The sequence below is a fragment of the Podarcis gaigeae genome, assembly GCF_964106915.1.
Source record: "Podarcis gaigeae genome assembly, chromosome: W".
NCBI classification, from domain to species: domain Eukaryota; kingdom Metazoa; phylum Chordata; class Lepidosauria; order Squamata; family Lacertidae; genus Podarcis; species Podarcis gaigeae.
This window is the reverse complement of record NC_139695.1, coordinates 5,867,003-6,011,181: the sequence shown is the minus strand read 5'-3', so window position 1 is coordinate 6,011,181 and position 144,179 is coordinate 5,867,003.

The following is a 144,179-nucleotide window of genomic DNA, read 5'->3' as shown; positions in this document are numbered from 1 at the left end:
CACCGTTCCTTTACTTATTTTCCTGACTTCCTCTCACCTCTCTCTTTGTATTCCATTTAAATTTTTTTTAGCAAATTCATCTTATTATTCAAACCACTTCATTTTTTGCATTAATATCATTAATTTTCACTTGTCCTCAAATCTCTAAAATTTCTAAATTCAAACCATATTTAACCTTTCTGCTTAAGCCAATTACTTCCTTTCCAACATCACTTAATATTTCATTAGTATTACACTAATTCCATAAATATAGGTTTATTACAAAAAACATTTCTCATTTTAGATTTATCCAACGTCCCTTTTCCTGGTTCCGGGTAATGTCAGTCCTTATGTCATTATATCCTCATCAGTCCGGTGTTCTAATATCTGAGGCTCTCAGGTCACTTCCAGGCCCCCTCTGCGAGTTTCCTTGTTTCTGTTTGTAGTTGCATACATCCTTGTTCCCTGTTGGGTTCTTTCGCATTCTCTTCTCTTTCTCTTTGGAGAGCCAATCACCGGGGAGTTCCGTACAGTAGTATTTTTCATTTCCTTTTATCCAATTGTCCCATTCCCCGGTGTTGCACTCCCCAGTGTTTAGTTTGTAATCCAAAAAGTGATTGTTCCAAGGATGATCTTCCACTTGTTTCACAGTCCCACCAGAGATAAGAATTTTCTTAAGTCCAAAATTTAGCCAGTATCCTCCAAGTTCCATCTCCCAGTGTTGCAGCTTTTGGTCATGTAGGACTTGAAGTCTCTGTGTCTTTTGAGGTGCATTCACAACCTCTTCTATCTTTCTCTGCCCTTGCACTTGCCCTGTTAAACCAGTTTCATAAGTAGATTGTTGTGCAGTTTCTGTAACTGCATTTCCAATTGGCATCTCTTTGTTAACTGCAGCTGTTATATAGTCCATCTTTTGATTCATCAGAGACACTTTCTCATCCAGCTGTCGCAGCACAACATATATTTTGTCCAGGGCAGATAAAACTTCCTCTCTAATCATTTCTGTCAAGGTCAGGGAACTGGTCCCACGGTCTGATTTTCACAGTTACTATATTCTCTTTTTAAATTGAAGCAGACACACTGGCAGGCTTCCTCTAGGGGGTGTAGTTACTTTTTAGCATCCATTTTCAAAATGTATCCAACAAGGAAAGAAAAAGTTACAGGCAGAAAGCGGCGTTGGAATTATTTTTTTTCCTTTTCCAATTCTGTCTGTCAATTTTTCTATATTCAAATTGTAAGCATCACCGACAGTTTCTTTCCTGTCATTCCGTCCCTAGGTTAGGGACAATGGAGACTTATTTTCTTAACTCACTCTCTGCAGGATTAGAAAGTCAAGTTTTCCCCCCTTTCCTCCTGCTGTCTAGGGGGATTTGGTAGTTAAAGGTGCAGGAAATTTCAAGCTGTCAATTTTTTCTGGCTTTCAGCTTGTAAAATCTTTGCCTTGATCTTTATACAAAGAACGGGAGGCGGACTTCCTGTTTGCGCCTTCCCGTCTCGGGTCAAATTCAAAGGTATATTTTTAATCCAAAAGTTTCAATTGTCCTACTCACGGGATGTTGTTTAGAATCCGAATTGTCACAGGAAAAAGGACAGCGCTCTCCGACATCAGCTGTGCAGCTTCGCTCCACAGAAGTAGCGATTGACTCTCAGCACCGCGCCAACCCCCGTCTCACTCCGGACCCTTTTGTGGGGTTCCTTTGCCAAACGGGGGGGGGGGGGGGCGCAAACGGTGCCCGCCGAGTCCCACGGTCGCAGGCTAGCCCCAAATGTTTTAGCTTCTCATCTGGGAGTTGCTCCAGCCCCTTGATAATTTTGGTTGCCCTCTGCTGAACATTCCTGCCCCCCCCCAAGCTCTGCCTTCAACTGCAAACGTGGCAGACAAAGCCTTCCCTGCTGTTGCACTGCCAAAAAAGTTCAGTTTTACTTTTAAGGACAGGAAATTCTCCTGCAGGCCATCTGTGCTAAAGAAAGGGTGCAGATATAAGTCTCCTTCTTTTGGACCACCCAATTTGCATAAAATAAGACAAGATTAAAAGTGTTGAGTTTTCCCCACCCCATGGAAAAGGAGCAAATGAAAAATCCTCTCCAGAGCTGTGGCTGCTACTTGCTGAGCATGAGAGATGAAAAGGGCCTGTATGGATTTGGCAAAGTCAGCATTCAGAGTTTGAGAATCACACTTGGGCCATGACCAAGGGTGTCAAAAAATAGCAAAAGCCAAACTTTTGGCTCAGAGTTGAAATGCTGACGTTCCTCTTCTCTATGGCCTGCTGGTCAGCGGATGCCTTGACCAAGACCTGGTTGTCTAACTTTAGAGCTTTTGCCTACACCTGCTGTTCTGGGCTATGAAACAACAGCAGCAATTCAGCCCTTGGCTCACTGCAAATCATGTGTGCAAACACAGAACCTGGCTTTCGGCTGCTTTGCCTCTGACTTACTTTGCAACATCCTCTCCCTCCAGAGGAATCTTGCTTTGAACAAAAGTAACCCACAGTGGAAGATCAACTTCACTTTATAAGCCCTGCCTCCCCCCACTCCACCCCACATATGGGGAAAATAATACTGTTATAACTGACCTCTCCTGAGGAGCCCTTGCTGTTATTCTGTGAGGTCCAAAGCTTTTAGTGACTCCACCATGCCCCAAACAATGTGGTCCTTAAAAATATATATGCCTGCACCCACTTTTACACTTCAGTGGCACTTACTTTGAGATGTTGACCATAAATCAGTGTGGCCCTCAGCCTGAAATGGGATTAGCTATCGCTGGTCTGCCCCTTAACTCAGAAGTTGCTGGATCCACATTTCAAAGCCTGCCTTAAGATAGTAAAGCTTATTTTTCTACAGCTGAAGTGGGGGATGTGTGTCCCTCCAGATTTTGCTGGTCTCCAATGCCCATCACCATCATGACCAATGGTCTGGGATTATAGGATCTGGAGTCCAGAAACACCTGGAGGGCCTGAGCTTGAAATTAGGAGTGTCAGTTTTTCACTGTGGGCCTGTGACATTCTGAACAAAGGGACAGTCTCTGCAAGAGCGCTCCAATTCTGAAATGAAAAATATGGCATGTCAAACAATAGCTTGGGATCAAACATCCTCTCTGGAAGTCCTAAACCCAGATGTGTGGGAGCTGCTTGGGCTTACTCACTGATCAGAGAAAGGAGTTCTGGGCACATCCTTATTTTAAAAAAGCATTCCCTTCTTTTCCTTTTTAAATTTATGCAAGTGGGGTCTGAAACAAAACGTTGCAACTTGGCAAGTACTTATGCCCAAGGCCAGCCTAAGACATTTTGCTGCCTGAGGGGGCAAGGCACATGACAGCTCTCTTCTCCCACAGAAGCAGCCTAGTCAGGAGGAAGAGCTGAGGGGAATACTTTGCTGATAAATCTCATGGTAGTAATGTGCCTAGATAATTAACATTTTCTGTACAAGTATGAAATTGGTATTGTTTAAACAGTTGAACAAAAATATGTATTTCCTAATAACATCAACTCCGATTTGGACCTATTTATAGTATATCCTGAGATTTTGCCAAGACATCTATATTTTGTATTATCCTCCAGACATGCCTGGAGTTGTTCAGTGACCACCCGCCCAGGAATGGAAAGTTTGAGACTGGACAATAATTGGACATAATGGCCAGGTCCAAATATGTCTTTTTAATAAGCAGTTTAGCATTCACTTCTTAAAGGGGGTCCGAGAAGACTCCCTCACAGAGGGAAGCATTCACTAGCCCACTGAGCCTATTTCTCAGCCATGTCTGGTTCCCTTTTATAGCTAGGATGGGCGAGAATCAAGGAGACAGGTGGTAGGTTTCACTCATTCAAGTCTGTTCACATCCTCAGAGGCAACAGGTTGTAATGGATCCCATCCAACTTAGAATCATAGAATCATAGAATCATAGAGTTGGAAGAGACCACAAGGGCCATCGAGTCCAACCCCCTGCCAAGCAGGAAACACCATCAGAGCACTCCTGACATATGGTTGTCAAGCCTCTGCTTAAAGACCTCCAAAGAAGGAGACTCCACCACACTCCTTGGCAGAGTTGACTAGACCCAGTGGCGTAGTGGGCTGTGGGGGCACAGGGGCAGTTGCCCCAGGCACAAAATTGTTAGGAGGTGCACAATTTCAGCACCTGGTGCTGCCTCAATACAGCTGCACGCTTCCATCACTTGGGTCCGATGACAACGGCTTGTCCATGCGAACAGGTAAGTGACCTCTCCAGACAATGGGATGGCTCTTCTTTTCTTATCTCTGTGGCTGTGATCCCCTGGGTGATGTGGATGCCATTAGGCAGTCGAATACGCATGCATACTCCGTCTGTTTTCCTCCCTCCTACCCCCGCCCCTCCACATGGCCACGAGAACTGGCAAGCCATACTATGTCTCTGACTAGGCAGAGCTCTGGCACCCTCCTACCTTGGTGGAGTCTACCTCTTTCCAAACCTGAGCAATTTTATTTGCAAAAAAACTAATGACAGGAGTCATTATAGGAGATCTTGGACTCTGTATCAGACCCTGATGGCAAAGGTGGTTCTGTTAGACTATGAACCACCTGAAAGAGTCTCCTGGTACTGTTTTCACCAACAGATCCAGCAACAATGGTCATCCTCACCGTCGCTATCGCCACTTGGTAGGCTTGACGTTGAGCTCTAACCCGTGTTTGGTCTCATTGAAATGGGTTTTTCACCACCAGCACTTTAGCTGTCTCAGTAATTGTTTCATCACCCTCAGCTCCAGGGCTAGAACCACAGGGTCATCCAAGTGCCATGCAATTGGAGAGGGTGCTTTTTAAGGTTTGTGGAGCAGCACACTCTTATTGCCCACCAGCAAATGTGCTTTCCATGTGTTTGGCCACCATCTATCAGGTCTCTCCAGATGAATTTGCTATTAGAAGGAGGCATGTGAAGCCATATTCCTGGAAAGAGATTCTGGAGAGAAGCACTCGACCCAATTTTAGTGTTTGATTCTGTGAGAGGCGCCCAGTGCTTGGTCTTACTAGCTGCAGCTCAACTTTAACTATGTTTACAGCAGAGGAGCAAGTCCTGGAGGGTTGGCTTCCTATTCTGCCTCTATGATTGAGTTGGCATTGATGAGGAAAATTCCGGGGTGTGAGGCTACTCAACAGCCCAGCTCGTCGGGCAGAGCCCACAGGTACTTGTGGTCAGAAATGAAGGAGATTCCAGCCACAAATTGGAGCAAAACAGCGGTCAGTAGACCAAGATCTTTTATTGTTGCGCAACAGGTTCCCACAGGAGTAAGAACCCCAAACATGGGGTGACATTGACTTTTAAAACTTCCCACGGTCACCCAGAATACATTGCGTACAGAGTCAGTGACACATCACTACTACCTCAATAAAGCGTCGCAAAAGGGGAGGGTTACACAGGGATTAACAAGATTAACATAGGCCAGCGGTAGGCAACCTAAGGCCCGGGGGCCGGATGTGGCCCAATCGCCTTCTCAGTCCAGCCAGCGGACAGTCCAGGAATCAGTGTGTTTTAACATGAGTAGAATGTGTCCTCTTACTCAAAACGCATCTCTGGGTTATTTGTGGGGCATAGGAATCCGTTCATTATTTTTTTCAAAATATAGTCCGGCCCACCACATGCTCTTGTGGGATGTGAAACACAAGAGCAGTCAAGTACAACATTCCTAGAGTGAACATGTTTACACATGGGGAGGAATGTTTGTCCAGCCAGCAGGTAAACTTCCTGTTTCCTTCTGGGCTGGGAAAACTTCCTCTACATGTGACTAAAGGTGGGTGTGGCCTCACCTGTGCAGGTAATGTAGCACCCTGCTTGTGGTTAACGCTTAGCTGGAATGAAATATTCAACGCAGCAATAGAGAAATTAAAATAGTAATTTATTTGTCAGACAAATAAATGAGAGGCACAGTGGTATATGGTTACCAAGCTCTGGCCTCCTGCCATTTTGGTCAGCACTTATATTTCCTTAATCCAGCCCCCTTGCTCCTCCTGTGGCTGCCTCTGTCCAATCAGCCTGGTTGAAATTCCTATTGGCTGTTTGCTAGAACCAATCACAAAAGATACACCCATTTCCCTTCCCTTTTATGGGAAACAAAAAGCTATATATTCTTCTATCTATAAATGACAAATAAGTAGTAATATATCTTACATTTGTCTCAACAAGGAACCTTAATTACCAGCTCACCTCTTGCCCTCCTTGCCTTATTGTCCTCCAAAACAGATGGTTAATCTTAAATTTTTATCTTAAACAGATGTCAAGGATCTTGAGTTCACATCATCATTGAAAGATCTCCTTCTTTTGGAGGTCTTTAAAAAAAGGCCTGACAACCATATGTGTGCTCTAATGATGTTTCCTGCTTGGCAGGGGGGCTGGGCTGATGGCCCCTGTGATCTCTTCCAACTATATGAAATAAGAATCTATCATTTCTTAAATCCTTTGCATAATTACATTTAAGCCAATATATTTAATACATAACATAAATAACCTTTTAAAAGAATAAACCTTCTCAAAGTAAAAAAGGAAGGAACAGTTTCCAGCCTCAAAATAAGATAGGAAGAAACCTATCTTCTCCAGCCAAGCCAGTTGCTTTTCCATTGCTCTTGACCTTTTAACCTTAGGAAAATATGGCTCAAGTTTAATGGGAGGCACATGGTTTTATTTTACTATTTACCAACTCTTAATTTAACCACTCTTACAGCTTAATTGTACTTTGCAACATGCAAGGTCAGTGTCCTCGCTCTCAGCCTGTAATTCCCTTTTTACAACTTTGAGAATTGTTTTCTGCTATAAATCAGGGGGCCCCCTTGTCCAGGAGGATAAACATTGCCAAGGTTCTTAGGCAACTGGTCTTCTGCATGGCATAAACATTTGAAAATCTTTAAGCTCTTTTTAAGATACAGGCCCTGATCAAAAATATAAGCTTTGATAAAAATGCAGGCTTATGATTAGATGCCTCAGTAACAGCCCCCTCTCTCTCTTTCACCACATGCATGGAAGAAGCAACATCTGCTTAGCCAAAGATGCCCTCTTGGCTTCCAGCCAAGAGAGGACAAAGGGACTGTCTTCATATGGAATACTTTCCAAGTGTATGTTACTTTTCTAAGCTAAGTCTGCCTTCTGGCATCCGATTGTGAGCAGAATGTGAGTAAACTCTTTTTAGACTTTTGTAGAAGACTGTGTTGTGTCTTACCTTTTATGAAGGAATAAGGGGAAAATACCAGAACAGTTATTATAGAGGCTTTAGCGAGCCTGAGCAAATGCATCCACTGCAAATTTTAGAAGAGGGGAATGTTACTTTGCTAAATTGTGGAACTTGTTAACACAAGTTGGATAAGGATATAATCAGACAATATATCCTCTCCTGCATCCCTGAACATTCCCACAGGTCTGAGGGACGGTGGACCAGCCCACAGCTGGAAAAGGTTGCTGACCCCTGACATAGGCAAACATGTCCAGACTTTTCACTCAGTACAAGCTTAACACAGGCAAACATGTCCAAGCACCTCTTAAGTAAAGTTAAAGGGACCCCTGACCATTAGGTCCAGTTGTGACCGACTCTGGGGTTGCGACGCTCATCTCACTTTATTGGCCGAGGGAGCCGGCATGCAGCTTCCGGGTCATGTGGCCAGCATGACTAAACCGCTTCTGGCGAACCAGAGCTGCGCACGGAAACGCCGTTTACCTTCCTGCCGGAGCAGTACCTATTTATCTACTTGCACTTTGACGTGCTTTCGAACTGCTAGGTTGGCAAGAGCAGGGACCGAGCAACAGGAGCTCCGCCCGTCGCGGGGATTCCAACCGCCGACTTTCTGATCTGCAAGCCCTAGGTTCTGTGGTTTAGACCACAGCACCACCCGCGTCCCTCCTGCACATCCATACCCTGGGGCAAGTCTGGGGATGGGCTCTTGGTTTCTTTGGCCAGCTAACTGCTCAGTAATTGTCACCTTTGAGCACTTCCCTGGGTGTACACGTGTCCTCACGCTTGAGGGATTATGGCGGGAGATAGAGGGGGAAAGAGTCCTTTCCTTAAGGGCAAGAATGGTGTTGGAATGGAGGAAATTGATGCAGGGGGTTGATTTTCTAAGATTTTCTGAAGTTAGGGGCTTTTCCTAAGCTGGCAGTCCATAAGGGAAGTGGTTTGACATATTTCTTGCAACAAAGGATCAATTTTTGCAATAGAAACTAGTTAATGGGGTTTTAATGGGCCGAGTCCATTGTTCTCTCAGCAGGCAGCCATTCAGGAGCTCAGTCAAGCTTGCAAAGCTCTGCTGCTCTGCAGAACGGAAACAGGCAGTTGTACAAGGAAGATTCTGTCCACTAGAGGCCGCTATCCGCTAACCGCTATTGGCTAGCTGTCAAAATCTGATCTTTTGATTGGTCTATACGCAGTAGTATGTAAATACAGAGTTCATTCCCAAGTCCCCGTTCATATTGATATGGTTTTATACCAGAAAGAGGGAAGCAGGGTCTTTTATTAATTTTAAAAAATGTGGTGCTTGGTGTGACAGGGGAAGAAAAGGGCTTTCCCGAGCTCATTGTCTCGCGCCCTAGGTATGTGGAGGGGTTTCTGGGGAAGGCGAGATCCCTAGCGAATTTTCCCCTCGGAAATTCCGTATAGCATATTCTTTAAAAAGAAAAAAAAAAGGAAAAAGGAGGGGGGGAGAAAAGACTGAAAGGGAAGAAAGGTTTCCTGTGTTCCCCTCCACTCTTCCAAAATAATTCTGAGCTGAGGTGCAGAGCTCTTTCCTCCCTTGTGACCTCCCCACCCTCCTCCTCCTCCCTTCCACATAACTGACTGTGTCACCTTGCCTGCAAATCATACCTCCCTTTGAACTGAAGCAGATTTCCATCCCTGTTTGTGCCAATTCTGGAGTCTAAAAGCCGAGGACATAAATCAGCCCAAGGAAAATGACACCCTTCCTACCCACGCAAAAATGCAACTTTAATTGGTCTGTTTGCTACTGGATGTGGTTGCCAAGTTTGGCAAAAGGGGTTTCTTTTTTTCTTTTGTTTTAAGAAGTGAAGCAATAACTCATTTGCTTGCTAGTGTGGGAGTCTGCAAATCTTGGTGTTCCAGGGCTTTTTGCAAGTTGGAGTTGCCTCCAGTCCACCCCGGATGTAAGAACAGTCCTTCTGGATTAGACCAATGGATGATCTAGTCCAGCACCTTGTTCCCCATAGTCGCCCAGCAGAGGCTCACAACAAGCCCATAAGCAGGACCTGAGTGCAGTGGCCCTCTCCCACTCATATTCCCAAGCAGGGCCGGACCTCTGATGAGCCAGAGTGAGGCAGCTGCCTCAGGCGGCGATGCTGAGGTGAGGGGATTGAGCTGGGAGTGCCCTGTGGCCTGGCCTGTACCCCTACGTCAGCTGACTGCTCTCAAGTGCAGGGAAAGCTCCTGTCCTTTCCAAAGTACTTGGAAGAAGATTCAACAGTCAATCCAATTGGCTTCGGTACAGGGAAGATTTTGGGGTGTTTTACTGTTTTTGACATTTTAATTTGCTGGGAGCGCCTAGAATGGCTGGGGCAACCCAGTCCGATGGACAGCATATAAATATCAACATTGAATTTGTCTTATTTCCTTTCAAAGCCATTAAAGTTGTTCCTTTTTGTTGGCTATTTGCCATTTAGTTGCACTGCAGAAAGCTTGTTGGGGAGACCACGCATTACAAGGAACTCAAAAATAACTTTAACAAGGTTTTAATAACAAAAACAAAAACTCCTTTTACACTAAAAATAACAACAAGCATGACCCAACCACCAACCCATCCCCCAGGGTACTGAGAGCGCTAGGTGCTGCTCTTTGTATACTATACCCAATATATCTTTCTGGTATAATTCCTCTGTGTATTCTTGCCACCTCTTCTTGATGTCTTCTGCTTCTGTTAGGTCCTTTCCATTTTTGTCTTTTATTATGGTAATCTTTGTATGAAATGTTGCTTTCATATCTCCAATTTTCTTGAACAGATCTCTGGTTTTTCCCATTCTATTGTTTTCCTATATTTCTTTGCATTGCTCGTTTAAGAAGGCCTTCTTGTCTCTCTTTGCTATTTTTTTTTCGAAATCTGCATTCAATTTCATGTATCTTTCACTATCTCCCTCGCATTTTGCTTGCCTTCTCTCCCCTGCTATTTGTAAGGCCTTGTTGGACAGCCACTTTGCTTTCTTGCATTTCCTTTTCATTGGGATGGCTTTCGTTGCTGCCTCCTGTATAATGTTACGAGCCTCCATCCATAGTTCTTCAGGCACTCTGTCCACCAAATCTAAATCCTTAAACCTGTTTCTCACTTCCACTGTGATTCATAAGGGATTTGATTTAGATTGTATCTTACCGGCCCAGTGGTTTTTCCTACTTTCTTCAGTTTAAGCTTGAATTTTGCTATAAGAAGCTGATGATCTGAGCCACAGTCAGCTCCAGGTCTTGTTTTTGCTGACTGTATAGAGCTTCTCCATCTTTGGCTGCAGAAAATATAATCAATCTGATTTTGATGCTGCCCATCTGGTGATGTCCATGTGTAGAGTCGTCTCTTGTGTTGTTGGAGAAGTGTGTTTGTGATGACCAGCTTGTTCTCTTGACAGTCTTCATAGAATTGGTCAATTTCAGTTTCTTCAGCACCAGTGGTTGGTGCATAAACTTGGATTACTGTGATGTTAAAAGGTCTGCCTTGGATTCGTATCGAGATCATTCTATCATTTTTGAGATTGCATCCCAGTACAGCTTTCGCCACTCTTTTGTTGACTATGAGGGCCATTCCATTTCTTTTACAGGATTCTTCCCCACAGGAGTAGATATGATGGTCATCCAAATTGAATTCGCCCATTCCCGTCCATTTTATTTATTTTTTTAAAAAAGATATTTATTGAGGTTTTACAAACAAAGAAAATTACAATATAAGAAAAGAAAAAGAAAAAGAAAAAGAAAAAAGATACAAAAATACAAAGAAAGGTACAAAATATGTGAAAAATAAAAAAACAATTAAAAACAGATCAATCTTTTCGTGTCTTATATTTCAATTACTCGTTTCCTGACCTCCTCACACCTCCCTTTTTTGTATTCCAGTTCACATAGTTAATTCAGCAAATCCTTTCCCTCTTTGTTTTTATCTTAATTATAAATCTTAACATATTGAACTTCATATTTTCATCTAATTATCAATCCTTTTTTGCATATTCTTTTAACTTTGTTACTAAAACCATCTCATTTCAATCCTGCATCATTTTAACATTCATTAATTTTACAGTGTTTCTGCAGATAGTCTTTAAATTTCTTCCAATTTTCTTCCACCAACTCTTCTCCCTGGTCACGGATTCTGCCAGTCATTTCCGCCAATTCCATATAGTCTATCACTTGCATCTGCCATTCTTCCAAGGTGGGTAGATCTTGTGTCTTCCAATACGTTGCGATGAGTATTCTTGCTGCTGTTGTAGCATACATAAAAAAAGTTCTTTCCTTCTTTGGCACCAATTGGCCGACCATGCCCAGGAGAAAGGCCTCTGGTTTCTTCAGGAAGGTATATTTAAATAGCTTTTTCATTTCATTATAGATCATTTCCCAGAAAGCCTTAATCTTTGGGCACGTCCACCAAAGGTGAAAGAATGTACCTTCATTTTCCTTACATTTCCAACACTTATTATTGGGCAAGTGATATATTTTTGCAAGCTTGACTGGTGTCATGTACCACCTGTATATCATTTTCATAATATTCTCTCTTAAGGCATTACATGCTGTAAATTTCATACCTGTGGTCCACAACTGCTCCCAGTCAGCAAACATTATGCTATGTCCATATCTTGTGCCCATTTAGTCATAGCACAAGATGTGCTAGTCATCCTGTGTATTCCATTTCAACAGCAAGTTATACATTCTTGATAGTATCTTAGTTTTGGGATCTAACAGTTCTGTTTCCAATTTTGATTTTTCCACCTGGAAGCCAATTTTTTTATCCATATTGTCAGGGAACTGCCATCAGAGCCAAGAGTGGAGGTGAGGCTCCCTAGCGATGCAGGAGAAGGGCCCAGACGGGACAGAGGGAACACTTCATCGGAGGAAGGAGATCAGTGTGACACCAGGAAGAAAAGAGAACCGGAAGGGACGTCGGAGAGATGGCTCCAAGACTCTTCCACAGAGACCAGCGGGGAGAGCCCAGGACCTCCGCTGGCCACACCCACTCTGCGCAGAAAACGTCCGCGCAGGGAGGCTAGGCGGAGACTTGGTGTCAAACAGCTTTTATGTTGGAAGAAGTTCAGGAAACGCCCACTGACGGATTCTGCCAGTGACTGACACAGCCACGGAGAAAGGGCTGTTCTGCCAGGGAAAAGTTTAGCCAGGGAACGTTGCCAAAAGCAGCGGCCACTTACGCACAAGCAACCCCAATTCCCTTTACAGCAATCCGTCAGTCCTTGACGTTGCTTGTGCACAACGACAGGACAGGCAGCATCATGAGTCAAACAGGAGGAGCAGGCGCCGGAGAGGGAGCAGCGGCAGCGCCAAATCTGGAGGAGAGAAACCGAGATTTGGAACGGCAGGTGGCTCTGTTAGCGGCGCGGCTAGATGAAAGGCGGACTCAAGATGCCCAGGGGAAGCCCATCCCCATCGCAAGGAAGGTACCGGGACTGGTGCACAAGTTTGGGGGAAAACCCAGAGATTATAATGCATTCAGGACGGAGGTACAGTACGCGCTGGAACTGCAGTATGATGATTTTGCTGATGACGGGGAGAGGGTGGCTTATGTTATCAGACACCTTCAGGATGCGGCCAGAGAATGGATCCGGCCGTTAATGGCAACGCAGAATGCTGCCCTAAAGGACCTTAGGAAACTTTTTGGCGCCATGGATACCATGTTCTCAAGTGAAGTGGAACAGAGTGTGACGCGCAGGGAACTGATGGCGTGCAAGCAGGGGGGCCAGTCAGTTAGAGAGTACTGGTCGCGTTTTGCGATGCTGATCCACAGACTTGGGTGGGAACTGGGTTCGGAACCCGTGCAAATGCTTTTTGAGGAAGGCTTATCCCCCTCGGTGAAGGATGAACTTTCCCGCGCGCCCCGCCCTCAATCGATGGATCAGCTGACTAAAGCTGTGCTTGCGATAGGAGTACGGCAAGAAGTGCGCGCTCTAGAGAAGCGGGAAGGGAGGGGAGAGCGCTGGCATGACAACCGCATTCCTGAAATACCGGAGCAGCCTTCCCAGCCAGTGGAACCAATGGAGATTGGAGGAGCGCGGGGTTTCAAACTCCGGCGAAGTTCGAAAGAAGGAGGGAAAGGAGGGGAAAACAGCCAAGAAGTGTTTCCTCTGCCAACAGCCGGGACATTTTGCCAGGGTCTGCCTGCAGAGGAAGGCATGGCAAGGAATGGTGGGGGCTGCTGGCTGTGAGAAGGAAGGGGTACTGTATTACAGGGGAGCACTGTACGTACCAGGGAATGACTTGAGGAGAAGGGTACTCAAACAACTACATGATAACCCGACGGCGGGGCATTTCGGTCAACACAAAACCATGTTGCTGGTCACCAGGCAGTTCTGGTGGCCAAGAGTGAGGGAAGATGTACGGGAGTACGTACGGGGTTGCGACTGCTGCCAACGAGCGAAAGGGGAAAGGGCAGCGCCCGCAGGGTTACTGGAACCCTTACCCACACCGGGAAGACCATGGGAGGTGGTATCCATAGATTTTATGACCGATTTGCCCAAGTCAAGGGGGAAAACAGCTGTCATGGTTGTTGTAGACCTGTTAACAAAAATGTGCCATTTTATCGCTTACTCGCATGCGGTGGCGGCAGAGGAAACTGCCAGGCTGTTTGTGGATCACATCTTCAGGCTGCATGGCGCCCCCTTGAAGGTTTTGTCTGACTGAGGAAGGCAATTTACTTCCAGGTTCTGGAGGAAGCTCATGAACTTGCTGCAAGTCGAGGTGAGCTTCTCGACAGCCAGACACCCGGAGACCAACGGGCAAGCGGAAAGAGCGAACAGTATACTCCAACAATACCTACGCTGCTATGTCAGCGAGAGGCAGAACGATTGGGTGGAGAAACTAGCGCTGGCCGAATTTGCGTACAATAACGCTGAACATGTGTCCACGGGAATGAGCCCGTTCATGGCCAATTATGGGTGTCACCCCAGGGCCTTCCCAGGGGAGGGGGAGGAGAGATGGAGTGTACCGGCGGCCGAGCAGTTTGTGGAGGAAATGGAGGCCTTACACCAACAACTTAAGATGAACTTGGAACAGGCCAAGGAAGTGTACAAGAGGCAGGCAGACAAGCACCGTAGGGAAGGGGAAACCATACGGGTTGGGGACCGGGTGTGGTTGTCGACCCAATGGTTACCGTTCAAGGGAGGTTGCAAGAAGTTGCGGCCAAGGCGGCTGGGACCTTTCGAGGTAACACAGCAGGTTAATCCCGTGGCATTTAGGCTCAAGTTGCCAACCAGCATGAAACTATACCCGGTGTTCCATAGGTCTTTACTCTCACCATACAGGGAGGGATTGGAATTTCCAGGGAGAGAGAGAGAGGTCCCCACACATCCACAGGTAGAGGAGAGGGAACTCAGTAGTCAAGCCACGGAAATACTCGATTCAAGATGGCGAGGGAGACAAGTGGAGTATTTGGCTTGGGAGGGGGAGCCCAAGTCAGAAAACATGTGGGTTCCTGCGGAGACCATCAGGGATGAGTATCTCCGGGGGGAGTTTCACAGCAGGTTCCCAAGGAAGCCCAAACCAATAGCGAGGTTCTGGGAGGAGCAATTTGGCACCACAGATGATGAAGAAGAGTTTATGGGATTTCCGGCCTCCGAAGAGGAGGGGGGAGAGGTATCAGAAGGAGAGGAATTGGATTGGGAAGATTACCCCGTAAGCAGAGATAGCAGCAGGTGGAGAGCAATGTTTGAATCTTCAGAGGATGGGGATAGCTCCTTCCGGGGATTCCCCGCATCACCGTCAGAGGGGAGGAAGGAACGGGCCGGAGGTGAGGGGGGTCCTGGGGGGGAGGTGGATGTCAGGGAACTGCCATCGGAGCCAAGAGTGGAGGTAAGGCTCCCTAGCGATGCAGGAGAAGGGCCCAGCCGGGACAGAGGGAACACTTCATCGGAGGAAGGAGATCAGCGTGACACCAGGAAGAAAAGAGAACCGGAAGGGACGTCGGAGAGATGGCTCCAAGACTCTTCCACAGAGACCAGCGGGGAGAGCCCAGGACCTCCGCTGGCCACACCCACTCTGCGCAGAAAACGTCCGCGCAGGGAGGCTAGGAGGAGACTTGGTGTCAAACAGCTTTTATGTTGGAAGAAGTTCAGGAAACGCCCACTGACGGATTCTGCCAGTGACTGACACAGCCACGGAGAAAGTGCTGTTCAGCCAAGGAAAAGTTTAGCCAGGGAACGTTGCCAAAAGCAGCGGCCACTTACGCACAAGCAACCCCAATTCCCTTTACACATATTATAAGCCTCCCTTATTTGATAATAATGAAGCCAGTCTCGCACTTTATCTTTTAGTTTCTCGAAACTCTGCAATTTCAATTTGTCACCTTCTTGTTCCAAAATCTCCCAATATTTTGGCCATTTGGCCTCCATATTGAGCTTTTTCTGAGCCTTCGCTTCCATCGGTGATAACCACCTTGGGGTTTTATTTTCAAGTAAATCTTTATATCTTGTCCAGACATTAAACAATGCTCTCCTGACAATATGGTTTTTAAATGCTTTGTGAGCTTTAACCTTGTCATACCACAGATATGCATGCCACCCAAAAACATTGTTGAAACCTTCTAGATCCAAAATGTCTGTGTTCTCAAGAAGCAGCCATTCTTTCAACCAGCAAAATGCTGCTGATTCATAGTAAAGTTTAAGGTCTGGCAGGGCAAATCCACCTCTATCCTTTGCATCAGTTAATATTTTAAATTTTATTCTGGGCTTCTTGCCCTGCCAGACAAATCTAGAAATCTCTTTCTGCCACTTCTTGAAACAATCCATTTTGTCCAGAATTTGCAATGATTGAAATAAAAATAACATTCTTGGCAATGCATTCATCTTTATTTATTTTTTATAATATTTTTATTAAGTTTATGAAATACAGAAAAAAAGAATAGAAGACAGATATAAGAAATAAAATAAAAAAGTTACAAATTTCCATGTTCTTTTTTTCCAGCAAGTCTAGTGGACTTCCCCGCATCCTCCAAACCCTGCATTCTCTGTGATACAGAACATCAGCAATTTGTTAACTTGTTTCAATACTTATTGTATCCTTCATTTTATCATGTTACCTAATTTCAAAGATGTTATAACCCAAATCTTGTACATTTTCGTTTAAACACAATAAAGTTATTTCATTATTCTACCTCTGACTTCTTGTACCTTAATTTCCATTTCATTAATTTACAATTGCTGAAGCTAGAGTTTCCTAGAGGGTGCATTTTTTAACATTCGTACAGCTTATAATGTTTTTTCAAATAGTCCTTAAATTTTTGCCAGTCCTCCTCAACTGTTTCTTCTCCCAAGTCTCGGATTCTGCCAGTCATTTCGGCCAGTTCCATGTAGTCCATCAACTGCGTGTGCCATTCCCCCAGCGTGGGTAGATCTTGTGTCTTCCAATGCTTTGCAATCAGGATCCTTGCTGCTGTAGTGGCATACATAAAAAAAGTTCTATCTTTCTTAAACACTCTCTGGTCCACCATGCCCAGAAGAAAGGCCTCCGGTTTCTTAGGTAAGGTAAATCTAAGTACCTTTTTTAGTTCATTATGAATCATCTCCCAAAAGGCCTTCACTTTCGGGCAAGTCCACCAGAGGTGAAAGAATGTCCCTTCCGCCTCTTTACATTTCCAACATTTATTGTCAGACAGGTGATATATCTTAGCAAGCTTGACTGGGGTCATGTACCACCGGTATATCATTTTCATAATGTTTTCCTTCAAGGCACTACATGCCGTAAATTTCATTCCGGTGTTCCATAACCTTTCCCAGTCTTCAAACATAATGTTATGCCCCAAATCCTGCGCCCATTTTATCATGGCGGATTTGACTGTCTCATCCTGAGTATTCCATTTAAGCAGCAAGTTATACATTCTCGAAAGTAGTTTATTTTTTGGCTCTAACAGTTCTGTCTCTAGTTTCGATTTTTCCACCTGGAATCCAACCTTCTTGTCCACTTTAAAAACCTCCTGAATTTGTGCATAGTGCAACCAATCTCGCACCTTGTTTTTTAGTTTTTCCAAGCTCTGCAACCTCCAATTGTCTCCAATTTTTTCAATTATTTCCCAATATTTAGGCCAGTAGGCCTCCATGTTAAGTCTCTTACGAGCCACCTCGGAGTCTTACTCTCCAATAAGTCTTTATATTTTGTCCAGACCATCAAAATTGCTCTTCTGACAATGTGGTTTTTAAACAATTTGTGCACTTTAACCTTGTCATACCACAAATATGCATGCCACCCAAAAGCATTGTCAAACCCTTCCAGATCTAGGACATCAGTGTTCTCCAATAAGATCCAATCTTTCAACCAGCAGAAGGCTGCAGATTCATAATATAACCTCAAGTCTGGCAGGGCAAATCCCCCTCTTTCTTTCGCATCAGTTAATATTTTAAACTTTATTCGGGGCTTTTTGCCCTGCCAAACAAACTTGGAAATATCCTTCTGCCACTTTCCAAAACATTCCACCTTGTCCACGATCTGTAGGGCCTGAAACAAAAATAACATTTTCGGCAATACATTCATCTTTATAGCTGCTATTCGGCCCAACAAGGAAAGTTTCAATCTTGACCATGTTTCCAAATCTCTTTTGATTTCTGACCAACATTTCTCGTAATTATCTTTAAACAGATTCAAATTTTTGGAGGTCAGATACACCCCTAGGTATTTTACTTTTTTAACCACATTTAGTTCTGTTTCTTTCAGGAACTCATCTGTTTCTGTAGTTGTCAAATTTTTTGCTAGAACCTTAGTTTTTTGCTTGTTCAGCTTAAATCCCGCCACCCGACCAAAGTCAGAAATTAATTCTAACACTCTTTTAGTACTAGAGACTGGCTCCTGTAATGTTAATACCAAGTCATCTGCAAATGCTTTCAATTTATATTGTTTCACTCCGACCTCAATTCCTTGTACCGACCGGTCCTTTCTAATCATGTTCAATAGCACCTCCAGAACTGAAATAAACAGTAGGGGGGATAGGGGGCACCCCTGCCGTGTCCCTTTTTCAATTTTAAACTCCTCTGTCACCACATTGTTTACTATCAATTTAGCTTTTTGTTCTGAATATATTGCTTCTATTCCATTTTCAAACCCCCGCCCCACTCCCATCCCTTCCAAATTTTTCTTCATAAACATCCAAGAGATATTGTCAAAGGCTTTCTCCGCATCAATAAAGATTAAAACCGCTCTAGTGTTAAGATTTGTTTGTAGAAGTTCCAAAATGTCAATAATGTTTCTTGTGTTGTCAAACAAATGCCTACCGGGGAGAAAGCCGGCCTGGTCCTTATGTATCACTTCATTAAGTACTTTTTTAAACCTACTTGCCAAAATGTCTGCAAAAATTTTATAATCCACATTTAGGAGTGAGATGGGGCGGTAGTTCTTAAGCTGGGTCTTTTCAGTTTCTAGTTTAGGTATCAATGTGATGAAAGCTTCTTTCCACGTTTCCGGTGCCTTCCTCCCCTCCATAATCTGGTTGCAGACCTCCAACAGAGGTTGTATCAAATAGTCTTTCAAAACCTTATAATATTTGGAGGTAAGTCCATCGGGGCCTGGAGATTTGCCTAATTGAAGGTTCTGAATGGCACTTTCAATTTCTTGCTGTGTGATATTACTATTCAGGGTTGTTCTCATTTCCTGAGGTATTTTTTGTAATCCATTAGTTTTGAGGAATTGATCCACCTCCGAATCTTTCTGCGGCCCTTGTAAATAAAGTTCTTTGAAATATCTCTGGAAACACTTTCTAATTTCCTCGGGTTTCTGAACCATTCTCCCTTCAATCTCTAGATTTGTAACTGTATTAAGTTTTTGTCTCTTTTTCAACTGCCATGCTAGCAGTTTCCCACACTTGTTTGCTGATTCAAAAGATCTTTGTTTCATTTGTTTAATTTTCCATTCCACCTCTTGATTTATCAATTTCAAATATTGTGCTTGGAAAAATGTCACTTCTCTCAGTACTTCCTTCGACTTGGGCCTAGATCTTAATTTTTTCTCTCCATCTCTTATTTTTTCCAATATCTTCTCCTTCTTTTCATTCCAGAACTTTTTCTTAATCGTGTTTTGTTGTATTAGAAACCCTCTCATAACTGCTTTACTTGCGTCCCAGATTGTTCTTTTTTCCACAGTGGTATTTAAGTTTATCTCAAAATAGTCCTTTAAAGTTTTTTGGGCCTTCTTAACAATCTTCTCGTCCCTTAGTAAGGTGTCATTCATTTTCCATCTAAAGGATCCAGTTGTGTTTAGTCTCAGTTCCACTTTCAGGGCATTATGGTCGGAGCAGGTTTTTGGGCAGATTTCCACCTTTCTAGTCTTGGGTGCCAGTCCTCTAGATACCCACATTTGGTCGATTCGTGTCCATGTCAGATGAGCTTCAGAAAAGAAAGTTCCTTCTTTTCCTAGGGGGTTCTTAACCCTCCATATGTCAATTAAGTCCATATTGTCAGTCATTTCAAAAAAACTTTTAGGTAGTCTGCCATCTTTCGTTATGTTAGCACTTTGCGACTTATCCATATTTACAGACACAACCCCATTCATATCGCCCAACATAATGATGTTGTTATAGTCTAAATAGTCCAGCATAATCTCGTGCAGCTTCCTGAAGAATTCCGATTTTCCTTCATTTGGGGCATATATTCCTAATATCAAAAAATTTTCTCCTTGTGTCTGGATTTCAATCGCCAAAATTCTGCCATGTTCATCTTTAAATAAAAATTTTGGTGACAGGCTCTCCTTTGCATATATCACCACTCCTCTTTTCTTAACTTTATCCGAAGAGATAAATTCTTGGCCTAATCTTTTGTTAATTAGCACTTTTCTGTGGAGCCTTGTCACATGAGTTTCTTGTAAGCAAATAATGTCCAATTGTTCTTTTTTCAAAATATGAAATACTTTTCTTCTTTTTTCCGGGGAATTTCCGCCATTTATATTCCAACTAAGAAGCTGCAGAGACATCCTGGTTTAATTAGTGGGTCCTACAGTGGGGTGTCTAGGTTTCCCTCCAATCCCGGAGGTGGTAGTGCTGGTCCAGATCCAGACGGTGTAGGTTTTGGTGATGGTCCCGGTGGTGGAGGTGGCCAAGAAGCTGCAGCTCCTTTCTGGAGGTCCTCCTCGTGGTCGTGTAGGAACTTCTGCTGGTCCTCGGGTGTTTTAATTCTTACTTTCCTTCCTTTGTAAGTAAATGATAGTCCTTGCGGAAACTCCCACCTATAAGGGATTGCGTTGTGTCTCAGCAATTTGGTCAGGTCTATATAGGTGGTCCTAAGATCCAAAAGATGTTTGGGTATATCTCTATAAATTTCAGCCTTTTTACCTTCTATCTCCAAAGATTTTTTAAAATGTAGGCCTAGTATCTTGTCTCTTTCCTCTCTTGATCTCAAAATAACCAAACAGTCTCTGGACTTATCTTTCTTTATCGATCTTCCCAGTCTAAAAGCCGTCACAATTTTAAAATCCTTGTCTTCCTCAATTCCCCAGAATTTGGAGAACAAAAGTGTCAAAAATCCCTCTAATTTTCCTACCTCCAGTTCTGGGATGGCCCTTAACCTGAGATTATTTTCCTTACTTTTCAGTTCAACCAATGACAGGTAGGCTTGTTGTTCCCCTACCTGTCTTTTCAGAGGCCTTACTTCCCCCTTGATCTCATCAACCTTTTTGTTCGCCTGTTCTGCTTTTTGACTGGCTTCCACAGCTAGTTTATAATTTTCAGCCGTAGCTCCTTGCAATTTCTCAATTGCCTGGGTATGCTGGGAAACCTGATCAGATAATTTACTAATAGAGGATGTAGCTTGATCAATTTTTGATGATTGATTGTCCACTTTTTGATTTAAAATTGCCAGTTGTTCCAAAATTTGTTTCAGGACTGTTTCAGATCCTCCAGTTGCCATGTCTTCTGCAGCAGGCTCTTCAACTTCCACCTCCTGTGCTGTCAGCACAGTTGGGACAGATGATCTACGTTGATGAGTTAAGGTTGTTTGAACAAGTTGCACCGGTTTCTTTTCTTTTTCTTTAGCTTTGGCTGCTCTTGTTCTCCCTGAGCCGCTCATTCCACACCTGCCTCTGTTCAAGGTCAACTTGTCTTTTATTCCATGAGAAAGACAAATCCAGAGTGTAAACAATTAAACCACAGAAAGTCTCAATAAAATACAGTTCCCAGGCCTCTATGTCTCCACAATCCTCTAGGGGGGGTGTTTCAAAGTTTCAAGGAAGGAGAGAACTCTTTTCCGCCATTGAAGTTCCTATATTCCCCATATTAAGTCTATTGTAATTCCAGAGCACAAAAGGAAGGTTCCCCAGGCTTTCTATTTCTTGAAAAAGGGCCACAAGGTGTCAAGAAGGGTCCCAGCAACAATGTTTAAGCGTTAGTATCTCAGTCTATGTAACAGTTTAAACTCCAGCAACAGTATTAGCAGTTTGACAGTTCTCTTTTACGCGCTGACAGTCCGACAACTGGGTTTTCCCTTTTAACTCCGCATAGCTCAAAAATAGGAAGAAAGTTCCAAGAATAGAGTCCACAAGTTTTACTAAGATTTCCCTCTTGTCTTTTCAATACAAAGTCTATCAATGCACCTTTGTTCTGCTTTTACGATCCCTTTTGAACGCTTCAGCACACTTCTAAGCCGTTGCTTTGATCTAGTTAGCAAGATCGGGAGACGGACTTCCTGTTACTCGCCTCCCGTTTTCAGCCAAATTCCACAAATTTAGTCCAATATTTAGTACCCCTTACTCACGGGTATGTTACCGCCAATTCCGGTGTTTTCAAGAAGAAAGGTCAGCGCTCATCGGCAGCAGCAGCGCGGCTTTGCTTCCACGAAAAGAGCGATGAACTCACAGCGCCGCTCCCCCTTTCACGTTCCGGAGCCCCTTCCGAGGTTCCTTCTTCGTTTCTGGGGGGGCTTTTGGCGCCCGCTGAGTCCCACGGCCACAGGCTCTCTCTGCCCGTGGTTTTTCTTAGTGGGTCTCCGCTTTGCCGCAGCGGACGACCCTTTTTCGCGGAGCCCCTCTTCACAAAGTAAAGAGGACCGCCATTGCCGTTTTGCGCCGCCTCCGGAAGTCGCATTCATCTTTATAACAGCAATTCGACCAAACAAGGAAAGCAAATATCAAAACTGCTTTAGTATTAATGTTCACTTGCAACTTCTCTAAAATGTTAATTATATTTCTCGTGTTGTCAGACAAGTGTCTACCCGGGAGAAAGCCAGCTTGGTCTTTGTGTATCTCCTCAACTAGTACCTTTTTCAGTCTTTTGGCCAAAATATCTGCAAAAAAATTGTAATCCACGTTAAGTAGGGATATGGGGCGGTAGTTCTTAAGTTGTGTTTTTTCGGACTCAGGTTTTGGTATAAGTGTAATATAAGCTTCCTTCCACGACTCAGGCGCTTCCCCCCCCTCCAAAATTTCATTACAAACCTCCTTTAGTGGTTGAATTAGCCAATCTTTCAGAGATCTATAATATTTTGAGGTTAAACCATCCGGCCCTGGAGATTTGCCCAACTGCATATTTTGGATGGCACCTTCCACCTCCTGTTCTGTTATTTTATAATTCAGCATTAACTTATTTTCTTGAGAGATTTTTTGTAATCCATTTGTTCTTAAAAACTGATCTATGTCGGTCTCTTTCTGTGGCCCTTGTGTATATAGTTGTTTGAAATATCTCTGGAAACACGTTCTAATCTCCACTGGATTCTGTATATTCTTTCCTTCCCCTTCCAAGTTTGTAATGGTATTAAGTTTTTGTCTTTTTTTCATCTGCCAAGCCAGCAGTTTCCCACATTTATTAGCCGATTCAAATGTCTTTTGTCTCATCTGCTTGATTTTCCATTCTATTTCCTGATTTATCATTTTCATGTATTGTACTTGATACATCTTTATTTCTCTCAGAATCTCTTGCAACTTTGGTTTCACTCTTAATTTCTTCTCTCCTTCTTTTATTTTCTCCAAAATTTTATCTTTTTTCTCATTTTGAGTTCTCTTCTTTATTGCGTTCTGTTGAACCAGAAACCCTCTCATAACCGCTTTGCTTGCGTCCCAGATTACTCTTTTTTCAACCGTAGTATTCAAATTTATCTCAAAATAGTCTCTCAAAGTTTTGGGGGCCTTCTTGGTAACTTCTGCATCTCTAAACAAGGTGTCATTCATCCTCCATCTAAAGGAACCAATTGGTGTTAATTTCATCTCCATTCTCACAGCATTATGGTCGGAGCAAGTTTTAGGGCAAATTTCCGCTTTTCGAATTTTAGGAGCCAGTCCTCTAGTTATCCAAATTTGGTCAATTCTTGTCCATGTCATTTTGGCTTCAGAGAAGAAAGTTCCCTCTCGACCCAAGGGGTTCTTAGTTCTCCAGATGTCAATTAAGTCCATGTTGTCAGTCATGTCAAAAACGGTTTTTGGTAGTCTGCCGTCTTTAGTAATTACATGTCTTTGCGACTTGCCCATATTTGTAGACACCACTCCGTTCATATCTCCCATCATAATAATGTTATATTCCATGTAGTCCAACAATGTCTCATGCAACTTCTTAAAAAAATCAGATTTCCCCTCATTTGGTGCATAAACTCCTACTATCAAGAATTTCTCTCCTTGAATTTGTATTTCAATTGCCACAAATCTTCCTTGATCATCTTTAAAAATAAATTTCGGTGAAAGGCTCTCTTTTGCATAAATTACAACTCCTCTCTTTTTAACTTTATCTGACGAAATAAACTCTTGGCCCAATCTTTTATTAATCAGTACTTTCCTATGGAGTCTTATCACATGAGTTTCCTGTAGGCAAATCAAGTCCAATTGTTCCTTTTTCAATAATGGAAAACCTTTCTCCTTTTCTCCGGGGAATTAAAGCCGTGAATATTCCAACTTAATAGTTGCAGAGACATGGTGTGATTATTTTGCTTCTCCTCCAACTGCTCCAAGTAGTTGTTCTTCTTCTGTCGGCTCTTTCGATTTATCCAATCCCAAAGGTAGTGATACTAATTCTAGTAGTCCTGGTTTTAATGCTTTTGGCTCTTCTTCTTCAGCTTCTTTTTGTAGATCTTCTTCGTGGTCTCTCAAGAATTTTTCTTTATTTTCCACTGATCTTATTTTGATTTTTTTCCCTTTAAAGGCAAAAGAAAGGCCTTGGGGAAATTCCCACCTAAAAACAATTCTGTTTCTTCTCAGCAGGGCCACCAGATCTCTGTAGTTAGCCTTAAGATCCAATAAATGTTTCGGAATATCCTTGAAGATCTCAACTCTTGATTCTTGTATCTCCAGAGTCTGCTGGAAATGCAGATTCAGTATTTTGTCTCTCTCTTCTTTCGTTTGGAGGGTAATCAGACAGTCTCTCACCCTGTTTTTTCTCCCTCCTTTCCAAGTCTAAAGGCACTTACAATCTTAAAGTCTTGCTTAGCATCCAAGTCCCAAAAGTCTGCAAATTCCTGCATAAGAAAGTCACTTAAACTGTCTTTTTCAAGTTCAGGTACTGCCCTGATCCTCAAATTAATCTGTTTTTCCTTAAGTTCAACCATAGACAGGAGCGTCCGGTGGTCCTCAAGTTGTTTACATATCGGTGTGATCTTTTCCTCCACAGCCAAAGCTTTTTCCTGTGCTTCCTCAGCTGCCTTTTGGTTCGAGGTAGATTTTTGCAGCAGTCTTTCAATGGATTCTGTGTTTGAGTTCACCTTTTGCCCCAAGCTGTTAATGCTGGTAGTGTTTTGGTCGATTTTAGTTGTTTGTTCAGTAACTTGGTTACTTAGTTTTTCCAAGGTTTCATAAATTTTGCTTAATACTGAAGTAAAACTCTCTTCAGATGCCATTCCTTTAGGCCCAGCTTGTACTGGATCCTTTCCTTGTGTTGCAGTTTGTACTGCGGTTTGTGCAGGGTCTTTTCCTTGTGGTACAGGGGGGCCAGATGTGGATGCTCTGCGCTGCTGCAATACACTGGTCTGTGTCAATCTAACCTTACCCGATCTTGTTGTCTTTTCCTGAGGCAAGTCTGCCATAACACTTTATCTGAGGATCAAGGTCAGTCCCACGGCTCGAAGCTTGTTTTGCAGTGGAAATTTCCCTGGCCAGTTAACAGTGGAAAATCCCCAGCTAGTTGTAACAATTTCAGTATTCCTCTAGGGGGACACAGTAACAGTCAATGGAAACAATATAATGTCTTTTCCAGTTTTCCAAAAGTCCCCCATCAACAAAATAGGCAACAGTTTCAAGTCCAGAGAAGCCCTTCAGAATAAAAGTATCTCACTTGCAGAGTTAGCTGTCAAAAAGTAACATTGTCTATAAACAATGCGTCTCTTATTGATCCTGGCAGTCTGTTCCCAGGGATTAAGTGGTGGTCTTTACTCTCTTTACTTTCCTTTTTTTTTTGCAGGCAAAAAATACTTTCTCCTCTTCCCTCCCTTCTCCTGCAATTCAGGGGGGGGGGGGGTTTGTCTGATGTTAGGATTTAAGTCCTTTTAGACACAACTCTCCAGGTTTTAGCTTAAAGAGTCTTTGCTTTGATCTATATACAGAAAACGGAAAGCGGACTTCCTGTTTACGCCTTCCCGCTTCAGTGCCAAATTAATCCTTTTTTCTTATGTCCCCGATCTTAAACTCGACCTACTCATGGGTAGTTGATTGTCAGCCGAATTGTCACAGGAAAAAGGTCAGCGTTCTCCGGCAACAGCTGTGCGGCTTCACTCCACGGAAAGAGCAGTTGGCTCTCAGCACCGCGCCAAACCCCCGTTACGCTCCAGAGCCCCTTGCGGGGTTCCCTCGCAAATTGGGGGGGGGGGCGCTGATGGTGCCCGCCGAGTCCCACGATCACAGGCTTCTCCCGCCTGTGAATTTCAAAGGGGTCCCCGCTTCGCCGTAGCGGCAAGACCCAATTTCTGCGGAGCTAGTCCCTCGAGGTTAGAGGGAATCCGCCGTTGCCGATGGCGCCGCCTCCGGAAGTCATTCCTGTCCATTTTAGTTCACTGATGCCCAGGATGTCAATATTTATTCTTGCCATCTCATTTTTTACCACATCCAACTTACCAAGGTTCATGGTTCTTACATTCCAGGTTCCTATGCAATATTTTTCTTTACAGCATTGGACTTTCCTTTCGCATCCAGGCATATCCACAACTGAGCGTCCTTTCAGCTTTGGCCCAGCCGCTTCATCAACTCTGAATCTTCTTGTACTTGTCCTCCGCTCTTCCTCAGTAGTATGTTGCACGCCTTCCGACCTGAGGGGCTCATCTTCCGGCGTCATAACTTTTATATGCCTGTTGCCTTTGTCCATGCAGTTTTCTTGGCAGAGATACTGGAGTGGCTTGCCGGTTCCTGCTCCAGGTGGATCATGTTTGGTCAAAACTCTCCACTATGACCTGTCCATCTTGGGTTGCCCTGCTCGGCATAGCTCATAGCTTCTCTGAGTTATTCAAGTCCCTTCCCCACGGCAAGGCAGTGATCCATGAAGGGTCAGCGCTCTGCAGCGCTACTAAGCTGTAAATAGCCAACAGCTGGAGGAGGCAGGCAGGGGAGAGGACGGGAAGGAGGCAGGTGAGCAAAGAACGGAGGGGGACAGGAAGGGGAGAGGAAGGAAGCGGGATCGGTGGGTGCGCCTTTTATTCTGCCTGGAAGACCAGCGCCTACAGCTGGACTATCAAGTGGGTTGAAAGGGTCACTTTGGGGGCAGCGCTGCAAATGCAGAAGGGATCTTGGCCGGTTTCTAAAAAGGGAAAGCGAGTTTCCCTCTGACAAATGCTTTCTGCCTCACCTCTGCAAAGCTCCACATGTTTCCGCCCAACCCTGTCCTCAGCCAACCCCTCACTTAGAAGCCACTCTTGGGTTATTGACTTCTGTGTGCTTGTGTATCCCTTGTATCTATTAGGGGAAACCCGTGTGGAGTTCCTCTCTGTGTAAAGTCTTCAAGCTGTGCCTGTGTGCGCCTGACAAATCTGCCCCATTTCCTTTCCCTCTTCAAAATTTATCTTTCCCCCCACCTCCAGTCTCCGTTCTTGTGTGTCCTGGCTGAGAGGAAAAACAGAAGACGGGTGGCCATCAGTCAGGGATAGTCTACTTGAGATTCCTGCATTGCCCCAGCGGGTTGGCTTGATGACCCTCAGGGGTCCCTTCCAACTCCACAATTCCGTGGTGCAGGCTTGTGCATATTTTTAGGTACAAGTTGGATGCAAGGGGTGCAGCCCATGTTATGCACCACCGGCTCGGGAAGAAGTCCCACTGATCATGATGAGACTCGCAGGCGAGTAGATTGCTGCTGTGCAGGCCTGCTGTTTAAATAAATGTTTTCCTTTTCAGATAATACAGAGCATGGTGAAATCCCAATAACTAAAACCTCCCCTTCCGTAGTTTCTGTCAGGAGTTCAGCCTACACTCGAGTAGGACCCTGGCAGAGACACGTGCCCAACTGGCATGTTCCCTCCCTCCTGGTCAATCGTTTGGGAGATTCATAAGCTTTCTTCAGCCCGAACATCACAGCAACCGATGCCAACCGACACTGGCACACTTAGGGATCTGCAGAGTTTGTGCATCATGTGTGACAGACCTCAGCAACTCAGCATTTTGGCTAATCTACTTTATTTACATATAAACACACACATGGAGCACTGCAACATGGCTCCCTCTCTCTCTAGCATCAGACAGCAAAGAGAAAAAGAACAAAGGACAATAGTCCCACTTCACGGAACACAGTAACACAAACATCCTGTCTCCGTCACTTCCCACTCTGTGGAGTCAAAACATATACCGTCATGTGATAGACAACAATCCCATGACTGCAATCATGGAGCTGGAATTCTAACAGTTTCAAGCACTACTACAGGTTCCGCATAATATCTGTACTGCATTGTTTAGTGAGGCAGCACCTGCCCTTTGGAACTCCCCGACTCTTGCAACAAAGCACATTCCTTTGCTAGACTCTTTTCAGGCACCTGCCAAAAGCATTCTTGTTTAGGCAAGCATACCTAGAAGCTTAGAAAGTTGAAGTAATTTTCATCTCTTTTAATATTTTAGCTTTTGTATGTTTTCAATTAGGATTCTTATTTTTTAAAAAAGTTTTTATTGTTAAAATAATTCAGCATTAATACACATGTATTACAAATATACAAGCATACAAACATACATTTCATACAATCCTTAAAAGTGTTCAAACATACTTACACTCAGTCCCACAAATAATTCCTTTTCCCATCACCATCCACCACCCCTCACCCCACCTTTGTATTTGACTTCCAATCTACTCAATTGCCATTTCTTTCCACTTCTATTACTTTCTTTCACACACCTTTAACCTAATTTCATACTTCTTTTTCTATTACACATTGTTATCCATCTTATTTAGTATTTCAGTGTTTGAAACGGAACTTGTTTATTCTAATAGGAGTTCTGATTTTTCGATATGGTTTTGCAAGTATCTTTTAAACACCTTCCAGTCCCTGTCTATCTTCTCTTTTGAGATCCTTCCAATTTATCCCATTGTTTTGGATAAGACTCTCCTCCTGCAAGAGTGGAGGGGTTGTGGGCGGGATCCGATCCCCGCCTCAAGCAGGGGGGCGTTAGCCCCCTGCCACCCACTCACCTGGCTGGAGCACCACGCCCACAGGTAAGCGCCCAATCGGGCGGCTTGGAGGGGCATGGTTTGCAGTTTAACTTACTGCTGCGCCAGCCATTCTGCCTCATTTTCCGCCTTCCCGTCGCGAGTTCCAGGTCGTTGTCCTGCTTCTGCACAGTAGCAATAATCGGGGACCCCTTTAATCATCTGCAGTTCACTGCGAGGTTTGGAGAAGGGTGTCTGGGTTTTATCCATATCTTTTCCTTCAGGGCTTTCTGTGCCTGCTTCTTTCCTCTTTGCTATACCCAGCTTCTTTGTCCCATTCTCCTGTTTGTCTCTAGAAAATTTTTTGTGCGCAGATTCCCTTACCACTCACGCGCGGCTTCAGTTACCTTCCTCCTTTAAACCGGGCTATCATTTCCCCCTCCCCCTCCCCCCCCCCTATTTTGCCTTTTAAATTTAGAGGCTTGTGGGTGCTCATTGTGTTACCTTTTTAAATCCAGGCATCCAGTTCACTAAGTGCTTTAGTTTTCGCAATCTGCCTTACTGTGTCTTCTCCCCCCCCCCCCTCCTGCTGCCTGACTGCTTGTTCATCTAAGTGCGATTGAGAGCTTAGCGACTTTCGGTCTGCTAGTGTGTGTGTCTTCTGAGTGTGTGTTTTCCCGCTGTGTTTAAATTGTGCACGTGTGTGTTCTCCCTGAGCTAAAATCCTTTTGAAGGAGCCTTTATTCTTAGCCTTCTTTAACAAAAATTTTAAGTTGGGGTCTTTGCAAGCCCTTCCGCTCCTTATGTTTGTGTGAATTAAAAACGCTAGCTTTCCCTGCTTTCTCCCCTATAGATCTTTTAACGGAGCCGTGCAATGCTGGCTGCTGCCTATATCTTTCCGTTTACGTCGTCTAACCCACATTCCCCCTACCATTTCTGCTCGGACTGCTTCCCTGCGGTTTTTCTTTTTTAAAAAACTCTCCCTGCCCAAGGAAACTGCCTGCCCCGGGAGAAGCCTAATACAGAAGGCAGATAATCTAGGGAGGATGGTGGCAATTTAATAAGTCCCTGGGCAGTGATTTTTTCTGCTGATACCGCTGGGTTCATAATCCGCGAGCAGAGTTTTGTGGGCGTGTGCACGGCAGTGTGGGGCTGCATGTGGGGCCGCTAGTCTTCATTCACTACACCTATGAGATCGTTGGCATTTTGTGTTTTAAGAGCTGCAGTTGCAAGCTGCCTGGCTGGGGTTTTAAATATATAATCGCGTATAGCTGTTGTTAGTTCAACCCTGCTGCTATTAACCTTTACCTTTACATTTTGGGGTCTTGACAAGCACGCCCCTTTTGCCTCCACTTGAAAGCCACCCCCTTCCTCCTTCATTTTAAACGCCGGCTGCCCCCCCCCCCCCCCCGCAGCTCCTTCACTCCTTCATTTCATTATAAATCAGTCTTTGAAATAATTGCCAAGTAAATCCGAGAGGAAAATTGCGCTTGTCTGGCTTATTACTAGGGTGAATTCAAATTTGCTGCTTGTTATACCCTTTCAGGTTTACGGTCCCTCTTTGTGTTACTCTGCTTATGATTTAGATTTGCTGGCAGCTCAATCTTGTCAGGAGAACAGTATCTGTATGATTTAGATTTGCCGGCAGCTCAATCTTGTCAGGAGAACAGTATCTGTGCCTGCCCGGCAGGATACATTGTTCAGCTTAACGATTGCCAGATCTTCCTTTTGTTAAGGGCTTGCCAGGTTTCATTGTTGCCTTAACGACCGGCAGTTCCTGTTACCTTGTGCGTCTTTGTGTTTGCCGAGGTCAACAGGGAAGGTTTATACTGCCACATCTCAATAGCAGTTTCATTTCAAAACCCCAACAGGCAACAATCTAGTAACATGGTTAAATCCCTGTTTGAATGCTTGGCAGTCAGGATTTATTGTGAATTCAAGTACCCAGCAGTTCACATATTGGTGGCCTTTTGTGCTTAAGTGCCAGCCTTAAGAGGTCTGTTCCGGTCGGATCACGAGGTGGAAACAGGCGAGTTTGCCCTCGGGAGAGGTTGACCTGCTCCAAAGAGCAAAGGGGGGTGCTACAAGGGCACCGTAGCCCCCAAAAACCCACTGAAAGGAGATTCAGTGGGTCAGGATCCTGGCGTTGTCAGAAGAGCGATTCCCCTGGCCGTCAGGTATCCCCTTTTAAGAGGAGACGAGAACGGTGGGGTAGAAGGGCTGACAGCGGGGCGCCATTGCCAGCCTCCAGGAGCAAAGCCGCAAGCCTGCCCACCGGAGCGATCGGCTTTCCAAACCAAAGAAATCGAATTGGCAACTTTTAAAAAATGAGTAAAAAATAGCAGATTTGGACCTAATTTGACACAGACAAGGGATAAACAGGAGGTCAACCTTGTCTGAACTCCGAAGAATACACAGAGACTATTTACAGAGCGAACGGAACCGTGAGTACAAACAAACGGGGGTTGTTTTTGGCAAAAAGATCTATCCCCTGTGTTGGTGTACAAAACTATTTGGAAACTGAGGGGGTAGAAGATTTTTCTTTGCTTCCCTTACTTCGATTGTATTTTTTTTCTCATTTGAGAGATATGTTAGAACGTTGAAAAAAGGATCCCGGGAATAGAGTGCTCTATATTGCTTTCGATTTTAAAAAGAACTGCGCAACGGCTTCGAAGCTCCGTTTTTAACTTATAATTTTCATCTTCACCTTTGAAAGGACACAGACAAAGAAGAGAAGAGCTATTTTTGTGTTTGATTTGGTCGGACTGTGGATTATAGTTGATTTGAGCACAGTAAAAGAGCTTTCTATTTTACTTTTAATGGAGGGAGAAAGAAAGACCACCCCTCTTCATCCCCTTTGCTAAAGGGAACAAAGAACTGCCATTTTAAGATACTTTCTAATATCGGGATTTGTTTTACTTTCTTTTTTTCTCTCTTCTTCCTTGGGATTAACGTCTTTTCCTGCAACAAGTTGTGGGGACTATGCTTTTCTTTTTGGGAACTTATATCTTTTGTTGTTGAGAGGAGAGCCTGGGACTAACTGAGGGTAGGAGATTCGAGGATCTTGAGGATTACAACTTTGAAATTTGGGTTTTTGTTTTCATAGTTGGAAGTGGATTACAATTATATTGGTGGAGTGGAACATAACTACAAATATTTCAAATATTGGATTTGGCCATCCAAGAGGCGGGAAGAAAAGAAGAATTTAAATATACAAATTTTATGTTTTGTTTCTTCTTTAAGTGTTACAAAAACACCACTGCATCAATTAATTTGGTTGGATAAGCTTCGAGCGCCCCCTGGTGGATTTTCATTGTTATAGGCATCAAGTCATATATTCAGTGACCATTTGTTTAACTCCCCCTGGTGGACAGATTTAGTGGTATAATTTAAACTGTTTTAGTTTTAAAATGGCGCATTCACAAAAGAAAGGAGAAGGTACACCAGTAGAAAGGAAAAGTTCTAGACAAGAATCTGATCTTAAGGGAGATTTAATAAAGATGTTTACTGAACTTAAATCTGAGTTTAAATCAGAAATGCATAAAAGTGAGAAAAATATTGAGACAAAATTGGAACAAGTGGATAAAAGAATAGATGTGAAGGTGGAAAAAATAGATGAAACTATTAATGAAATTAAGGGTCAGATGAAAGATATGGGGAAAAGGACACAAAATCTGGAAGAGGGGGCTAAAAAGACTAAAATGGAGATTAAAGAATTGAAGAAGGGGGAGGAAAAAATTAAAGCAGAGGTGTTAGAAATCAACAAAGTTCAAGAAGAACTGTGGGATGCTATTGCAGACTTTTACAGACAATTATATAAGAAGAAGAAGAAAGATAACTTAAAGGAAATAGAAAAATATCTAAAAGAGAAAGGGGTGCAGAAGATTCCGACGAAAGAGAGAAGTAAATTAAATGAGAGGATAGAAATAGAAGAAATAAGAAATGCAATTAAAGAATTAAAAAGTGGAAAGACTCCAGGACCGGATGGATTCAGTTAACAATGTGGTAACAGAAAATATAAAAATAACCAAAGGTACGAGACAGGGGTGTCTGCTCTCACCATTGTTATTTATCACGGTCCTGGAAGTAGGAAGTAAACAATATAAAGTTAAGGCCTTTGCTGATGACTTGGTATTAACTTTGGAAAATTTGACAAACACTGTAACAGAAGTTTTGAATGAAATAGAGCAGTTTGGCCAATGGGCGGGATTTATTTTGAATAAGAAAAAGACAAAAATGATTAGTAAAAATATGGATTGGGAAACTATTGACAAAGTGCAGCAACAACTAGAAATAGAAGTGGTAAAGAAAGTTAAATATTTAGGAGTTTGGCTAACCTCCAGAAGTATTGATCTGTATCATAATAACTATATACCAACTTGGAGTAAGATTAAAAAAGACTTAGAGGTGTGGGGAAGAATGAAATTCTCATTTTGGGGTAGAATTGCAATAATAAAAATGAACGTGCTACCAAAGATGCTATTCCTATTTCAAACTGTTCCAGTAATCGGGGGGGGGGGGGGCAGCTATCTTTAAAAATTGGCAAAGAGAAATTTCAAGGTTTATATGGCAGGGTAAGAAGCCGAGAATAAAGTTTAAGCTATTGACTGATGCGAAAGAAAGAGGAGGCTTCACTCTGCCAGACTTGAAATTATATTATGAAGCATCTTGCCTCTGCTGGTTGAAGGAATGGGTGAAATTAGAAAATACTGCTTTGCTAGATTTAGAAGGTTTTGACAATAGATTTGGGTGGCATGCTTATTTATGGTATGATAAAAAGCGAGTACATAAAGGTTTTGAAAACCACACCATAAGAAGGTCTTTGATAGAGGTTTGGGAAAGGTATAAAAACCTGCTGGAAGCAAAAACTCTGTATTGGTTGTCACCATTAGAGGCGTTGAGTGTGAAAAAAATCAATATGAAAGGGGGATGGGCAACATATCAGAATTTAATAACAAAAACAGAAGGTAAATGGAAGTTGAAGTCGTTTGAGGTAGTTAAGGAATATATTAATGATTGGCTGCATTACTTTCAAATCAATGAAACGTTTAAAAAAGATCTGAGATTAAGAGGCTTTGAGGACAAAGAGTCGAAATTCCAGAAAGAAATATTAAATAGTGATTTTAAAGTTTTGGCTAAAATGTATAAGATATTATTAGAATGGCATACAAAGGATGAAGAGGTAAAATCGGTTATGATTGACTGGGCCAAAGATTTTGGATATAACATACAGATGGAGGATTGGGAGAAATTATGGAAAGAAGGTTTAAGATTCACTGCATGTACAACAATAAAAGAAAATGTGATGAAAATGATGTATCGATGGTATGTAACACCAGTAAAGTTAGCAAGGATGTATAAAGGATGTAACAAATGTTGGAAATGTAAAGAAAAAGAGGGTACATTTTATCATATGTGGTGGGAATGTAAGAAAGTAAGAGGCTTTTGGGAAATGATATATAATGAATTGAAGAAAATGTTTAAATACACTTTTGTTAAGAAACCAGAAGCGTTCCTACTTGGTATTACAGGGAATGAGATAAATAAGAAAGAAAGGAAGTTATTTTTATATGCAGTGACTGCAGCAAGAATACTGATGGCACAGAAATGGAAGCAAGAGGAGTTACCTACACTAGACGAATGGAGAATGAAGATGACAGATTATGCAGAACTTGATAGACTGACGGGAAGGATCTGAAATCGACGAGATCAGAGATTTATAGAAGATTGGGAAAAGTTTACAGAGTATATGCATAAATTAAGTGATAATCAAATAACGATTGTAAGTTTTAATGAAGCTCTGTAAGAAGAAATGTTAGAAAGTGAGCAAAATAAGAGTTAATTTATAAAAATAATGGAAGTAAGGTTTTAGAAATGTGTAAGAAATTAAGAAGGGAAGGAGTATCAGTCAAGTTGAGGGAAGTCAAAAAGAGAATGGATATAAAAAAGATGTATGAATTGTATAAATTTTGTATTGGAAAAATTGAATAAAAATAATTCACCAAAAAAGAGAGGTCTGTTCCTCTTTATGCAGCTTCAGTGCATGCATTATTTATCGGCTTTTGCCTCACCTTTGCTGAGGGTCTTAGTGTGCTTTACAGAGCCCTCTGGAGGAGGCAGGTGTAATAACTATTCATTGGTATGAATTTGATTGATTGATTAATTGATACTAATTAATATCTTTTTCATCAGGCGTTGACCCAAACTTGAATTTATAACCATTAATAGCATATTGGCATTTGATAACAATTATTGAATTGATTTGAGATATTATTGTTCGGAAGGCGCTTTAATGTGATATATAGACAGTTGATATATAGACAGTTGATGATAAATTGATTTAATAAATAATTGAATATATAATTAAATAAATAATAATAATTAACAACAATAATAAAACTGTGAATAAATAAATAAATAGAAATTAATTAATTAATAAATTTAATAAAGTAGAATAATAAAATAAATAATAACAGTATTAATAAATAAACAATAATAAGAATAAAATAATAACTAGATAAATTAATAAATAAAAAATAAAAAATAAAAAATAAAAATAAATAATAAACAAATAAATTAAATTTAAATAATAATAATAATAATAATAATAATAATAATAATAATAACAACTCCACCCAATAAATAGCAACCACACTTTTATTAGTGCACAGCACAGCTCATGGCTCCCAAGAGGAGGCGCGCGGCAGAAGCAGCACGCAATGCGACTGGTAACCCATCTCAGACGCAATGTGGAATGAATAACCAAAAGCCCATTTCACATTTTCTCAATGACTTTAGATCATTCATAGATGATTATAAGCAACGTTTTCCTGATCAGAACCCCAGCCCACCCCCATCTCCTGACGCAATCGCGGATAGCCTACCCTATTCACAGGTTGTTCCAGAGAGCCCGCCTCCTTTACAGCGGGATGACCTTCCCGGCACCTCTGCCGCCCTCTTTAGTGACTCTCAACTGACAAGGGGGGGTGCAAGCAACCGAGGCAGGGCAGAGCCAGTCCAGACTAGGTCCCAGTCACATTCCACAGCATCCGCTCCATGGGGGCGGAGTGGGAAGGCTGCATCTAAGTCGTCTCGTGCTAATAACCCTGTCGCTTCTAGTTCATCTAGTCATTCGCAGAATATGCAGCCCAGAGTCCAGCTCCCGGAATTGGGCACATCATCCGGGGCTGAGGAGGAGCAGCAGCAGTTGGAGGAGGAGCCCCGTACAGTGGCAGAGGATAAGCCTTCCGGCAAGAGACGTGAGAAGAAGCACATTTGCAAGAAAAGCAAATTGAGGAACGATGACACGGACAAAGAGACAGGTAGCTCTTCCGAGTATGATAGTGATGCCTCCCTGGGTTCCTACTGGGGTAGAGGAGAGGAGATCTCTGGTCTCCCTGACTGGACTCTCTCCAGGAGGGCCAATTCCAATCATAAAAAGTTTGGGGGAACCCAGGAGTGGAAGGATGGGGCTCTAGTCAAAGAACCAACTACTTCGACCTATTCAACTTCAGATGACATCCCGGGGGATCATCTCTCCCCTAAATTGCGGGCAAAAATTTTAAATGGGGAATTTGTAGACATGTTTAAATTGGTTCCTCCCGCAGAGGAGTTGGGGAGGGGTGAAAAGAGGCCTTCCTATGGGAAACGAAAAAGCAAGTATCCCTCAGTCCCAAGGACATTCGACAACTGGCTAGATGGTTTTCAGGCTTATATGGGGACAATTGTGGCTGCCTATCCAAAACGAGCGGTCCACTTGGTGGCTTACCTGTCGCACATCCATACGGCATACGCCCTTTCCGGGGAGGCCACCGCAGGAAGGCCTCTAGGATTCCGTTAGCGTGCTGGGATCAAATTGAAAACGGCATCTGGTCGGTAGCTGTGGGTCCATATGTCGAGAAGAAGCAGGTGGATTCTTATCATTCGGCCAGGGCTGACCTACGGAGGGACATTAAGCGGAAGGTATGTTGGGAGTTTAACAAAGGGTCATGCCAAAGGCACTCTTGCAAATACCCTCATGAATGCCAGAGATGCACCGGGGCTCACCCAGCTGCAGCTTGTTTTAAGGGAGGAAAGCAGCCCTTTCGTGGAGGCTGGGGGTTCCACCACTCCAGTTCCAGGGAAGCCCCAGCGGCTGGAAACAGAAGATAAGGTAGTTCTGGAGCTAGCCTTTCCCCCGATCAAGCTCGCTCCTCTCCGCGACTGTCTATCCTTTTACTCGGACAAAAACGCAGCTTCCTATCTTTGGGAGGGATTTTCCAGTGGGTTTCGAATTCCAGTAGCAGGTTCTTTAATAGCAAAGGATTCCCCTAATCAAAAGTCTGTTAGGGAGAGGCCAGAGGTAGCGGAGAGGAAGATAGCTAAGGAAGTAGGCGCAGGGAGGGTAGCAGGCCCATTTAATAGCCCACCTATCCGGAACTTGCACATCTCACCTTTAGGCATCGTCCCCAAAAAGACCCCTGGAGAATTCAGGCTTATCCACAATCTCTCTTATCCAAAAGGCGGCTCTGTAAATAATGCCATTCCACCAGAGTTATGCTTGGTTAAATATGCCACCTTCGGCCAGGTGGTAAAACTTATTAGGGGTTTCGGTCACTGAGCACTGCTAGCGAAGTGAGATATAGAATCGGCCTTTCACCTTTTGCCGGTTCACCCTAATGACTTTTGGTTGCTGGGTTTCAAATTCCAAGGGAAGTATTATGTTGATAAGGCTATGCCAATGGGCTGTTCAGTAGCGTGTTCAGCTTTCGAAACATTCAGCACGTTTTTGGATTGGGCCTTGCGTTTTAGAACAAATTCTTCCGGGGTGACGCACTATCTTGATGACTTTCTTCTCGTGGGGAATTCCGATACCGGGGAATGTGCATTTCTTGCTGCATTTTCAGCCTTAGCTCAGGACCTGGCTGTTCCCTTAGCAGCTGATAAAACTGAGGGCCCGACCACACGACTCACCTACTTGGGCGTGGAACTGGATACAATTGCCCAATCATCCCGCTTACCTAAGGAAAAAAATAGACGCCCTTCTGGAAATAATTTGTAAAACCCTCATATTAAAAAAGGTCACTCTTAGATAGATACAATCCCTGTTAGGTCATTTTAACTTCACCTGCAGAGTAGTTTCCCCGGGACGCCCCTTCTGCTCCTGCCTGGCCACGCTTTCAGCCGGTCTCAAGCATCCGCACCACAGGGTCAGACTTCCTAAGTCAGTTAAGGCTGATCTAGAGATCTGGATAACATTTTTGAATCACTACAATGGAGTATCTTTATGGCAGGAAGTCCTTAACTTGTCCTCAGATTTTCAGGTTCAATCAGACGCGGCAGGGTCCCTGGGCTTTGGCTTGTTCTTTAGAGGTCGGTGGTATGCTCAGCAGTGGCCAGTGGGATGGCAGGGCAAGGCTATCACGCAGGATCTCACTTTCCTTGAGTTTTTTCCCATAGTAGTGGCCGTGCATATTTGGATGGAGGAGTTCCGGAATCGCAGGGTGTGCTTCAGAACTGATAACCAGGCGGTGGTGAACATACTGGCTAGGCAGTCATCTCGTTCCGAGAGGGTGTCGTCCCTCCTATGGTCGTTCGTCCTCCAGTGCCTTGAGTATAACATAATTTTTTCGGCCAAATTTATACTGGGGGTCAATAACGATATAGGAGATGCCTTGTCTCGTTTCCAGATGCCTCACTTCCGATTGCTAGCACCTGGAGCTCAACTGTTGCCCAAACCCTTTCCGGAGCACCTGTGGAACCTTGGAGACGCAAAGTGATTAAGGGAGTATTAGCGTCTGTCGCACCTTCTACTCTCAGATCTTACAAGAAAGTGTGGTGCGATTTCATGGGTTTCAGGTCAGGGATATCAAGGCTTTCGCCTAACGTGCCACCCTCCACTGATGACGTTCTGCAATACCTCTCCCACCTTGATGATTTCGGCGGGCCATCAGCTTCTTCTGTAAAGCCATGTTTTCCTCCGACCCGTGCAGTGACTTCCTGATCCGCAGAGCTATTGAAGGTTGGGGTAGGCTGCAACCCCCTAGAGCCAAGGGCCGTAAGCCAGTTTCTTACGGGTTGCTCTCTCAAATACGCATAAAGCTTAGGTCGATCTGCTGGACCAAGTTTGAGGCCCGCCTCTTTTCCACGGCATATGCTATCTCCTTTTTTGGCGCGTTTAGGGTTGGCGAGGTAGTAGCCGAGGTTACCGGAAGTGGCTCAACGCGCGGCCTCCTCATGGAGGACATGCAGATGTCCGAAGCTAGCCTGACAGTGCGGATACGTCAATCTAAAACCGATCAGGCTGGGAAGGGTTCCCTTGTTAAACTGACAGCTTCTGCGCAGCAGGGCCCATGCCCAGTCAAGGACACCAGGCAGTACCTTTACCTCAGACCGCCAGGTCCTGGCCCGCTCCTGGTTCACGAGGACGGGTCATGATTGATGAGGCACCAATTCACAAGGGAACTCCGCAAAGCTATAGACGCCTGTGGTTTATCCTCCCAGGATTACGCAGCACACTCGTTCAGGATCGGCGCCGCCACAACAGCTGCCTGCTTGGGCCTGCCGGCAGATAGGATTAAAGAAATGGGCCGCTGGAAATCCGATGCTTATAAAGGCTACATTCGTTAGCATGCACTGAACTTCGCTACATTATCTCCACTTACCCGTCCTTTCTTTCTTTTATCCTTAGACGTCTTCAGAAAGAGTGTTTGGATCTGCGGCCACAGTATAGTTCATTGGGCCCACGTATGGTCAGCTAGCTGCGGCCTCACCCCTAATCTTGGGTTGCCATCTGGAATGCGAGTTTCCTGGTTTTCAAGGCGAGGCATGCGTTGGGAGGAACTCATGCCATTGCTGAGAGAAAAAGTTGCCGCGTTTGGCCCCCCTGACATCCTTATCCTTCAACTGGGGGAGAATGACCTTGTTAGCAGAAGAAGTGTGGACTTGTTGTGGAACATAAAAAGAGACTTGGATGAGCTTGCTGCCTTGTGTCCCGGAACAACAGTGTTCTGGTCCTCCTTCCTAAAGAGAATAGTTTGGTGCAGTGCGCAGAACACTATGGCCATAGAAAAATCCAGGAAACTCTTAAATCGCACAGTAGTCCGCTGGGTGCGCTTTATGAATGGCCGAGTCATTTCTCATGACCGTATCCGGATTGGCGATCAGGCCTTGTTCCGGAATGATGGGGTTCATCTTTCAGATCGGGGGAACGATATTTGGTTAGGTAGCATCATCAGCAGTATCAGGGATTGGTTACACCTGTGAGGGTATTGGCGGCAAGCCTTTTGGGCTCGGGTGACGGTTAGGCATTGGAATGTGTTTGTGGTGTGTGAAAGGGCTAGGTGTGGCCATCGCCTACGCCTTCAATTTTTGGGTATTCCGTTAAAGGAATCCGGCAGTTGTGGATCCTGTCCGCTGCCTGTGTGGCGGGGGGCCATGGCACGACCCTCGGTGACATCAGGGGAGAGCTTATAGTTGGATTAGCATCAACAGGCTCCACCTACTGGTGAATAAACCCCCCACTTGCTGTAATCAATAAAGTTGTGGCCTTTTTCTTGCCCATTAACCTTATATTACGTGTCCATGTGTCTTCATTCCACTAAGCGGGGATTGGGTCCTTGAACCACAATATTGGAGTACTCCAATAATTTGGCAAGCCACTCTTTTTTTGTCAGTACAATACCACTTTTCCAATTTTTTACAATCAATAGCCTTGCGGCTACTGTTGCGTATAAATATAAGGTCTTGTCTTCTTCCTTTAGGCTTCCTGGTACTATTCCCAATAGAAAACCTTCTGGTGTTTTCCTAAATGAATATCTGAACATTTTTTTCATTTCGTTATATATTGTTTCCCAAAACTGTTTGATGTTTAAACAATTCCACCATACATGTATCATAGTACCTTTTCCAGTGTTGCATCGCCAGCAGACATCGCTACAATTTTTATTCATTTTTGCTATTCTTTCAGGTGTTAAATACCATCTATGTTGTATTTTGAGGTAATTTTTTTTCAATATATAACACATAGTGAATTTCATATCTTCTTTCCACAATTTTTCCCATTGTTCAAACATAATATTTTCCCCAATATCTTGCGCCCATTTAATCATTGATGCTTTGACCAATTCATTCTTTGTTTCCCACTCTAAGATCAGATTATACAATTTAGATATTATTATTTTTCTTGTATTAAGTATTTATTGAATTTTGATATTTCTTTTTCAAATCCTAACTTTTTGTCTTTCGCTAATCTATACTTAATTTGAATATATTGGAACCAATCACTAATATGAGCTTTAATTTCTGTATAATCCTTTAATTCCAATTCTCCGTTTTCTTCCTTTAATACAATTTTATAGGTAGCCCAATTTTCTTTCATATTTAATTTTTTCACTGCAACAATTTCTGCCGGCGATGCCCACCAAGGAGTTTTTGGTTCTAGGAGTCTTTTATATTTCTCCCATATTTTATATATAGACTTTCTGACTATATGCCCTAGGAAGCCTTTATGTACTTTGACTTTTTCATCTATTAGATAGGCATGCCATCCAAATCTCGTCTCTACTCCCTCTAAATCCAATACATCTGACAAAGTCACGTTTTGGTCTGACATCTTGATTCAAAACGGCACCTAGAATCCAAGAATCTGCCAACTCCACCCTCAGGAAACCCCCTGCCGAATTTGGTGATGATGCTTCAAGGGGTATCCCAACCTATAGAAAACAAACAATTTCCCAAAACATCGAGTAGACGGAGGGTGTTGTTCTTGTTCTTTTCCAGGGCCTGTGGAGGAATGTCATATGCTTCAGGTCATGCAGGGAAGCCTTGCTTATGCCCCCTGCCTGCAGCTGCTGCCTTTTGTCTGCCACTACAAAAAAGGTATGGCAGTTCTGACTATCCTTATCTCCAGACTCAAACTGTGGCAACTGTCATTTTAAGCCCAAGGTCCCCATTTCTTTCTGCCAGCAATCAGTGGGTCAGAGCAACAGGGAAGTGGGTGGAGCAACAGGTGTGACTCTTACTTTGTTCAGTATGGTCCCATCTGCACGGTGCATTAAAAGCACTCCCCCCCCCCCAAAAAAAGAAGAATAATGGGAACTGTAGTCCACTGAGACCTTTTAACATCACAGTAATCCAAGTTTATGCACCAACCACTGGTGCTGAAGAAACTGAAATTGACCAATTCTATGAAGACTTACAACACCTTATAGAAATGACACCAAAGAAGGATGTTCTTCTCATTATAGGGGATTGGAATGCTAAAGTAGGGGATCAAGAGATAAAAGGAACAACTGGCAAGTTTGGCCTTGGAGATCAAAACGAAGCAGGGCAAAGGCTAATAGAGTTCTGTCAAGAGAACAAGCTGGTCATCACAAACACGCTTTTCCAACAACACAAGAGACGACTCTACACATGGACATCACCAGATGGGCAGCATAAAAATCAGATTGATTATATTTTCTGCAGCCAGACTTCCGGAGGCGGCGCGTCCGGCAATGGCTGCCCTTTCCTAACCGGGAAGAGGGAGCTCCGCAGAAACGGGTCATCCGCTACGGCGCAGTGGAGACCCTCACCGGAAAACCACGGGTAGCGTAAGCCCGTGGCCGTGGGACTCGGCGGGCACCTGGAGCGCCCCCCGAAATGCAGAAGGGACCCCGTAAGAGGTCCCGGAACGTGGAAGGGCTGGCGCGGTGCTGTGAGTCAATCGCTCTTTCTGTGGAGTGAAGCCGCGAAGCTGCTGTCGGTGAGCGCTGTCCTCTTTTCTTGGAAAAATTCGGCGTGAAACCAACAACTCGTGAATAAGATCAGAAAAGATAAGGTTTGGAATACAAATTTGTTGCAAATTCGGCTAAAAGCGAGAGACGTAACCAGGAAGTCCGTCTCTTGCCACTGCTTAAGACTTAAAGCAAAGACTTTGATCTTTGGAGCCCTTGAAGAGGTGTCAAAAGGCAATCAACTCTCACATCTATTTAAGCTATTTTAGGACTTAACTTTCTAAGAGTTTTACTTAATATATGAATTGTGTGATACCTGCACTGTTGGATTTACAAATTAATAAAGAATCCCAGGCAGTCGGGCTGCCCAGATAAGAGAACTGTCAGTTTGCAAGACTTTGTTGCTGGAACCAGCATTGGCTGAGCTTTACTGGAACTGTTGCTTTGAATTGCTACATTCTGCACTTACTGAGACATTGTTATACTTTGAGACCAACTCTGCTAAATAGAACTGCTGAAGGTTTTCAAGAAATTAAAGGCTGTCTGGACATTGCTGTTAAATACTGAAGTTTGGAAAAATTTTAATAACTGATATTAATAATTAGACTTCTTCCCTATAATAGAACTGGGCTCCCCCTAGAGGATCTTTGGATTACAACTAAATGTGACTTTCCTTTTGGTTTCCTTTCCTCCGATTTGGTTGTTTATCTTATGGGCTTGTGGATTCTCATGAGAACATATCCAGTTTGACCTTGACTAGCAGATAGAAGTGGAATGAGCGGTACTGGGAGACAAACAAGATCGGCTAGAGGAAAAAGGCAAACAACTTTGACTCTACTTTCCCAGCCACGTAGATCATCGGTCCCTGATGTTTTGGAATTAAAGGAAAGTGTGCAGTTGCTGGGAGAAGATATGGCAGCAGGTGGAACTGCATCAGTATTAGACAAAATACTTGAAAAATTGGAAGGCCTAGATAAAAAGGTGGACGAACAAACGATAAAGATTGACCAGACTAGAGATTGTGTCAACAAGCTAACAGAACAAGTTACTTTGAACGCTCAAGCAATCAGGAACTTATCTGAATCCACTGTAGAAAATCGGAAGCTGGCAGAGGAAGCCATTCAGAAAACTGAAGCACTGGAGCAGGAGGTGAGACCACTGCATAAGCAGGTCGGGGAACAACAAGCCTATCTGTCTATGATTGAACTTCGGGCACGTGAAAACAACCTGAAACTGAGGTTCATACCAGAACTTGAACATGAACAAGGGAATCTAACTGAGTATCTAACAAAAGAATTTTCCAAGTGGTGGAATCTGGAGGAGGAAAAGGACTTTAAAATTGTGACTGCTTTTAGGCTTGGAAAATTTACAAGGAAAGATAAACCTAGAGACTATTTGATTACTTTAAGATCCAAGGAGGAAAGGGACAAAATATTAGGACTACACTACGGAAAGTCACTTGAAATTTTGGACAAAAGAGCAGAGGTTTACAAGGACATTCCTAAACAACTTTTGGATCTTAGATCCACATACCTTGAACTAGTGAAGTTGTTGAGGAGCAACTTAATTATCTTCAGGTGGGAATTCCCACAAGGACTATCTTTTACGTTTAGAGGGGAAGAAGGTGAAAATCAAAACAGCTGAAGACAGAGACAAATTTTTGAATACCTACGGAGAGGACCTTCAGAAAGGGATTGAAAGACCCTCAGGGGCTGGACCACAGTCTGCACCTACACCTACACCGGCGGGGTCTGTAGACCAGGATAAAAAGATACCACCACCAGAACAATAACAGATTTGACCAGGATGTCTCTGCAACTTCTAAGTTGGAACATAAATGGCGCTAACATCCCGGAGAAAAGGAGAAGGATATTTCATATTTTGAAAAAAGAGCAATTGGACGTTATTTGTTTGCAAGAAACACACGTGACTAGGCTACATAGAAAAGTGTTAATAAATAAAAGACTAGGCCAAGAATTTATTTCTTCGGATCGAGTAAAGAAAAGAGGCGTGGTGATATATGCAAAAGAGAGCCTGTCACCAAAATTTTTATTCAAGGATGAACATGGACGAATTCTGGCAATTGAGATTCAGACCCAAGGTGAAAAGTTTTTATTATTAGGAATTTATGCGCCAAATGAGGGAAAATCAGAATTTTATAAGAAGCTGCATGAGATCATGCTGGACTATCTGAACTATGATAACATCATTATGATGGGAGATATGAATGGAGTGGTATCAACTAACATGGATAAGTCATACAATCAAAATGTGACAAAAGACGGCAGACTACCTAAAACATTCTTTGAAATGACTGACAATATGGACTTGATTGACATCTGGAGAACAAAGAACCCCCTAGGAAGAGAAGGAACATTCTTCTCTGAAGCCCAACTGACATGGACAAGAATCGACCAAATCTGGACAACTAGAGGCCTGGCCCCCAAGATAAAAAAGTGGAAATCTGCCCAAAGACCTGCTCCGACCATAATGCCGTTAAGATGGACATGAGATTAACTCCAACCGGCTCCTTTAGATGGAGGATGAATGACAATTTGTTTAGAGATCAGGATATTATCAAAAAGGCCCAAAAAGTTTTGAAGGACTATTTTGAGATAAACCTGAACACTACGGTGGAAAAAAGAACTGTCTGGGATGCAAGTAAGGTGGTGATGAGAGGGTTTCTGATACAACAGAATACAATTAAGAAAAAAATACAGAATGACAAGAAAAATAAGATTTTGGAGAAAATTAAAGAAGGTGAGAAGAAGTTAAGATCGAGACCGAAATTAAAGGAGATTTTATGAGAAATTAAACATTATCAAGCACAATATTCAAAATTGATAAATCAAGAAGTGGAATGGAAAATTAAGTTAATGAAACAAAGATCCTTTGAATCGGCAAATAAATGTGGAAAGCTGCTAGCATGGCAGCTGAAAAAGAGACAAAAATTGAACACAGTAACAAACTTGGAAATTGAGGGAAGAAATATTCAGAACCCGGTGGAAATCAGAAAGTGCTTCCAGAGATACTTCAAACAACTATATACACAGGGGCCGCAAAATGAATCAGAGATAGAACAGTTCTTAAAGAAGAATGGCTTACCAAAGTTGTCTCTCAAGAACAGAACAATCCTGAATTATAAAATAACACAATTAGAAATTGAGGAGGCCATTCAGAACATGCAACTGGGCAAGTCTCCAGGGCCAGATGGGCTTACCTCCAAATATTATAAGACATTGAAAGACTATCTGATACATCCATTAATGGAGGTTTGCAATGAAATTATGGAAGGGAAGAAGGCACCGGAGTCGTGGAAAGAGGCTTTCATCACATTGATACCCAAATTAGAAACTGAAAAGACACAACTTAAGAACTACCGCCCCATCTCCCTCCTGAATGTGGATTACAAAATATTTGCAGACATTTTAGCAAGAAGACTCAAAAAAGTCCTTAATGAAGTAATCCATAAGGACCAAGCAGGCTTTCTCCCAGGTAGACACTTGTTTGCTAACATAAGGAATATTATTGACATTTTGGAACTTCTGCAAACAAATATCAATACAAAAGCTGTGTTAATTTTCATAGATGCGGAGAAGGCCTTTGACAACATCTCTTGGAAGTTTATGAAGAAAAATTTGGAAGGAATGGGATTGGGGCGGGGGTTTCACAATGGGATAGAGGCAATTTACTCAGAGCAAAAAGCAAAATTGATAGTCAACAATGTGGTGACAGAAGAGTTCAGAATTGAGAAAGGAACAAGACAAGGTTGCCCTATATCCCCTTTGTTATTTATATCGGTCCTGGAAGTGCTCTTGAATATGATTAGAGGAGACCGGTTGGTGGAAGGTATTCAGGTCGGAGCGAAACAATACAAACTGAAAGCATTTGCAGATGACCTAGTTTTGACCCTACAGGAGCCAGAGCCTAGTACTAAAAGGGTATTGCAATTGATTCATGAGTTTGGTCGAGTGGCGGGATTTAGACTTAACAAGCAAAAAACTAAGGTTTTGGAAAAAAACTTGACTCCTTTAGAGTCAGAAAGGTTTCAGAAAGAGACAGAATTAAATGTGGTCAAAAAAGTAAGATACCTAGGGGTAAACATAACAGCGAAGAACAGGAATCTATTTAAAGACAATTATGAAAAATGTTGGTCTGAAATTAAAAGAGATCTAGATGTATGGTCAAGACTGAAACTTTCCTTGTCAGGACGTATTGCTGTTATTAAGATGAATGTATTGCCAAAAATGTTGTTTTTGTTTCAAACTTTGCAGATAGTGGATAAAATGGAGTGTTTTGGGAGGTGGCAGCGAGATATTTCTAAATTTGTCTGGCAGGGCAAAAAGCCCAGAATCAAGTTTAAGATATTAACTGATGCTAAAGAAAGAGGGGGCTTTGCCCTGCCAGACTTAAAGCCGTACTATGAATCAGCAGCTTTCTGCTGGTTGAAAGATTGGCTACTTCTTGAAAACACTGATGTTTTAGATTTGGAAGGATTCAATAATGCGTTTGGTTGGCATGCATATATGTGGTATGACAGGGTTAAAATACACAAGGCTTTTAAGTTAGATAAAAAATTAGGATTCCAGGTGGAAAAATCAAAATTAGAAACAGAACTGTTAGAACCCAGCTCTAAGATACTTTCAAGAATGTATAACTTGCTGCTAAAGTGGAATACACAGGATGAAACGGTCAAATCAGCTATGATAAAATGGGCACAGGACATTGGGTACAACATTATGTTTGCTGACTGGGAAAAGTTATGGACCACAGGTTTAAGATTTACGGCATGTAATGCCTTGAAAGAAAATATTATGAAAATGATATATAGGTGGTACATGACTCCAGTCAAGCTCGCAAAGATATACCATTTGTCTGAGGCCTTTCTCTTGGGCATTGTCGGCCAGAGTGTGCAAAAGAAGGATCAAATCTTTTTATGTATGCTACAACAGCAGCAAGGATACTCATTGCTAAATGCTGGAAAACTCAAGATTTGCCCACACTGGAAGAGTGGCAGATGCAACTGATGGACTATATGGAACTGGCTGAGATGACTGGCAGAATCCGAGACCTGGGAGAAGAACTGGTGGAGGAGGACTGGAAGAAATTTAAGGACTATTTGCAAAAACATTGTAAATTGTATGAATGCTAAGAAAGATGTAAGATTTGTAATAACATGGCCCCAATAAATTAGTAATAAGGAATACAAATTTGAATGTAATTGAAAGAAAAGACAAATTTTGGATAAACAATATTTAACAATTAAGTCTTAACAAAAGAGTTGCTAAATTTCAAAATTTGAGATTTTAATAGTAGGAAATTTTATTATATAAACTAAATTAAGTTAATAATTTGCTGTCAAAATTTATGAGTTTAGAAAGCAGGAACAATAGGTGCGAGGAAGTCCAAGGAAGTGTATGAAATGTGGATATTGGAAAATGTTATGTTATTATGTGTTCTTTATTGTTAAACAAAAACCTAATAAACATTATTATATATATATATATATATATATATATATATATATATATATATATATATTCTGCAGCCAAAGATGGAGAAACTCTATACAGTCAGCAAAAACAAGACCTGGAGCTGACTGTCGCTCAGATCATCAGCTTCTTATAGTAAAATTCAAGCTTAAACTGAAGAAAGTAGGAAAAACCACTGGGCCGGTAAGATACAATCTAAGTCAAATCCCTTATGAATCACAGTGGAAGTGAGGAACAGGTTTAAGGATTTAGATTTGGTGGACAGAGTGCCTGAAGAACTATGGATGGAGGCTCGTAACATTATACAGGAGGCAGCAACTAAAGCCATCCCAATGAAAAGGAAATGCAAGAAAGCGAAGTGGCTGTCCAACAAGGCCTTACAAATAGCAGGGGAGAGAAGGCAAGCAAAATGTGAGGGAGATAGTGAAAGATACAGGAAACTGAATGCAGATTTCCAAAGAATAGCAAGGAGAGACAAGAAGGCCTTCTTAAACGAGCAATGCAAAGAAATAGAGGGGGAAAACAGAGATCTGTTCAAGAAAATTGGAGATATGAAAGGAACATTTCGTAGAAAGATTACCATAATAAAGGACAAAAGTGGTAAGGACCTAACAGAAGTAGAAGACATCAAGAAGAGGTGGCAAGAATACACAGAGGAATTATACCAGAAAGATATGGGTGTCTCGTACACCCCCGGTAGTGTGGTTGCTGACCTTGAGCCAGACATCCTGGAGAGTGAAGTCAAATGGGCCTTAGAAAGCACTGCTAATAACAAGGCCAGTGGAAGTGATGATATTCCAGCTGAACTATTTAAAAATTTAAAAGATGATGCTGTTAAGGTGCTACACTCAATTTGCCAGCAAATTTGGAAAACTCAGCAGTGGCCAGAGGATTGGAGAAGATCAGTCTACATTCCAATCCCAAAGAAGGGCAGTGCCAAAGAATGCTCCAACTACTGCACAATTGCACTCATTTCACACGCTAGCAAGGTTATGCTTAAAATTCTACAAAGCAGGCTTTAGCAGTATGTGGACCAAGAACTCCCAGAAGTGCAAGCTGGATTTCGAAGGGGCAGAGGAACCAGAGACCAAAGTGCAAAAATGTGCTGGATTATGGAGAAAGCTAGAGAGTTCCAGAAAGATATCTACTTCTGCTTCATTGACTATGCAAAGGCCTTTGACTGTGTAAGGTAAAGGTAAAGGTACCCCTGCCCGTACGGGCCAGTCTTGACAGACTCTGGGGTTGTGCGCCCATCTCACTTAAGAGGCCAGGGGCCAGCGCTGTCCGGAGACACTTCCGGGTCACGTGGCCAGCGTGACAAAGCTGCATCTGGCGAGCCAGAGCCGCACACGGAAACGCCGTTTACCTTCCCGCTGGTAAGCGGTCCCTATTTATCTACTTGCACCCGGAGGTGCTTTCGAACTGCTAGGTTGGCAGGCGCTGGGACCGAGCAGCGGGAGCGCACCCCGCCGCAGGGATTCGAACCGCCGACCTTTCGATCGGCAAGTCCTAGGCGCTGAGGCTTTAACCCACAGCGCCACCTGCGTCCCTCCTTTGACTGTGTAGATCACAGCAAACTATGACAAGTTCTTAAAGAAATGGGAGTGCCTGATCACCTCATCTGTCTCCTGAGAAATCTCTATGTGGGACAAGAAGCTACAGTTAGAACTGGATATGGAACAACTGATTGGTTCAAAATTGGGAAAGGAGTACGACAAGGCTGTATATTGTCTCCCTGCTTATTTAACTTATATGCAGAATTCATCATGTGAAAGGCTGGGCTGGATGAATCCCAAACCGGAATTAAGATTGCCGGAAGAAATATCAACAACCTCAGATACGCAGATGACACAACCTTGATGGTAGAAAGTGAGGAGGAACTAAAGAAGCTTTTAATGAAGGTGAAAGGGGAGAGCACAAAATATGGTCTGAAGCTCAACATCAAAATAACAAAGATCATGGCCACTGGGTCCATCACCTCCTGGCAAGTAGAAGGGGAAGAAATGGAGGCAGTGAGAGATTTTACTAAACGACTAAACAACAACAAGTCCACTGAGAGTTCTGAGAGTTGTCAAGAGACCCCTATTCCTCTCACAAAGCTACAATTACTAGAGTGGTTAACCCACTCTTCCCATTAATTAAAACACAAGCCACTTTTTATTAATGGAAATGTTTATTTGATAATGATAATAGAATATTTATTTATTTAAATGCTCATATTCCTCAATCTTATGCCAAAGTGCCACAAGGCTGGGAGCGAGGGATCAGATTCCACTTCCTCTGGAAGAGAGTTCCAAGGTTTTGGAGCCATCCCTGGGAAGGCCCTGTCATGCCTTGTTCAGCAAGGAAACTGCACCTCTGAAGAAGGTCTTCATCACTGGGTTGGTTTCCAGGGGAGAAGGGTCCTTTTGGTATCCCCAGTTGTTGGATCACCCTGGATTTGTGGTGAGAGTGTCAGACTGGGGCCTAGAGAGACACCGGTTCAACTCCCCCCTTGGCCACAAAGTGCTCTGGGTGACTTTGGGCCAGTTGCTCTCTTTTGACCTTGTCTACCTTGCAGGGCTGTGGAAAAAATTCATCTTCTTCTTATTAAAATTTATATGCCATCCTGCACCTGAAGATCACAGGGCAGTTTACTACATGAAAATACAACATGAAAACACAAATTACATAGCATAATAGCAAAACAACACCACTCCTCCCCCACTATCACACTTAAAAGCCGTAGATGGCTTAATCAGCCAAAGCCCTAGTTGAAGAGGAATGTTTTTGCCTCGCTCCATGAAATGGGCGAGGTACTAACTTTGTAAACCACCTTCCACAACCTTCCATTTGCATGTCTGCTGTTTCCCCCTCAGATCTTGAAGAAAGCACAGTCAAAACCTGTCCCACAGCTCATAGCTCAGGTTAATGCAAGAGCGAATGTGACAGTGGTGAGTCTAAAGCATTGGCCCTTCAACCCTGAGGGCTTCCACCTGTGGTCCAGCATCACTGTGTTGGCTGGCCAGGCCTCATGGGCCCTGGAGCCTTTTCTCACTGCCCCCCAAGTGTTTCCTGGGTGAGTCTGTGGGGAAGCTGATTTCTGGGAGAATTTGGGGTGGTACAGGTTGCAGGGGGTTGGACTTGAAGATCCCTTCCAGCTTCACAGTTCTGTAATTTATGTAAGAAGCTGTCAGACCCCAGAGCCATCTAGCTGAGCAGGATGATTTCTGGCAGGGGCCATTCGTAGCTCTACCTGGAGCTGCCGATGGGGAGTGGGATTGAATCTGGAACCTTCCTCACTCAAAGCCAGTGCTCTTCCACTGAGCCACAGCTCTGGGGACACGTGACAAGTGTCTAGCCTTGTCTCAGGAGACCCACGGTGGGCAAAGCTTCTTAAAGTCTGGTTGTGGGGCACAGACAACTATTGGGACATCTTCTCATCTCAGCTCTCCACATTGCCCCCCTGTCCCCGCCCCCCCCTCCAGGATTTATGGCTTCCCTACACACTTTCCCCTAAAGTGCCTACAGCTTGTGCACTGCTCCCAACCCAAAGTTCCCATATAACAGATTTTGGAACAACTGCTACTAAAAATACTTCAAAAATGGCTTTGTGCAGATCAGACACATCTGGGTGGATTTTTCCAAAAGGGGAGACACACACACCCCTTCACCCACCCTGCCCCCATTTAGTCCCCCTTCTCTAACCTGGGCGTCTTGTTTCTGGCTACAGATTCCCAAGAGTGTCTTCCAGGCAGAAGCCCGAGGCGTGGACCTTTCAGTAGCCGCTGGTTACCTAGGGGTGGTGGAGACGGTCCTGACGGACGCTGAGCCGACATCTCTGGATGCAGCTGCTCATCTGGGCATCTTGCAACTGTTGAAGGAGGTCTCAGACATGGATGCCAACGAGCCGGAGGAACTGGCAACGCTGGAGCAGCTGGGGCAGCACTACGTGGCAATTGCCGGGGCAATCCTGGAGGAGCAGAACGCTGAGGAGTGGTCCAAAATAAAGCTGGTAAAATCATGGCTTCCTCGAAGTAAGGGTCGGGCGGGTCTGGTGAGCCCCAATGTTTGAGGCAGGAAATCCAGAAAGCTAAAGCAGTCCTGATGGTCCACCATCCCTTTCCGTCCTTGAGAGTATGTGGCCAGACCAGGACCCATGGGAGACCCTAGGGCCATGAAGCTGACAGAGGTGACCTTGGAAGGCAATGCAGGCCTCTTAGTCCCACTGACCTCACAGGGCGGTTGTTCGGGGGTTAAACACGGAGGGGATACCTTGAGCTCCTTGGAGGTTTTTTTGGCGGGGCGGGGGGAGGTGAGATAGAAACACAATAAATAAACACTAGATGGTTGTCCGGCCTCTGCTGGAAGATTTTCAGGAAGGTAGAAATATATAAGGAAATAAATATCCCTGGGTACACACCTTAATTAAATGAGTTGCATCACACCTATGCTCACAGCAGTTAGACTTCTGGCAAAAATCTAAGTTATCAATCCCACTGTCTGCTGTGGCAGAATTTTACGCAACTAAATATGTACTTTATTACATGATTTACAACATTATTCCACAACATCCATTTCAATGCAAAGGAAACACAATTTGGTTTGGAAGGGCAGTTCATAGAATCAAAGGACTGCAGAGTTGGAAGGGATCCTCAGAGTCATCTAGTCCAAACCCCTGCAATGCAGGAATCCATATCATTGGCAAGCTGAACACAACAAAGGTGAAGACCAATCATATTCATTGATTTCTGTTCCAGACATGGGGCAAATAAGCAAACTCTGCTTCCGTTTCCATCAGGATTATCTGATGTCTCATACCACCTCCCTCTGTGTGACTGGCTCCATTGTCAAACTCTCCCTACTATCAAGAAGCTTCCCTAATCTTTGACCAAAATCTACCCTCCAGTAACTTAAGCAGCAGAAAAGTCATAGAATCATACAGTTGGAAGGGACCCCAAGGGCCATTTCGTTCCAACCCCCTGCAATGTATTAAGCAGCCTTTGCTCTCTTCAATGGGGCAGCCCCTCAGAGATGCTATTATGTGCTGCTGCCCCCCCCCCCAGTCTGCAGGAGGAGGGCCAGGGAAACCCTTGGGCAACGTCGGATGATGATGATGATGATGATGATGATGATGATGATGATAAGGTTTGGGCAGCTGCTCCTGTGCTCCTCAGATCCTTGATGGACCCATGACAGTTGTGGAAAACATGGACAAGATGATTTCCAGCCTCCATCAGCTCCTGAGTAAAGAGAGGCCAAAGTCACCATCTGGTGTAAGAATGTTGGTGAGTAGCAGCAAGGCTCTGGGGTGCGAGGGGGAGGAAGAGCCTGAGGAATTGTTAAAGCAAATTTGATGCCAGAAATTCAGTAGGGAAGGAATTGAAAGTAAAACTGCAAATATCCTAATGCTGTTACACAAATTTGTGGTGCATCTCCCACAGTACTGTGTAGAGTACTCACCTCAAAAAGGATATTGCAGGGCTGGAAAAGGTTCAGAAAATGCAGTCAAAATGATCTGGGGGATGGAGGGGCTCCCCTATGAATGAAGGCTTGCAAAATTTGGGGCTTTTTAGCTTTGAGAATGTGGGAATGTTGTGGATAGAAGGAGAGGACAGATTGATTAAATATTGTCCTCCCTCCCTGACACTAATGAGTCAGTAGCACATTCCCCAGTATATAGCAGGAAGCTAGTTGGTAGATTCGTTTGAATCTCTTTACTTCAGCAAACCAGGGTTTGATCCTGGTAAATTCCCCTTTTATCCCTCTTATCATTACTTTTAAAGAAGACACAACAGTCTTCTTTAAAAGTAATGATAAGAAGTTTACTTACATGCTGTTCACAGTAGGTTCCCTGAAGGCAGGTTTTTAGCTTGGAGTTACAGAAAAGAATGTGGGGATTTGAGCCCATGTGCTGCTGGCTGAGAGCCAGCAAACAGCAGAATACATCAAGAGAACAGCATCAAGAGAAAATGGTCAAGGACTTCCGGTCTGCTGCGGAGGACAATGGCGGTGTGCTAAGTGTCGCCTGCAACACGGAGCCAGCAGAAAGGCTTGGAGGGCAGTGCTAGAGCTCAGCGCACCCCCAAAAAAACCCCCACAGTAGAGTGGGGACCTGAGGTCTCCAGCGGAGCGGAAAATCTCACACACACACCCCAATTGTCTCCCGGCCGCTGCTGTGTGTGCGGGAGGGAAGGGGAAGAGGCTCGAGTTCGCTCTCGGCACCAACACAGCCTGCTGCGAAAGCTACGATCCGTCACCAGAAGCAGCAGATCTTCCAATTAGAGGTAAAAGTCAAATAAAGCATTTTGAACTTTGAATTAGAGCTTTAAAATTTAATTTGGCAAAATGGAAGCAAAACAGGAAGTCAGCTTCCAATTTCTGTGGACGAGCTCTGCAAAGGGAACTTTTTTTGTGAATGGGACTCAGACACAGCCGACAGCAAAGGAGAGTTGTAACATTTAACTCTGACTTGGTGGATGGTTACATTCCAACGGATTTATACATTAACTGTATTCAGTTACCTATTGGGATACAAAGTTAAAAAGCTACTGACAGCTGGAGGAATCTGAACAGTCTTTTAAAAATTGGTGGCGCTGAAGAGGAAAAGGGGAAAGAAAGAAAGCCTGCAGGGGACTCTCAGCACATCTGGGGGGTAACCCCAGAAAGTGGAAAGAGCCTGGAACAGCTTCCAAAGCACCTTTGATACTACGAAAGACTGAAAGAGCCCACCAAGAAAGATGTGTTAACTGAAACCCCAGCACATCTGTGAACTGAATAACAAGACAAATGCCATGGGATTACAAATAAGAAATAAAATGGAAATAAAACTTCTGGAACTATTGCAAGCCACCACCGTTTGAGATACTCATAAGTAGATAAGTACAAATCAAAGAACAACTTCCTCCCCGCTTCCTCTTCCTTCAAGACATAAACTTGAAATTGAACTTGCCGAACATTTTTATTTTTTCCTTTCCTCTGCTTCCTGGATTTTTTTTTTATAATATTTTTTATTGGTTTTCATCAAGAAAAATACATATCGCACCACATTGCAACTTTAACAAGTTTTCTCATTTTTGGACTTCCTTCAGCCTCTCTGACAATCATCCGAATTAAACTTTTTAATTACACATTTCCTAAATTTGCTATTGCTTTTAACATACCCTTCCACATCTGTTTTTCTTTTTTGCAATATTTCTTAGGTTTTTACAGAGCTTCTTTAAATGCCACTAACGTTATTTCATTATCACTTATACATTCCCAATACTCTACTAACTTTCCCCAGTCCTCGATGAACTTTTGATCTCGTAGATATCTGATCTTCCCTGTCAGTTTATCAAGTTCTGCATAGTCCATCAACTTCATTCTCCACTCCTCCAATGTTGGTACTTGTTCTTGTTTCCATTTCTGGGCCAATAATATTCTAGCCGCTGTTACTGCATATTGGAAAAGTTTACAATCCTTTCTATTTATTTCATTTCCTGTAATTCCTAAGAGAAAGGCTTCTGGTTTCTTAACAAATGTATATTTCAACATTTTTTTCAATTCATTATATACCAATTCCCAGAAGCTCTTCACTTTCTTACATTCCCACCACATATGATAGAAAGTACCATCCTTTTCATTGCATATCCAACATTTCTTGCATGTTTTATACATTTTTGCAAGTTTTACCGGTGTAATATACCATCTGTAAATCATTTTCATAACATTTTCCTTTAATGCAGTACATGCAGTAAATTTAATATTTTCGTTCCATAGTTTAATCCAATCATTAAATTGTATATTATAACCAAAATCTCTGACCCATTGTATCATTACAGATTTAACTTCTTCATCCTTTGTATGCCATTCCAGCAATATCTTACACATTTTAGATAGAATTTTATATTCATATACAAACTCTTTTACTTATTCATATGGTTACATTTTCCATTTCCCCCTTCCTTAACAATCAAATTCCCATATGTAATCCAATTCCTTCTCATATTGATTTTTTTAACACTCATAACCTCTAATGGAGACAACCAGTGCGGAGTTTTTGGTTCAAGTAGGCTTTTATACCTATCCCATATTTCTATCAACGATCTTCAGAAAATGTGGTTCTGAAAGCCTTTATGGGTTTTCTTGTTTTCAGACCATAAATATGCGTGCCACCCAAATCTATTATCAAATCCTTCTATATCTAACAACTCTGTATTTTCAAATTTTACCCATTCCTTTAACCAACAAAGACATGAAGCTTCATAATATAATTTCAGGTCTGGCAGGGCGAAGCCTCCTCTTTCTTTAGCATCTGTTAGTAACTTAAATTGAATTCTTGGCTTCTTACCCTGCCAGATATACCTTGAAATTACTCTTTGCCATTCTTTAAAGGTCACAGTCCCTTTGATTATTGGAATTGTCTTAAACAAAAATATCAATTTTGGCAGTACGCTCATCTTTATCATTGAAATCCTTCCCCACAATGATAACTTCATTCGTCCCCACACCTCCAGATCTTTCTTTATTCCATTCCACACTGGTATATAATTATTCTGATACAAATCAATATTCTTAGGGGTTATCCAAATACCCAAATATTGTTGGGATACTGCCAGGGAGATAAAGGCCATCACTGTCTCCACGTCGTCTCCGAACGACCCATTTTTTTTTTTATATAATGTTTATTAGGTTTTTGTTTAACAATAAAGAACACATAATAACATAACATTTTCCAATATCCACATTTCATACACTTCCTTGGACTTCCTCACACCTCTTGTTCCTGCTTTCTAAACTCATAAATATTGACAGCAAATTATTAATTTAGTTTATATAATAAAATTTCCTATTATTAAAATCTCAAATTTTGAAATTTAGCAACTCTTTTGTTAAGACTTAATTGTTAAATGTTATTTATCCAAAATTTGTCTTTTCTTTCAATTACATTTAAATTTGTATTCCTTATTACTAATTTATTGGGGCCATGTTATTACATGTCAGGGAACTGCCATCGGAGGGACAGGTGGTGGAGAGGCTCCAGGAGAATAGGAGAGACTCTACAGCAGAAGAAGGAACCAGTAGGGGGAGAGCAGGAGTTCCAGCGGAAAGGGAATCGGGGGAGAGGCTCTGGGATACTTCTAGTGAGAACAGTGAGGAGGTAACAAGAGCCCCTTTAGCAACCCCCACCCCTCGCCGGAAGCTGTCACGCAGAGAGTCCAGGAGGCGCATGTCCGTCAAACAACTTTTATGTTGGAGTAAGTTCCGTAGACGCCCACTGTCGGATTCTACCAGCGACTGACGGAGTCATGCTTTGGGGGCTCCGTTAGTGCCTAGGTTTGGGTGACCAGCCAAACCCCAGAGGGATCAAGCTTTTACGCACAAGCAGCTCATTATCCCATCATATTACAGATCTTACATCTTTCTTAGCATTCATACAATTTACAATGTTTTTGCAAATAGTCCTTAAATTTCTTCCAGTCCTCCTCCACCAGTTCTTCTCCCAGGTCTCGGATTCTGCCAGTCATCTCAGCCAGTTCCATATAGTCCATCAGTTGCATCTGCCACTCTTCCAGTGTGGGCAAATCTTGAGTTTTCCAGCATTTAGCAATGAGTATCCTTGCTGCTGTTGTAGCATACATAAAAAGATTTGATCCTTCTTTTGCACACTCTGGCCGACAATGCCCAAGAGAAAGGCCTCAGACAAATGGTATATCTTTGCGAGCTTGACTGGAGTCATGTACCACCTATATATCATTTTCATAATATTTTCTTTCAAGGCATTACATGCCGTAAATCTTAAACCTGTGGTCCATAACTTTTCCCAGTCAGCAAACATAATGTTGTACCCAATGTCCTGTGCCCATTTTATCATAGCTGATTTGACCGTTTCATCCTGTGTATTCCACTTTAGCAGCAAGTTATACATTCTTGAAAGTATCTTAGAGCTGGGTTCTAACAGTTCTGTTTCTAATTTTGATTTTTCCACCTGGAATCCTAATTTTTTATCTAACTTAAAAGCTTCTTTGATCTGAGCATAATGTAACCAATCTCGCACTTTCCCCTTTAGTTTCTCCATACTCTGCAACTTCCAGTTGTCTCCATCTTTTTCTATTATTTCCCAATATTTCGGCCATTTGGCCTCCATATTGAGTCTTTTCGGGGCCTTAGCCTCCATTGGTGATAGCCACCTTGGGGTCTTATTTTCCAATAAGTCCTTATATTTTGACCAGACATTAAACACTGCTTTTCTGACAACATGATTCTTGAAAGCCTTGTGTATTTTAACCCTGTCATACCACATATATGCATGCCAACCAAACGCATTATTGAATCCTTCCAAATCTAAAACATCAGTGTTTTCAAGAAGTAGCCAATCTTTCAACCAGCAGAAAGCTGCTGATTCATAGTACGGCTTTAAGTCTGGCAGGGCAAAGCCCCCTCTTTCTTTAGCATCAGTTAATATCTTAAACTTGATTCTGGGCTTTTTGCCCTGCCAGACAAATTTAGAAATATCTCGCTGCCACCTCCCAAAACACTCCATTTTATCCACTATCTGCAAAGTTTGAAACAAAAACAACATTTTTGGCAATACATTCATCTTAATAACAGCAATACGTCCTGACAAGGAAAGTTTCAGTCTTGACCATACATCTAGATCTCTTTCAATTTCAGACCAACATTTTTCATAATTGTCTTTAAATAGATTCCTGTTCTTCGCTGTTATGTTTACCCCTAGGTATCTTACTTTTTTGACCACATTTAATTCTGTCTCTTTCTGAAACCTTTCTGACTCTAAAGGAGTCAAGTTTTTTTCCAAAACCTTAGTTTTTTGCTTGTTAAGTTTAAATCCCGCCACTCGACCAAACTCATGAATCAATTGCAATACCCTTTTAGTACTAGGCTCTGGCTCCTGTGGAGTCAAAACTAGGTCATCTGCAAATGCTTTCAGTTTGTATTGTTTCGCTCCGACCTGAATACCTTCCACCAACCGGTCTCCTCTAATCATATTCAAGAGTACTTCCAGGACCGATATAAATAACAAAGGGGATATAGGGCAACCTTGTCTTGTTCCTTTCTCAATTCTGAACTCTTCTGTCACCACATTGTTGACTATCAATTTTGCTTTTTGCTCTGAGTAAATTGCCTCTATCCCATTGTGAAACCCCCGCCCCAATCCCATTCCTTCCAAATTTTTCTTCATAAACTTCCAAGAGATATTGTCAAAGGCCTTCTCCGCATCTATGAAGATTAACACAGCTTTTGTATTGATATTTGTTTGCAGAAGTTCCAAAATGTCAATAATATTCCTTGTGTTAGCAAACAAGTGTCTACCTGGGAGAAAGCCTGCTTGGTCCTTATGGATTACTTCATTAAGGACTTTTTTGAGTCTTCTTGCTAAAATGTCTGCAAATATTTTGTAATCCACATTCAGGAGGGAGATGGGGCGGTAGTTCTTAAGTTGTGTCTTTTCAGTTTCTAATTTGGGTATCAATGTGATGAAAGCCTCTTTCCACGACTCCAGTGCCTTCTTCCCTTCCATAATTTCATTGCAAACCTCCATTAATGGATGTATCAGATAGTCTTTCAATGTCTTATAATATTTGGAGGTAAGCCCATCTGGCCCTGGAGACTTGCCCAGTTGCATGTTCTGAATGGCCTCCTCAATTTCTAATTGTGTTATTTTATAATTCAGGATTGTTCTGTTCTTGAGAGACAACTTTGGTAAGCCATTCTTCTTTAAGAACTGTTCTATCTCTGATTCATTTTGCGGCCCCTGTGTATATAGTTGTTTGAAGTATCTCTGGAAGCACTTTCTGATTTCCACCGGGTTCTGAATATTTCTTCCCTCAATTTCCAAGTTTGTTACTGTGTTCAATTTTTGTCTCTTTTTCAGCTACCATGCTAGCAGCTTTCCACATTTATTTGCCGATTCAATGGATCTTTGTTTCATTAACTTAATTTTCCATTCCACTTCTTGATTTATCAATTTTGAATATTGTGCTTGATAATGTTTAATTTCTCTTAAAATCTCCTTTGATTTCGGTCTCGATCTTAACCCTCTCATCACCGCCTTACTTGCATCCCAGACAGTTCTTTTTTCCACCGTAGTGTTCAGGTTTATCTCAAAATAGTCCTTCAAAACTTTTTGGGCCTTTTTGATAATATCCTGATCTCTAAACAAATTGTCATTCATCCTCCATCTAAAGGAGCCGGTTGGAGTTAATCTCATGTCCATCTTAACGGCATTATGGTCGGAGCAGGTCTTTGGGCAGATTTCCACTTTTTTATCTTGGGGGCCAGGCCTCTAGTTGTCCAGATTTGGTCGATTCTTGTCCATGTCAGTTGGGCTTCAGAGAAGAATGTTCCTTCTCTTCCTAGGGGGTTCTTTGTTCTCCAGATGTCAATCAAGTCCATATTGTCAGTCATTTCAAAGAATGTTTTAGGTAGTCTGCCGTCTTTTGTCACATTTTGATTGTATGACTTATCCATGTTAGTTGATACCACTCCATTCATATCTCCCATCATAATGATGTTATCATAGTTCAGATAGTCCAGCATGATCTCATGCAGCTTCTTATAAGTTTCCGATTTTCCCTCATTTGGCGCATAAATTCCTAATAATAAAAACTTTTCACCTTGGGTCTGAATCTCAATTGCCAGAATTCGTCCATGTTCATCCTTGAATAAAAATTTTGGTGACAGGCTCTCTTTTGCATATATCACCACGCCTCTTTTCTTTACTCGATCCGAGGAAATAAATTCTTGGCCTAGTCTTTTATTTATTAACACTTTTCTATGTAGCCTAGTCACGTGTGTTTCTTGCAAACAAATAACGTCCAATTGCTCTTTTTTCAAAATATGAAATATCCTTCTCCTTTTCTCCGGGATGTTAGCGCCATTTATGTTCCAACTTAGAAGTTGCAGAGACATCCTGCTCAAATCTGTTATTGTTCTGGTGGTGGTATCTTTTTATCCTGGTCTACAGACCCCGCCGGTGTAGGTGTAGGTGCAGACTGTGGTCCAGCCCCTGAGGGTCTTTCAATCCCTTTCTGAAGGTCCTCTCCGTAGGTATTCAAAAATTTGTCTCTGTCTTCAGCTGTTTTGATTTTCACCTTCTTCCCCCTAAACGTAAAAGATAGTCCTTGTGGGAATTCCCACCTGAAGATAATTAAGTTGCTCCTCAACAACTTCACTAGTTCAAGGTATGTGGATCTAAGATCCAAAAGTTGTTTAGGAATGTCCTTGTAAACCTCTGCTCTTTTGTCCAAAATTTCAAGTGACTTTCCGTAGTGTAGTCCTAATATTTTGTCCCTTTCCTCCTTGGATCTTAAAGTAATCAAACAGTCTCTAGGTTTATCTTTCCTTGTAAATTTTCCAAGCCTAAAAGCAGTCACAATTTTAAAGTCCTTTTCCTCCTCCAGATTCCACCACTTGGAAAATTCTTTTGTTAGATACTCAGTTAGATTCCCTTGTTCATGTTCAAGTTCTGGTATGAACCTCAGTTTCAGGTTGTTTTCACGTGCCCGAAGTTCAATCATAGACAGATGGGCTTGTTGTTCCCCGACCTGCTTATGCAGTGGTCTCACCTCCTGCTCCAGTGCTTCAGTTTTCTGAATGGCTTCCTCTGCCAGCTTCCGATTTTCTACAGTGGATTCAGATAAGTTCCTGATTGCTTGAGCGTTCGAAGTAACTTGTTCTGTTAACTTGTTGACACAATCTCTAGTCTGGTCAATCTTTATCGTTTGTTCGTCCACCTTTTTATCTAGGCCTTCCAATTTTTCAAGTATTTTGTCTAATACTGATGCAGTTCCACCTGCTGCCATATCTTCTCCCAGCAACTGCACACTTTCCTTTAATTCCAAAACATCAGGGACCGATGATCTACGCGTCTGGGAAAGTAGAGTCAAAGTTGTTTGCCTTTTTCCTCTAGCCAATCTTGTTTGTCTCTCAGTACCGCTCATTCCACTTCTATCTGCTAGTCAAGGTCAAACTGGATATGTTCTCATGAGAATCCACAAGCCCATAAGATAAACAACCAAATCGGAGGAAAGGAAACCAAAAGGAAAGTCACATTTAGTTGTAATCCAAAGATCCTCTAGGGGGAGCCCAGTTCTATTATAGGGAAGAAGTCTAATTATTAATATCAGTTATTAAAATTTTTCCAAACTTCAATATTTAACAGCAATGTCCAAACAGCCTTTATTTTCTTGAAAACCCTCAGCAGTTCTATTTAGCAGAGTTGGTCTCAAAGTATAACAATGTCTCAGTAAGTGCAGGATGTAGCAATTCAAAGCAACAGTTCCAGTAAAGCTCAGCCAATGCTGGTTCCAGCAACAAAGTATCCAAGTCTTGCAAACTGACAGTTCTCTTATCTGGGCAGCCCGACTGCCTGGGATTCTTTATCAATTTGTAAATCCAACAGTGCAGGTATCACACAATTCATGTATTAAGTAAAACTCTTAGAAAGTTAAGTCCTAAAATAACTTAAACAGATGTGAGAGTTGATTGCCTTTTGACACCTCTTCACGGGCTCCAAAGATCAAAGTCTTTGCTTTAAGTCTTAAGCAGTGGCAAGAGACGGACTTCCTGGTTACGTCTCTCGCTTTTAGCAGAATTTGCAACAAATTTGTATTCCAAACCTTATCTTTTCTGATCTTACTCACGAGTTGTTGGTTTCACGCCGAATTTTCCCAAGAAAAGAGGACAGCGCTCACCGACAGCAGCTTCGCGGCTTCACTCCGCAGAAAGAGCGATTGACTCACAGCACCGCGCCAGCCCTTCCACGTTCCGGGACCTCTTACGGGGTCCCTTCTGCGTTTCGGGGGGCGCTCCAGGTGCCCGCCAAGTCCCACGGCCACGGGCTTACGCTACCCGTGGTTTTCCGGTGAGGGTCTCCGCTGCGCCGTAGCGGACGACCCGTTTCTGCGGAGCTCCCTCTTCCCGGTTAGGAAAGGGCAGCCATTGCCGGACGCGCCGCCTCCGGAAGTCCCCGGACGACCCATTGATCTCCCGTAGTCACGTAGTATCAGCAATTTGCGACACCAAGCCTCAGAAACAGATTGCCACATTCCTGGGCTGGTGCACACTCTGTCAGCAGAATTCACACAGCAAAAGTTGCACTCAGGAGGGTATCATTTAGAATGTTTATTCAGCGTTGGTCAGAACAAAGAAAAACATGACCGACTGCTAGCGTGTTCTGGCGCAGAGAGAGAGAACGAAAGCAATAGCAAACATAAACATCCTGAGAAACAGGAAATACGCAGACTCTGTGACTCACAAGCCTGCTCTCTCTTAAGGTGGAACGGAAATATCCTAACATCCTCCCCCTTTCCGTGTAACCTGTAGTACCTGTGGTTCACCCAATTGCAACTTCTGTACGTAAACCTTAAGTTGTTCTCTGTTAACAACCTTAGACAACAGATCAGCAGGAACTTCATTTCCTGCCATGCAGGACACCTGAATCAGTCCTTTTTGAATACACTCACTTGCACGATGTAGCTTAATCTGCAAGTACTTGGTTCTTTGCTTGCAACTCTCTGAGTTCAGCAAAGCCAAACAGGATCTATTGTCTTCATACACTTGTATAGGACATTTCACAGAAACTCCGATGTCCTTAAACAGTTGCATCAACCATTCACAATCCATGAGTGAAAATGACAGAGCATTGAGTTCTGCTTCACAGGAACCTAGGCTCACTGTTGTCTGCTTTTTGCACAACCAGTCAAACAGACAGTGGTTGTACATGTAGCACACTCCAGAAGTGCTTGTACCATCTGTGGTTTCACTTCCAAAACTTGCATCTGCAAAGATTTCAAGACCTCCAGTCTTCTGACTGGTGAAACTCAGCCTGGAGTGCATAGTCCCTTTCAAATAGCGGGCTATGCGCTTCAGAGCTTTCCAATCCTGAACAGTAGGATTGTTAGCATGTCTGCTAAGCAGGTTAGTGCATACAGCAATGTCAGGTCTTGAGCATCTAGCAATGAAATTCAGCTTGCCTAGAATGCATCTGTACAGCGTAGTGTCAGAAAACGCTTCAGCAGTACTATCTACCTGGTAACCTGTCACCATCGGTGTGTCTGATGGGTTTGCATCAACCAAATTCAACCTGGTTAATACATCAGCAATTTTCTGTGTTTGGTGTACCAGAAAATTACCTGCTTGGTCCCTCTCCACCTGCAGAGAAAGATAGTTGGATACCTCACCAAGATCCTTCAAGTCAAAGTGCTCCTTCAGTTGAGCTAGGGTGCTTTGGTAAAAAGCCTGATTCTTCCAAAACATCAGAAGATCATCAACAAAACATAAACAATACAGTTTGTTTTGCCCCTCCTCCTTGACAAACACACATGGATCAGCTTTGCCCTGGTGAAAACCTAGAGAAAGCAATGTCTCAGTGAGTTTTGTGCTCCAACACCTGGCACTCTGCTTGAGACCATATAAGGATTTCCGCAGTTTACAGACCATTCCCTTCTGTATCTGCATTCCATCAGGTGGAAGCATATACAGCTCCTCCCCCAAAATCCCGTACAAAAAAGCTGTATTAATGTAATGATGGGAAACATGCAGTTTCTCCTCTGCAGCTATCTTGGGCATCAGACGAATGCTCTCATATTTGACGGTGGGCGAGTAGGTCTCGTGGTAATCCTGTCCTGGTATCTGTGAAAAACCTCCTGCAACCAATCTGGCTTTGTGTCTGACAACCTTGCCATTCTGGTCTGTCTTGGCCTTGAAGACCCATTTGCTGCCAACCAGTCTCATTCCTGGGACTACCGGTATCAATTCCCAAGTTTGGTTCCTGTTCAAGGAATCAACTTCAGCCTTCATGGCATTAAGCCAAGGCTCAGCATCTTTAGAGGTTAACTCCTGAACCTCTTTGAAGCTTGAAGGTTCCCACACCTTCTCTGAGCTACTAAGAACAGCAGTTGCTGTCTTAGCAAACTCATCAGCAAATCTCTTTGGAGGTCTGCCTTTGGTCGCCCTTTCAGACCTGCGTACTAGACGTAAGTCTTCTGGACTCATCTCCTCCCTCTTAGGAGAAACGTGACCAATGGTGAACAGTGGTTCTTCCAGTTCATTGTCAGACGCATCAGATGGTCTGACTGAGGCCTTTGCGCTCTTGTAGTCTGCTGTGTCATCACTGTCACTGACAGCAGCAGCAGCGCCACCAACTGAACTGGAATCCGAACTCTCATCATCATCATCATCATCATCATCATCATCCTCAGCTTCCTCAACATCATCTGCCTTTTTCACATCACCTTCATCCTCCTCTGGGTAACTTTGGAAAATTCCCACATTTCCCCCCCACTTAGGATTGTACTCAACACTCTTGGTGAACTTAATGGACTTAGAGTTAGTCATCCATACCCTGTATGCACCTTTTTCGTACCCCATGAACAAACCATGTGCCCCACGCTTCCCAAGCTTGTTGCTTTGTGGGGTGTGTACCCACATGTCAGAACCAAAGATTTTCATGTGCTTGACGTTCGGTTTCTTACCAAACATCATCTCGTACGGAGTGCAACCTATGGGCGATGACAGTCTCCGATTAATGGTATAAACAACCGTTGACAGAGCTTCCCCCAAAACTTCTCAGGGAGGTTGGCATCATGCAACAAGGTTTTTAGGCCTTGAAGCAAAGTTTGGATTGCTCGCTCTGCAAGTCCATTCATCCATGGCGATCTAGGCGTTGACAAGTCATGCTGGGGGACTTCCAGTCGGCGCCAGCGCTTAATGGCGGCTCTCTCTCTGTTCTCCGGGGAGAGGGCTGCTCCACGAGTTCGGGTCTGACCGCTACGGCGAAGCGGGGACCCCTAAAATCACAGGCGCGGAAGCCTGTGAACAAGGAGACTCGGTGGGCACCATTTGCGCCCCCCTTTACTGCAAAAGAGCCTTTTTAAAGGCTCCGGAGGAGCATCGGGGGATCGCGCGGTGCTGAGAGTCACTACCCAGCCCGTGGAGTGAAGCCGCGTCCCCATAGGCGGAGAGCGTCGATTCCTTCCTGAAATTTGGTCTGAAAAAGAACACCCGTAAGTAAGATTGGATACCTTACTGGGATTACAAACAAAAACCTTTAAAAATTTGGCTGAAAACGGGGACGGTAAATAAAGGAAGTCTGCCTCCCCCGGACTGCATGATCGCTAAAGCAACGGAACTAGGAAGCTGCAATTGAAAATTTACTGTGAACTTTTTGGATTGGGCTAACCCTAACACTGAAGTTAATTTCCCCCCCTTGTAAGCAGGATCAGGGGGGGAAGAAGTAGAAGAAAAGGTAACCTGCATAAGGGAGTTTAAAAGGACAATTTCCCGCAGTCTCTGACTCTGGGAACGGACTGCCTGGGTGAAGCACTTTGATAGGAACTGTCAGATCACCTTTGTTTTAAAGTGGACTTTATTGGATATAACCTTTGAGACTTTGTGAAATAACATTGTTGCAACTAAAAGACTGATAGACTTTTTTAGAAACTTTTCTCCTCTGAGGGCTGTTGGATTCTTTGTTTCCTTTGCTTACTGGACACATTGATGCTCCCTCTAGAGGGCTGAAGGTAACAGTTGCAACATAGGCTTTAAAAAGAAAGTCACTGGATTTTTCCATTGTAAACCTGTTCCTGTGAGAACGACCTTGGGACATGAGCGGCCCTGTAGACGAAATAGCAACAAGGTCTAAAGCTAAAGCTGCACAAAAGAAAAGGGGCTCGCTATCAGGACTACCGCCAACAGGTGCAGCAGGACAGGAAAAAGGAATAACAGCATTCATGGATTCAGTGACACAGGCATTACTTAAAATAAATGAATCTTTAGAAAATTTGACCAAGCAGAGTACGGAAAATACTAAACAATTGACAGAACTTACAGTAAAATTAGACTTAAATACCAAAAGTATTACATCTAATACAGAGACTATAAATAAACTGGTGCAAGAAAACAGCACAATCAGGAAAATTGCGGAGGAGGCCAAATTTACAGCGGAATCCACACAGGAAAATTTAGTACCGGTTTGCAAGAAGCTTGACCAGCATGAGGCGACCTTGTCTTTGTGGGAGATGCAGCGTAAGGAGAAGAACTTGAGATTGAGACTCGTCCCAGAGAGTGAAGGGGACAGCCTAGTGGACTTTCTCACAAAAGAACTTTCGGAATTTTGGCAGGTGAACCTAGAAGAAGAAGCATTTGAGATAACAACTGCCTTCAGATTGGGCAGAAGGCAAGGTAGGAAGATCCCAAGGGATTGTCTGATAACTTTGAGATCTAAAGAGGAAAGAGATAAAATACTGAACTTGCATTATCAGAAAACTCTTCAGATTGAAAACGCTACTGTGCAAATATACAGGGAAATCCCGAAATACATCTTAGAGATAAGGACCTACTTTAAGAACTTGGTTGACCGGCTGAAGAAGAACAACATACCTTTTAGGTGGGAATATCCGCAAGGCCTGTCCTTCAACTTCAAAGGAAAGAAAGTTAGGATAAGAACAGTACAAGATAAAGAACAATTCCTGGACAGATACGAAGAGGACCTGGTGAAAGGAGTGCTGGACTCGACATCAGATACAGATTTGGGAAATTTGACATTTGGACTTAAATCACCTCCAGAGGGAGAACCGCCGCAGGGTGCGGCTGGAGGAAACTAACCAACAATGTCTCTGCGATTTTTAAGTTGGAACTGTAACGGTTTGAACCTTCCCAGAAAAAGACGTGAAGTTTTCCATATCTTAAAAAGAGAACAATTGGATTTGATTTGTTTACAAGAGACCCACATAACAAGAATACACAGAAAATTGCTTATAAACAAAAGGTTAGGACAGGAATTTATTTCATCGGATAAAGTTAAGAAAAGAGGAGTGGTGATCTATGCAAAGGAGAAATTGGCCCCAAAACTGATTTTTAAAGATGAACATGGAAGAATATTGGCAATTGAAATACAAATCCAAGGAGAAAAGTTTTTGACAGTCGGCATATATGCACCAAATGAAGGGAAGGCAGAATTTTATAAGAAATTGCATGAGACATTGATGGACTATCTGGATTATAAGGTGATTCTTTTAGGAGATATGAACGGTGTCGTCTCTACATATATGGACAAAGCACAAAGACAGGTGATTTCCAAGGATGGGAGATTACCTAAGACTTTATTCGAAATGACCGACAACATGGACTTGATAGATATTTGGAGACTAAGAAACCCTCTCGAGAGAGAGGGGACTTTTTTCTCAGAGTCCCAGATGACATGGACAAGAATAGATCAAATATGGATTACTAGTGGAATGGCTCCAATGATAAAAAAGTGGAAATCTGCCCAAAGACACGCTCCGACCACAACGCGGTAAAGATGGAAATGAAGGTAACAACAGCTGGTTCCTTTAGATGGAGAATGAATGACACCCTATTTAGAGATCCAGAAGTCTACAAAAAGGCCCAAAAAACTTTGAGGGACTACTTTGAGATAAATCTGAGGACAGAAGTGGAGAAAAGAGTGATCTGGGACGCAAGCAAGGCCGTGATGCGAGGTTACCTAATACAGCAGAATTCCCTAAAAAGGAGGAAACAAAATGAGAAGAAAGACAAGATCCTGGAAAAAATAAAAGAAGGTGAAAAAAAACTGAGGTCTAAACCAAAGTCTCATGAGATCTTGAGAGAAATTAAGTTTTACCAGATGCAATATATGGAACTGATGAATCAGGAGATAGAATGGAAGATAAAGCAAATGAGACAAAGGACATTTGAATCAGCAGATAAATGTGGGAAACTCCTATCATGGCAATTGAAGAAGAGACAGAAATTGAACACTGTTACAAGTTTGGAGGGATGCAGGTGGCGCTGTGGGTTAAAGCCTCAGCGCCTAGGACTTGCCGATCGAAAGGTCGGCGGTTCGAATCCCTGCGGCGGGGTGCGCTCCCGCTGCTCGGTCCCATCGCCTGCCAACCTAGCAGTTCGAAAGCACCTCCGGGTGCAAGTAGATAAATAGGGACCGCTTACCAGCGGGAAGGTAAACGGCGTTTCCGTGTGCGGCTCTGGCTCGCCAGAGCAGCGATGTCACGCTGGCCACGTGACCCGGAAGTGTCTCCGGACAGCGCTGGCCCCTGGCCTCTTAAGTGAGATGGGCGCACAACCCCAGAGTCTGTCAAGACTGGCCCGTACGGGCAGGGGTACCTTTACCTTTACCTTTTACAAGTTTGGAGGTGGATGGAAAGAACATTTCTAAGCCAAATGAGATCAGTAATTGCTTTCAGAGCTATTTCAGAAGACTCTATGCACAAGGGCCAGAAAATGAAGGAGAAATAGAAGATTTTCTTAAGAAATATGAATTACAAAAAATTTCGCAACAGAGTGTGCAGACTCTGAATGAGAAAATAACTGAGCAAGAAATAGAGGGTGCCATTCAGAATATGAAACTAGGGAAATCTCCAGGACCAGATGGACTAACCTCCAGATACTATAAGGCGTTAAAGGAATGGTTAATACAGCCGCTTAAGGAGGTTTGTAATGAAATATTAGAGGGGAGGAAGGCACCTGAATCGTGGAAAGAAGCTTTTATTACACTTATACCAAAGACTGAGGTTGATAAAAAACAGATTAAGAACTACCGCCCAATATCCTTATTGAATGTGGATTACAAAATATTTGCAGACATTTTGGCAAAAAGATTGAAGAAAGTGCTGGTGGAGGAGATTCATAAGGACCAGGCAGGCTTTCTCCCGGGTAGACACCTATCGGATAATGTAAGGAACATAATTGACATAATAGAAATGCTGACAGTTAATAGTAATACAAAGGCAGTTTTGATTTTTGTGGACGCGGAGAAAGCCTTTGACAATATTTCTTGGAAGTTTATGAAGAAGAATCTCCAGGGGATGGGGGTAGGCCAAAGATTTGAAAATGGTATAGGTGCAATATATTCGGAACAAAAGGCAAAATTAATTGTAAATAATGTGGTTACGAATGAACTTCTTATAGAAAAAGGGACACGGCAGGGGTGCCCAATTTCCCCGTTACTTTTTATATTAGTCCTGGAGGTTTTGTTAAACATGATAAGGGGTGACCAGCTGGTAAAAGGAGTTCAGGTCGGAGCCAGAGAGTACAAACTGAAGGCTTTTGCAGATGACTTAGTTTTGACCCTACAGGAGCCAGACACTAGTACAAAAAGAGTTTTAGAACTAATCCGAGTTTTTGGTCAGGTAGCAGGATTTAAATTGAACAAACAAAAAACCAAGGTCTTGGAAAAAAACTTAACAAGCGTGGAAAGAGAGAGGTTCCAAGAGGAAACTGGACTAATTATGGCAAAAAAAGTGAATTTATTTAAAGACAATTATGATAAATGTTGGACTGAGATTAAGAAGGATCTAGAAATATGGTCGAACTTGAAGCTTACCTTGCTAGGACGAATTGCAGTGATTAAAATGAATGTATTGCCTAGAATGTTATTTTTGTTTCAGACATTACAAATTGTGGATAAACTGAATTGTTTCAAGAAGTGGCAGAAAGATATATCTAAATTTGTCTGGCAGGGCAAAAAGCCCAGAATAAACTTTAAGATACTTACTGATTCAAAAGAAAGAGGGGGATTTGCCCTGCCAGACTTAAGACTGTACTATGAATCGGCAGCTTTCTGCTGGTTGAAAGACTGGCTACTACTTGAAAACGCAGACATTCTGGATTTGGAAGGTTTTAATAACATGTTTGGTTGGCATGCATATATCTGGTATGGCAAGGTTAAAGTGCACAAGGGTTTCAAAAACCATATTGTCAGGAAAGCATTATATAATGTTTGGACTCGGTATAAGGATTTGCTGGAAAATAAAACTCCCAGGTGGTTATCACCAATGGAGGCTAAAGAGGTGAAGAAGCTAAACACGAGAATCAATTGGCCAAAATATTCTGAGATTTTAGAAATAGAAAGTGGCGAATTTAAATTACAGAGTTTTGAGAAGATAAAGTCCAAGGTACGAGATTGGCTCCATTATTATCAAATAATGGAGGCCTTTAAACAAGACAGGAAAATTGGGTTCCAGGTGGATAAATCGAAATTAGAAACTGAATTGTTAGAATCCAATACTAAGAACCTATCAAAGATGTATAACTTGCTGTTGAAGTGGAATACAACTGATGAAACTGTTAAATCAGCAATGGTTAGATGGGCACAGGACCTAGGACATGACATTATGTTCGCTGACTGGGAACAGTTGTGGACCACAGGTATAAAATTTACGGCTTGTAATGCCTTAAGAGAAAACATTATGAAAATGATTTATAGGTGGTACATGACCCCAGTCAAGCTTGCTAAGATTTATCATTTGCCCAATAATAAATGCTGGAAATGTAATGAGACTGAAGGTACCTTCTTTCACCTTTGGTGGACCTGCCCGAAGATTAAAGCTTTCTGGGAAATGATTTATAATGAAATTAAGAAAGTACTTAAATGTACTTTTCATAAGAAACCAGAGGCATTTCTTTTGGGTATGGTGGGCCAACTGGTGCCAAGGAGGGGCAAGATCTTTTTTATGTATGCCACAACGGCAGCAAGGATTCTACTAGCAAAGTATTGGAAGACACAAGAGCTACCCACGCTGGAAGAATGGCAGGCGAAAGTGATCGACTTTATGGGACTGGCAGAAATGACCGGCAGAATCCGCGACCAGGAGAAAGAAACTGTGGAGGAAGATTGGAAGAAGTTTAAAGTATATCTTAAAAATCGTTATAAAATTGAGGAGTGTTAAAGTGTGAAGGGAAAGGAAGATGTATAATTACAGCTATATCTATTTTTTTTCATTTAATGTGACATTGAAAAGGAGAATAAGTCTAAATTTTAATTGGTTAAAAGAGTTGCTAAAAAATTGTGAAACTAGGATGCAAAAAGGGGAAGGTATGGGGAAGTCCGAGAAAAGAGGCTTACGAAAAGGAGGTTAAGAAAGTTGGATCTATGTTTTTTGTGTGTGTCTGTTGTTGTATGTATTATTTAGTGTTGTTGTGTCGATAAAATTGGAAAATCAATAAAAAATTATTTAAAAAAAAAAAAGACAAGTCATGCTGGATTCCCTTCTCAGTCAGGAAAACTTCAAACTGCTGAGAAGTGAACTCCCCGCCCCGATCGGTAAAAAGACAGCCGATACGTTTACCACGAACATTCTCCAACCAAGCACAGAATGTCTTGAACTTAGGGAATGCTTGCAATTTCTGCTCAAGCATAAACACATGAATGTACCTAGAAAAAGAATCAATTAGAACCATGAAGTACCTTGCTCCTCCCAAAGAGGGCGCAAGTGGACCAACCAGGTCTGCATGCACTAGCTGGTAGGGTTTGGAAGCCTGCCTGCTAGACTCCTTGCCTTTTGGAGCAACCTTCACCTTGTTCTCTGCACAAGATACACATTTCATGTGATACTTACAAGGTTTGATGTTCAAACCTTCAACCAACTCTGGCATCTTGGCTAGCGCTTGCCAAGACATGTGACAAAATTTTCGATGTGCTTCATGAATACATCCTGCATATGTTGAAAAAGACTCAAAGTTTCAGACAGAGGTGATAAATAATAATTGTAAAATTTTGTCAAAAATGTATAAAATATTGTTGGAGTGGAATACCAAAGATGAGGAAGTTAAATCAGTAATGATACAATGGGCCAGAGATTTCGGATATAATATTCAGTTTGAGGACTGGGAAAAACTGTGGAAAGAGAATCTAAGATTTACTGCATGCACAGTACTTAAAGAAAATGTTATGAAAATGTTTTATAGATGGTACATCACACCGGTAAAACTGTCAAAAATGTATAAGACGTGCAACAAATGTTGGAAATGTAAAGAAAAAGAAGGTACGTTTTACCATATGTGGTGGTGTAATGGCATAAGGGGTTGCTTGTGCGTAAGCGCTAAAACGCTCCCAGTTTTGTGGTTAGTTTTAAACTCTCTCTAGCCGGACAGCCATGAGTGCGTGGCTGCCTTAATCACTGGCAGAATCCGTCAGTGGGTGTTTCCTGAATTTCTTCCAACATAAAAATTCTTTGACAGAAAGTCTCCTCCTTGATTCTCTGCCCGACAGCTTTCTGCGCAGAGTGGGCATCCCAAGGGGAGGCCCTGAGCTCTCACCACTGGTCTCGCTTGAAGCGTCTCTGTGCCTCACCTCCAACACTGTCTCCTCCTCCCCTCCTTCTTGAGCGGAAACTCTCCCTCTCCCCCTGCTGGTTCCCTCCTCAGCATCCAAGGGTCTCCCAGCATCCGAGAGCCTCTCCACCACCCTGCGCTCCGATGGCAGTTCCCTGACATCCACCTCCCCTCCAGGACCCCCCTCACCCCCTGTCCTCCCGTTTTCTTTGGGCGGTGAGGCTGGGAACGCCCGGAAAGAATCTCCCCCATCTTCTGATGACTCGAAAACTGCTCTCCACCTACTACTATCCCGTCTTCCTGAAAAATCTTCCCAATCTGATTCCCTCTCTTCAGATTCTTCTTCCTCTTCCTGCCCAGAGTCCGGAAATCCCTCAAACTCCTCTTCATCGTCTGTGGTGCCAAATTGCTCCTCCCAGAACCTAGCTAAGGGTTTGGGCCTCCTTGGGAACCTACGGTGAAACTCCCCCAAGAGAAACTCATCCTTGATGGTTTCCGCTGGTACCCATGCATTTTCTGACTCCGGTTCCCCTTCCCACGCCACTAGGTACTCCACCTGTTTACCCTTCCACCTTGAATCGAGTATTTCTGCTACATGACTGCTGCGCTCCCTCTCTTCTACTGGTGGTGCCGCAGGAACCTCTCCCTCCAGTCCCTGGAATTCCCGCCCTTCCCTGTATGGTGATAGTAAGGATCTATGAAATACTGGATGTAGTTTCATGTTGTCTGGCAGGTTGAGCCTAAAGGCCACCGGATTCACCTGTTGTGTAACCTCGAAGGGGCCCAGTTGTCTCGGTCTCAATTTCTTGCAACCTCCCTTGAACGGTAACCCTTGTGTTGACAACCACACCCGGTCCCCAACCCTTATGGTCTCTCCTTCCCTCCTGCTCCTATCTGCCTGCCTTTTGTACGCTTCCTTGGCCCTCTCTAAATTCAACTTCAGCTGTTGGTGTATTGCTTCCATTTCTTCTACAAAATGTTCTGCCGCCGGTACACTCCGTCTTTCCTCCCCTCCCCCTGGAAAGGCCCTAGGGTGACAACCATAATTGGCCATAAATGGACTCATGCCCATGGACACATGCTCGGCGTTATTGTAGGCAAATTCGGCCAGGGCTAATTTCTCCACCCAGTCACTCTCCCTCTCATTGACATAACACCTCAAGTATTGTTGCAAAATACTGTTTGCCCTTTCCGCTTGCCCGTTGGTTTCTGGGTGTCTGGCCGTCGAGAAATTGACCTCCATGTGCAGTAGGCTCATGAGCTTCCTCCAGAACCTGGATGTGAATTGTTTTCCTCTGTCAGAGACCACCCTCAAGGGGGCACCATGCAACCTAAAAATGTGTTCTACAAACAGCCTGGCGGTTTCCTCCGCCGTCACCGCATGTGAGCAAGCTATAAAATGACACATCTTAGTTAACAAGTCGACTACCACCATGACCGCCGTTTTCCCCCTAGATTTGGGCAAATCTGTCATAAAATCTATAGACACTGCCTCCCATGGCCTTTCTGGTGTGGGTAATGGTTCCAGCAACCCCGCTGGTGCTGCCCTCTCCCCTTTGGCTCGCTGGCAGCGGTCGCACCCCCTGACATATTCCCGTACATCTTCCCTCACCTTTGGCCACCAGAACTGCCTGGTGACTAGCAACATGGTTTTGTGCTGACCAAAATCTCCTGCCGTGGGGCTGTCGTGTAATTGTTTGAGTACTCTACTCCTCAATTGCCCCTCTGGTATATACAACGCCCCCCTGTAGTACAGCGCCCCATTTTTTTCCTCAACCCCCCCCCCCCGGGTTTTCCCCTGTTCCCCGGAGCTCTCTGAGTTTGTTTTGGGCGTACTCGTCGCCCTCGGTCCCCTCTGCCAGTTCTTGTTGCCCAACCAATACTGCCCCACACACCCAGTGGTCCTTGGGTATCACATGTCTTTCTTCCGGCGCTCCCTCTCCCTCCATATATTCTGGCTTCCGGGAGAGAGCGTCCGCCCTTAAGTTTTCTTCCCCCGGTACGTAGCGAATTTCAAAATGGAACTTGGAAAACTCCTGTGCCCATCGCACTTGTCTCTGGTTGAGTACCCTTGCCGTCCTCCAGTATTCCAGGTTCTTATGGTCTGTGCACACCTGGATCTTGTGTTGTGCCCCTATTAGTAGATGTCTCCAGCGTCGAAATGCTTCATAAATGGCCAGCAGTTCCCTGTTGTACACTGTGTAGTTCCGTTCCGACTTGTTCAACTTCCTGGAGAAGAAAGCACACGGTCTCCAGTCGGACGGATCTCTTCCCGGCTGGAGCAGTACTGCCCCTACCGCTCGGTCTGATGCATCGGTCTCCACCCTCATTGGTTTCTGCAGATCCACGTGCAAGAGCTGTTCTTCTGAAGCGAACGCCTTCTTTAGTTGGTCAAAAGATTGCTGCGCCTCTTCCGTCCATACAAACTTCTTCTTACTACTGAGGCAATCGGTGATGGGTGCAGTTAAGTGGGCAAAGTTTTTGATGAACTTCCGATAGAAATTTCCAAACCCCAGGAATCTCTGCACGTCCTTCCTGGTCTTAGGTGTCTTCCATTCCAGTACTGCTTGTACCTTGCCCGGATCCATGGATAATCCCTTGTCGGACAACCGGTACCCCAGGAATTCCACCTCTCTTGTATGGAACTGGCACTTCTCCAGTTTGACCCATAGCTGGTTCGCCTGTAACCTGCTTAGCACTTCCTGGACATCTCTGACATGCTGCTCCTCATCCTCTAAGTAGATCAACACGTCATCTAAGAAGGCTACACAGTTCTTGTACAGCAAGGGTCCTAGAACGTGATGCATGAAAGATTGAAAGTATGCTGAACCCCCTTGTAATCCAAAAGGCATAACGAGGTACTCGAAGGCCCCCAGGGGGGTAAACATGGTGGTTTTCCATTCATCCCCCTCCCTCATTCTGATCAGGTTGTACACCCCCCTTAGGTCCAGCTTGGTAAAAATCTTTCCCTTCCTAACCCTGGTCAAAATGTCGTCAACCCTGGGCATGGGGAAGGCTACTGGTTCTGACACCGAATTGATGGCCCGAAAGTCCACTACAAGCCTGGGCTTATTAGTGTCTTTTTTGACTACAAAAAACACTGGTCTGCCCCCCACCGCTCTCGACTCCCTTATGAAACCTCTCTTTAGGTTCTTGTCTATAAATTCCCTTAACTCCTGCATCTCCCTGTCCGACATGGCGTACAGTTTGCCCACTGGCAGCTGAGCTCCTGGGAGTAGGTTGATTTGACAGTCAAAGGGCCTATGAGGGGGTAGTCTATCTGCTTCCTGTTCACTGAAGACGTCACACAGGTCGGCGTATTGCGGTGGTATTTCTCCTTTTTCCCCCACCGCCAGTCCTGCCAAACTGGCCATTGCCATCCCCGGGTCCCCCCCCCCCATGGCAGTGTTCCAAGCAGTGAGCTGACCCGAAAGAGACCGTCCGCTGGTGCCATCGCACTAACGGATCATGTAGCGCCAGCCAGCTCATTCCCAACATGATGGGTGGTCCCGCCAGGGTGGCTACGTGAAAGGCAATGACTTCCGTGTGCCTTGCCACTCTCATTGTCATGGGGACAGTCTGTTGGGTTACTTCTCCCCCCAGAAGTTCCCTCCCATCAATCGTGGTGACTTGCAAAGGACTACTTAGGGGCAGAGTCTGTATCTGATGCTCTGACGCGAATTCCTTACTCATGAAATTGCAAGAGCTGCCTGAGTCTAACAGCGCTTTTATCGTGAGTGGATGTCCGTTGGGTAGCTCTAGCACCACCCCTATGGCGATTGCTGCCCGGGGGGGGGCGGGTTTCAGGCTTGGGCACGTTCACTGGTCCTTGGCCTGGCTACTGTGCCCAGTCGTCAGCTGCCAGGCGTTGGCTTTTACCTGCTCCTTAACCCCCTCCTCCTCACTCCCAACAGCCCCCACCATTCCTTGCCATGCCTTTCTTTGAGGGCAGACCCTGGCAAAATGTCCTGGCTGTTGGCAGAGGAAACACTTTTTGGCGGCTTTCCCCTCCTTCTTCCGCCCTTCGTTTGAATTTGAAGCCCCTTGCACGCGCGCGCGCGCGCGCGCCTCCAATTTCCATTGGCTCCACTGGCTGGGAAGACTGTTCTGGCATCTCAGGAATGCGGAAATCATTCCAACGCTCTCCTCTGCCTTCCCACTTCTCTAGAGCCCTTGCTTCCTGTTGCGCACCAATTGCAAGCGCAGCCTTGGTCAGCTGATCCATCGACTGCGGGCGGGGCGCGCGGGAAAGTTCATCTTTCACTGCAGGGGCTAGGCCTTCTTCGAATAACATCTGTATTGGGTCCGAAGCCAGATCCCAACCCAGTCTGTGTATGATCATAGCAAATCGCGCCCAGTACTCTCGGACTGATTGATTCCCCTGTTTGCACGCCATCAACTGCCTGCATACAATGCCCTGCTCAATCTGGCTGGAAAACATCAAGTCCATAGCTAAAAAAATTTTCCTCAAGTCTTTCAAGGCGTCATTATCCGATGCCACCAGGGGTCTAACCCATTCTCTAGCCCCTCCTTCCAGGTGTCCGATCACAAAGGCTACTCTCGCCCCCTCGTCGGCAAAGTCATCATACTGCAGGTTCAGAGCATACTGCATCTCTGTCTTAAAGGCTTGGTAGTCCTTTGGATCCCCCCCGAATTTATGCACCAGTCCCGCTACCTTCCTTGCAATGGGGGTGGGTTTCCCCTGTGCATCCTGAGCTCGCCTTTCATTGAGTCGCGCTGTTAGCAGAGCCAGCTGGTGTTCCAAATCTCTGTTTCTCTCCTCCAGAGTTGGTCCACCTCCGGCTCCCTCCGCTCCTCCGACTCCCGTTGGGTTGCTCATGATGCCCTTCCTTCGCACAAACAACGTCAAAGACTGACGGATTGCTGTAATGGCATAAGGGGTTGCTTGTGTGTAAGCGCTAAAACGCTCCCAGTTTTGTGGTTAGTTTTAAACTCTCTCTAGCTGGACAGCCATGAGTGCGTGGCTGCCTTAATCACTGGCAGAATCCGTCAGTGGGCGTTTCCTGAATTTCTTCCAACATAAAAGTTCTTTGACAGAAAGTCTCCTCCTTGATTCTCTGCCCGACAGCTTTCTGCGCAGAGTGGGCGTCCCAAGGGGAGGCCCTGAGCTCTCACCACTGGTCTCGCTTGAAGCGTCTCTGTGCCTCACCTCCAACACTGTCTCCTCCTCCCCTCCTTCTTGAGCGGAAACTCTCCCTCTCCCCCTGCTGGTTCCCTCCTCAGCATCCAAGGGTCTCCCAGGATCCGAGAGCCTCTCCACCACCCTGCGCTCTGATGGCAGTTCCCTGACAGGTGGGAATGTAAAAAAGTGAGGGGTTTCTGGGAGATGATTTATAATGAAATGAAAAAGATGTTAAAATATACATTTGCAAAGAAACCAGAGACCTTTCTTCTAGGAATTACGGGGAATGAAATTAGAAGAAAAGACTGTAAACTTTTCCAATATGCAGCCACAGCAGCAAGAATTCTACTGGCCCAGAAATGGAAACAAGAGGAGCTACCGACAATAGAAGAATGGAGAATGAAGCTGATTGACTATGCAGAGTTGGACAGATTAACCGGAAAAATTAGATATCTTCAAGACCAAAAGTTCATCGAGGACTGGGGGAAATTTGTCGAATATCTGAAAAGAACATGTGAGGTGCAAACAACACTGGTGGGGTTTCAAGAAGCACTGTAAAAACAGAGATATATTGTTAAAAACACAAACAGGAGTGGGAGGGAAGCTGAATGGCAATATATACAGAGAAATGCGTAAACTAAGAAGTAAATATGGATGATTGTCAGAGAATCCGAAGGAAGTCCAAAAAGCAACAAATTTGTGAAAATCTGAAAATTTGGTACAATTGTATTTTCTTTTTTTGTATTGGAAAATAATAAAAATTATATTAAAGCACATCCTGCATGAAGAACCTTGTTAGTTTGTGCCACACAACAAGAATCAGCATTAGACACAACAGCATTGTCATCATAAGTTATAGAGAATAAACCATCCATAAACTTTGCATGCAAAATGTCCTCTTTGCCTTTCCTGATGACACAGACATTCCTCTTGAAGGAAACCTCAAAACCACGCAGAATCAGCTGTGGGACACTCAGCAAATTGTCCACAGCTCCTGGAACATAAAGTACATTACTGATGGTTGTATGCAAACTTGCAAGTTTAACAGTCCCTTCTCCTGCAATTTGCAACGTCCTTCCATCAGCCAGGTGGATCTCTCCGTCTTGAGGTGTGAAGGAGATAAACAGGTGCTTATCCTTTGATAAATGGCGCGTGCACCCTGAGTCCACAATAAACCTGGCTTTAGCCTTTGGAGCAGTCTTTGCAGCAAGCAAAACCTTGTTTTCCACCGGCGTGGGCTTTTGCAGCTTGCCCCCCTGCTCCTGGCCATGAGACTTGCCTTTAGCCTTTGGTGAAGCTGTGCCAGCTAACAATGCCTTGTTTTCCACTGGCGTGGGCTCTTCACCCCCCCCCCCCCTCTGCTTCGGGCCATCTGCAGGCATCTGTCTTTGTTTACCTCTGGCCTTCCGGCCTCTGCAAAGACGATGACCTTGGCTCCCACAAGAAACAGAGCTCTCAGCTGCCGACTCCTTGGCTCCCCCTGGAGGCTGGAATGCTGCCTGGGCTGACATCACAGTCTGCTCCCCCTGCAGCTTGCAACCGGTGCCCTCAGCATCCCTGCATTCACTCGCATTCTGGGAAACAGCCAGGACTTCCGATGCATTCACACTCTGGGCATTCAGACTCTGAGCTGGGATGACCCGCAGATGCGCTCTCTTCAAAGCATTCCACATCTTACGTGCCGTCGCGTTGCCAGCAAGCGTTTTTATTTCCTCCAGAGAGACGGATAAGACGATTATGTCAATGGCCTTCGAATTCTGGGCCTCCCATTTCTCTGTCAGAGGAACTGGAGGGGCGTCACTCACAGTATGCCACATTCCGAATTGTCGCAGTAAACTCTCACACCATTTTGCCCAGGTCTGATAATTTGTCCCATTTAACTTAGGGCATTCTGCAGCTTGGAAAAATTCCATTTCAGGTTTTCCTTGAGCCCGAGCCTCTCTCTTTGCCTCAAAGAGTCCTTATCTTGGCAGCTCATTAATCACGAAGCCTTCTGGCTCCCAGGCCAATTAAGCCTGCCAGAACATCAAAGAAAGAAAAGCCTCCTCTTTCGCTTTTCCACATACCTCAGCAGTCTGTCGCATTTTTACCCTCCTGTAAATGCCGTGAATCTGGGCCCGAAACCTGTTGTTGGGATACTGCCAGGGACATAAAGGCCATCACTGCCTCCACGTCGTCTCCGGACGACCCATCAATCTCCCGTAGTCACGTAGTATCAGCAATTTGCGACACCAAGCCTCAGAAACAGATTGCCACATTCCTGGGCTGGTGCACACTCTGTCAGCAGAATTCACACAGCAAAAGTTGCACTCAGGAGGGTATCATTTATTTATTTTTTTATTTTATAATATTTTGTATTAGTTTTATGAAATACAGAAAAAAGAATAAAGAACATATTATGAGAGTAGAAAAAAAAAGTTACAATTTTTTCTTACTCTTTTTTCCAAATCTGTTGGACTTCCCCACGTCCTCCCAACCCTGCATTCTCTGTGATACATAACGTCTGCAATTTGTTAACTTATTTCAATACTTATTGTATCTTCCTTTTTATCATGTTACCCAATTTCAAATTAAATTATAACCCATGTACGTTTTCATTTTAACATAATAAAGTTGTTTCATTATTCTATCTCTGACTCCTTGTACCTTAATTTCCATTTCTTTAATTTAACATTACTGAAGCTAGAATTTCCTAAAAGGTGTGTTTTTTAACATTCATATAACTTATAATCTTTTTCCAGATAGTCTTTAAATTTTCTCCAATCCTCCTCGAATGTTTCTTCTCCCGAGTCTCGGATTCTGCCAGTCATTTCGGCCAGTTCCATGTAGTCCATCAACTGGGTGTGCCATTCCTCCAGTGTGGGTAAATCTTGTGTCTTCCAATATTTTGCAATCAGGATCCTTGCTGCTGTAGTAGCATACATAAAAAAGGTTCTGTCCTTCTTAAGCACTCTCTGGTCCACCATGCCCAGGAGGAAGGCCTCTGGTTTCTTAGGTAAGGTAAATCTAAGTACCTTTTTTAGTTCATTATGAATCATTTCCCAAAAGGCCTTCACTTTCGGGCAGGTCCACCAGAGGTGAAAGAATGTCCCTTCCGCCTCTTTACATTTCCAGCATTTATTATCAGACAGGTGATATATCTTAGCAAGCTTGACTGGGGTCATGTACCACCGGTATATCATTTTCATAATGTTTTCCTTCAAGGCACAGCATGCCATAAATTTCATTCCGGTGTTCCATAACCTTTCCCAGTCTTCAAACATAATATTATGCCCCACATCCTGCGCCCACTTTATCATGGCGGATTTGACTGTCTCATCCTGAGTATTCCATTTAAGCAGCAGGTTATACATTCTCGAAAGTAGTTTACTTTTTGGTTCTAACAATTCTGTCTCTAGTTTCGATTTTCCCACCTGGAATCCAACCTTCTTGTCTACTTTAAAGACCTCTTGAATTTGTGCATAATGCAACCAATCTCACACCTTGTTTTTTAGTTTTTCCAAGCTCTGCAACCTCCAATTGTCTCCAATCTTTTCAATAATTTCCTCATATTTAGGCCAATTGGCTTCCATATTAGGTCTCTTACGTGCCTTGGCCTCCACCGGTGAGAGCCACCTCGGAGTCTTACTCTCCAATAAGTCTTTATATTTTGTCCAGACCATTAAAATTGCTCTCCTGACAATGTGGTTTTTGAACAGTTTGTGCACTTTGACCTTGTCATACCACAAATATGCATGCCACCCAAAGGCGTTGTCAAACCCTTCCAGATCTAGGACATCAGTGTTTTCCAGTAAAATCCAATCTTTCAACCAGCAGAAGGCTGCAGATTCATAATATAACCTCAAGTCTGGCAGGGCAAATCCCCCTCTTTCTTTCGCATCAGTTAATATCTTAAACTTTATTCGGGGCTTTTTGCCCTGCCAAACAAACTTAGAGATATCCTTCTGCCACTTTCCAAAACATTCCACCTTGTCCACGATCTGTAGGGTCTGAAACAAGAATAACATTTTTGGCAATACATTCATCTTTATAGCTGCTATTCGGCCCAACAAGGAAAGTTTCAATCTTGACCATGTTTCCAAATCTCTTTTGATTTCTAACCAACATTTCTCATAGTTGTCCTTAAACAGATTCAAATTTTTGGAGGTCAGATACACCCCTAGGTATTTTACTTTTTTAACCACATTTAATTCTGTTTCTTTCAGGAACTCATCTATTTCTCCAGTTGTCAAATTTTTTGCTATAACCTTAGTTTTTTGCTTGTTCAGCTTAAATCCCGCCACCCGACCAAAGTCCAAAATTAATTCTAACACTCTTTTAGTACTAGAGACAGGCTCCTGCAATGTTAATACCAAGTCGTCTGCAAATGCTTTCAATTTATATTGTTTCACTCCGACCTCAATTCCCTGTACCAACCGGTCCTTTCTAATCATGTTCAATAGCACCTCCAGAACTGAAATAAACAATAGGGGGGATGGGGGCACCCCTGCCGTGTCCCTTTTTCAATTTTAAACTCCTCTGTCACCACATTGTTTACTATCAATTTCGCTTTTTGTTCTGAATATATTGCTTCTATTCCATTTTCAAACCCCCGTCCCACTCCCATCCCTTTCAAGTTTTTCTTCATGAACATCCAGGAAATATTGTCAAAGGCTTTCTCCGCATCAATAAAAATTAACACCGCTCTAGTGTTTAGCCTTGTTTGTAAGAGCTCCAAAATGTCAATAATGTTTCTTGTGTTGCCAAACAAATGCCTACCAGGGAGAAAGCCAGCCTGGTCCTTATGGATCACTTCATTAAGCACTTTTTTAAACCTACTTGTCAAAATGTCTGCAAAAATTTTGTAATCCACATTTAGGAGTGAGATGGGGCGGTAGTTCTTAAGCTGAGTCTTTTCAGTTTCTAGTTTGGGTATCAATGTGATGAAGGCTTCTTTCCACGTTTCCGGTGCCTTCCTCCCCTCCATAATCTGGTTACAGACCTCCAACAAAGGTTGTATCAAATAGTCTTTCAAAACCTTATAGTATTTGGAGGTAAGTCCATCAGGCCCTGGAGATTTGCCTAATTGGAGGTTCTGAATGGCGCTTTCAATTTCTTGCTGTGTGATATTACTATTCAGGGTTGTTCTCATTTCCTGAGGTATTTTCTGTAATCCGTTGATTTTAAGAAATTGGTCCACCTCCGAATCTTTCTGTGGCCCTTGTGAATAAAGCTCTTTGAAGTATCTCTGGAAGCACTTTCTAATTTCCTCGGGTTTCTGTACCATTCTCCCTTCAATCTCTAGATTTGTAACTGTATTAAGTTTTTGTCTCTTTTTCAACTGCCATGCTAGCAGTTTCCCACACTTATTTGCTGATTCAAAAGATCTTTGTTTCATTTGTTTAATTCTCCATTCCACCTCTTGATTTATCAATTTCAAATATTGTGCTTGGAAAAATTTCACTTCTCTCAGCACTTCCTTCGACTTGGGCCTGGATCTCAATTTTTTTTCTCCATCTCTTATTTTTTCCAATATCTTCTCCTTCTTTTCATTCCAGAGTTTTTTCTTGATCGTGTTTTGTTGTATTAGAAACCCTCTCATGACTGCTTTACTTGCGTCCCAGATTATTCTTTTTTCCACAGTGGTTTTTAAATTTATCTCAAAATAGTCCTTTAAAATTTTTTGGGCCTTCCTAACAATCTTCTCATCCCTTAGTAGGGTGTCATTCATTTTCCATCTGAAGGATCCGGTTGTATTTAGTCTAAGTTCCATTTTCAGAGCATTATGGTCGGAGCAGGTTTTTGGGCAGATTTCCACCTTTCTAGTCTTAGGTGCCAGTCCTCTAGTTATCCATATTTGGTCGATTCGTGTCCATGTCAGATGAGCTTCAGAAAAGAAAGTCCCTTCTTTTCCTAGGGGGTTCTTAACCCTCCATATGTCAATTAAGTCCACATTGTCAGTCATTTCAAAAAAAGTTTTAGGTAGTCTGCCATCTTTCGTTATGTTAGCACTTTGCGACTTATCCATATTTACAGACACAACCCCATTCATATCACCCATCATAATGAGGAGGGTATCATTTAGAATGTTTATTCAGCGTTGGTCAGAACAAAGAAAAACATGACCGACTGCTAGCGTGTTCTGGCGCAGAGAGAGAGAACGAAAGCAATAGCAAACAAAAACATCCTGAGAAACAGGAAATACGCAGACTCTGTGACTCACAAGCCTGCTCTCTCTTAAGGTGGAACGGAAATATCCTAACAAATATTTCACCTTCTTCACCACTTCTATGCCTATTTGTTGTTGCATTATTCCTATCGTATCTTGGTCCATATTCTTAGCAATTATTTTAGTCTTTTTCTTATTCAATATAAATCCTGCCACTTGACCAAATCTTTCCACCTCTGTAAGTATATTTTTGACACTTTCTAAAGGTTCTTCCACCATTAAAACCAGATCATTGGCAAAGGCTTTAACCTTATATTCATTCCGGCCTACTGCAACCCCTTTTATTACCTCATTTTCCCTTATAGATTTTAGAAAGACTTCCAGGACCATGATGAATAACAGTGGCGAAAGTGGACACCCTTGTCGTGTACCCTTGGTTATCCCTATTTCTTCCTTAATCACGTTGTTAACAATTAACTTAGCTTTCTGTTCAGTATATATTGCCTTTATTCCATTGAGAAATTCTTTCTCCACCTCCATATATTCTAATTTTTTTAACATAAAATCCCAAGATATATTATCGAAGGCCTTTTCTGCATCCACAAATATTAACATAGCTTGTTTCTCATTCCTGGCAGTCAGATATTCCAAAATATTAATTATATTCCTTACGTTGTCTTTCATCTGTCTGCCAGGTAGGAAACCCGCTTGATCTTTGTGAATGACTTCTTGTAATATTTTTTTAATCCTCCTTGCTAAGATACTTACAAAGATTTTGTAATCTGTATTTAGTAATGAAATAGGCCTGTAATTTTTGACTTGTGTTAAATCGGAATCTTGCTTTGGAATAAATGTAATAAATGCTTCTTTCCACATTTCCGGAATTTCTCTTTCCTTAAGAATATTGTCCACAACTTCTTTCAGAGGTATCGACAGGATGTGTTTCATTTCTTTATAGTAGCTTACTGTAAATCCATCTGGTCCCGGAGCTTTCCCTTTTTAAGTTCTTTTATAGTCTCTTTTATTTCCTCAATTTCTATTGGGGCATTCAGCCTGTCTCTTTGTTCCGTCGGGATCTTCTGCACCTTTTTTTCTTTTAAGTATCTTTCTATTTTTCTCATATTATTATTCTCTGTTCTTTTATATAAATGTCTGTAAAAGTCCAAGAATCCTTTTTAAATACCTTTTGGACTGTCTATTTCTTCTCCATCCACGATGATTTTATTAATTGTATTCTGTTCTTTTCTTTTTTGTCAGAAGATATAAATTCGTTTCCCAGTCTTTTGTTAATCAAAACTTTTCTGTTTTCTCGCCACATGAGTTTCTTGTAGACAAATTATATCCAATTTTTTCCTTTTTAGACATTGTTCAATTCTGTTCCTTTTTTTTCTGTCATTCATACCATTAATGTTCCAATTCAAAATTTTTAATGCCATTTTGATCTCCTGATTAAATAAAAACTTTTATTATTATTTAAAGTCCTCCTGCTTTCCCTTCTTCTTCTTCTTGCTCCTCTGTTTCTTTTCCATTCTCGTCTTCATCATCTTTCAACTCCGCTCCTCCTGTTGCTCCTGCTCCTCCCACGGCTCCCTTTTCTTCTTCCTCTTCTGATCTTAGTTCCTTATATTTTCTCAGGAATTTACTTGTCTCTTCTGGGCTTGTCAGTCTATGCTTCTTGCGTTTATAGAAGAAGGAAACTCCTTCGGGAAATTCCCATCTAAATTCTATATTATTTTTCTTGAGGACTTGAACAAATACTTTGTATGGGTCTCTCTGTTTTAACAATCTTATTGGAATATCTTTAAAGATGATGATAAAACTTCCGTCAATATTTAATCTTTTTTCTCTATTCTTTTGCAATATCAGATTTCTTATGTCTCTGTCCTTAAATGTTATTAAACAATCACCTGGGAATTTCCGTGTTCTAGTTGATCTTACTCTCGTTCTGAATGCACTTTGAACTGTCTTTGCAACCTCTTCTGGTTCTATCTCCAACCATTGAGCCAACTCTTTTATCAATTTCTCCTTAATATTCTCTCCCAGTGTCTCCGGTATGGCTCTCAACCTTAGGTTGCCTTCTCTTTGTCTCAATTCATTCATTGCAATCGCATCCAAAACTTCCTCTTGTGTTTTGTTAATCTCTGACATGCCTGTTTTTAATTTCTCTTCTTTTCTTTTCATCTCCTTCATTTCCACTTTCGTTTTCTTCCATCCTTCCTCTAATTTTTGTGTTCTTTTAGATAAATCTTTTAACTGACCTTTAAGCTCATTAACTGTTTCATCTATTTTTTTGTCCATTTTCCCAATTCTATTATCCACATGTTCTAATTTAGTTTCCAAATTCTTTTCACTTTGTTTAATTTCTGCAAACATTCTCAAAATTTCCGCTCTAAATTCTGACTCCTGTTTCGACCCTTTCCTGTCCGCTGGTTTCCTTCGCTCGCTTTTTTCAACTTTTTCCTACGTAGTATCAAATTATAACAGCAGCAAATTTCAAATAAAAATAAAAACAAACAGCAATTTGTTAATAACAAATTACAACAAATAACAAAGATATAGTACGTTCACTCCATCCAAGGGTCGAAAAGGGTAGAATCAGCAAACCCAAAATCAAATGTAGTTCCGTTAAGAGGTAATAATAGGAAGAAGATAACAAGGGCCGTATAAACTTCTTGCCACCAATTAGGCTATTCCTTAGTAATATCTTCTGCCACCAATTAGGCTATTTCCAGTTAGCGAAGGATAGCAAAGTCCTAAAACCAAAATAATCCAAAACAGATAGGTCCCGGTGAGAGAAAAAAATTATAACGAAATATGAGGATTGTAATCCATTTGTAATTTGTGAAAATTATATTCCTCTGTAATCCAAATATGGTAGTTATAATCCAATTGTGTCTCGCAAAAACTTCCCACCAAGATCAAATGTAGAACAAACTTCCCAAAAAGAGTAGAGCAAACTTCCAAAAAAGATGTAGAGGAGATAATTGAGCATAAAAAATGAGGTGAAAAGATCTTAGTCCAATATTATATAAACCACTCATAAACCACCCAAAAGTCTCTTGTAGAGATAGATCCAAAGTTATAAAAGTACATAATAGAAAAAAAATTAAGTTTCCAGTCCAAATAAAAATGATTTTAGAAATTTCTAATTTTGGGGAAAATATAATCCAAAAATATAATCCATGAGTTAAGAGTCTCAGTTTAGATGCACTATATCCAATCAAATGAAATAAAATGTGTTAAATCCAGTCAATCTCAAAATTTGCAATAAAAAGGTAAAAGCCACCAACAGATAGCAACATTACCATCTGCTATAAACCAGCAGCCAGTAGAGCAATCCAAAAATAAAAAAGAAGTCAGAGCAAATAAAAAAAAACAAGTTGTAGCTCCCCTGCTGGACCACAGGGTTCTAAAAACCAAATGTTATGTTTGTAATGTAATAAATTTTGGTGACTTTATATTTTAAATTTCCCCTATTTCAGTTCCAAATTACAATTCTTTCCAAAACAAAAAAGATTCCAACCAAAATAGCAGACAGATATTACCTTCTCTTCTTTAACTTTCCCAGACAAGCAGTGCAGATCCAAAGGAAAAAAAGTAACAATGGAGTCTGAAGCTCCGTTGCGCAGTTATTTCAAAAGTGAAACCTGAGTTATTTACCGACTTCTTCTGATTCAACACTTTATCTCTACGAGGACTTCAGAGTTCAAAACCGCTTCCTGGATTTTTAAATTACTTTATTAATTCTCTTTTTTATTTTTCACCCTTTCAGTTGTATATTTTATGTTTTCTGGTCCATTGGATGGTTTTATTTCTTTTTGCCTTTTTTCTCTTTTTGTTATATAACTGTATGATATATTGTGGTGGGGAGGGAGAAGGCAGACAAAAGGGAAAGAGAAACTAGAAAGAATCCGGGAGGGGGGAGTCAGTCTCACAGTTGGATAGACTCAGGACCTGCAGGTGTGACCTTGAACAACTCATACAACACTGGGAACCAACTGATAAGAGATGTCGGGCAAGGAGGGAGCAACAACTAGGAAAGCGATAGCTGCGGCGGCTGCTAGATGGGCTAGTGTACAAATTGGGGACATTGGAGATAAAGGAGAGAGAGAGCAGACAGATCTCTTTGCATTGCAACTCTCGGAATTCAGGAAAGAAATGATCCAATCAGTGCAAGAATTTACACAACAAGTTCACGGTGACATGGAAAAATCCAATCAATCACTGATTGAACAAGTGCGCTGAGACATTGAAAATTTGAATAGAGTCCTGAAAGAGCAATTTGGGATACTGGGAGATAAGGTTAATAATTTGGAAACATAAGTAGACAAATTAGAAATAATTAAAGACGAGGTAGGAGAATTGAGAGAGGAACAAAAAGGGATGATGGGAACTGTAGAAGGGGTTCAAGGGAAGCAGAATGAATTGGAAGATCAGGTTCTTCTTCTGCGACTAAGGGAAAGAGACAGAACACTACGAATCAGAGGTTTGCCAGAATCTGATTCAGAGCCAAATTTGGAGACATATGTTACACAGACGATTTCAGAATGGATGGGGGAAAGCAAAGACTGGCTGGATGGGCTAGCAGAGAGCTGTTTTAGAATTAGATCACGCCAAAGTTGAGAATGGAGGCAGCCAGAAGATGTTTTATTAACATTAGTAACATAAAGAGTGAAGGACGCAATCCTTCAGAATAGTTTTGAAAAGATCTTGTGGTTGCTGGGCAGAAAGTAGACATTTTTAGAGAGATCCTACTGAAATTGAGACTCAGAAGAACAAAATATAGGTTTTTAACAGCAGTACTCAGGAGAGCCGACATTAGAGACAAATGGGAATTTCCAGAGGGTATCTCTTTCACATACATGAAAAGGAGATATAGATTAACATCAGAATTCCAGGCAAGAGAGTTCCTTGAGAAAAAAATAGGAGAGACTTAGATCCCAAACAAGATTGGGGGGATCCCCGAGCTGAACAAAAGGAAGCTTTGGAACGGTTAGCATTGGAAGATGTAACACCAGAAAAAAACAGATATTGTAACTGACTCTGACAATGGTCAATCTTAAAATACTGAGTTGGAATGTGAATGGTTTAAATTGTAAAGCCAAACGTCTTCGGATTGAGCATATAAAAGCAAAACAGAAATTAGACATAATCTGCCTCCAAGAGACACGCATTGCAAAAAAACATAAAAGGGTATCTCTTTCACATACATGAAAAAACAAAAAAATAGGTATGGACTTCATCTCATCAGATAAAACAAAAAAGAGAGGAGTTGTTTTTTACATAAATCCTGCACTTTAACCCAAATTGATTCAGAAGGATGAAAAAGGTAGAATCTTAATAATACAAGTCAAAATCCAGGAAGAGAAAGTGATACTGGTTGGCATCTATGCACCAAATGACAAAAAAGCAATCTTCTTAAAAAAAAATCAGAAACAGAACTACTTGAATTTGCAGATCAAAAAATGATCTTAATGGGAGATTTAAATGGAGTTCCATCTTTAGATAAAGATAGATCAGCCAGGAAAAAAGAGACTAAGGAAGGCAAATTACCAAAGACTTTTTTTGATATGACTCAAAAAATGGAGAATAAGACATATGTTTGACACTTATAACAGCCATGTACATGATAGCAGCTCGAGAACAGATTCTTTGTGGATTTCCAAAGAATTGGAAATAAGAGTCAAAAAAATCAAAATTAATCCCAGAACCTTTTCAGATCATAATTCCTTGATTATGGAAAAAGAAAGTCAAATCTCTTTCAGATGGAGATTATTAATTTTTTAACACCAAATTACTGCAAATTTAATGCAAATTATTTAAAAGTTGACTTCCCGTCCCACTGCCTGATGTTTCTTTTTTTTTTACATATATTTTCCATATAATTTTCCAACATAAATTTGTACAAAATTAAACATCCAATCCTCAATCATTCTTTTAGACTTCTGTAATGGTTCTAGGGGTTGCTCGTGCGTAAATCGGTGCCACACCTGGCTGGCGTGCCTGAGTGAACCCTTTCTGTCCGGATAGCCACTCGCCCGTGGCTGTCTCAATCGCTGGCAGAATCCGTCAGTGGGCGTTTCTTGAACTTCTTCCAGCAAAGAAGCTCTTTGACGCCTAGTCTCCGCCTACTCTCCCTGCGTGGAAGCCTTCTGCGGAGGGAGGGTGTGGGCAGCGGAGGACCCGTGCTCTCACCGCTGGTCCCCGGTGAGGAGTCATGGAGCCACCTCGCCGATTCCCCCATCTGCCCCCCTTCTCCACTGGTGCTACGCTGATTTCCTTCCCCAGAAGATGAGCTGCTTCTCTCCCTCCCGGGACGCTCTTCGGAATCCCTCTGGAGCACTCCCTCTCCCTCTGGCTCCGATGGCAGTTCCCTGACACCCACCTCCTCCCCAGGACCCCCTCCACCCCGGCGCGATTTTCCGATACAACCTCATCTCTTTCCTCGGCTGACGATGCGGGGAATCCCCTGAAGGAGCTGTCACCATCCTTTGAGGATTCAAAACCAGCCTCCCACCCGCTCAGATCTCTCCCCGCAGGGTGGACCAGCCAGTCTGATTCTTCTCCCTCTGACACCTCCCCTCCCTCCTCTTTGGAGGCAGGAAAACCCACAAAATCCCCTTCGTCGTCTGTGGGTCCAAATTCTTCCTTCCAGAATCTCGCTAGTGGTTTTGGCTTATCCGGGAGCAAACTGTGGAATTCTTCCACCAGATAGCCATCATTGATTTATTCAGTCGGAGACCAGCGGGGAGAGCACGGGTCCTCCGCTGCCCACACCCTCCCTGCGCAGAAGACTTCCGCGCAGGGAGAGTAGGAGGAGACTTGGCGTCAAAGAACTTCTTTGCTGGAAGAAGTTCAAGAAACACCCACTGACGGATTCTGCCAGCGATTGAGACAGCCACAGGTGAGTGGCTGTCCAGACAGAAAGGGTTCACCCAGGTAGCCCAGCCAGGTGTGGCGACGATTTACACATGAGCAACCCCTAGAACCATTACACTTCCACTTCGCGATCCACTGGAAGTCCCCTCTTTCAGATGGAGATTAAAAGATGATTTATTAGATGATCAAAAATTTATAGAAAAAACAAAAAAAGTCCTGACTGATTATTTTGAAATAAACAATCAAGGACAAACAAAATTACAGATGGTCTGGGACGCAAATAAGGCGGTAATGAGAGGACTCTTTATACAACAAAATTTATATAAAAGGAAACTGAGAGTGAAAAGGAAAAAAAGAATTTTTAGAGGAAATCACTGAAAAGGAGAAACAGCTGTCAAATAAGGCAAACAAATAAGCTGTGAAGCAGATAATGAAAACTTTACAAACCCAATATTCAATGATAATAAATGAAGAAAATAGTTGGAAAATAAAAAGAGTAGAACAAAAATTGCAAACAAACCGGGAAAATTGTTAGCCTGGTAGCCTGGCAGCTAAAAAAAAAAAGTAAACAAAGGAACTCCATAAATAAAATTAATTTAAATGGAAAGATCACAGATAAGTTGAAGGAAATAAGAGAAGGATTTGTTAAATATTTTTCAGAGTTGTATAGACAAGGGAAAGAAAAAACATTCAAGATAGAAGAGTACATCAGAAGTAGTAATATGCCATATATAAAAGAGGAACAAAGGAACATTCTTAACTCCCAGATAACAGTGCAAGAATTTTTAGAGGTAATAAAAGGCTCCAAAAATGGCAAGTCACCAGGCCCGGATGGTCTTACGGCAAAATATTATAAAAAAACTAAGCAAACAGTTAGTGAACCCATTGAAAGATGTCATGAATGAAATACTGAATACAGGTGAAATTCCAGAAACATGGAAAGAGGCCTATATAACAGTAATTCCAAAAGAAGACGCAGATTTGCTGCAAATTAAAAATTACAGGCCTATTTCTTTGTTAAATAATGATTACAAATTGTTTGCACATATATTAGCCAATAGATTAAAAAATATACTAAATGAGTATATACATCAAGATGAGCCATGGTTTCTACCAGGTAGACAAATGAAGGAGAATATAAGGAATATTTTGAATATAATAGAATACTTAGAGGCCAAAAATGAAAAGAAAGCGGCAGTGATGAAAGAGGCTGAAAAAGCCTTTGACAATGTTTCTTGGAAATTCATTACAACGTTGTTAGAACAAATTTAACGTGGCTCTAAATTTCTAAAAGGAATAGCAACAATTTATTCAAAACAAAAAGCAAAATTAATTATTAACCAAGTGATAACGGATGACTGTAAGATTCAAAAAGGAACTAGACAAGGATGTCCATTATCACCATTATTGTTCATCCTGGTACTGGAAGTACTTGCCAGAAATATAAGAGCAGACAAAGAGATTACAGGTGTAAAAACTGGGGAAAGTGAGTTTAAACTAAAAGCATATGCAGATGATTTAGTGATAACAGTGGAAGAGCCCAAAATTTCACTCCCTAAAGTAATAGAAAAGATTCAGAAATTTGGGAAGTGGCAGGATTTAAGTTAAATAGGAACAAAACCAAATTATTAGTTAAAAACCTGAAGGAAGAGGGAAAAATCGAGCTAGAACAAAATATTAAGAATGAAGTCCATAAAAAGGTTACATATTTAGGGATATGGTTAACATCAAGAAATATAAATCTATTTAAAAATAATTATGAAAAAATCTGACTTGAGGTAAAAAGAAATTTAGACATATGGAGCAGAATGAATCTCTCATTGTTAGGTAAAATAGCAGCGATCAAAATGAACGTGTTGCCAAAAATGCTATTTCTTTTTCAATCAACCCCAGTCATCCTGAAATATGAATGTTTTAAAAAATGGCAGAAAGAGATTTCAAAATTTATCGGGGGGTGGGGTGGGGGCAAAAGGCCAAGGATAAAATATAAAATATTTACAGACGTAAAAGATAGAGGCAGGTTTGCCCTCCCAGATTTTAAATTATATTATGAATCTGCTTGTTTGGTATGGATCAGGGACTGGATGAGGTTGGAAAAGCAAGAAGCATTAGAACTGGAAGGACATGATAACAGATTTGGCTGGCATGCATATCTATGTGTCACGGAACTGCCATCGGAGCCAAGAGTGGAGGTAAGGCTCCCCAACGATGCAGGAGAGGGGACCAGCAGGGGGAGAGAGAACGCTTCCTTTGAGGAAGGAAATAGGAGTGACACCAGGAAGCAAGGGGAAACTGCGGAGAGAGGGCTCCAAGACTCTTCCACAGAGACCAGCGGGGAGAGCACAGGACCTCCATTGGGCACGCCCACTCTGCGCAGGAGACTTCCACGCAGAGAGGCGAGGAGGAGACTTGGTGTCAAAGAGTTTCTATGTTGGAAGAAGTTCAGGAAACGCCCACTGACGGATTCTGCCAGCGACTGACACAGCCATGGAGAAAGTGCTGTCCAGCCAGGGAAAGGTTTTGCCAGGCTACGTTGCCTAGAACAGTAGCCCCCTTTACGCACAAGCAACCCCAATATCCTTTACACTATGGTATGGGAAAGGAAAGGTACACAGAAGTTTCTACAACCATATAATTAGGAAATTATTATACAAAGACTTGTTAGAACAAAAGACTCCTTGGTGGCTTTCACCACGTGAAGTGTTACTGCTCAAACCACTTGGAAAGAAAGGAAAATGGCTTGCATATGCTGACCTGTTAAAGGATCAAGATGGAAAATGGAAATTAAGAAAATTACGATGCGATAAAAGATCATTTTCAGAGTTGGTTGCTGTGATGGATGTGTTTGCTGCCAAGCTAGTTAAAGATAAAGTTCCAGGCTCCGAGCCACTTCTGTCTGGTAGATTTATTGCTAAAAGTTCAAAGCAAATACAGGAACTCAAACAAATGCGTCCGTGCTTTCTCAGTCAGTTGACTCTTCTGAGTCTTCGTGACATTTTCTCGACCAGCATGCCCATCGAGGCAGGGCATGCCTCTTACTTCCTTTGTTCTGTGAATAGCTAGTTCCGGGGACTGACTGGCCCCTCCCTATTTCTGCCTCCGAGTCAGAAGACAAACTAGAAAAAGGCTCTTTAGGCTCTCGGTAAGTGCTTCCATGCCCCCCCCCCCCAACTGCCTCCCTTTCCCTGACAGTTGCACTATCGACAATTACATGAAACATACAAAGAAAGAAGACAGTAAGAAAGGCTTCAGTTACTCAATATCCAGGTTTCAAAGGGAAGTGATAGAAGGGAAAGTCAAATTTTTGAAGGGTGCATATAGCATCCTGCTAGAATGGGAGACGAAGGAAATTGAAAAATATATTTACCTATGCGACAACGGCGGCAAGAGTCTTAACAGCACAAGGATGGAAGAATGAGGAAATCCCGATTAAAGAATTATGGCAAGAGAAACTGATGGACTATGCAGAATTGGCAAAATTGACACATAAACTACGGGACAAGGATAACTGTGACTTTAAAGATGAATGGGAACCTTTTACAAAGTACTTAAAGAAACAACAAAGTGAACTGAATGTGGTTTTTGCAGTAATGCTATATAGGGTTAAGGAAGAATGGATTGGTAACAGGTCAGAATGTAAAGTTATAATATATTAAGATAAATTAGTAAGATAAAAACAAGAATGGAAAGGATTTGCTGAAATAATCAATTGAACTAGAATACAAAAAAGGGAGGTGTGAGGAGGTCAAGGAAACAAGTAAACGAAAGACAAGACATGGAAAGATGGATTTTTTATTGTTTTTACTTTTTCTGTATTTTGTATTTTCTGTTTTTCTTTTTCTTTATTTTTGTAATTTTTTGAAACTTTAATAAATATTATTTTTTAAAAAAACAAAAAAACAAAGTGAACTGGACTCCTTGGCAGGTTTTGAATAAACACTCACAAACTTTTTATTGACAATAGTTAGTTAGATAAATTAAGGATCTACACAATTTTGTAACATGCAGAGAATAACATTTGTTGATAAACCAGAGAGAGGAGCTGAGGGAAGTCTGGGGGGGAGGAGAGGGGGTTTACTATATGGGGAGAGAGGGGGGAAATAGGGGGGATTAAGGATGATATTTTTTTGATAAAATGTCTTGTTGAAATTCCTAATAAAAATATTTAAAATAAAAAAGAGAAAATGGTCAAGCGAGAGAGATGGCTGTGTGACCCTTTTACAGGGTCTGCCAGGGTCACACCCATCTACCTGGACACACGCAGGGGGAGGATGCTTCAGACCAGGTGTGACAGGAAGTCCTCCTAGCTGGAGTAACAACAACATTATTATTATTATTATTATTATTATTATTATTATTATTATTATTATTATTATTATTATTTCTTTTATTTATACATACATACATACATACCCCGCCCACTCTGGGCGGCTTCCAACAAAATATTAAAACACAGTAATGCATCAAATATTAAAAGCTTTCCTAAACAGGGCTGCCTTCAGATGTCTTCTAAAAGTCTGGTAGTTGTTGTTCTCTTTGACACCTGGTGGGAGGGCGTCCCACAGGGTGGGCGCCACTACCGAGAAGGCCCTCTGCCTGGTTCCCTGTAACTTGGCTTCTCACAGTGAACCGCCAGAAGGCCCTCGGCACTGGACCTCAGCGTCCGGGCAGAACGATGGGGGTGGAGACACTCCTTCAGATATACTGGACCGAGGCTGTTTAGGGCTTTTAAGGTCAGCACCAACACTTTGAATTGTGCTCAGAAACGTACTGGGAGCCAATCTAGGTCTTTCAAGACCGGTGTTATATGGTCTTGGTGGCCACTCCCAGTCACCAGTCTGGCTGCCACGTTCTGGATTAGTTGTAGTTTCTGGGTCACCTTCAAAGGTAGCCCCACGTAGAGTGCATTGCAGTAGTCCAAGCGGGAGATAAGCAGAAAGGCAGTCCGTAGGCAGATAGGGTCTCAGCCTGCGTACCAGATGGAGCTGGTAAACAGCTGCCCTGGGCACGGATTTGACCTGCACCTCCATGGACAGCTGTGAGTCCAAAATAACTCCCAGGCTGCGCACCTGGTCCTTCAGGGGCACAGATACCCCATTCAGGACCAGGGAGTCCTCCACACCTGCCCGCTTCCTGTTCCCCAAAAACAGTACTTCTGTCTTGTCAGGATTCAATCTCAATCTGTTAGCCGCCATCCATCCTCCAAACGCCTCCAGGCACTCACACAGGACCTTCACCGCCTTCACTGGTTCTGATTTGAAAGAGAGGTAGAGCTGGGTATCATCTGCATACTGATGAACACCCAGCCCAAACCCCCTGATGATCTCTCCCAGCAGCTGCATGTAGATGTTGAAAAGCATGGGGGAGAGGACAGAACCCTGAGGCACCCCACAAGTGAGAGCCCAGGGGTCTGAACACTCATCCCCCACCACCACTTTCTGAACACGGCCCAGGAGGAAGGAGCGGAACCACTGTATGACAGTGCCCCCAGCTCCCAGCCCCTCAAGACGGTCCAGAAGGATGTTATGGTCGATGGTATCAAACACCGCTGAGAGATCCAGCAGAACTAGGAAACAGCTCTCACCTTTGTCCCTAGCCCGCCGGAGATCATCAACCAGTGCGACCAAGGCAGTTTCAGTCCCATGATGAGGGCTGAATCCCGACTGGAAGGGATCCAAATGGTCCGCTTCTTCCAGGCGTGCCTGGAGTTGTTCAGCAACCACTCGCTCAATCACCTTGCCCAAGAATGGAAGATTTGAGACTGGGCGATAGTTGGCCATCGTGGCCGCATCTAAAGATGGTTTTTTAAGAAGCGGTTTAATAACCGCCTCTTTCAGTGGGTCTGGGAAGGCTCCCTCACGGAGGGAAGCATTCACCACCCCACGAAGCCCATCGCCCAGTCCTTCCCGGCTAGCTTTTATAAGCCAGGATGGGCAAGGATCCGGTGGTTGGTTTCACTCGTCCAAGCAGCCTGTCCACATCCTCGGAGGTAACAGATTGGAATTGATCTCACGCAATTTGACTAGACAGGGCTGTAACACTCTCCCGCTCCGGCTTTGCTCCCATGGTGGCGTCTACCTCTTCCCGAATCTAAGCGACTTTATCTGCAAAAAAAATTGTGAAATCATTGCAGGAGATCATATGGCCCGTACTGGGCCCCGATGTAGCTAAATTGCGAACCATCTGAAAAAGTCTCCTGCTGCTGTTTTCTGCAGATGCAGTAGAGGCGGTGAAGAATGTCTTCTTTGCCGTCGCTACCGCCACTTGGTAGGCTCAACACTGAGCTCTAACCAGTGTCCGAGCAGCTTCAGAATGGGTCATCCGCCACTGGCGCTCTAGCCGTCTCAGCAATTGTTTCATTGCACTCAGATCTGTGGAAAACAACGGGGCTGTTCGGGCTCCATGCAATCGGAGAGGGTGCTTCGGAGCCAAACAGTCAATAGCCCTAGTTAACTCCACATTCCAGCGGGCCACCAGGGAATCAGCTGAAAGGCCATCAACATGGGATAAAGCATCCTCTACCACTCTCTGGAAACCATTTGAATCCATTAAGTGGCGGGGGCGGACCATCCAAATCGGTCCCACCTCCCTGCAGAGGGGAAGGGTCGCAGAGAAGTCCAGTTGCACCAGGAAGTGATCTGACCATGGCACTTCTTTCGTTTTGCTTTTACTTAAGTTTCAGATCACCAACATCCATAGAGGTCAACACCAGGTCCAAGGCATGTCCACGGCTATGGGTTGGGCCAGACTTATTTATGGACAGCCCCATGGAGGCCATGCTTTCCACGAAGTCCCGAGCGGCCCCTTGTAAGGTCATTGTGATGGCCTGGGATTCCGATTCAGAGGCTGAACCAGAGGAATCCCAGCCTGCACAGGAGTCCCCGCCTCCAGGGCCGGCTGATTTGGGGCAGGGCTTGGATTCTGAAGCACCTGCACCTGTGTTAGATCCTCAGGAGCAGGCATCAGGTGATCCCACTCTGGCTCCAGGAGTGGTTGAGGACTCAGTGCCTGCAGGTGAGTCTCCCCCTGGGCCCAGTAACCCTTTAGCCTCTCCTGATCTGCAGAGACTCAGGGCAGAGAGGCGAAGGGAACTGGTTGCTCCCAGGAGGAGTGCTCGCCTAAAGGCCAAGAGAGGCGGGTCTCCTGGGGGCCGGGACCGCCCCTAGCCTCAGAATAGATAAAGGCTAGTCGGCCCGGTCCCAGGTTGTGGGAGCAACATGGTTGTTGAGTTCCTGTTCCTGCCCGGACCCAGACCTGACTCTCCAGTGCTCCTGTTCCCCGCCCGGCTTCCTGTTTCGGACCTCGCCCCGCTCCTTGTGGACTGATTTCCAGGCTAGTGACTCAGGACCGGACTTTGACTACGCCTATGCTAACCTGCCCCCCGGGATCAGCACAGTTTGCTCCCACCAGCCCGCACTCCCCCTTCGTTGGGGTGCGTTCGGGGAAAGGCAGAAGCCATGGCCGACCAAGCAGCTGCCCTGGTGGCATTGGCCCAGGAGAACCAGGCCTTGACCCACACCGTGCAGCAGCTCAGCGATGTGGTCACGGCACTTCAGCAGCAGTTGGACGCCCTACCGGCTCCTGGGGCCGACGCCCCGGCTCCTGGCAAGTACCCAGTGGCTTTGCCAGAGAAATTTGATGGGGACCCGGCCAGCTTCCCCATGTTCCTTGCCCAGGCCAAGTTGTATATTCAAGGGAGAGCTCAGAACTTCCCTGACGACCGCACCAAGGTTCACTTTTTGATTAGTTTGTTAAAGGACCAGGCGTCCAAATGGGCGTTGCCGCTGCTCAGGCAAGACTCCCCCTTGCTGATAGACTATATGGGGTTTTGCAATCTTTTGGAGGCCGCGTTTGGTAACCCCCAGAAGGGGAGTCAAGCCAACCGGGCAATCAGGCGGTTGAAACAGGGCAAGTCCACTGTGGCCGCATACACCACAGAATTCCGGCTGCTGGGACAGGACTTGACCTGGAATGACTCTGCTCTTTGGGACCAGTATCTCGAGGGGCTTTCAGACGAGATACTGGACCAGCTGGCCACAATGGAACGCCCCACCACGCTAGACGCCCTCATTCAATGGAGTCTGCAAATAGACGATCGGCTGGAGGACCGTCGCCAGGCCCGGGGCCGCCGGCACTTCCAGTTCTCGGCGCCAGTTTCTACTAGCAGCTCCACGGCCACAGCCGAGTCATCGGAGGAGCCTATGCAGCTTGGGGCAGTGCGGCCACGCCTCTCCCCCGCGGCGAAGGTGCGGCGTCGGGAGGGGAATCTATGTCTCTACTGTGGCGGAAGCGGACACTACGCCCGGTCCTGTCCTGAGAAACGCCAGCCACAGGGAAACCGCCAACCCCCAGTAGCTGATGGCCCTGGCTACCTGGGGTCCCAAACAGCGCAGAATGGGGCCGCACCAATTGAATTGCAACACCTTATGGTTCCGGTACGTCTATACCCTCCAGGTGGGCCCTGGATCCTTACCCATGCTCTGGTGGATTCGGGGGCAACCCGCTCCTATATGGACGCTGCTTTTGCTGCCCATCATCGGGTGCCACTTCAGAACAAGCCAGAACCGGTACAGGTGGAGGCAATCGACGGACGGCTCCTGCGTTCAGGTGCCGTTACTCAGGAGACCCAGCCCTTGTTCCTGTGTCTCCAGCAGCATCGGGAGATGCGAACTTTGGACATTGCCTCCATGCCCCGGTTCCCCCTGGTGCTTGGGATGGACTGGCTGGAGGCTCACAATGTGCAGATTGACTGGGTCAAATGGACTGTGCACTTCCCAGACCCAAGCTCCCACGCCCAAACCGAGATGCTAGCAGCTGCGCCCTCTGAGGAGGCTGCATCTACGCTCCCCGCTGAGTACCGGGACTATCACGACGTGTTCGAGGAACGGGGGGCAGACCAGCTGCCGCCACATCGCTCTTTTGACTGCGGCATAGACCTCCAGCCCGGAGCACCTCTACCGGTGAGTCGCTTATACTCTCTTACAGAGCCAGAGCGCGAGGCTTTGCAAGACTTCTTGCGCAAGAACCTGGAGCGTGGTTTCATTAGGCCTTCTACCTCGCCCACCGCTGCGCCAGTGCTCTTTGTTAAGAAGAAATGTGGGGAGCTCCGCCTTTGCCATGATTATCGGGCCCTGAACAAAATTACCATCCCAGACCGGTACCCCTTGCCCCTTATTTCAGAGTTGCTGGAGCGGGTGCAAGGGGCGCAGGTGTTCACCAAGCTAGACCTCCGGAGGGCCTACAATTTGATTCGGATCCGAGCCAGTGATGAGTGGAAGACAGCATTCGGGACCCGGTACGGACAGTTCGAATACCTGGTGATGCCCTTCGGTTTGTGCAACGCGCCCGCTGTGTTCCAACGGTACATTAACCATGTGTTCCAGGACTTGCTAGACAAGTATGTGGTGGTGTACTTGGATGACATTCTGGTCTTCTCCCGTGACCCGGCTCGCCACGAGGATCATGTCCGGGCCGTGCTGCAGCGCTTGCGAGAGCACCGCCTGTATGCAAAGCTCAGCAAGTGCGAGTTCCATCAGCGGTCAGTGGACTTCCTTGGTCACCGACTCTCTCCAGATGGGGTGCAAATGGATCCTGGAAAGGTGGCAGCGGTTCGGGAATGGGCGGCACCTCGGAACCGCAAGGACCTACAGCGGTTCCTGGGGTTCGCCAACTATTACCGGACCTTCATTGCGGATTACGCTCATCGCACCACCCCATTGACCCGGCTACTGCGCCCCAAGACGCCGTTTTCCTGGGACAAGGAGGCAGAGGAGGCCTTTCAGGGGTTGAAGGCCTGTTTCCAGAGAGCGCCGATCTTGCAACACCCTGATCCCTCTCGACCCTTTGTGGTAGAGACCGATGCCTCCAGTACGGCTCTCGGTGCCGTCTTGTCTCAGCAGTTCGGACCTGATGCGCCACTCCTACCCTGCGCCTACTATTCCCGCCAGCTCCTTCCAGCGGAGCGTAACTATACCGTGTGGGAGCGGGAACTACTGGCCATCAAGGTGGCCTTTGAGGTCTGGTGCCACCATCTTGAGGGAGCACGACACCCGGTGGAGGTGAGAACCGACCACCGGAACCTGGAGTACCTCCAGACCACCCGCAATCTGAACCAAAGGCAGATCCGGTGGGCGTTGTTCTTTTCCCGATTCCAGTTCCGGATCCGCTACATCCCGAGTTCCCAAAACCTGAAGGCGGATGCCCTGTCCCGGAAACCCGAAGACAACACAGACACGGTACAGCAAGAAGCACCTACCACGATCCTGCCACCGGCGGCTTTCCTGGCCACCCAGGAGGTGGAACCACTGCAGGCTCGGGTGCTGCAACAGCAGCGGGTCGATGCTTGGGCCCAGGAACGACTCCGGGAACTGGCCAAAGGGTCATGCCCTCAGTATCCAGGGCTGGTCTTGCATCAGGGCCTTCTGCTGCACCACGGTCGCCTATACATCCCGCCTGGGCCACTGCGGGCTGAGGTTCTCCGGATGACCCATGATGCCCCAGCCGCAGGACACTTTGGACGGTATCGGACCACCCATCTGGTAAGCCGTGAGTTTTGATGGCCCCGCCTGAAGGCTGACGTGGCTCGCTACGTCGCTGGTTGTGATGTCTGCCGGTGGGCCATTTCACTAAGATGGTGCACTGTGCTCCCTGCCCATCCGTACCCTCAGCTAAGGAAACCGCTCAGCTGTACCTCCAGCATGTCTTCCGCCTGCATGGCCTACCTGAGCGTGTGGTGTCCGACCGGGGCGTTCAGTTCACATCCCGGTTCTGGCGAGCTTTGCACCTGGCCCTCGGGACAGAGGTCTGTCTCTCATCAGCCTACCACCCACAGACCGATGGGCAGACGGAACGGGCGAACGCGGTGCTGGAGCAGTACCTCCGGTGTTACTGCAGCTACCAGCAGGATGACTGGGTCGACCACCTAGCATTGGCGGAGTTCGCTTACAACAACGCGGTGAATGCGTCCACCCAGCAGACCCCGTTCCAGGCCAGTTACGGTTTTCATCCACGATTGTTTCCGGATGTGCTGCCGGCATCCGCGGTCCCTGCGGTGACAGAGTGGCTCCAGGAGCTCCAGTCCCAACAACAGCTATTGATGGAGCAACTGCGCCAGGCCAAGGAGGCGTACAAGGCCCAGGCCGACCGCCACCGCCAGGTGGGGCCGGAACTCCATGTCGGTGACCTAGTATGGCTCTCCACTCGCCACCTCCACCCCTCTCGACCTTCGCCGAAGCTGGACGCCCGTTTCACCGGCCCGTTTCCTATCGTGGACCAGGTCTCACCTGTGGCATTCCGTCTCCGGTTGCCCGCAACCCTGAAGGTTCACCCGGTATTCCACAGGTCCCTTCTGAGTCCAGTGGCCCCACCCGATGAGTTCCACCCGGACCGTCCCCGACCGCAGCCAGTTTTGGTTCAGGGGGAGCCTGAGTATGAGGTGGAACGCATTCTGGACTCCCGATACCGCAGGGGAAAGCTGCAGTATCTCATAGACTGGAAGGGATATGGACCGGAGGACCGTTCCTGGGAACCAGCAGCCAACGTCCACGCGCCTGCTTGCCTCCGAGATTTCCATGCGGCGTACCCCAGCAAGCCGGGTCCAGACCCTCGATTGAGGGGGGGGCTTGGGAGGGGGGATGGTGTGATGGCCTGGGATTCCGATTCAGAGGCTGAACCAGAGGAATCCCAGCCTGCACAGGAGTCCCCGCCTCCAGGGCCGGCTGATTTGGGGCAGGGCTTGGATTCTGAAGCACCTGCACCTGTGTTAGATCCTCAGGAGCAGGCATCAGGTGATCCCACTCTGGCTCCAGGAGTGGTTGAGGACTCAGTGCCTGCAGGTGAGTCTCCCCCTGGGCCCAGTAACCCTTTAGCCTCTCCTGATCTGCAGAGACTCAGGGCAGAGAGGCGAAGGGAACTGGTTGCTCCCAGGAGGAGTGCTCGCCTAAAGGCCAAGAGAGGCGGGTCTCCTGGGGGCCGGGACCGCCCCTAGCCTCAGAATAGATAAAGGCTAGTCGGCCCGGTCCCAGGTTGTGGGAGCAACATGGTTGTTGAGTTCCTGTTCCTGCCCGGACCCAGACCTGACTCTCCAGTGCTCCTGTTCCCCGCCCGGCTTCCTGTTTCGGACCTCGCCCCGCTCCTTGTGGACTGATTTCCAGGCTAGTGACTCAGGACCGGACTTTGACTACGCCTATGCTAACCTGCCCCCCGGGATCAGCACAGTCATGTCGGCATGGATGTTAAAATCCCCCAGGACAACCAAGCTAGGTGTCTCCAGGAGCATATCCGCCACGACCTGAAGCAGCTCGGGCAGGGAATCTTTGGTGCAGCGGGGAGGTCGGTACACCAAAAGGAATCCTGTACTGCCCCTATTGCCCAACTTCCAGAACATGCACTCAGAGAACTGGGTCTTCCCAATAGGACGCCTGGTGCAAACTAATGACTTCCTAAAAATCACTGCAACCCCCCCTCCCCACCCACAAGACCTGGGTTGCTGTGCGTAAGAGAAACCTGGTGGGAAAGCAGCGGCAAGGACAGGCCCATCTGCTTCATCCAACCAAGTCTCTGTTACACATGCCAGGTCAAATCCTCCATCCATGATCAAGTCATGGATGGCAGTGGTCTTATGAATCATTGACCTGGCATTGCACAGCAGCAACTTCAGGTCATGTGGGCATCCCTTGCTGATTCTAGTATTCATCCGGTCAGGACCAGACCTGGAGGCAGGGATAGTCCTCAGACAACGACTAAACCTGCCTCCTCTGTAATGACATGGTCTGGTCTTAGCGTAACTCCTCCTCCTACGCGTAATCATTGAGAACGGTTGTCCTGTTGGCTTTTTGCAGTATGGTAGGGCTGCAGAGAGCTTGCTGGGGAGACCATGCTTTAAAAAGAAAGGGACTCAAAAATAACTTAAACAAGGTTTTAATTACAAAACCAAAAACTCCTTATACACTAAATACATTAACAACAAACCAGACCCAGCCACCAACCCAACCCCCAGGGTAAAGGGAGAGCTAGGTGCTGCTCCTTATATACTACACCCAAATGCTGACACACCTTAATCAAATACAACTCAGCAGCACCTGCTATGTTTCACAGCTGTAAAGCTGGGTCTCGTTATCTTGCTCTGGCCCTTGCTCTGGCCCCTTAAAGACATACACATCGAGTGGAACAATGATGAACCTTTACATTTAAAGAAACCATTCAACATTTCCCCTGCGGTTCATCATTGTGGAACAAAAACATAAAGCATATTTTGTACATGTTTTTCATGTGTAACCTTTGGAAGTGCTTTAGTAAAAATGTCTGCAATTTGATTGTCACCTGGAACATATTTAAATACAATCATTTCGTCAGCAATTAGTTTCTTTACAAACTGCAAACGTAATCTTAAGACTCTAGTGCGCTGCGTATTGGTCTCTGAACACAGGATAGCGAGTCCACTCTGGGAATCAAGGTAAACCTTTACTGGTAGTGTTACTTGCATCTGTAGGTCTGCAAATACTTGCATATACCATTCTACATCACGGGTGGCCTGAAAGCATGCACATAATTCACTCTCGGTTGTGGAGAGACAAATAGTTTGTGTTTGGGACTTCCATTCAAATGGACAACCGTTATAACAAAACACCATACCAGACACACCCCTGCAATTATTTTGTTCCACTGCATGAGATGCATCGCAGAAAATTTCAAAACCTTTATCAATACTTGTTGTAAACTGCAACCTATAATGTTTGGTATGTTTAAGGTACATTACCACTCTCTTAAGAGCAGAGAAACATTGTGTAGTGGGCTTTTCCACAAATTTCGCCAGAAAGTGAAAAGCATAAGTTATATCTGGTCTTGAGATTCTTTGAATGAAATTTAGCTTGCCTATAGCAGAACGATACAAAGTTTTGTTAGAAAATTGCTTATCTTCACCTCTAAAGGTGAAACCACACACCATAGGCGTTTCCTTCCCATTTGCATTTTCTAAATGTAGCATTTCAACAAGATCATCAATTTTTGCAGTTTGATGAACCAGAAAAGATCCATTTTTGCCTTTCTCAATTTGCATGGATAAGTAATTTTTAGCTATGCCTAATTCCACCACATCAAATTTCTTCTGTAATTGTGATACTACCTGTTCATATTCCTGTTTAGTTTTTGTAGAAATTAACACGTCATCTACATACACACATATTTTTGTCATAGAGTTTGCCCTTTCCTTTATAAACACACAATTGTCTGCCTTTCCTTGTGAAAAACCAATATCCAGCAATTCTTTTGCTAAAGTTTGGTGCCAATTCCTTCCACTTTGGTGCAGACCATAAAGGGATTTATTTAATTTGCATACCAAACCTTCAGCAGCGTCTATGCCTTCAGGAACACGCATAAAAATTTGTTCTTTTAAATCAGCAAACAAATATGCAGTTTTTATATCTAGGTGATAAACAGAATGTCCTCGTTGTGATGCATCTTTTAACAAAAGCTTAACTGTTTCATATTTTACGCTTGGTGAATAACACAAATCATAATCTTCGCCTGGAATTTGTTGAAAACCCCTAGCAACTAATCTTGCTTTGTACCTTACAACTTCATTTTTGTCATTCATTTTAACTATAAACCCATTTTGAATCAATAAGTCTCATATCTGGGGTTTGTGGTACAAGAGGCCAAGTGTTATGCTCTTTTAAAGAAGCTATTTCAGAGTTCATAGCTTTATACCAATTTGCAGCTTGGTTTTTAGGTAAATTCTGAACATCATTGTAGCTTTTTGGCTCAAAAACCGCCTTATTGGCATACACAATATTAAAATGTTCATCTGCAAAACGTTGTGGCTTCTGTCTCTTTCTATCTGAACGTCTCAGTCCGGAAGGAGAGTCAGACTCCTCAGACTTAATGGGACTAAGTGAACCACTAGTTTCAGGTTGTAAATCATCATTGTCATATTGAAGAGATGCCTGTAGGCTAAGCTCACGGTCAGAAAACTCAAGAGAATCTAACCTCCCCTCGGGTGCCTGTGACTTTAAATCAAACAAATCAGACTCAACAGGCTTTTTGTCTTTTTCCATTAATTCAGAAGCACCATTGCCTGCTGCTGCTGCTTCTTCCTCTTCTTCCTCAGTATTATCTATACCATCAGTATCTTGGAAAACAGCAACACCATTCCAATTTACAGTTTGTATCATGCTTCTGGTAATATGAAATTTGCCAGTTGCTGGTATGTAAATTCTGTAGGCCCCCTGCTGGTAGCCCATTAATTTTCCCTGTACACTAGGCTCACCCAATTTCTGCTTAGCGGGATAATGCATAATTACATCTGAACCCCAAATGCGTAGGTATTTCAGATTAGGGCGTTTTTTAAACAGCTTCTCATAGGGGGTGACATCTAAACTAGAATGGTAACTGATTTCTAACATAACAAAAGGCATTAAGCGCTTCAGCCCAAAAGTCTTTGGGCAGATTAGCATCGTGCAGATAAGTTTTAACCCCTGCCTGCAGGTCACGCTGCACAACTTCAACAAGCCCATTTTGCCAGGGACTTCGGGGGCAAGATAACTCATGAGTAGTCCCCTGCGCTTCCAGGAATTTCTCAAAATCCTCAGAAACAAATTATCCGCCCCGGTCAGAAAACAGGCTCTTAATAGGTTTGTTAAAGTGCGTTTTTACCCAGCTACAAAAAGCTTTGTACTTCTCAAATACTTGGGACTTCTCAGCTATTGCATAAGTCCAACAATATCTACTATACTGGTCTATCAGGGTAAGCCAGTACTTAGAACCTCCTAGTGATGGTGGGAGTGGCCCAACTAAGTCACAGTGTACACGCTCAAATGGCTCAGTTACTTTCATATCTGACCACCTACCCTTGCATGCAACCTTAATCTTATTCTTGCAACAAGATAGACATTGCATAAAGAATTTACATGGTTTTAAGTTGAGGCCATTAACAATATTCTTTGTCTTAATTACATCAGCAAAATTCAGGTGTCCCAGAATTCTGTGCGCCTCATGGACACACCCAGAATGAGGCCTTACATTCCTCAACCCCTGGCTTGACTGTGCTGTTCTGCAATTTATAGGTGATTGTGAGTAGGTGTGGAAATACAGTCTATATAAACCATCAGATTCCCGGGCATACAATAGACGTTTGTTCCCATCGAAAAACTCACACATTGACTTTAAGAAACGCACAGTTATGCCTTGATGAGCAAAGCACCTTACTGACAATAAATTGTCCACTGACGGGCAGTAAATGCAGTTCGCAATTGTAATGTTTAAAGAGTCAAGTTTAACAGTACCCCTGCCAAGCGACTGCAAGACTTGTGAATTGGCTAAATGTACATTACCAATTTCCTCTTCGAAAGAAATAAACAAGCTTCGATCATTGCAAACGTGTTGAGATGCTCCTGAGTCCACAATAAAAGAATTCCACTTGGCACCTTTAAATCTTTTACGATCTGTTGTCCGAGCGTGAAAAGCTTGCGGCTCGTTTCTGTCTTTACGGTATGATGTTGACTGCTGAGCTGACAACCGTGACTGATGAACAGAAACAGACTTGGGAGTACTTTGCTTTCTTTTGGCTCTGCAGTCCTTTGCAAAATGTCCTTGCTTATTGCAGAACCAACAACGCTTGGCAGCTTTAAATGCAGTTGTATCACCACAAGTTTGCATATGGCGTTCCTCATTACTTCTGGAAATAGGAGTGCTTATGGCACAAGCCTCCCTTCTATCCAACTCGCCCATTAATCTTGCTGTTACCCCTTCCACAGTTAATTGTGCTGGTGGAATGGCAGATATCTGGCTAGCTATACCATCGAAGTCCTCATTAAGGGAACAAAGGATGATAAAAACATACTGAATATCAGGTATCTCCATGTCCCTTCGAATTAATTCGCCGCGTATTGCCTCCAGACGTCTCAAGTGTGCTGCCAAATCACCACCAGGCTGCAACTTCGTCTGGTACAACTGCTTGAAAAATGTCAATGCAGACGCTGACTCTTTTCTAACATGCACTGCTGCAAGACTGTCCCACATTTCTTTGGCAGTTTTCTTATTCCTTATATAGACCACTTGCTGGTCGCTGACTGCCAAATTAATTATCGCCCTGGCTTTTGCATCTCCTTTTGACCAAGCATTAGTTACAGGGTCAGGAGGGTCATCAGTTACATAGGTCCATACTTCTCTAGAGGTCAAAAGCGCCTCCACCCGAAAAGACCATAAACTATAGTTCTCATCTGTTAGCTGTGGGAAGACCAGAGCCTTCTCAGCTTCAGGAACCCGGTCAACCATTCTGGAAATCTTCCAGACCCACAGAAACTACACTAACAGGAGAAGGAGTTTTCAAACCTTTCTCAGAGTCCAAAAATATGCAGTCATCCACTCAGCAGCTGGGCCCATAACCAAATATGTTGGCTTTTTGCAGTATGGTAGCGCTGCAGAGAGCTTGCTGGGGAGACCATGCATTAAAAAGAAAGGGACTCAAAAATAACTTAAACAAGGTTTTAATTACAAAACCAAAAACTCCTTATACACTAAATACATTAACAACAAACCAGACCCAGCCACCAACCCAACCCCCAGGGTAAAGGGAGAGCTAGGTGCTGCTCCTTATATACTACACCCAAATGCTGACACACCTTAATCAAATACAACTCAGCAGCACCTGCTATGTTTCACAGCTGTAAAGCTGGGTCTCGTTATCTTGCTCTGGCCCTTGCTCTGGCCCCTTAAAGACATACACATCGAGTGGAACAATGATGAACCTTTACATTTAAAGAAACCATTCAACATGTCCCAGCGCATCCCCCTCTGTGGAACATGCCCCAGCCATTTTGTTGGCTGGGACCCACTCCCCGGCAGCCCTGACCCCTCCCTTTAAGAACAAAATAAAACCTTAAAACAAAAAGAAAAGAAAAAGAAAAAAACCCAGAAAATAATAAAACAATACAAACAAAAACCTGTAAAAATTACAAATCCATCAAAATCAAACAAATTCCCAAGCCCAACCAAACATCCATTCCACCCCCACCCCACCCCACATACAAAAAAGTCAAAAGGGAAAGGAAAATTTTTACAACATTTTAAAAAGAACTCTGCGCCCCCTCCGGGTCCTCCTGGGCAGCAGCAGCAGTGACAGCAACCGTCCTTGTGAGGCCTGCCAGGCCCCGCCCTGGGCCAGGTGGTGAGTGGCAGGAGCAGGGCCCTCAGGCACTCACACAGAGGAGTCCTCCTGGGCAGCACAGCAGTAGCAGTCCTTTTGAGGCCTGTCAGGCCCCGCCCTGGGCCAGGTGGTGAGTGGCAGGAGAGGGGCCCTCCGGCACTCACACAGGGGAGTCCTCCTGGGCAGCACAGCAGTAGCAGTCCTTGTGAGGCTTCAGGCCCCACCCTGGGCCAGGTGGTGAGTGGCAGGAGAGGGGCCCTCCGGCACTCACACAGGGGAGTCCTCCTCTGTGTGTGTCCACGCTGGGCAAACAGGAAGTGTTGTATTTGGCTGCTTATGTTACATCCCACAGAGAACTAGTGAGTAAGAGATGACACGATTAAAATATAAAAAATGTGCATCCCATGGAGAAAGTGGGCAGAGAAATCATTTTCTCCCTCTCTCATGGCACCCAAACATAGGATATCCAATGAAGCCGAAAGTTGGAAGAGTCAGGCAAAAGAAAGTCCTTCTTCACATACCACATAGTTAAACTGCGGAGCTCACCCACACAGGGGGCAGTGATGTCCACCAACTGGGATGGCTTTACCAGAGGACTGGAGAAACGCTTGGAAGGCAAAGCTCGCAATGGCTGCTAACCACAATGGCCATGTTCTGCCTCCACAATCGGAGGCAGTAATGCTTCTGAAGACCACCTGATGGGAATCGCAGGAGGAAAGAGTTGCTCTCAAGCTTGGATCCTGCTTCTGGGTTTCCCTCTGGGGCATCTGGTTGGCCCCTGTCAGAAGTGGACAGAGGAGCCATTGGCTTCATCCAGCAGGCTCTTAATATGTTCTTATGTCTGAATTCGTTTGCAGCCAGCCTTGTGCCCAGTGCCAGATTTACATAGAAGCTAAACAAGCTATAGCTTAGGGCCCCACTCTCTTGGGGGCCCCAAAAAAATTTAAAGAAAAAAAAAAACTGGATGTACATTTCCAAAATGAGATAAAAAACAAATAAAATAAAACCTATGTACAGTTATAGCTTAATAATTATTTCACTATTAATATACTTCTTCTTAATTGTATTTCAGTTCAACAATTACTTTGATAAAATATATATTTTGTTATGTGCAAATGGCTTGAGATACCTATTAGGTCCATAAAGTACCATATAGGATATATTTGTTAAGTTGTGGGTGAACATATCAGACGACACAGAGATTCTTCAAACAGCTCTTGTTTATTCACAGGCCATAACAGAACTGGGCTGAAGGGTTCAGCCAACCTGCTTATATAGAGCTCAACTACAAGGCAACAGTAACAACTTTCTGTAACTATCCAATCACTGAACATCACTTTCAATTCCTTATTTGCATATGTGGACCTGAGTGAAAACTATCTACAGTACCCCTCTGCTGGCCCAGAGTGAGAACTTCAGTACATAACAATATTCAACACAAAAAATAGCGACAATTTGTTGTTGACAAAGGACAGCTGGACATATAAAGGGCCCCATTACCTTCAGGAGCTTAGGGCCTCATCAAACCTAAATCCGGCCCTGCCTGTGCCTACATGAAAGCATGTAAGCCACCTTTTCCTATCGCTGCAGGAGTGAAGAAGCTTTTTCAGCCCGGGGACCAACTTTCCTTCTGGTTAGCCTTCTGAGGGCCACATGCCAGTAGCGTGCGAGGCCAGAGGCAGAGGTAGGTGGAGCAAGTACTATAAATAATTGCCTTTGTGCGGTAGGCTAGTTCCTACACACTCTCACACACACTGCTCTGGTGCTCAGATCCTGCTCGAGAGTTCCCCACTGGGGCATCTGATTGGCCACTGTGGGAACAGGAGGCTGGGCTAGATGGACCATTGGCCAGGGGTGCCAACTTAAATAAAATATTGTGGGGGGCCAGGTAAGCCCCACCTTGCATAACTGATCACATGATGCAGTGTGCACACACCATTTGAATGGGAATGTCCATCCACTTTGTGGAGGCCTGGCCCCTCAAATATTTTATTGTGGGGGCCAAAACCCCCATGGCCCCTAGGAGTAGGCCCCTGTGCCTTTGGCCTGACCCAGCAGCCAAGGAACAGCTCTTCTCAGCCTGTTCTCAAGTAGGCTGTGCTTTCTTAAGCCTCAGGATTTCAGGCTATTGTAACAGGCCATTTTCAGCCTGCAGGTTAGAGCTGGGTGACAGCAATGATCTGCAGCCACAAATGGCCTCCTATTTAACACACTCTTAAGTGTTTTAGACTACAAGTCCCATCAGCTCCAGCCAGCATGGCCAATGAGAGTTGTAGTCCAACAACGTTTTGAAGATCAGCCAGGATAGTGACGTTTGACACAGGTGCCACAAGAGGGCGCCGTGTGGAAGAGGAGATACTGAGTTCTTTGGTTTTGCAAATTTATCTTGAGCTATGATAAGAAAATAACACTGATTGCAGATAAAAAAATGCACAGATTATACTCAAGGGCACAGCGCATAACTTACTTATCTTCACAAAAAGAGGAAAGTCCCCCCCGCCAAGCGAGCATTTTTCTGAGGCTAAGCCACAGCAGGAACATATTGTTGTTGCCCCAATTACTTATAAAGTGGATGGGGCGGGTGGTCAGTGGGAAGAAGAGATCTCAAGTACAAAACAGGGTGAGCATTGCTGAGGTGATGCAGAGTCTGTTGCTGAAAGTCCTCTTTCACCTGATGCCGGCAGTCAGGCTACTCTGTTAGGGCAGACCTACCAAGTGAAATGTTGAGCAGAATTCTGTCCCCCGCCCCCCCACTGTTAGACTAAAAGACTAACAATGCATGAATTGGAAAAAAACTTATGTCATGTGGTATTACTTAATTTCTAAATTTGTTATGGGGTTAAGCGTTATTGGGCCCACACATGTAGAAGCTCTTTCCCTGCTCATAGATGTGCAGGGATGTTTATAAGTGAGAAAAGAGTGGCGCTCTTGTGTGGGGAAGGGGTTGTATTCAGGAGAGCCTCTCGCCTCCCCTTCCTTGCCGCAACTGCTGCCAACTGAGTCCGACTTCACGGTTAGATATATGCTCTTAGGCTCCACTTCTTCTGGGTCCAAATGCCAGAGGAATTCCTTTGAGGGGAAACTCACAGGCTTCCACATCAGTTTTCCTATCACACTCTCTTCTCCTGCATTTCCACACGTGATCTTTCCTTTCCCATGAGCTTTGAAGGTGAGCCTCTCCAACTGTCTTTTAAATGGGTGGACTGTTTGGCTGCTGAACAGGTTAGACATTTCCTTGCAGGAAGCCCAGTATTTTCTAAGATGACACTACCCTTGACCCTTTGCTCCCCAGCAGTAGAAGTGTGTTGTGTGTCTCTTGACCGAGTAGGAGCTGATGACTGAACCAAGACACTCCAGACCAGACTGAAGTCCCAACGGAAGAAGTGGAGAGAGTGAGAGGTGGAGAGGGGATTTATTTATTTTTAATGTATTGCATTTCTATGCCACTATTCTTGATTCTCCCCCTCCTCATTTGGTCCCCACAACAAGCCTGTGAGGTAGGTTAAGCTGAGAGGCAGTGACTGGCCCCCAAGGTCACCCAGAGAGCTTCATGGCTGAGCGGGAATTCAAACCCAGGTCTCTTCCAGATCCTAGTCCAACACTCTAACCCCTACACCCAATGTCGGCAACCTAAGGTCCATGGGCCGGAAGTGGCCCACGAAGGCTGTTTAACCAGTGTCAGGGAACTGCCATCGGAGCTAGAGGCGGAGGCAAGGCTCCCAAGCGATGCTGGAGAAGGGCCCAGCAGGGAGAGAGGCAGCTCATCGGCTGGGGAAGGAAATCAGCGTAACACCAGGGATAAAGGGGGGCAGATGGGGGAATCGGTGAGGGGGCTCGAGGACTCCTCGCCGGAGACTAGCGGGGAGAGCACAGGTCCTCCGCTGCCCACACCCACCCTGCGCAGAAGACTTCCGCACAGGGAGAGTAGGCGGAGACTTGGCGTCAAAGAACTTCTTTGCTGGAAGAAGTTCAAGAAACGCCCACTGATGGATTCTGCTAGCGACTGAAACAGCCACGAAGTGAAGGGCTGTCCAGACAGAAAAGGTTCAACCAGGCAACCTAGCCAGGAGTGGCGGCAACTTACGCACGAGCAACCCCTATAACCATTACAGCAATCCGTCAGTCTCTGACGTTGCTTGTGCGCAGCGACAGGCAGGCAGCATAATGAGCCAAACCGGAGAAGCCGGCGCAACGGAGCAAGCAGCTGGAGTGCAGAATCTGGTGGAGAGGAACCGAGATTTGGAACAGCATGTGGCTCTCCTGACGGCGCGGCTGGACGAAAGGCGGGCTCAGGATGCACAGGTCAGACCCACCCCCGTTGCAAGGAAGGTACCGGGACTGGTACACAAGTTTGGGGGAAAACCCCAGGACTATAACGCGTTCCGAACGGAAATAGAGTAGGCTTTGGAACTGCAGCATAATGACTTTGCTGATGATGGGGAAAGGGTAGCCTATATTGTCGGGCATCTACAGGATGGGGCCCGGGAATGGATCAGGCCCCTAATGGCGACGCAAAATGCTGCCTTGAAAGACCTTAGGAAATTCTATCAGGCGATGGATGCAATGTATTCCAGTGAAGTGGAGCAAAATGTGACTCGACGGGAATTGATGGGGTGCAAGCAGGGGAGCCAATCTGTTAGAGACTACTGGTCGCACTTTGCGATGTTGATCCACCGGCGAGGGTGGGATCTGGACTCTGAACCCATTGAAATGTTGTTTGAGGAGGGGTTGTCCCCAACTGTGAAGGACGAGCTTTCCCGCCCCCCCCCTGCCTCCAGTCGATGGATCAGCTGACCAAGGCTGTGCTTGCGATTGGAGTAAGACAGGAAGCGCGACAGGAAGTGAGAGGGGAACGTTGCCATGAATACCGCATTCCTGAAATACCGAGGCAGCCTTCCCAGCTGGCTGAGCCAATGGAAATAGATGGCGTGCGTGCGTGCGCGAGGTTTCAAACTCCAGTGAAGGTCGCAAGAGGGAGGGAAAGGATTGGAAAACCACCAAGAAGTGTTTCCTCTGCCAACGGCCAGGACATTTTGCCAGGGTCTGCCCTCAAATAAAGGCCTGGCAAGGGATGGTGGGAGCTGCTGGCTGTGAGGAGGAGGGGGATAAGGGGCAGGCACAGGGAAACGCCAACGCTTGGCTGCCAATCAGCGGGGGCAGCAGCCAAGCCAGCAACCTATAGAAGTGCCCCAGCCAGACCCTCCCAGGGCAGCTATAGCCATAGAAGTGGTGCTAGAACTCCCAAATGGGCACCCAGTCAAGGTGGAGGGGCTGCTGGATTCAGGCAGCTCCTGCAATTTCTTCAGCAAGGACTTCGCTCTAGAGCACCAACTCCACCTGCTGCCCCTGGATTTTCCCTTGCAAGTGACCACCATCGATGGCAGGGAACTGCTGGGAGGGGAAGTGACGCACCAGACCCCACCAATGAGAATGAGGGTTTCCAGGCACACGGAGACCATTGCCTTTCACGTAGCCACACTGGCAGGACCCCCAATAATATTAGGGATGAGCTGGCTGGCACTACATGATCCAGTAGTGGCATGGCATCAGCGGTCGGTCACCTTTGGGTCAGCTTACTGCTTGGAACACTGTCTGGGGGGGGGGGGGACCCAAGGATGACCATGGCCAGGGTGGCTGGGATGGCTGTGGAGACAAAAGGGGAGGTGCCACCACAATATGCTGACCTGCAGGAGGTCTTCAGCGAGAAGGAGGCGGATAGACTACCCCCCCATAGGCCCTTTGACTGCCAAATCAACTTACTCCCAGGGGCTCAGCTGCCGGTGGGTAAGCTGTATGCTATGTCTGACCGGGAAATGCAGGAGTTGCGGGAATTTATTGACAAGAACCTGAAAAGATGTTTCATAAGAGAATCAAAGGCGGTGGGGGGCAGTCCGGTGTTCTTTGTGGACAAAAAGGATACTAATCAGCCTAGATTAGTCGTAGATTTCAGGGCCTTGAACCTTGTATCAAAACCCGTGACCTTCCCAATGCCCAAGATTGACGACATTTTAACACGGGTGAGGCAGGGGAAAATCTTTACTAAGCTGGACCTCCAGAGAGCGTACAATTTGATTAGGATGAGGGAGGGGGACGAATGGAAAACCACCATGTTAACCCCCCTGGGGGCCTTTCAGTACTTAGTTATGCCATTTGGATTACAGTCGGGCTCCGCCTGCTTTCAAGCATTCATGCACCACGTGTTGGGGTCCTTGCTGTACAAGAACTGCGTAGCCTTTTTGGACGACGTCTTAATCTATTCTGACAATGAGAAGCAACATGTCAGAGACGTCAGGGAAGTGCTAAAGAGACTGCAGAAGCACCAGTTGTGGGTCAAGCTGGAAAAATGCCAATTTCACGCAAGAGAGGTTGAGTTTCTGGGGTACAAGTTGTCAGACAAGGGCTTAGCTATGGACCCCAGCAAGGTGCAGGCGGTTCTGGAATGGAAGGCCCCCAAAACCCAGAAGGACGTGCAGAGGTTCCTAGGGTTCAGCAACTTCTACAGGAAGTTCATCAAGAACTTCGCCCACTTGACAGCACCCATCACAGATTGTCTCAGTAGCAAAAAGAAGTTTGTCTGGACAGAAAGGGCCCAGCAATCCTTTGAAAGACTGAAGAAGGCGTTCGCTTCGGAAGAGCAGCTCCTGCACGTGGATCTGCAGAAGCCCATGAGGCTGGAGACCGACGCGTCAGACCGAGCCATTGGAGCGGTACTGTTGCAGCCAGGGGCCCAGCAGAGCTGGAGGCCGTGTGCCTTTTTCTCGAGGAAGCTGAGCAAGTCAGAGCAAAACTACACGGTGTATGACCGCGAACTGCTTGCAATTTATGCAGCATTTTGACGATGGAGACATCTGCTAATAGGGGCGCAGCACAAGATCCAGGTGCGTACGGATCACAAGTACTTGGAATACTGGAGGACTGCACGAGTACTCAACCAGAGACAGATTCGATGGGCACAGGAGTTCTCCAAGTTTTCCTTCGAGATCCGGTACGTGCCGGGAGAGGAAAACGTAAGAGCAGATGCTCTCTCCCGGAAGCCGGAGTACATGGAAGGAGAGGGACCGTCGGAAGTCAGACACGTGTTCCCCGAGAACCGATGAGTGTGTGGGGGAGTGTTGGTTGGGAAACGAGAACTGGCCGGGCTTACTAGAAACGACGAATTCGCTCAAACTAAAATCAAGGAACTCCGGGACGGAAGGGAAAACCATGGAGGGTTTGAGGAAAAGGAAGGGCTACTGTACTATAAGGGGGCGCTGTATGTACCGGGGGAGACCTTGAGGGGAAGGGTACTCAAACAACTCCACGACAACCCAACAGCGGGGCACTTTGGTCAACACAAAACCATGTTGCTTTTCACCAGGCAGTTCTGGTGGCCAAGGGTAAGGGAAGATGTACGGGAATATGTACGGGGGTGCGACCGCTGCCAGAGGGCAAAGGGGGAGAGGGCTGCCCCCGCAGGGTTACTGGAACCCTTACCCATGCCGGGAAGACCCTGGGAGGTGGTGTCCATCGATTTTATGACAGATTTGCCCAAGTCAAGGGGGAAGACAGCAGTCATGGTAGTAGTCGATCTACTGACGAAAATGTGCCATTTCATAGCTTGCTCACATGCGGTGAGGGCAGAGGAAACAGTCAGGTTGTTTGTGGATCACATCTTCAGGCTGCATGGGACTCCCTCGAGGGTTATCTCCGACTGAGGGAAACAATTTACTTCCCGGTTCTGGAGGAAGCTCATGAGCTTGCTGCAGGTCGAGGTGGGCTTCTCGACGGCGAGACACCCGGAAACCAACGGGCAAGCAGAAAGAGTGAACAGTATATTCCAGCAATACCTACGCTGCTATGTCAGCAAGAGACAGAACGATTGGGTAGAGAAACTAGCACTGGCTGAATTTGCATACAATAACGCTGAACATGTGTCCACGGGAATAAGCCCGTTCATGGCCAATTATGGGTGTCACCCCAGGGCCTTCCCGGGGAGGGGGGAGGAAGGGTGGAGCGTACCTGCGGCAGAGCAGTTTGTGGAAGAAATGGAGGCCTTGCACCAGCAACTCAAGATGAACTTGGAACGGGCCAAGGAAATTTACAAGAGGCAGGCAGACAAGCACCGTCGGGAAGGGGAGACCATACGGGTGGGAGACCGGGTGTGGTTGTCAACCCAAGGGTTACCCTTTAAGGGAGGGTGCAAGAAGTTGCGGCCAAGGCGGCTGGGACCTTTTGAGGTAACACAGCAGGTGAACCCCGTGGCATTCAAATTCAAGTTGCCTGACAGCATGAAGATACACCCGGTGTTCCATAGGTCCCTACTCTCACCATACAGGGAGGGGCGGGAATTCCCGGGGCGGGAGGAAGAAGTCACCACACACCCGCAGGTAGAGGAGAGGGAACACCACAACCAAGCCACGGAAATACTCGATTCAAGGTGGCGAGGGCGCCAGGTGGAGTACTTGGTAGCTTGAGAGGCAGAACCCAGGTCAGAAAACATGTGGGTTCCCGTGGAGGCAATCAATGACGGGTATCTTGTGGAGGAGTTCCACAGCCTGTTCCCAGATAAACCAAAACCACTAGCGAGATTCTGGGAGGAGCAATTTGGAACCACAGACGATGAAGAGGATTTTGTGGGTTTTCCTGCCTCCGCAGAGGAGGGAGGAGAGGCGTCAGAGGGAGAAGAATCAGACTGGGAGGCCCACCCCGCGGGAAGTGATCGGAGCGGGTGGGAAGTGGGTTTTGAATCCTCAGAGGATGGTGAAAGCTCCTTCTGGGGATTCCCCGCATCGTCGGATGAGGAAAGGGACGAAGTTGGGTCAAAAGGTCGGGCCGGGGGTGGAGGGGGTCCTGGGGGGGAGGTGGATGTCAGGGAACTGCCATCGGAGCTAGAGGCAGAGGGAAGGCTCCCAAGCGATGCTGGAGAAGGGCCCAGCAGGGAGAGAGGCAGCTCATCGGCTGGGGAAGGAAATCAGCGTAACACCAGGGATAAAGGGGGGCAGATGGGGGAATCGGCGAGGGGGCTCGAGGACTCCTCGCCGGAGACTAGCAGGGAGAGCACGGGTCCTCCGCTGCCCACACCCACCCTGCACAGAAGACTTCCGCGCAGGGAGAGTAGGAGGAGACTTGGCGTCAAAGAACTTCTTTGCTGGAAGAGGTTCAAGAAACGCCCACTGACGGATTCTGCTAGCGACTGAAACAGCCATGAAGTGAAGGGCTGTCCAGGCAGAAAAGGTTTAACCAGGCAACCTAGCCAGGAGTGGCGGCAATTTACGCAAGAGCAACCCCTATAACCATTACAACCAGCCCACAAGCCAACCCCAAACCAAGCTGCCCACTCAGCGAGTCCCCGCGTGCTGTGCTAAACCGGCGCAGCTCCAGAAATTGCTTCTGCGCATGCCCAGACGCCGGAAATTGCTTCTGTGCAGGGACTTCCGGAGACGGCGCGTCCGGCAATGGCTGCCCTTTCCTAAGTGGGAAGAGGGAGCTCTGCAGGAACGGGTCGTCCGCTACGGCGCAGCGGAGACCCTTACTGGGAAAACCACGGGTAGCGTAAGCCTGTGGCCGTGGGACTCAGCGGGCACCTGGAGCGCCCCCAGAAGCGCAGAAGAGACCTCGTAAGAGGTCTCGGAACGTGGAAGGGCTGGCGCGGTGCTGTGAGTCAATCGCTCTTTCTGCAGAGTGAAGCCGCGAAGCTGCTGTCGGTGAGCGCTGTCCTCTTTTCTTGGGGAAATTCGGCTTAAATCAACAACTCGTGAGTAACAACGGAAAAGATAAGGGTTGGACTATAAATTTGCTGTAAATTCGGCTGAAAGCGAGAGACGTAACCAGGAAGTCCGTCTCTTGTCACTGCTTAAGATCTAAAGCAAAGACTTTGATGTGTGGCGCCTCTGAAGAGGTGTTAAAAGGCAATCAACTTCTACATTAGTTTAAACTATTTCAGGACTTAACTTCTTTAAAGTTTTACTTCAATATATGAACTGTGTAACCTACTCTGTTGGATTAACAAAGGGACAAAGAATCCCAGGCATCGGATTGCCTAGACATTAGAACTGTCAGTTTGCAAGACTTGGATACTTTATTGCTGGATCTAGTAATATCTGAGCTTTAATGGAACTGTTGCTGTGAATTGCTACAGTGTACACTTATTGAAATATTGTTACCCTCTGAAACCGACTCTGCTAAATACAACTGCTGAAGGTCTTTTTGAGACTATAGATGGTTTGGACATTGCTTTACAGTATTTAAGTTTAGAAAAACTTAATCAACGGACATTAATAATCAGACTTCTTCCCGATAATAGAAGCAAGCTTTCCCTAGAGGATTTTTGGACTTTAACAAAATCTGACTTTCCTTTTGGTTTCCTTTCCTCCGACTGGATTGTTTATTTTATGGGCTGGTGGATTCTCATGAGAACATACTCAGTTTGACCTTGACAGTAGATAAAAGTGGAATGAGCGGTACTGGGAGGCAAACAAGAGCGGCCAAAGCAAAAAGACAAACAACTCTGACTTTGGTCTCTCAGCCACGTAGGTCATCCGTGCCGGATGCTCGGGAATTAGAAGAGAGTGAGCAGCTGTTTGGACTAGATATGGCAGCAGGTGGAACTGCTTCAGTATTGGACAAAATATTTGAAAAATTGGAAGGCTTGGACAAAAAGGTGGATGAACAAACGGCAAAGATAGATCAGACCAGAGACTGTGTAAACAAGTTAACTGAACAAGTTACGTCAAACGCTCAAGCAATCAGTAATTTATCTGAATCCACCGTAGAAAATCGGAAATTGGCAGAAGAAGCCATCCAGAAAACTGTAGCACTGGAGCAGGAGGTGAGACCACTGCATAAGCAGGTAGGGGACCAACAAGCCTACCTGTCCATGATAGAACTTCGGGCACGGGAAAACAACTTGAAATTGAGGTTCATTCCAGAACTTGAACATGAACAAGGGAATCTAACTGAGTATCTAACAAAAGAGTTTTCCAAGTGGTGGAACTTGGAGGAGGAAAAGGACTTTAAAATTGTGACTGCTTTTAGACTTGGAAAACTTACAAGAAAAGACAAGCCCAGAGATTGTTTGATTACTTTAAGTTCCAAGGAGGAGAGGGATAAAATATTAGGATTACACTACGGAAAGTCACTGGAAATTTTGGACAAAAGAGCAGAGGTGTACAAGGATATTCCTAAACAACTTTTGGATCTTAGATCTACTTATCTTGAACTAGTGAAGTTGCTGAGGAGCAATTTAATTATCTTTAGGTGGGAATTCCCACAAGGACTGTCCTTTACGTTTAGGGGGAAGAAGGTGAAAATCAAAACTGCAGAAGACAGAGACAAATTTCTGAATACTTACGGAGAGGATCTTCAGAAAGGGATTGACAGACCTCCTGGGGCCGAACCACAACTTGTACCTACACCTACACCGGCGGGGTCTCTAGACCAGGAGAAAAAGATACCACCACCAGATCAATAACAGATTTGACCAGGATGTCTCTGCAACTTCTTAGTTGGAATATAAATGGCGCCAACATCCCGGAGAAAAGAAGAAGGATATTTCATATTTTGAAAAAAGAACAATTGGACATTATTTGTCTGCAAGAAACACATGTGACTAGGCTACACAGAAAAGTGTTAATATACAAAAGATTAGGCCAAGAATTTATTTCTTCAGATCGAGTAAAGAAAAGAGGCGTGGTGATATATGCAAAAGAGAGCCTGTCACCAAAACTCCTATTCAAGGACGAACATGGACGAATTCTGGCAATTGAGATTCAGGCTCAAGGTGAAAAGTTTTTATTATTAGGAATCTATGCGCCAAATGAGGGAAAATCGGAATTTTACAAGAAGCTGCATGAGATTATGTTTTTTTTTTTTTTAATAATATTTTTTATTAGTTTTATGAAATACAGAAAAAAGAATAAAGAGCATATTATAAAAGTAGAAAAAGAAAGTTACAAATTTTCTTATTCTTTTTTCCAAATCTACTGGACTTCCCCGCGTCCTCCCAACCCTGCATTCTCTGTGATACATAACATCTGCAATTTGTTAACTTGTTTCAATACTTATTGTATCTTCCATTTTATCATGTTACCCAATTTCAAATATAATATGACCGAAATCATGTACGTTTTCATTTTAACACAATAAAGTTGTTTCATTATTCTATCTCTGACTTCTTGTACCTTAATTTCCATTTCTTTAATTTAACATTACTGAAGCTAGAATTTCCTAAAAGGTGCGTTTTTTAACATTCATACAACTTATAATATTTTTCCAAATAGTCTTTAAATTTTTTCCAGTCCTCCTCAATTGTTTCTTCTCCCAAGTCTCGGATTCTGCCAGTCATTTCGGCCAGTTCCATGTAGTCCATCAACTGCGTGTGCCATTCCTCCAGTGTGGGTAGATCTTGTGTCTTCCAATGTTTTGCAATCAGGATCCTTGCTGCTGTAGTAGCGTACATAAAAAAAGTTCTGTCCTTCTTAAGCACTCTCTGGTCCACCATGCCCAGGAGGAAGGCCTCTGGTTTCTTGGGTAAGGTAAATCTAAGTACCTTTTTTAATTCATTATGAATCATTTCCCAAAAGGCCTTCACTTTCGGGCAGGTCCACCAGAGGTGAAAGAATGTCCCTTCCGCCTCTTTACATTTCCAGCATTTATTATCAGACAGGTGATATATCTTAGCAAGCTTGACTGGGGTCATGTACCACCGGTATATCATTTTCATAATGTTTTCCTTCAAGGCACTACATGCCGTAAATTTCATTCCGGTGTTCCATAACCTTTCCCAGTCTTCAAACATAATGTTATGCCCCAAATCCTGCGCCCACTTTATCATGGCGGATTTGACTGTCTCATCCTGAGTATTCCATTTAAGCAGCAGGTTATACATTCTCGAAAGTAGTTTACTTTTTGGTTCTAACAGTTCTGTCTCTAGTTTCGATTTTTCCACCTGGAATCCAACCTTCTTGTCTACTTTAAAGACCTCTTGAATTTGTGCATAATGCAACCAATCTCGCACCTTGTTTTTTAGTTTTTCCAAGCTCTGCAACCTCCAATTGTCTCCAATTTTTTCAATAATTTCCTCATATTTAGGCCAATTGGCTTCCATATTAGGTCTCTTACATGCCTTGGCCTCCACCGGTGAGAGCCACCTCGGAGTCTTACTCTCCAATAAGTCTTTATATTTTGTCCAGACCATTAAAATTGCTCTCCTGACAATGTGGTTTTTAAACAGTTTGTGCACTTTAACCTTGTCATACCACAAGTATGCATGCCACCCAAAAGCATTGTCGAACCCTTCCAGATCTAGGACATCAGTGTTTTCCAGTAAGATCCAATCTTTCAACCAGCAGAAGGCTGCGGATTCATAATATAACCTCAAGTCTGGCAGGGCAAATCCCCCTCTTTCTTTCGCATCAGTTAATATCTTAAACTTTATTCGGGGCTTTTTGCCCTGCCAAACAAACTTAGTGATATCCTTCTGCCACCTTCCAAAGCATTCCACCTTGTCCACGATCTGTAGGGTCTGAAACAAAAATAACATTTTTGGCAATACATTCATCTTTATAGCTGCTATTCGGCCCAACAAGGAAAGTTTCAATCTTGACCACGTTTCCAAATCTCTTTTGATTTCTGACCAACATTTCTCGTAGTTGTCTTTAAACAAATTCAAATTTTTGGAGGTCAGATACACCCCTAGGTATTTTACTTTTTTAACCACATTTAATTCTGTTTCTTTCAGGAACTCATCTATTTCTCCAGTTGTCAAATTTTTTGCTAAAACCTTAGTTTTTTGCTTGTTCAACTTGAATCCCGCCACCCGACCAAAGTCAGAAATTACTTCTAGCACTCTTTTAGTACTAGAGACTGGCTCCTGTAATGTTAATACCAGGTCATCTGCAAATGCTTTCAATTTGTATTGTTTCACTCCGACCTCAATTCCCTGTACCAACCGGTCCTTTCTAATCATGTTCAATAGCACCTCCAGAACTGAAATAAACAATAGAGGGGATAGAGGGCACCCCTGTCGTGTCCCTTTTTCAATTTTAAACTCCTCTGTCACCACATTGTTTACTATCAATTTAGCTTTTTGTTCTGAATATATTGCTTCTATTCCATTTTCAAACCCCCACCCCGCTCCCATCCCTTCCAAATTTTTCTTCATAAACATCCAAGAAATGTTGTCGAAGGCTTTCTCCGCATCGATAAAGATTAACACCGCTCTAGCATTAAGCTTTGTTTGTAAAAGTTCCAAAATGTCGATGATGTTTCTTGTTGTCAGGGTTTCAGGGACAGAGAGCGAGGGGGAGGGGTCCCAGGGTGACGAGGAAGAGGACGAGGACGACCCGAGGTTGTCAGTGAGTCCGTCAAGTGAATCCGAGGATTCCCAAAAGGGAGCCCCCCTGGTCAGGCCAAGGGGCAGTAGAGAGGGAAGCAGTCAGAAGCAGGGGAACGAAGAGGGAATCCCCAGTGGGGGTTGGAGATCGGGACCGGCCTCTCCGTCGGAACGGAGTGAAGGGGGTGGAGTGGCCAGTGTGTCAGAAAGAGCAGAACAGGAAGCAGAGAGGGGAAGGAGTTCGGAGCAGAACGTCCTGCCGGAAGGGGAGGAGTGTAGTACCGAGAGTAGCGTAACGGTCGAAAGGAAGGTCAGAAGCAACGTACGCGCGCCAAGTTCAAATGTGGAGGCGCGCGGAAATGAGGAGAGCCCTGAGGAGGAGCCTGGTCCCAAAGCACGAAGGAGGGGGGAGCAGGCGTCAGAAGACTCAGCCTCGGGGGAGTCCCGGAGGGAGGGAGCACAGGGGGGCAGGAAGACCCTGCGGAAAAGGAAGGAGAGGAAAAGGTGGAGCAGTACAAGCCTCTTAAGCTGGTGCAGGGGCGGGACTGACTCAGAGGGGACTTCAAACATCTAAGGGTAACAGATGCTGAGCCACGGAGCTTGGATGTAACGACAACAATGTTCTTCAATAAAACCTTTTGTATATAACTTGGACTGGATTTTGGTCTCTTGTGAGCTGGGACCTCGGGTGGCTCTGACACTTGTGTTATCAAACAAATGCCTACCAGGGAGAAAGCCTGCCTGGTCCTTATGGATCACTTCATTAAGCACTTTTTTAAACCTACTTGCCAAAATGTCTGCAAAAATTTTGTAATCCACATTTAGGAGTGAGATGGGGCGGTAGTTCTTAAGCTGGGTCTTCTCAGTTTCTAGTTTAGGTATCAATGTGATGAAGGAGAAGCTGCATGAGATTATGCTGGACTATCTGGACTATGATAACATCATTATGTTAGGAGATATGAATGGAGTGGTATCAACTAACATGGATAAGTCACAAAGCCATAACGTGACAAAAGATGGCAGACTACCAAAGACATTTTTTGAAATGACTGACAACATGGACTTGATTGACATCTGGAGAACAAAGAATCCCCTAGAAAGACAAGGAACATTCTTTTCTGAAGCCCAACTGACATGGACAAGAATTGACCAAATTTGGACAACTAAAGGCCTGGCCCCGAAAATAAAAAAAGTGGAAATCTGCCCAAGAACCTGCTCCGACCATAACGCTGTCAAGATGGATATGAGACTAACTCCAACCGGCTCCTTCAGATGGAGGATGAATGACAACTTGTTTAGAGATCAGGATATTGTTAAAAAGGCCCAAAAAGCTTTGAAGGACTATTTTGAGATAAACCTGAATACTACAGTCGAAAAAAGAACTGTTTGGGACGCAAGTAAGGCGGTGATGAGAGGGTTTCTGATACAGCAGAATACAATCAAGAAAAAAGCGCTGAATGATAAGAAAGACAAGATCTTGGAGAAAATTAAAGAAGGTGAGAAAAAGTTAAGATCGAAACCGAAATCAAAGGAGATCTTAAGAGAAATTAAACACTATCAAGTACAATATGCAAAAATGATGAACCAAGAAGTAGAATGGAAGATCAAGTTAATGAAACAAAGATCCTTTGAATCGGCAAATAAATATGGAAAGCTGCTAGCATGGCAGCTGAAAAAGAGACAAAAGTTGAATACAGTAACAAATTTGGAAATTGAGGGAAGAAATATTCAGAACCCGATGGAAATTAGAAAGTGCTTCCAGAGATTCTTCAAACAACTTTACACACAAGGGCCGCAAAATGATTCAGAGATAGATCAGTTTTTACAGAAGTATGGTTTACCAAAGTTGTCTCTTAAGAACAGAACAATCCTGAATTATAAAATAACACAATTAGAAATTGAGGAGGCCATTCAGAACATGCAACTGGGCAAGTCTCCAGGGCCAGATGGGCTTACCTCCAAATATTATAAGACATTGAAAGACTATTTGATGCATCCATTAATGGAGGTTTGCAATGAAATTATGGAAGGGAAAAAGGCACCGGAGTCGTGGAAAGAAGCTTTCATCACATTGATACCCAAACTAGAATCTGAAAAGACGCAACTCAGGAATTACCGCCCCATCTCCCTTTTAAACATGGATTATAAAATATTTGCAGACATTTTAGCAAGAAGATTTTAAAAAGTACTAAATGAAGTAATCCATAAGGACCAAGCAGGCTTTCTCCCAGGTAGACATTTGTTTGCCAACACAAGGAACATTATTGACATTTTGGAACTTTTGCAAACAAATATTAATACAAAAGCTGTTTTAATCTTTATAGATGCGGAGAAGGCCTTTGATAACATCTCTTTGAAGTTCATGAAGAAAAATTTGGAAGGAATGGGAGTGGGGCGGGGGTTTTATAATGGGATAGAGGCAATTTATTCAGAGCAAAAAGCAAAATTGATAGTCAACAATGTGGTGACAGAAGAGTTCAGAATTGAGAAAGGAACACGACAAGGTTGCCCTATATCCCCTTTATTATTTATTTTGGTCCTGGAAGTGCTCTTGAATATGATTAGAGGAGACCGGTTGGTGGAAGGTATCCAGGTCGGAGCGAAACAATATAAACTGAAAGCATTTGCAGATGACCTAGTTTTGACCCTACAGGAGCCAGAGCCTAGTACTAAAAGGGTATTGCAACTGATTCAGGAATTTGGTCGAGTGGCAGGATTTAAACTTAATAAACAAAAAACTAAGGTTTTGGAAAAAAAATTGACTTCTTTAGAGTCAGAAAGGTTTCAAAAAGAGACAGAATTAAATGTGGTCAAAAAAGTCAAATATCTAGGGGTAAATATAACAGTGAAGAACAGAAATTTATTTAAAGATAATTATGAAAAATGTTGGTCTGAAATTTAAAAAGACCTAGATGTCTGGTCAAGATTGAAACTTTCCTTGTCAGGACGTATTGCTGCTGTCAAGATGAATGTATTGCCAAAGATGTTGTTTTTATTTCAAACTTTGCAAATAGTGGACAAAATGGAGTGTTTTGGGAGGTGGCAACGAGATATTTCTAAATTTGTCTGGCAGGGCAAAAAGCCCAGAATCAAGTTTAAGATATTAACTGATGCTAAAGAAAGAGGGGGCTTTGCCCTGCCAGACTTAAAGTTGTATTATGAATCAGCAGCCTTTTGCTGGTTGAAAGATTGGCTACTTCTTGAAAACACTGATGTTTTAGATTTGGAAGGATTTAATAATGCGTTTGGTTGGCATGCATATCTGTGGTATGACAAGGTTAAAATACATAAGACTTTCAAGAACCATGTTGTCAGAAAAGCAGTGTTTAATGTCTGGTCAAAATATAAGGACTTATTGGAAAATAAAACCCCAAGGTGGCTATCACCAATGGAGGCTAAGGCCCCGAAAAGACTCAATATGGAGGCCAAATGGCCGAAATATTGGGAAATAATAGAAAAAGATGGGGACAACTGGAGACTACAGAGTATGTAGAAACTAAAGGGGAAAGTGCGAAATTGGTTACATTACGCTCAGATTAAAGAAGTTTTTAAGTCAGATAAAAAATTAGGATTCCAGGTGGAAAAATCAAAGTTAGAAACAGAACTGTTAGAACCCAGCTCTAAGACACTTTCAAGAATGTATAATTTGCTGCTAAAATGGAATACACAGGATGAAACGGTCAAATCAGCTATGATAAAATGGGCACAGGACATACGGTACAACATCATGTTTGCTGACTGGGAAAAGTTATGGACCACCGGTATGAAATTTACGGCATGTAATACCCTGAAAGAAAACATTATGAAAACGATATACAGGTGGTACATGACCCCAGTCAAGCTTGCAAAGATATATCATTTGCCTGACAATAAATGTTGGAAGTGTAAAGAGGCTGAAGGAACATTCTTTCACCTCTGGTGGACGTGCCCTAGAGTGAAGGCTTTCTGGGAAATGATATATAACAAGCTGAAAAAGGTATTTAAGTACACCTTTCTTAAGAAACCAGAGGCCTTCCTCCTGGGCATTGTCGGCCAAAGTGTGCAAAAGAAGGATCAAACTTTTTTTATGTATGCCACAACAGCAGCAAGGATACTCATTGCTAAGGGCTGGAAAACTCAAGATTTGCCCACACTGGAAGAATGGCAGATGCAACTGATGGACTATATGGAACTGGATGAGATGACCGGCAGAATCCGAAACCAGGGAGAAGAATTGGAGGAGGAGAACTGGAAGAAGTTTAAAGTCTATCTACAAAAGCATTGTAAACTGTATGAATGTTAAGAAAAATGTATGATCTGCAACATCAGGGCTCCAACAAATTAATAATCTATATGTGTAAACTTAATGTAATTGAAAAATAAGATAAATTGTGGATAAATGGTACTCTATAATTAACCTTTGACAAGAGAAATTTAAAAGATTAAATTTGAGATTTGAATATTGGGAAATTTTAATAGACAAATTAAATTAAGTTAATAATTTGCTGGTAAAACTTATGAGTTTAGAGAGTAGGAACAAGAGGCGTGAGGAAGTCCAAGGATGTTTATGAAATGAGGATATCTGAATTTGGTATGTTTTTTTATATATATCTTTATTGTCAAACAAAAATGGTGCAGGATGTGACGTCCAGATTGCTGGTGGGGTCACCTGGCAGACAATATGTGACACCCTTGTTAAAACAGCTGCACTGGCTGCCCATCTGCTACCAAGCCAGGTTCAATATCCTTGAAAAAATTTACAAAGTCCTGATCAACTTTGGTTCAGCGAACCTCAGGGATCGCCTGAACTCTTATATTCCAGCTCAGCCATTAAGATAATCTGCAGGCACATTGCTGGTCATTTCATAAGATGGGGAGGCTCATTTGACAACAAGAAACCAGCCATTTAGTGTCAAAGGCTGGCCCTGTGGAACACTCTGCCACTAGAGATTCAGCGGGCGCCTTCTGTGCCAACCTTTTGAACACCTGCTGAAAGCTTTTCTATCTTCTATTGCTTATGCAGGCAGCTAAGAATATGCCTTCCCACAGTAGCTATCTGGTTTAAACTTTTTAAATATGGTTTCATGTGGTTTTTATTGTATGCGCAATTGCTCTGCCTACTTTTGCCTCTGGCCTCATCCAGCATCCGTGCCTGAAGGCTATCCAGAAGGGATTGAAAAAGTTTCCACACCCCTGCCTTGTACAGATGGCTGAGAGAATTGGTGATCTGATTGTTTTCTGTTCTGCTCTGAAACATAGAATTTTTACTTGATAATTATCTGTGGTGTTTGTTTTTAGGATGTTGTTCATTACTTAGAGATTTTCTTCTCTAAAGGTTTTTACTGAAGTAAATCAACCAGATCAATACAATAAAAAAATCCTAGAAGTGCAAAAAGGCAGCACAATATATCTGAGAGAGACTCAATATTTGGTTGGTGAGGCACTTAAGACTGCCAGGAAAGCCAAATTTCATGTTGTAAAATGGAGAGATGTGCCCTGTGTGTCTGTGTTTGTTGCATGTAAGATGAAATCCCACCAAACAGGGTATGTCATAAGGGAAATGATTTGATATTGCTTTATATATCTTTGTAACTTTGTACTAATATAACAACTGAGTATTTTAGTAATATTTTGTTTGAGTTACCTGGTTTTTGTACATCACTCACAGATATTTTTAATATATTAAGTGGTGCAGAATTTAAATAACCAATAATCAATATACATGATGCAAATAAATGACGGGACAGCCTGGTCCCTGCCACAACCAGGCCACGGAGCTTCTGTTACTTCCCGCCCAGGTCTGCACCAGAACACCATGACCAACACCTGGTATGGCTACAGTTCCTTCCAGCGCCATCTCACCAGTGGCAATGCTGTGCTCAAGGATGCAGCAGTGTCAGACGGAGGCAGGAGGTAGGTGAATCAGGTCATTGCTCAGGCCTTTCCTACCTGCCCCAACCTCCTGATTTATTTTTCACCTAGCTCCTTTAGTACGCTGCAGCTCATCAGGCCCTGGAGATTTGAATTCATTTAAAGTAGCTAGGTGTTCCCTTACCATCTCTTTTCCTGTCTTGGACTGCAGCTCCCTCCATTCATCATTGATTTGGTTAGCACCAGGTTGGGCATCACTTTCCTTTTGGGTGAAGACAGAGGCAAAGTAGGTGTTGAGTAGTTCCGCCTTCTCTCTGTCGCCCAATAGCCTTTCCCCTTCTTCTCCATGCAGAGGACCCTCCACTTGCTTGTTCTTCCTCTTACTTCGGACATAGCCCCCAACCCCTTTTTTATTATTTCTAACCTCTCTTGCAAGGCTGAGCTCATTCTGAGCTTTAGCCAGTGTGACTTTGCCCCTGCAACTGTTGGCTACTCGTGCATACTCCTCAGTGATTTCCCCCTTTTGCCATTTCTTGACTCTCAGCTCATCTGTAAACTCCTTATGCAGCCACAGTGGTTTCCTTAGATGCCTCCCACTTTTCTTTCTTGTTGGAATTGTCTGCAATTGGGGGTCTTCAATATTTCTCCTTTTGGAAACTCCCATCCATCTTGGACTCCCTTCTCTTTGAGTATTTCTGACCATGAGATCTCACCCAGTAGCTGCTTAAGCTTTTTAAAATTGGCTGCCTTAAAGTTCAGAGTGCATGTCTGACTACACTCAGCTTTCCCTTGCCTCTGTATCATGAAACGAAAGAGGACACGGTCATTTCCTCCCATGTTTCTGAGCACTTCCACTTCATCAATCATCTCCTCCCTGTTGGTGAGGACCAAGTCCAAGATAGATGATCCCCTTCTTGCTTCTTCCACCTTCTGGGAAATGAAATTGTCAGTGAGGCAATGGAGGAATTTGTTGGACCTTACATTCTTGGCAGAGTTTGAGTTTCAACAGATATTGGAGAAGTTGAAGTCTTTCATGACCACTATATCTCTCCTCTCCTCTGAACATGTGCAGAGGAGGGCGACCAAGATGATTAAGGGTCTGGAAACTAAGCCTTACAAGGAGTGCTTGAAGGAGCTGGGTATGTTTAGCCTGGAAAAGAGGAGACTGAGAGAAGATATTATAGCTATCTTCAAATATCTTAAGGGCTGTCACATGGCTTCTTTTCTCCTGCTCTGGAGGGCAAGACTCGAACTAATGGCTTCAAGTTACAAGAAAGGAGATTCCAACTAAACATCCATGACAGATGGCCACCCAACCTCTGCTTTAAAACCTCCAAGGAAGAAGAGCCCACAACCTCCTGAGGGAGACCGTTCCACTGTTAAACAGCACTTTACCATCAGAAAGTTCTTCCTGATGCTTAGTCAGAATTTCTCCTTTCTTGTAACTTGAAGGCACTGGTTTGAGTTCTCACCTCCAGAGTAGGAGAAAACAAGCTTGCTCCCTCTTCCATGTGACAGCCCTTAAGATATTTGAAGTTGGCTCTAACATCTCCTCTCAGCCTCCTCTTTTCCAGGCTAAACATACCCAGCTCCTTTAACTGTTCCTCATGAGACTTGGTTTGCAGACCCTGAATCATCTTGGTTGCCCTCCTTTGCACACCTTCCAGCTTGTCAATATCCTTCTTAATTTGTGGCACCCAGAACTGGACACAGTATTCCAGGTGTGGTCTGACCAAGGCAATGTAGACTCACCTGAGTTAGGTGGACCAGTGATTTTTCTTGGTATAGAACAGCTTCCTAAAGCAAATAATAGCACCATTTAGCCATTTAGCCAAAGCTAAACAGGTCCAGGTCTGGTCACTTTATAGGTGGGTGACCACCTGGGAACCAGATGTGTGTTTCCATGATGGAAAGAAGGATGTATATTAGGGTTGCCATGTTTCAAAAAGTGAAAATCCGGACACAAAATTTGTTGCCTTGAGGTGAAAACTGCAGAATCGAATGGTTTTTCTGGGAAAGGTCTTCTTCCTGCAGTGCATCACTAAACTATGGAACTCGCTCCCATAGAAGGCAGAGGCAGTGAGAGCCACCAACTTACATGGCTTTACAAGAGGATTAGACAAATTCACAGAGGAGGAGAGGGCTATCAATGGCTCCTGGCCACAATTGCTATGCTCTGCCTTCACGTTCAGAGTCAGCAACACGTGCAAACTCCAATTGCTGGAAGCCACAGGAGGGGGGGGGGGAGGCTGTCCCATTAAACTTTAATTAGTTTAATGTAAATGCCCAGTGCGCTTCCATCGCCACAAGTCCCACTACAGCAGAGTATTTCGCATAGCAGTTGAAGAAGGGCAGGAGAGGCAGTATCTTTTCAAAGAGGAGTCTTGGAGCATGCGGTTTGTAACTCAAAGATAAGGTTTATTTACAAAAACAAAAAACAACCCTGGCGAAGAACCACACATCTCAGCAAACACGCCCAAAAAAGGGGAGAAAGGGAAGAACAAACACACAGGAGACTATTTATACAAACTCATGTTCCTGGAAGCCTAATGACCTCCAGCTGCTCAGTGATTAGAGCGTTTCTGCTACCCTTTAACCCTTTGATAGCAACACCCCCTCTCGCTCGTAACACTGAGCTGTACCAACCTTAATTCAAATTTAAACCTGAACAGAAACATTTATGAGATTGCGGGCTCAAAGCTTTCGTAAAACCGTCTGCAAGGTTTTCTTGGCTTGGACAATACTTTAGTTCAATTAAACCTTGTTTTACACTTTGGCATACATTTTGATAACGGATATCCAAGTGTTTTGTGTGTGCCTTGAATTGACCTGATTTAGCTAGTTTAATACAAGGTTGATTGTCTTCCCACACTCTGATAGGTAGGGAACATTCTCCAAACAATTCTTGTACCAGTTGCTTATAAAATTCCAGTTCTCTACATACATCTGATAATGCATTGAACTCAGATTCAGTTGAACTTAAAGCTATAAGTGATTGCTTTCTTGATCTCCAACCAATTAGTGCATTTCCAAATTTTATCGCAATTCCTGACACTGATTTTCTATCTGGTCCAGCATCTGCCCAACTGCTGTCAGCCCAACATTCAAGTTGTGTGCTGCCCTCTGCTGATAGTTTTAAGCGAAACCTTTTGGTAGTTTGGAGATACCTTAAAACTCTTTTTACTCCTTGCCAAGCATGCATTGATGGTTTTTCAGCTTGTCTACACAGCATGTTGACAGCATATGTTATATCGGGCCGAGTCCATTGTGCAATGTGGAGTAGACTGCCTATCGCTGACTGGTAAACCCCGGGATTACTGAACTCTGTCTGTTGCTCGGCTTGAGCATCCTTTATGTAACTTAGCTCCATTGGGGTTTTAACACCAGCACAGTTGTCCATTTTAAACCTTTCCAGCAACTGCTGGATCTTAGCTTCTTGGCTGAGCCAATAGTTCCCATTTTCATCTTGCTTAATTTTAACTCCTAGATAAACAGATACATTGCCTAGTGATTTTATCTGAAACCTTTCTCCAAGCTTTGTGGCAAATTGTTGTGCAAGTTTATCATCCTTTCCACTGTATAATAAATCGTCAACAAATATCAAAACTGCTTCTTGTTCACATCCCGAGCCTTTTAGATAAAGACACGCATCTGCTGCGCTCTTTCTGAACCCCATGCTCTCTAGAGCATCGTTTAAGCAGGAATTCCAATTACGGGCGGACTGTTTCAACCCATAAATGGATTTGTGTAGGCGCCAGACCTGGTTTGGCTTGTCTCCTTCAAAACCTGGTGGTGGTGTCATATAGACTTCCTCCTGTAAGTCTGCATTTAAATAAGCCACATTGACATCCAAATGAAACAGCTTATTTCCCTTCTTAGCTGAAGAGGCTAAAAGCATTCTTAATGACTCCGATCTTGAAGTTGGGGCATAGATTTGAGAATAGTGAACACCTTTGCGCTGCGAAAACCCTTTTGCAACTAGCCGGGCTTTATATTGCAACTCCTCAGTAGTTGTGGGCTTTAAACGATATACCCATCGACAACCTACAGCTTGTTGCCCTTTCGGAAGCTCTGTACTTGTAAACACACCGAGAGACTTCATTGAAGCCATCTCTTTTTCCATTGCTTCCTGCCACTTAACGGCTTCTGAGCTTGGAAGCTGTTGTACCTCCATATAGCTATCTGGCTCACACTGTGCCATATTTACGTATACACTTGTCACCTTAAACCGCTCTGGTGGCTTGCCCTTTGTGGCACGATTTGACCTGCGCAATTGTTCCTCTTGTGCCCCCTCTGACCGTTGGCTGTCAGAATCTGTCTCAGACTTTATACCTGGATGTGCCTCTAGGGATAAAGACCTCCATTTAGATACCTCCCTTGGGCTTGGTGTTGCAGGCGACCTGCTTCGCTTTTGCTGTCTGCTAGGCCTACTGACTGGCGATGTTGGAACACCCCTAGATTTTGGCTTTTCTACCTTAGGAGAAGGATCTTGTGCCTGGTCAGAATCTGCATCTGAACCATGTGCACCATCCTCTTCTGGCTCACTACTCTCTGGACTTTCATTCTCAGCATAAATGCCTAAATCATCTCTCAAAATGTCAGGGTTAGCATGTAAGTGAGTCCATCCAGATTGCTCACAAAATTCAGCGCTCCTACTGAGGACCACTCTTGTAGTATCCCCATTTGGGTTCACGAACCTCCAAGATTTGGCGTGTGGTTCGTACCCACAAAAGATGAGTTTCCTAGCCCTTGGACCTCCCTTTTTCCTTAACGCTTTTGGGATAAGTACATAGGCTGGACATCCAAACACCCGAAAGTAATTAATTTTGGGCTTCTTCCCATATAAAGCAAAATATGGGGTAGTGGCAATTACCGAATTATATACTCGGTTCAGAATATGAGTAGCCGCCTGCCAGGCTTCCGCCCAGTAACTTTGAGGGAGTTTAGCATCAAACAACATAGAGTTTGCCAACTCTTGCAGAACCCTGTTTTTACGTTCGGCCACGCCTCCTTCTTGGGGGGAATAAGGTGTAGACAGACGATGCTTAATTCCCTTTTTCTTAAAGAAATTCTGCAACACAGACCCGGTAAATTCTGACCCTCTGTCTGTCTGAAAAGCAAGTACTCTAGTACCGAATTCAAGTTCCACTGCATGAACCCAATTTTTAACTGTTTCTGCAGTATCTGCTTTTGTTTTGAGAGGAAAAAACCATGTAACCTTTGTTTTGTCATCCGAGAGACACAGTGCATACCTCGAACCTCCCATGCTAGCAACAGGCATTGGGCCACATAGGTCCATATGCACAAGTTGGAATACTTTGTCAGATTTCCTATCTGAACTGGGATAGCTGCATCTATGAACCTTCGCCCTTTTGCATGCAGTACAATCCAAATACTTAGTACATTTGTTCATTTTGCACCCTTCTGATAATTCAGGTTGCCTTTTAACATACTGAAAATTAATATGTCCCAGACGGCAGTGCCATAAATGGACACAAGAATTATGGGTAGGTGAGTTCACACAACCAGCATGAACCTGTTCAACTTCATCTGGACTTGTCTCAAAATAATATAACCCATCTCTGCATTCCACCTGCAAAAGAGATACGTTATTCTTTGAAATAGTGCAAACCCCATTTTCAAACACAGTTTTAAACCCATTTCTATCAAGTTCTGACAGACAAAATACACCCCTTCAATCCCTTTAGCACGTAGGCATCAATTTCTGTTTGCAAACATTTCAAGAACACTGTGCCTACGGTCTCTAAGGAACGTTTAGTTGAATCTGCCATTGTCACAACTTTAAGGGTTTGCAAATGTCTGCAATTCTGCAAACGGACACTAGATGGCGCCACCAGGTGGTGAGATGCACCACTGTCGATCAACCAGCGTAGATTGCTGCCTTGGCCACGCCCTTGCATCAACGCCATTACTGAAGCCATGTGCTGTGTGCTGTGGGAGTAGCCACGACCTCCTCCTCTTCTTCGACGTCCCCTGGAACTCCTTGTCTGGTAACTAGGGGTAACGGCCTTGGTGCTGTCTTGACCAGGTTCACGTGTGCAATTCCTAATTAAATGGGAAGGGGAACCACAGCGAAAACAGTGTCTAGCTGCAAAAGCATTTACTGTGTGCTCAAACTCAGCATCAACACTCTTAGGCACAGCATAACTCCCCTTTAAAGACAAACCTCTTTCTCTTTGCCTTTTATCCTGTTCATCTGCAAGCAGAGATGAAATGTATTCAAGGGTTAATTCAGTTGAAGGCATAGCTTCCAAAGTTAGAGCTAGAGTCTCATAGCTTTTATCAAGAGAAGACAACAATATGTATGACTGCTGCTCCATAGAGAAAGGAATGCCCAGCTGTCTTAGTTGATTAAAGGCAGACACCATTTTGGCAATATGTTCTTTCACACACGCTCCCGGTTGGAGACGTAAATCAAACAAACATCTTGTAGCATGGATCTTGGCCCCCGCAGTGTTTCTGGAATTTAGCCGCTGCAGAACCGTCCAGACCTCATGCGTGTTCTTTAACTCAGAAACATAAGGCATTTGCTCTGGTCCCACTGCCAAAACTAGTAGACCTTGGGCTTTCCTATCACGTTTCTGTGAAGCTGCTGCTGTTGCTTTGTCTTCTGCAGACGCGTCTGCAGCTGCCTGTAAAGGCGGTGCTTCAGTACAACTCCACAACTCTTTTGCTTGCAACCAAACCCTCACTCTAGCCTTCCAATCTTGCCAATTTTTCCCATTGAGTCGCGTAAATGGGACAGTAAAACTTTCCTGGGACTCTGCCATCCTCCCTGGGGCTTAGGAACGATACTCACACACCTGTAGACCGTCTCCTAGCTGCTGAGGTGGCTCCTTGAAGAATAAGACGTCTTCCAGCGAGTACAAACTGCTCAGTGCCTGTTTAAAACTTTTCTAGGCACGTTGCAGGACTCAAGCTGCTTTGAAGGCTTTCGTTGTCGGCAACCGCTTCTGTCTTCGCTCCAGTCCTTTCATAAATCACTCTGAACTGCACTCCTTAGCTCCTTCTTGACGTACAAACACCCATAACCTGTCCCATTAAACTTTAATTAGTTTAATGTAAATGCCCAGTGCGCTTCCATCGCCACAAGTCCCACTACAGCAGAGTATTTCGCACAGCAGTTGAAGAAGGGCAGGAGAGGCAGTATCTTTTCAAAGAGGAGTCTTGGAGCATGCGGTTTGTAACTCAAAGATAAGGTTTATTTACAAAAACAAAAAACAACCCTGGCGAAGAACCACACATCTCAGCAAACACGCCCAAAAAAGGGGAGAAAGGGAAGAACAAACACACAGGAGACTATTTATACAAACTCATGTTCCTGGAAGCCTAATGACCTCCAGCTGCTCAGTGATTAGAGCGTTTCTGCTACCCTTTAACCCTTTGATAGCAACAGAGGCCTCTTGTGCTTGAATCCTGCTTGTGGGCTTCCCATAATAGGCCACTGTGAGAACAGGAGGCTGGGCTAGATGAGCCATTGGCCTCATCCAGAAAAACTCTTCTTGTATTATTATAGCTCAGGTACAGTATTTGTGTGTGATAAGCAATAGATTGTGGACCACCCTTGGGTTGTTTTTTTGGGGGGTGGACACAAGGTGGCGCTGGCACCATTTGCGTTTCAGATAGGGAGGCGGAGCTTCTGTGGGCATGGGAACAGCAAAAATGGTTTATCTGCTAGGCAGGTGTGTGTGAGTGAGTGTGGCTAGTTCACTCTTGGTATTTATTAAAACAAGTACTAGGCTGGCTAACGGAGAAGTTCAGGTCTGCCCAGGCAAAGATATTTGCGTATGTTAGCAATTTGTTTTGCAGCAAAAACACCTTAAAGGTTTATTCTTGTATCTAATGCAGAGGGAAGCTCATGCCATAACAAATCTGTTTAGGTGCCACGAATCTCGTCAGTGTTTATCTTAAGAATCTGCAGCCTGGCTTTTTCCTTAAAAAAATAAAAATAAAATAAATCTTCAGGACACTTTACAGAATTCGGTATAAAATCACAGCAGGAAATAACAAAAGTTTGCTACAAGAATCCTCAGGACAGCTGTCAGGACTGCCTCTAGGTCCCAGCTCACAGAGGACCAACGCCCGGTTGATGTAATGTACAAAAGTCTTTATTGAAGTTTAGTTTCCATTTCAAACCCCAGAGCGCACAGCCCTACGTCTTGACTCTAGATCGGCGAAGTCCCCTCTGAGTCACTATCCCTTCCGCACCAGTTTAAGATCCTAGCCGGGCTCCACCTCCTGCGCTGTTCCTTCCTCCTCTGGGTCCTTCTGCCCCCTGGGGTTTCCTCCTTCCTGGACTCTTCTGATGCTGACCCCCCTGAGTCTTGCCCTTCCTTCCGGCGGGCTTTAGGACCTGGCTCCCTATCCGGGCTCCCTGCTGTGCCGCTCGCCTGTACATTTGAACTTGGCGCGCGCGCCCAGCCGGTAACCTTCCTCCTGACCGTTTCCCCGCTCTCCGATGTGGGCGTGGTCAAACCTGACTCATCTCCTCTCGCTGGTGGTGAGAACACTGGTCCCGATTCCTGGGACTCCCCCTCCCTACTGCGCTCTGGTGGGGAAGCTGGTCCTGATTTCCAACTGCTGCTCAGGGAGTCCCCGCTGGCCCCTTCCTCCTGGGGTTTTCCCCCTGGAGCCCCCCTTGCCCTGGCCATCGGCGCTCCCTTCTGTGAATCTTCCGATTCGCTGGAGAGGCTTGTGGAATGACTCTGGCCACTGTCACTGCCTCCACCCCACTCGGATTCCTCCTCCTCGCTCTCCATTTGCTCCCCCTCCTGTGTCTCTGCTCCTGAACCCCTGACATCCATCCCCCCCTCGAAGCCCCCCCTTCCCCCCTCCCCCTCTTCAGGTGCAGGTTCCGGGTGCTCCAGTGTTGTGGGGGTGAGTTCAGGATACAGTTCGTCCCCCGAGGCGTGCAGCCATCGGGATAAGTCCGGGAAGTCCTCCATGGGCTCGTTGACGGCGATCTCCTCCGCTTCCATCTCCCGGGCGGTGTGTTCGAAATCCGAGGCCGCCCCCAAATCACCCAAGACCCCCTCTCCCCCTGTCGCCTGAGGTGACCCCACGTCCCAGGGTCCCTTCGGCAGGTCTCTGCGCCAGCCCACTTCGGGTTGGTCCTCCCACCAATAAGATCCCCCCGTGCCAAACCCTGAGAGCGATCCCTCTGGGGAACTGCCTCCCGGGGCCAATTCCTCAGCTGAAGAGAAACCCTGGAAAGTGCTGGCGGAGAGTGTGGGTGTGAACAGACAGTCGTCGAAAAAGTCCGCTGGCATGGGCTTGTGCGGGAAAAGTGTATGGAATTCTTCCTTGAGCCACTGCTCCTCCAATGCATAATCCGGCACCCACCTGTTGGCGCTGGCCGGGGTGTCCTCTGTGGCGAGGAGATATTCAATCCCTTCCTCCCCCCACCTTGAGTCTAAAATCTCTGTGGCTTCATTAAGTGGCCCCCCTCTCGGCGACCCCCCCTTCGTGGGCGCTTCCCTGAGCGGGCTCGGTGCTGTCCCTGGCGCCTGAAACCGGTGAGGTGCCTTGTAGGGCGTGAGCACTGATCTATGAAAGACCGGGTGCACTCTGGACCCCTCCGGGAGTGTCAACCGGAAGGCCACTGGGTTGATCTGCGCCTCGACTTGGTAAGGCCCTAGCTGCTTGTGTCCTAGCTTCTTCTTGGCCAACGATCTGGCCGGAACTGCCTGGGCTGCTAACCAGACCCAGTCTCCCACCCGGATGTCCTCCCCAACTCTCCTGTGTCGGTCTGCCTGCACTTTGTAAGCCTGTTTTGCTAGCTCTAACTGCCTCCTGAGCTGCTCGTGGACCTCCTGCAACTCCGCTGCGAACGTCCTCCGCTCCCTGCGGCTCCCCCTCCCTCACTTTCTCCAAACCCGGGAAGGTTCTGGGATGCCGCCCATTGTTGGCGAAAAACGGTGTCACCCCTGTGGACACGTGCTTCGTGTTGTTGTAGGCAAACTCGGCCAGCGGTAGGTAGTCCACCCAGGTCGAGGGCTGCTGGTTCGCGTAGCATCTCAGGTACTGCTGCATGATGGTGTTGACCCTCTCCGCCTGTCCGTTAGTCTGCGGGTGTCTCGCCGACGCCAGGCTGACCTTGACGTTCAGGATGCCCATTAGCTTCTGCCAGAAGTTGGAGATGAACTGGCGCCCCCGGTCGGACAAGATAGACCGTGGCAGGCCGTGCACCTTGAACACGTGGTCTATGAACAGCTTAGCGGTCTGCTCCGCCGTGGCCACCTTCGCACAAGGAATGAAGTGGGCCATCTTGGTGAACAAGTCTACTACCACGAGTACTGCTGTCTTGCCTCTCGAACTGGGCAGATCTGTGACAAAGTCCAGGGCCACCCTCTCCCACGGTTCGAACGGTGTCTATAGCGGTTCCAACAGGCCCGCCTGCGGCCTGTGTACTGGCTTGGCCCTTTGGCAGGTGTCACACCTATTGACGTAGTCCGCGATTTCCCCCCGCATCTTGGGCCACCAAAAGTCTCTGGCTACCAAGTCCACCGTCTTTTCCTTGCCGAAGTGCCCAGCGCTGGGCGCGTCGTGCAGCTGTTGCAGTACTTTCGCGCGGAGGTCGTCTCCCGGTACGTAGAGGGCCCCTTTGCGGATGAGCAGGCCGTCGCGTATTTGGAAGTCTTCGCCCCTCGCCGTGCCGCTGCGGACCTCCTCCATCCTGGCTTGAGCGAAGGAGTCCGTCTGCAGCGCGCGACGTACCGCGTCCAGGTCCACCGTGGCTGAAGCGCATGCCCACGCCTTTGGTGCAAAAATGTGCTTGGCCGCCGGCGGCGCCTTCTCCTCCAGATACTGCGGTTTCCTGGACAGCGCGTCCGCCATGATGTTGTTGTTTCCTGGGATGTATTCTATCCTGAAGTCGAAATCTGCAAAGAACTCCGCCCAGCGGATGTGTCTCTGGTTCAGGAACCTCGCCGTGCGCCAGTACTCCAAGTTCTTATGGTCCGTGCGGACCTGCACCGTGTGTTTGGCTCCGACGAGGAAGTGCCGCCATGCCTTGAAGGCTGCATGTATGGCCAGCAACTCCCTGTCCCAGATGGTGTAGTTCTGCTCCGACTTGCTGAGTTTTCTGGAGTAGAAAGCGCACGGCCTCCAGTCCCCCTGGTGGTCTTGCTGCAACAGGACGGCCCCCACGGCCCTGTCTGAGGCGTCCGTCTCCACTCTCATGGGCCTGCTGGGGTTCACGTGTAGCAGCTGTTCTTCGGACGCGAAGAGACGCTTGAGCTTCTGAAAGGACTGCTCCGCCTGCTCCGTCCAGATGAACTTCTTCTTGGAACTGAGGGTGTCGGTGATGGCCGCTGTCTGCATAGCGAAACCCTTGATGAATTTGCGATAAAAGTTGGCAAAGCCGACAAACCTCTGGACTTCCTTCCGATTGCGCGGGCTTTTCCAGTCCAGCACTGAATGTACCTTGGCGCTGTCCATGGCGAGTCCCTTGTCAGACAGCTTGTAGCCCAGGAAATCCACCTCCGTCCTGTCGAACTGGCACTTCTCCAGCTTGGCGTAAAGCCTGTGCTCCCGCAGCCGCTGCAGGACTTCCTTGACATCTCTCTCGTGAGCTTCCTGCGACTCCAAGAAGATCAGGATGTCGTCCAGGAAGCAGACGCACTTCTTGTAGAGAAGACCCGCCAAGACATGGTGCATAAAGGCCTGAAAACAGTGGGAACCATTTTGTAATCCAAAAGGCATAACTCTATATTCATAGGTGCCCAGCGGCGTAAACATGGCCGTTTTCCACTCGTCGCCTTCCCGCACGCGAATGAGATTGTACGCTCCGCGCAGATCCAACTTGGTAAAGATGCGACCCTTCCTCACCGTCGCCAGCAGGTCATCGATCTTGGGCATAGGGAAGGCTGAGGGCTTAGTTTTCGAATTTAAGACGCGGTAATCAACTACAAGCCTCTTTTGGGGCGTGTCCCGCTTCTTCACAAAAAACACGGGACTGCCCCCTACCGCCTTGGACTCTCGGATGAAACCCCGCTTCAAGTTGTGATTTATGAACTCCCTGAGTTCCTGCAGTTCATCCTCAGACATGGAATACAGTTTCCCCGTTGGCAGCGTCGCCCCCGGCAGGAGGTCAATCTTGCAGTCGTAGGGTCTGTGGGGAGGCAGCTTGTCCGCTTCCTTCTCACAGAAGACGTCCAAAAACTCTTTGTACTTGTTGGGTACAGCTTGCAACATGCCCAAGTTTAGCTGTGGTCCATCCTCACGCCCCTCATCTTCCTGGTTAGCTAGGATGCAGTGTTCTGCGCAGTAGGAGGAGCAGAAGGTCAGTTGACGCTGGTACCATGCTAATGCCGGGCTGTGCCTGTCCAGCCAACTCATGCCCAACACAATGGGCATGTCTGACAGGCGGGTGACATTGAAGCTGATGACTTCGCGGTGATTACCAATTCGCATCACCATTGGCGGCGTCTGCTGCAGCACCTGCCCTCCCAGTAGCTCTCTGCCGTCCACCGTGACGACGTTCAGGGGCACCGCCGCTGGCAGAAGCGCTATGCTATGTTGCTGGATGAAATCCACGCCTATAAAATCTGCATTGCTTCCAGAATCAATGGTAATGGGGACTTCCATGGTGAGCCCATTGGGAAGTTGGAGGGATGCGGTGAGCTGCACCACTGGTTTGGGTGGGAGGGGGTCCGTGGGCTGCAATATCCCTGGGGACTGCTTCACTGACTTGTCTGGCTGGGCCCCAGTGCCTCCGATTCCAGCCAGACATTGTCGTTTCCCTGCTGTGATTCACTCTGCTGAACTGCTGCTGTTACTGTCGCTGAGGCTGCAGTGTGCTTGTGAATCCTCTGGGGACACTCTTTCGCCATGTGCTGAGCACTGTCGCAGATGTAGCACTTCCTGTTCCCTCTAGGAGGCTTCATTTTGACTGCTCCCGGCGTTAGGGCTCTGGCTGCTGACTGAGCCTTGGCACCACCTATCTCCATCGGCTCCTCACCTCCTCCCAGCGGAGGCATGGATTGAGCGCGCGCCGCTTCCTTGGGAAAGGGGGGCGGTGCTCTTGCTGGCGTGCATCCCCAACGCCCTTCCTCCTTGCCCCAAGGGCGTTCTTCCAACCTCACTCCAATTGTGAGCGCCCTCTGCACCACGTCTTTGGTGGTCTGGGGTCTCTCCCCCCTTGCAATTTCGTCTTTCACAGCTCCGTTCAGCCCCTCCCAGAACAGGTCTCTGACGACAGCTGACTCTCTCTCCCACCCCAGCGCATTCACCAGTGCAAAAAAGCGGGAGTGATATTGTCTTACAGTGGCTCTGCCTTGTCTTAGTCCGTGAACCTCCCTCCTGGCGATATCCACATCAATCTCTGACAAAAAACACGCATCCATCGCTTTAATGAAGGCAGCCGCATTTTGGAGGGCTGGATCCTTATCTCTCCAAAGATTGCGCAGCCATGCTTTAGCTTCTCCATGGAGATGAGATACTATAAAGCCCACTTTCTCCTCCTCCCTTCTAAAGTCCTTCTCCAGCAACTGTAGTGCATAAATCACGTCTGCTCTGAAGTTAGGATACTGCTGCAGGTTCCCATCGAAATGAGACACAAGGCTCCCTCCTCTCTTCCCCAGCCCAATGCCCTCTGGTCTGGGTGCCGGTAGCCCCTGTGTAGTCAACACGTCTAACCTGGTTCGCAGATCCTGGCAGGCAGCAGCTGCTTCCTCTTCCTTCTTTTTGGATGCCAAAACTTCTGCGGTCAGTCGTGTCACTGCATTTTGCAGGCTTGCTATTTGCTCTTCGGTAGTCATTTTGCCTGGTATTCGTGAGCTCGCGAAGCACCAATCTTCGCCCCTCGCTGCGTTCCCTCACGTCGCGAGGTTGTAAAGGGAGAGGGGACTTACTGTCAGGACTGCCTCTAGGTCCCAGCTCACAGAGGACCAACGCCCGGTTGATGTAATGTACAAAAGTCTTTATTGAAGTTTAGTTTCCATTTCAAACCCCAGAGCGCACAGCCCTACGTCTTGACTCTAGATCGGCGAAGTCCCCTCTGAGTCACTATCCCTTCCGCACCAGTTTAAGATCCTAGCCCGGCTCCACCTCCTGCGCTGTTCCTTCCTCCTCTGGGTCCTTCTGCCCCCTGGGGTTTCCTCCTTCCTGGACTCTTCTGATGCTGACCCCCCTGAGTCTTGCCCTTCCTTCCGGCGGGCTTTAGGACCTGGCTCCCTATCCGGGCTCCCTGCGCGCGCGCCCAGCCGGTAACCTTCCTCCTGACCGTTTCCCCGCTCTCCGATGTGGGCGTGGTCAAACCTGACTCATCTCCTCTCGCTGGTGGTGAGAACACTGGTCCCGATTCCTGGGACTCCCCCTCCCTACTGCGCTCTGGTGGGGAAGCTGGTCCTGATTTCCAACTGCTGCTCAGGGAGTCCCCGCTGGCCCCTTCCTCCTGGGGTTTTCCCCCTGGAGCCCCCCTTGCCCTGGCCATCGGCGCTCCCTTCTGTGAATCTTCCGATTCGCTGGAGATGCTTGTGGAATGACTCTGGCCACTGTCACTGCCTCCACCCCACTCGGATTCCTCCTCCTCGCTCTCCATTTGCTCCCCCTCCTGTGTCTCTGCTCCTGAACCCCTGACAACAGCAATGAGCATTCATGAATTAAGCAGAACTGTGGATGCAGCACACCTACTAATACAAATGAATGACTACTAAAGCTCAAGTGAGCAGAATGAATTTGGCCCTGGAGTCTAAAAGTGAGGGTCATCATGGCACCTCTGCTGCTTGTGGAACGCTCTCCCCGGGGAGGTGGTGCCATCGTTACATATCTTCAGCGCCAGGCGAAAACATTCCTTTTAAACAAGGCTTTACCTATCTATGCCTT